Below are 144,179 nucleotides of genomic sequence, written 5' to 3'. Positions count from 1 at the left end.
GACTGCACTAGGTGGCTGCACGGACTGCACTAGGTGGCTGCACGGACTGCACTAGGTGGCTGCACGGACTGCACTAGGTGGCTGCACGGACTGCACTAGGTGGCTGCACGGACTGCACGGACTGCACGGACTGCACGGACTGCACTAGGTGGCTGCACGGACTGCACTAGGTGGCTGCACGGACTGCACTAGGTGGCTGCACGGACTGCACTAGGTGGCTGCACGGACTGCACTAGGTGGCTGCACGGACTGCACTAGGTGGCAGCACTAGGGAGACACAGAGAAGTCTGGGGGGGAACATAGACATCAACAGGAGGGCACAGACTGGGGGCATAGAAAGCAGTGGGAGGGTACAGACAGCAGTAGCAAGTTCAGAGCACTGGGGGGTACATAGTACTGAGGGGTGGCACACAGCACTGGGGAGCACGGACAGCATAAGGGGGCACAGACAGCACTGACCGTGGCATGGACAGCACTGGTGGCAGCATGGACCGCATTAGGTGGTGCGGACAGCACTGGGGGGGGCATAGACATCACCCAAGGGGTACAGACATTACTAGGGGAGCACACACAGTACTAAGGGGTAAACACTGTACTAGAGGTGTACTCAACATTAGGGGGTACACACAGCATTAGGGGGGGTACACAGCACTGGGGGGTACACACAGCATTAGAGGGATACACAGCATTAGGGGGTACACAGCACGAGGGGGTACACACAGCACAAGGGAGTACACAGCACTTAGCGGGAGGTGGGGGGGGGGTAGCGATGGGTTGCGTACTCACAGTGAGGGGGAGGAGGAGTCACGCAGACAGCAGGTCCGGGAGGCTGGTAAATCTGCTGCAGCTCTTCTGTGACATATCGCAGCGTGCTGCTTACCCCGCCCACCAGAGCAGAGAGCACACTAGCACAGGCCGGGGTTAAGCCTAGAATGTATGGGCTGCAGTCAGGTCCTGGAAGTCAGGATCTGGATAGAGCCCGTACATTCTAGCATCTACCCTCAAGGCATCAGGCAGTGAGATTTAAAGGGCCGGCAGCCGGGAAAAGCGCGGCTGCTGCCAGAGCACAGCGGTCCCTGGGAATGTGCCTGGGGGCCGCATAAAAAGTCGTGACGGGCCGTATACGGCCCGCGGGCCGGAGGTTCCCCACCCCTGCTCTACACTGACCCACAACCCGGCCACTGTACCCTCCTGCACATTTTTGCAAAGCCATTTTAAATGAAAAGAGTGCTACCAGTTAGTGCCATCCAAAGAGTGGCTGCTGTACTCCATTATTGTGCCACTTGTGCCAAGCAAGTCCCACCACCTCTGCATTCTCCCCTCCTGCACATTTTGCTACGCTAATTTTATAGCAAACTCAGGGAATTCCTTGCTGCATTTATTTCAAATCTGTTTTATTATTAAGTTTATAAATCAAGCATACATCTTGAACATTTATAAAGATTATAATACATAAACAGTGATCTCTCAGTTTCGGAATGACAAAAATAACATCACATTGTAGATTTCATTGGAACTCTATAAGCTATCCTTATGCTAACACTCCATGGCAAACCATACACTAGAAATCAGAGTTCCAGCTAAACATGTCTTCCTGATAATTGACAAGACCACTCTCAGCATAAAACAATCCCCTTTTAAGTTATTGAATAAAAATTTAAGAAAAAGTAGAAAACTAGAAAAAAAAAAAAAAAGAACAGATATAAGCTTAGAAAAGAAGGAATCAAATAGAGTGAAGAAAGTAGGGTAAAGAGGGGGTGGGGGAAAAAAGTGTGTGGGGAGAGGGGAAGACAAGGTATGTCACCATTTCTCATCCCAAATAACCTGCCAGACTCACCGTGAACTCAGGAGACTCCATGAACATAATCCACGGTCCCCACACTGTGATAAATTTTTCCGTGAGCCCATTAAGTTCAGCTGTGAGTTCCTCCATTCTCTGGAGGTTTGCCATCTCCTCTACCCAGTCAGCTAACGTGGGGCATCTAGTCTGTTTCCAGTATCTGGGAATAATTATACGGGCTGCCGCTAAACAAAATCGCAGCAGGTCCCTCTTTTGTGACTTGAATGAACCTGGAAGGATAGAGAGGAGGGCCACCTGGGGAGATCTCTCCACCTCACCCCCACTCATCTTTTTATACAGAGAAAACACTGAGTCCCAGAATGGTTGCAATTTAGCACAGCTCCACCATATATGTAACATAGACCCTTTTTCTGTACCACATCTCCAGCACATGTCGGACACTGAGGGAAAGATAGCATGCAATTTGGTCGGGTATTGGTACCACCTTGTGAGAATTTTATAGTTTTTCTCTTGGGCGGCACAAGCCAGAGAAAGTTTGTGGGTCCACAGAAACGCCCTGCTCCATCTGTCCTCCGAAATGTCCTCTCCCAGTTCCTCTCCCCATCTATAGACAAATTTGGGTTTGTCCGACATGTCTCTCTGGTTCAGCATTTTATAAATAAGAGAGATGACATGCCCAGGTGACGAACCCTGCAAGAACAATTTCTCAAATGGAGTAGGGGGGGTCCTCAACTTCCTCTCCCTGTCCTGGTTGGATAGAAACGATTTCAGCTGCATATATTCTATCCAGGAAACCTCTCTCCCTGTGGCCCGTAGAGATGCATAAGGGGGCAGGGTATTTCCCTGGAGCACATGAAAAAAACGAGTTTCCTCCACCCGAGTATATCCCAGAAATTTATTGGAATGAAGCCCCGGAGGGAACTCCTGGTTGCCAAAGAGGGGGGTAAGTGGACCCCTCCCCTGTGAGAGAGAACCCCTCTTAACCTCACCGTCCCACGTCCCCATCACTGTCCAAATAAACTCCATTCCCTTCTCTATCTGTGACCTACTCTCCTTTCCCATCCATGAGAGGAAGTGCAAAGGGACTCCCAATCCGTCCTGTTCGATCGCGACCCATTGTTTCGAGTTCCTATGGAAGTGCCAATCCATTATCCTCGTTAGAATAGTTGCCCTGTAGTATAACTGGAAATTTGGGAGCCCTGCCCCTCCATTATTTTTGTGTCTGGTAAGAGTTTTTATGCTTGTCCGAGGTCTCCTATTCCCCCAAACGAACCTTGACAAAGCCGTCCGAATTTTGGAAAAGTAACTCCCCGGCAGCTGAATAGGTACCGTTTGGAACAAGAAAAGAAACCTAGGAAGAACATCCATTTTAATAGCGTTGATACACCCAAACCACGATAGTCTTTTTTTGTCGTACTTCTTTAAATCCCTAATTGTCCTCTCTAACAGGGGTAGAAAATTATGATGCATAATTTTTGTTGGATCCCGAGGTACAACTACCCCCAGATATTTTATAGCTGACGGTTGCCACTTAAAGGGAAAATTTTGGGTTGTACGGGCTAGATCTTCCGCCGACAGGGTAACATTCATAGCCTCTGATTTAGAGAAGTTCACTTTAAAATTACTTAAGTTACCAAACTCCTCGAACTCTTTGAGCAAAGACGGGAAGGATATGTGTGGCTGGGAAATAAACATGAGAAGGTCGTCAGCAAATAAAGCTAACTTGCGATTCCCTCCCCCGGCCTCTATCCCATGGATACTAGCATTATTTCTTATGGCGACCGCTAGATGCTCCATGACAATGACGTAGAGCAGAGGTGACAATGGACATCCTTGCCTTGTTCCATTGTGGACCTGAAACGATGACGACAGAAACCCATTCGTCCTAACTTTTGCTGAGGGTCTCGAATAAAGGGACGCAATCCTATCTAAAAATTTTTTGCCCAAACCCACCTGCTTTAGAGCGGCCATCATGAAATTCCAACTGACCCGGTCAAAGGCCTTCTCCGCATCCACTGAGAGTAAACACATGGGAAGAGAATGAGCCCTCGACCGGGTCATCAGGAGGAACAGTTTGTTGGTATTGTCACGCGCCTCCCGACCTTGTACGAACCCCACTTGATCTGTGTGTATTATCCCGGGCAAGGAAGGAGCAAGTCTGTTGGCTAAGGCTTTGGAAAAAAGTTTTAGGTCTAGATTGATCAGTGAAATGGGTCTGTAATTTGTAACTAACATGTGATCCTTCCCCGGTTTGGGGATAACACATATATGGGCTTCGAGAGATTGCGCCACCCATTGGGAATTTTCTGAGATGGAATTAAATACTTTAGTCAAGAACGGGGATAGCTGAGTTTGGAATATTTTATAAAATTTAGGGGTGAACCCATCTGGACCCGGACTTTTGCCTGAGGGAGATTCTTTAATGATAGATGCCACTTCTGCTTCTGTAAAGTCCGTCTCTAAATTTTCAACCTCAGCACTGGGTATAACCGGTAGGGCCGTTCTGGATACGTAGTCGTTTATTTTATTTTCTAATGCGTCATGTGGCATGTCTCCAAATTTGCCCTTTATGTTATATAGGTCTCTATAATACTTTTGGAACTGTTCCGCGATGAGAGTTGGGTTCTGAGTCGAAGAGCCGTCTGCTTGTTTAATCATGGGAATGTGGCTGGGGTCTCCCCTAGGGTGTAGAATCCTAGCTAGTGGTCTACCACATTTATCTGCATACTCATAGAGGAATCTTTTTATTCTAGTCCTATGTCGCTCATACTGTCGGTCGAGAATCGATTTAAGCTCCTCTCTATTTTTGACTAGCTCCGCCAGTGTCAAAGGTGATAATGTCTTCTTATGGGCCCTTTCCAGATCTGAAATATTCTGAAGTAGGGACAAAATGGTTTGGGCTCTCTCTCTCTTAAGCCTAGCCCCATGTTTGATCAAAACCCCTCTCAACACACATTTAAGTGCCTCCCACTGCACGGGAAGGGCTGTGGGGTCTTCTGAGTGTATTTCTAAAAATTCATCAATCGTGTTCTGTAGATCCTTCATGCACCCCTGATCCCCAAGCAGACTATCGTTCAGCCGCCAAGACCACGGCCTCCCTGCCCCATCTGGGATAGTAAGGCTCAGGAATATAGGAGCGTGGTCAGACCAGGATATACTGCCTATAGAGGCCTGTATCTGCCAAGTCAGAGCCTTTTGGCTCACAAGAAACAGGTCTATGCGGCTGTACGAGGAGTGAGCCGGGGAGAAGTATGTGTAGTCACGCTCCACTGGGTGTAACGTTCTCCACACATCTACCAATCGAAGCTCTTGTATTGAGCGTTTAACTTTTGTTAGCTTTCTGAGAGAGAGAAAATTGTGTCCCGAAGTCGTATCTACCTTAGGGTCCAAAGTGAAGTTTAAATCGCCACCCACGATCACGGTCCCTTCTGCGAATTCATCCAATGATGACAGGAGAGAGGAGCAGGACGTCGCCGGATCTCTGTTTGGTAAATACCAATTGACAATGGTAAAGATAGATGAATTAACATTAATTTTCAGAAAAATGAATCTTCCCTCAGTGTCCACTCTCGTGTCCAGAACCGTGTGCACCAGGGCTTTATGGATGCCTATAGACACCCCTTTTGATTTTGACTCTGGGTTGGTGCTATGGACCCATTTGGTGTAATATCTGTCTTTAAAGTTAGGGAGGTGACCAGTTTTGAAATGTGTTTCCTGAATCAATAATATATGGACTCGTTTCTTATGCATGTCAAAGAATACCTGAGACCGTTTTTGCGGGACATTGAGGCCTCTCACATTCAATGAGCCAAAGGTAATCTGCGTCATTCTGAGGAGGAGGAACGGTGAGGAACCGGGAAGATGGGGATGGGAAGAGAGGTGTGGGTGGAGAGAATAGAGAAGGTTAGGAGAGGGGGAGAGAAAAAAAAAAAAAAAAGGAGGGGGGGGGTAGAAGGATTAAGTATATGAAGGAAACTACAAACAAAGAGAGAGTACCGTAGGCAAAAAGGTCAAAGCACCTCTTGCCTGTAGGGTCGTAACGTGACCCTTATACTTGGTCAAATAGACTAGAGGTAAATGCAGAAAAATAAGAATCTCTATATACCAGGGATGTTAATCCTACGCCACTACCCTGTGGCGTGTTATCCCAATCAGGGAGGGAACTTTCCACAAAGGAGCCCCCTGCCCTGGACTAAAAAACAGCTTTTAACTATATATATTTTGATTTGCAACTAAAGCTCTGTATAAAGAAGGGAGAAGGGGCTTTGAGAGGGTATTGTACCTTATAATGTTGAGGGGCGCCCCCCATTACACCCAGGATGGAAGGAGGGAACCCCCCACCCCCCTGTCCAGGGCGATACAATAACCCCACAACGCGAAATTCCCATCAGGACCAGAGGATAGACTCCATCGTACTGTGATCCTATAACCAAAAACATACTAGAACAATTTAATCCACCATTCTCTTATACATCAGACCGGCCTCCCTCCTCTTTCTCTATGAGAGCCACGCATCCGATCACCGGCTGGGACGGTGACTCCCCCCCCCATTGGAAAGTCCGGCCAGTCCTCTATAGGCACTAATGGAATGTCCGAGGCCGCGGTGAACGAGGGTAAATCCGCCGGAGACCGAAGAACATGCATTCGTCCCGCGTGCCGAACCTGCAGGCGGAAGGGGAACCCCCAGCTATATGGAAACTCGTATGAGCGGAGAATGTCCAGCAGAGGTTTAAGAGCTCTTCTCCTTTGTAAGGTAAAACGGGATAGATCTTGTAGAATCTGGATTTGGCTCCCCTCATACGATGGTGATACTCCACTGCGGAGCTTAAACAGAATGGCCTCCTTAATAACATAGCGGTGGACCCTACAGATCACATCCCGAGGTCGGTCGTTCTGGGCTGGTTTGGGGCCCAACGCTCTATGCGCTCTATCCAATTCCAGGGGTTGGCTTGATGGTTCACCCAGAATATTATTGAAGATCACTTGAAGGGTACCATGTAAGTCCTTGGACTCGACAGACTCAGGCAGGCCGCGCACTCTGAGATTGTTTCTTCGGCCCCTATTTTCAGCATCATCCATTGCTTCAACCACGTATTGTATTTGGCGGGAGTGTTGTTCTAATAGTGCCCCGTGGGCCTGTGAAGTGTCCTCCATATTCTGAATTTTAGCTGCCTGCACTTGACTCTGGGTGTCCACTCTCTCCACCTCCCCCTTCAGGGCTGACAGCTCTGTGCGGTACGCCTGCTCCAGCCTGGTTATATATGCCTCCATATCTTCCCTGGTGGGTATAGCTGAGAAACGTGCCCGCATCTCATTAAGCTCTGTCAGAACTCCTGACTCTTGTGTTGTTGTTATGGCTGGGCCTGACCCTGCATGCTTGTCTGCATCTGGTAACTTTAGATTTATGTTGTGCTTCTCCCTGGGTACAGTCTCACTTCTGTCAGGGACCTGTAACTCATTTGCAGTGCAGTGTCCCCCCTCCTGAAATTCCTCACACTCCTGCATGTGTGTTATAAGAGAGGACGTTACTTCCCCCTCCAGAGGCCTCCAGGCTTCAGGGCTACTGTTTGTATCAGCAGGCACTTCCCCCGTGCTTCTCACTCCGGGTTTCCCCTGTACCTGTAATCTTGGGCTGTCTGGCCTTATCTTCTGTATCTCCTCTTCACTCCGGGTGGTCTCTCCTCTCAGTCCCGTCAGCTGCTGAGCCTTTCCCTGCATCTCCATAGCTGCCATCTCACTGCTGCACGCTGAGCTCACCTCGTGTGTAGCCTTAGCAGCCATCTTGGGTGCCACCTGTGAAGCTTCTCTCTGCCCCGGCCTGGATAAAAAGTGCTTGATCCCTCTCTCCTCCGATTGTGAAGCTCTGCTGCTGCACCCCTGGGATCTCCCTCGTCTCCTCCGCTGCATAGCCTGTGTTACAGAGTCCTCAGTTGCGTGGATCATCAGTTATAAAGTCCAGTGGCAGGAGCTAAGACAAGTCACGTCCTCACTCCTTCATAGCCAGGACACGCCCCCCTTCCTTGCTGCATTTGATCATTAGGAGGGATAGAAAGTGAGGCTTCCTTTATTGTCCTGGTACTCACAGAACATGGCCACTGTACCCACCTGCACACTTTTGCCACGCTATTTAATTTGCCCAAAGAGCTAACTCTTTTTCTGCCATCCTAAAATTGTCTGGAATACTAAGCTAGTGTTCCTTTGCTGCCAAGCAAGGTGCAACACATGTGCATTCTACATTCCTTTCCATTTGTGGTATGCAACTTTAATTTACAAAAGTGCTGACACTTTTAGGGGCATACAACAATTGTCTGGGATACTACCTTAGTGTTCCTTTGCTGCCAAGCAAGGTACAACACCTGTGCATTCTACACTCCTTTCCATTTCTGGAATGCAATTATTAACTGCAGGTAGTCCAGCCAATCTGTGACGAAGGTGCAGGCGTGGATATAATGTTGCCTTCATCCAATGGTGGTTCTCTCGATGTCTGACAGCTCAACAATACCATCTGTTTCCACTTCCAAAACAAGTGACGACCTGCCAATCACACTCCCGCTTACAGGTAAAGGGGTGGAAGTTCAGTGTGAAAAAGCATGTGTGACTGCTGTCCCCACAGTCACAGAGGATGAAGAGCACGCAGATGCACTTGATGGGGCAGGCGGTGGTTGCACAGGCACGCTAGGCCGCATTGTACCACAGTGAAATTCCCATTGCAACTTATGCTTCATTTTAAGTCGTGTACAGGGTGGGCTCCCCAGTAAGCAGCAAAACCAGGCAACAGGAAAAGGACTTTAGGCAGTTGGGTTGATAAATGATTGTTTAACTTTCCCAAAACAAACAATAAGAACCATGCATAAAACTGAAAAAATAGAACAATCTATTCTGTTGCCTACTACCTGCTAATCCCTCTGCGTAGCAGCAGTAATTGTGTGTTTGTGCGTGTGTGTGTGTGTGTGTGTGCGAACACGACTTACCAGTGGTGCATCACAAGAGCTTCCAAGTTATCTACCTAAACATAGACAAAACCCATTACCCCCCCTGAATACCCTTGTTAGCTGAAGCCTCACAGATAAGGCAGATGATAACGGTGTGAATGCAAACCACACAGCTCAGCAACATAGTCATGGAAATCTTGAAAAGCAACAGTCAATGCAAACATGTGTCGCTGTCCCTCTATGATTTAAACTGTACGTGACAATTTTACAGTGCAGAGGCAGCAAGTCTTATTGTCTTTATAGTCGGCCTACCCAAAACAGATATGTGTTTTTCTAATAAAACAAAGTGTTGCGTGCACGCATTACTGTCTGGGCACAGCCTACCGTACCCGGGTACTGTGATGTCCAGTTGCCAGCAAAACAGACTTTACGCTCCTCTCACGGTAAACAGTATAGACAGCACCGGAAGAATGTCTGTCTGTGGTACAGGATGCTGCTCACTGGTGTTACGTTGCTCCTCATCAAAGTACAACACGACTCCCCTCACAATTGAACGAAGTGTTTCCGCGGTGGCTCCTTGCTGTAACACACACCTTTAGCTTTTCCTTCTGTTCATAGACAGCATCTCCAAGTCCACACCCGAAGACCAATTTGCTTTTGCTATAGTGACCAAACAGACAAAGGCAGATCCAAAAAAACAGCAGCCCCTTGTGTGTAGTCTGCAACAATGCATGCAATTGTGAAGCCCTGGCCTAGCCAGGTAGTCACAGACACAACACCACACACACCCCCTTCCCTGGACAGGTCACACCAGTCACACTTTAAACCCTTGTTGCCACCCTCCAGGGCTGATGTTCACACTGGGTGGGGTGGAGCCAGGCCATTAACCCTACCCACCGAGGAGTTCACAGGCTGAACGCGGGAAAAACACGACAGTTGTTAGTTGACAGTTGAGTGGAGAGTGAGGAGCAGAGACTGTTGGTGTCTGGGTTGGAGCCCAGGCACGTTCAGCAAGGTCGGCAGACAGTGGTGGTCGTCTGCAGGAATTGGTGAAGGTCAGCGGAACCGTAGGCCCGGGGTCGGGCGGTGGCCCGCCGGTACCGAACCGGGGAGCCGATTGGAGCCAAGCACCAGGCAGGGTACTCAGACCCCGACTAGGCTTAAAGCCAACCTTTAGTCAAATTTTCTGATTGAGATCTGGACCTCAGGGGTTCATTCCCACCCAAGTCCCAATAGAAGGCAACAGCACAACCGTTCCGGATAAGTGCCACTGCCAAGGGCCAGAGATCCATAAGGGTCAGTGCCTGCGGGCAAACGGGCTCCTCCGGCACGTATACGTCGGGGAGCGGACTCCCGGTGCCCAGGCATTGGAGTCAAGACACAAAACACAGGTGCAGGGAAATGACAGCCACCATCAACCCATCCAATGAAACCACTGCAGCCGGCTGCGGGCCCCGTCCATCCAGCCATTTGGTTTACCAGAGACTCTGTCCACCTGTGTCTGAGTGAGTACACCTGTGCCATCCGGCACTGCACCGCGCTGCACCGCAACCATGCTCCCTGCGAACCCCATCCTACGGGAACCCAACCTCCCACCGGGCCCCGGGACATGACTTGTTCATCTTGGTTCTTTTTTCAAAAGCGAGGGGACTCCAACCACAGTCTCCCTCGTTTCCACTAATTGGGCCACACACATCCCACTTGACTAGCATCAGTTGACCCCATTTTCAAGATGAAAAAGATGCTTTGCATGAAGCACTCTCAAAAATACACGTGCCTTTCGCCTACCCTGGATGACCCAGGGGAAGAAAAGTCCTCTGTGACCCATGACTTCCTCATTTTGGTGAACGTTAGTATGTCCACATTGTCAGTGGACAGATGCATGTGCCTATCTGTCAGCACACCCCAGCAGCACTGAAGACAGGTTCCGAGAGAACGCTGGCTGCGGGACACGACAAGATCCCCAAGGCGTACGTGGTGAGCTCAGGCAATTTATCCAGATTGGAAGCCTAAAGTGAGCAAGGCTCAAGTTGCACAATAATGGCATCGATGTTTCCTTGCATATACTCATATATCTGTGTCTCCTCCTCTTTTTCCTTGTCCAGCTCTTTTGTTTTCGCATGAGTATATGTCCTTGTCACTTTCCCATGTGTTTGTGTTGTGTTGTGAGTTGTTTGTCACCTTTTGAACACCTTTTGAGGGTGTTTTCTATGTGTTTTTATGTGTTTGTGATTGCCTCCCATTGTTTCCTATGGGATTTGAGTGGTTCACCGAACCGGTTCGCCGAACCGAACTCGAACGTGACCTCTGTTCGGCGAACCAAGCTTGAGCTGAACCGCGACCGGTTCGCTCATCTCTATTCAAGAGGTAGTCACCGGAAATGGTTTTCCAACAGTCTTGAAGGAGTTCCCAGAGATGCTTAGCACTTGTTGGCCCTTTTGCCTTCACTCTGCGGTCCAGCTCACCCCAAACCATCTCAATCGGGTTCAGGTCTGGTGACTGTGGAGACCAGGTCATCTGGCGTAGCACCCCATAACTCTCCTTGTTAGTCAAATAGCCCTTACACAGCCTGGAGGTGTGTTTGGGGTCATTGTCCTGTTGAACAATAAATGATGGTCCAACTAAACGCAAACTGGATGGAATAGCACGCCGCTGCAAGATGCTGTGGTAGGCATGCTGGTTCAGTATGCCTTCAATTTTGAATAAGTCCCCAACAGTGTCACCAGCAAAGCACCCCCACACCATCACACCTCCTCCTCCATGCTTCACGGTGGGATCCAGGCATGTAGAGTCCATCCATTCACTTTTTCTACAAAGACACGGTGGTTGGATCCAAAGATCTCAAATTTGGACTCATCAGACCAAAGCACAGATTTCCACTGGTCTAATGTCCATTCCTTGTGTTCCTTAGCCCAAACAAGTCTCTTCTGCTTGTTGCCTGTCCTTAGCAGTGGTTTTCTAGCAGCTATGTTACCCATACCTCCCAACATTTAAAGATGAGAAAGAGGGACAAAGTATGCGGCGTGCATAGCGCGCCGCGGCATTTTTTAAGCCACGCCCCTAACCACACCCATTTTGCAATCTGTCACGCCCACATCCAATCCTTTTCAGCACTGCTGATCACATTGTTTAAGGCTGCGTGCCCACGATCAGTATTTGCAGCATTTTGGATGTAGCGTGTTTTTGCTGTGTCTAAAACGCTGCATTGTACAGTACAAGCACAGTGGAAAGATTTCTAGAAATCTCGTGCCCACTGTGCTTGTTTTTTCTGCAGCAAACACTGACCTGCGGAGCGTCTTTCCAGACTGCAGCATGTAAATTGTTTGCTGCAGTTGCATGCGTCCTCCGTAGGGAGAACACAGCAGGAGACCGCAGCGCACTGAACCCTGATCGTGGGCACAGGCAGCTGCGGTCTCCTGTGTTCTCCTGCGGAGGAGACGTGCAGCCCCGCAGGTCAGGACCCGCTGCCTCCAGGACACAGTGAGTCCTGATCGTGGGCACAGGCAGCTGTGGTCTCCTGCAGAGGAGACGTGCAGCCCCGCAGGTCAGGACCCGCTGCCTCCAGGACACAGCGAGTCCTGATCATGGGCACAGGCAGCTGTGGTCTCCTGCGGAGGAGACGTGCAGCCCCGCAGGTCAGGAACTGCTGCTTCCAGGACACAGCGAGTCCTGATCGTGGGCACAGGCAGCTGTGGTCTCCTGCAGAGGAGACGTGCAGCCCCGCAGGTCAGGACCCGCTGCCTCCAGGACACAGCGAGTCCTGATCATGGGCACAGGCAGCTGCGGTCTCCTGCGGAGGAGACGTGCAGCCTCGCAGGTGAGGACCCGCTGCCTCCAGGACACAGTGAGTCCTGATCGTGGGCACAGGCATACGCACATATACGGTACATATTTGAAGACAAATTCCCTAAAATACATATAAACAGACAAATCTATACACAGTCATCTACACTGACATACATAGATATATACATCATACATATACACACATTGGAGGTAATAATATTGGGAAGCCGGCAGCAGCCGCACTCACCTACCCCACTTGTCTCTGTCCAGCTCCTCCTCGGCATTTGATCACTTGGCATCACTTTAACAGACCTAGCCATGCACAGTGCACACTGATACCGCTGTGTATGTATCACAAGGGAGGATGGGGGTTTTATATACTATATATATCTAATATATAAAGCTGAATGTGTGTGTGTGTGTGTATGTGTGTGTGTATGTGTGTGTGTATGTCCGGGATTGGCATCTGCACCGTCGCAGCTACAGCCACAAAATTTTGCACACTTACACTTCTGGACCCCGAGAGTGTCATAGGCTATGTTTTGAGGGGAAATTTTAACCCCGCTCTTTACAGTTATTCACCAAAAAACCTACCTCCATTAATGTGAATGGAGCTGGGAGCCAGAGTGCAGCCAGAACTTCAGAAGAATGCGCAGCCACGCCCTTATATGGAATGTTGGCGTGTCACAATGCAGCCAGGGAAAGAGACAGACACAGACAGGGTAAGAAACAGACATAGACAGGGTAAGAGACAGACACAAAGAAAAAGACATAGACAAAGAAACAAACTGACAGGGAAAGAGACAGACAGGGAAAGAGAGGGAAAGAGAGAGGGAAAGAGACAGGGAAAGAGAGGGAAAGAGACAGACAGGGAAAGTGACAGACAAAGAGAGAGAGAGAGAGAGATACAGAGGGGGAGACAGACAGAGAATGGGAGAGAAACAGAGAGACAGTTACTATCCCGGGCAGCGCCGGGTGCTATGTTGTGAGGCGAAATTTTAACCCCGTGCGTTCCAATTTACCAATCAATTTTGCCCCTATCTACATAATGGGGAAAAAGTGAAACGAAAGTTGTTGGGGGCAAATTGACAGCTGCCAGATGTGAACAATGGGGACTTAAAAAATGAGGCGATGGCGCCAAAGAGTATATACCATACAGTTACTAAGGTGGGGCCTCGACATGGGATACTTACCACACTCAGGGATATGAACACACACACAAAATGCACCACACACTACCACGTACTTGAACACATATACCACCCTCAGCACACATTTCACCACACATACACCAACCTCACCACATAATCGCCCTAAAACACACACAAGTCTGGTATTATTCTTCAAAAATAAAAATCTGATTAATAAGCAGCCAAACTACAAGAACAACAAATGTACCATATAGGAAATACGGCAGCTGTCAGTCATATGACCTGTCTATTTTGTGTATGTGTGAGCTAATATATACTGTCAAGGGGGAGGGCTTTCTGTTGCCTGGAGATTTATCAGGCTGCCAATAGCAACCAATCACAGCTTAGCTTCTATTTTGCTACAGTTAATCTGAGCTCTGATTGGTTAATATAGGCAACAATTTAATAAATACATTTCTATCTATTTGTTTTGTGGTTTGTGTGCAGACTACATTATTGTTAATACATCCTATTTTGTTAACAGCAGTTATTAACCCAGGCGAAGCCGGGTAGTACAGCTAGTGTATATATATATATATATATATATATATATATATATATATATATATATATATATATATATATATATAATCAGTGTATATATACAGTATATACAGCACAGGAGGGGCTGGGGGCTACAGTATATACAGCACAGGAGGGGCTTGGGGCTACAGAATAATTAGCACAGGAGGGGCTGGGGGCTACAGTATATAAAGCACAGGATGGTCTTGGGGCATAGACAGTACTTGAGGGGGCATACATATTAGGCCTGTTTCAGATGTCAGTGATTCTGGTATGTATGTGCTAGTTTTTCTACGTACCAGAATCACTGACCTATGCAGACCCATTATCAATGGGTCTGCACACACATCAGTGATTTTTCACTGACCGTGTCTCCGTGAGGTGTACATGCGTATCCGTGATGGCCACACAGAAACATGTCCGTTTTTTTCTGGCATCACTGATGTCCCACAAACCACACTATGGTGTGATCCGTGAAACATGTACCAGAAAAACACGGACATTTAAAATAAAAGCTTTTTCAACTCACCTTCTCCCGATGCTGAGTTCGGCAGCTGCTCTCTGCTTCTTCCTGGCTGGTTCATTATGGCATGTATATTCATTTATGGAGGCAGAGCCGACCCGGAAGTAGCTGCAGAGGTGAGAGAGCGGTGGCTGGATGCTGAATCGCGGGACTCTTCAGCACCACGGAGAGCAGGAGCGGGGGCAGGTGAGTATATGTCCATGAGCAATCACAGAATATGGATCACGTATCATGGATTGCACATGGACACCCACTGTGTGCTGTGAATCACGGAGTATGAAGGGACATATGCATGTTTAACACGTCAGTGAAGAATTTCTGTGTTTTTCACTGAGCGGCATACATGTTACTAAGGGGTATACACATTACTGGGGGAAATACATTTTACTGTGGGGCATACAAATTACTGGTAGCATAGATATTACTAAGGGGCATATGTCGCGGGCGGAGCAGGGGACGCTGCGCTCACCCACTGCTCGGGTCCAGCTACTGCTGCTGCTGTTGCTCGGTGGTGGCTCGAGCGGTGGGCCGGATCCCGGGGACTCGAGCGGCGTTCCTCGCCCGTGAGTGAAAGGGAGTGGTTTGGGTTTAGGGATATTGTCCGTGACGCCACCCACAGTTGTGGTGAGATTGGTGACACCACCGCTGCTCTGGACGGGGATCCCGAGGGCGATGACAGGGAGCAGCTTGGATGTTGGTTCTCCCCTCCGTGGGTAGGGGGGTTGGTTGTCCCGGGGCCCGGTGAGGGGTAGGGATGGATGTCAGGCGGGCTACGGGGCCTGGTGAGGTGCAGGGTCGCAGGGGCAGCGCTGTGCCGCACGGAACGGTGGTACTCACTCAGCCAGTAATTCACACAGTCTCTGGTCAAACAAACGGCTGGATGGACGGGTCCCACAGGTGGCTGCGGTTGTTCTCCTCCCGGTAGGTTGATGGTGACTGCCTTTCCCTGCACCTATGGTGTGTTTACGGTTCCAATGGGTTCCCACCGGTAACCCGCTCCCCAGCTTGGATGGGTGCTGAAGGAGCCCCTTTTGTCCGCAGGCTCTGGCCCTGGGAACTGTAGCCTTGGCGGTGACTGTGTTTCCCTTTACGGTGTGAGCTGTTGCCTTCAATCGGGTCTTGACTGCTGGGAAACCCCGGAGGTTCCCTTCGCTAACGGATTTGACTGGTTTTACGGCGACTCCTAGCCTGGTCGGGGTCCGTAAGCCCTGCCGGATGGTGCTGGCTTTTCTTTGCTCTCCGGTCCGGTACCGCCGGGCCACCGCCCGTCCACGGTCCGTACGGTTCGCTCCAATCAGCCTCTCCTGCAGACGGTCACCACCGTCTGCCAACTTTGCTGTACCGTCCGGGCCACACACCCGGACGCGGTCAGTCTCCTCTCTCCTACCTCACTCCTTCACTTCCAAACTAAAAACTAAACTGATTCCTTCTCCCACCTCCAGGACTGTGAACTCCTCGGTGGGTGGGGCCAACCGCCTGGCCCACCCCCTGGTGTGGACATCAGCCCCTGGAGGGAGGCAACAAGGATTTTTGTGTTTGGCTTTGGTGTGCCTAACCGGGGTGTGGGGTGTGTTCGTGTAGTTCTGTGACGACCTGGCTTGTCCAGGGCGCCACATTCCCCCTTAGTAAAATGCAGACCATACGCGGGCTGCCCGTCCATCACCGGTTTTATTTTTGTTAACTGAAAAAGAGTAAAACAGTAAAAGGCATATAAAAACATCACAAACATTTTCAACGGTACGGCCTCCGCTCTTTTCCCACCCAAACAACCTGGTCCTGATGCTGCCCCTAAGAAGTGGGCAGCACCCCTTGCCCCAGTCCATCACCAGGCTGCCCGAGCGGGTTCTGTCTCTTTCAGGGGACCCACGTCCATGGGGAACCCCTGAACCCCCGGAGGATCGCCACCGGTTTCGGTAGTGGCGGGCCTGGGCCATCACTTTCCTCCAGGCCCATCCTCCCAAATCAACCTCTCCGGAGGCGGTAACGGTTTCAAGCCAACAACATATTTATTTACATGCCACTAAGTTTGTGGTTGCCCTGCAAGTTCTCGGGCTTGTCCGTAAGCAGTTCCTTACGCAAGGATTGCAGGAAGTCCCTACGGGGACAACAGTTGCCGGCAACGGCCGATTTAATCACGGTTCAATCAGGTTACTTCTTCGGTTGATTCATTGTTTACTTATCATTCAAAGTTTTTAAACTGGTACACTCAACACATAAAGCTCCCCTTTTAAAGAGTAGTTTCCCTATACCTAAGTGGGGGATCTACCTAGGTTGGGACGAGTGGACCTCCGGGGTCCGGTGTTAGTGGTGATGGGCAGTGGGACAGAGGGAACAATCAGTTCCTCTTCCCTGCTATCGTGTGGGGCAGGCGGAGGTGTAGGGGAGCTGGGTACAGGTACATCCCTGGGCACTGGCTCATGGTTGACCACTTCCATCACTTCCTCATCCACGGGTTGTGGGAATAGTATCACTGGAAGGATCACCGCGCTGTTCTGTGTAGGCCAGTCTGCTGGAAAATCACCCATCATGGTGTGGATTACCTCTTCTTTTTTTTTTCTCTGCTGGTCTGGGAACTGAAGCTTCATCCGCTACCCTCAATGCTGGTGGGCACCTCTTTAGATGGTCTCGGGAAACCGTGGCCAAGGTCCCTCCTTGGTCACGGCTGATCTGGTAAGCCTTCCCATTCTCCCATCCTTTGGGCTGTATTACATACGGGGTTTGTTCCCATTGATCATCCAGCTTGTGGGTCCTTCTTTTTCGCTTCAGCACTACATCTCCAGGCGGCTGGAAGGGGCCGGCAGATGCCTTCTTGTTGAAGCACTGCTCCTGTTGTCCCCGACTCCGGCACAAGTTCTTTTCGACATATTCCTGGACCTGTCGGTACTGCACCCTCCGCCCGCCGGGTGTCCCATTCAGCTGTCGAAGGGAGCGCTTCAGGGGCTTCCAACCCCATTTCTAAATCTACTGGTAGCCGGCCGGGGCGAGCCCTCATCAGGTATGCTGGAGTGCATTTCGTCGAGCTGGAAGGGATGTTGTTATACATATCGACCAGGTAAGGTAGCTTCTCCGGCCACAGGTTCCACTCTTCTAGCGGCAACGTCTTAAGGAGGCCCAGGACCAGGTGGTTCATCTTTTCACACATGCCATTGGTTTGGGCATGGTAAGGAGTGGTCCTGATTTTCTTGCAGCCGTACAACTGCCAGAATTCTTGGAACACCTCCGCTTCAAAGGCCGGACCTTGGTCAGTAAGCACCTTCTCAGGGTACCCATGTGCAGTGGCGTAGCTACTGCTTTTGCCGCCCGGGGCAGTTGTCAAATTTGCTGCCCCCCTCCATTGGCCGTCGATAATCCACAAACTTTCAAAAATCCAGAAAACCATCAAAATATTTATTTTTCATGGAACTACAATCAAAGAACTAATTGTAGACTGCTGCTATTAGTCCTAGACTTTCACCTTTTTACACACATATAGGCCTATTATACACACACACAGCTCTGCTGCATACATACAGACACACACACAACTCTGCAGCATACATACAGACACACAACTCTGCAGCATACATAACTGCATACATGCAGACAGACACACAACTCTGTCGCATACATACAGACACACATAACTGCATACATACAGACAGACACACAACTCTGCAGCATACAGACACACAACTCTGCAGCTGCTGCATGCATACATACATATATATATACATACAGGCACACACAACTCTGCAGCTGTAACATACATACAGACACACACAACTCTGTAGCTGCTGCATACATGCATACATACACACACAACTCTGCAGCTGCTGCATACATACAGACACACACAACTCTGCTACATACAGACACACACAGCTGTACTGCATACATACACACACACACACACACACACAACTCTGCTGCACATATAGACACACACGCGGCTTTTGGGGGCCCGCACACGCGGCTCCTAAGGGCCCGCACACGCGGCTCCTGGGGGACCACACACGCGGCTCCTGGGGACACGCGGATCCTGGGGGCCTGCACACGCGGCTCCTGGGGGTTGGGGAAAGCCCATGCAGCTCACTGGGGCCCATAAACCGGGTGGCTGGGAGGGAGTATACAGGTCGAGGGGGGTAGCACTTACCGCTCGGTCACAGAGGAGAAGGGGCCCACACAGCGCCGGAGGTCGCTGGCTGACACTGCGCCTCCTTCATCTGTGGGACTGAGCAGGCCGTGCGGTAGCTCCGCCCACAGATGAAGCTCAAACCAGGAGGATGCTGTGGTCTTAAAGCAGGGGTGGGGAACCTTTTTACTGCTGGGGGCCATTTGGAAAATTCTACCAACCTTCAGGGGCTGCACCAAATTATTAACTTGAAAATGACCCGGCTATAATTGGTCAAACAATTAACTCTCCCCTATACCCCTACTCTGGCGGCCGGAGCTGATTCTCTTTGGTGCGACTGTGATGTTTGCTTCTCACAACTGCTTTTCCAGGTTTGTCTTTGTTTGGAGCGCAGATTGGTAAATCATATATATCACACAGGAGACACTGTACATACACACACCGCTCTGACACACTGGCCGTATACTGCACACAGCCTTCACACAGTTTTCATATTTTACACCGGCCATATATATTAGTACACATGCACAGGAGATACACACACAAGCCATACACAGCACTCAAGATGCCGTATACACAGTACATAAGGAGAAGAAAAAAAGCTCTGCAGGTAAACATGTGCACACCAGGAATTAGATATACCAATAAACCTCACAATATGAAACTTTATTAAGTGCCAAACACAACAAACACAGCACACATACACACCATATACACAGCACACACACACGTGCTGTATACACAGCACATGCCGTATTTATACACAGCACACACACACGCGCCGTATACACAGCACACGCCGTATACACATCACACACACGCGCCGTATACACAGCACACACACACGTGCCGTATACACAGCACACACACACGTGCCGTATACACAGCACACACACGCTCCGTATACACAGCACACACACTCCGTATACACAGCACACACGCTCCGTATACACAGCACACACGCGCCGTATACACAGCACACACGCTCCGTATACACAGCACACACGCTCCGTATACACACCACACACGCTCCGTATACACAACACACACACGCCTGATAGACCTGAGCAGCTGAGCACAGAACGGTAGGGTGAGAGGCAGAACGCACGGCACTATACACTACAGGGCAGCCCCTGCCCCATCACTCTGCTTCTAGCTGCAATTTCAAAGGGGAGCATGTAGGAGCCGGAGGGAGGAAGTCCCACCCCCAGTGCTGTCTGCCGGCAATAGACAAGATGAGCGGCTGCCCAAGCACCGCAACCACCGGGAATCTGCCCCAGTGCTCCGGGGGCCGCAGAAAAGGTCATCGCGGGCCGGATGTTCCCCACCCCAGCCTTAAAGGGACGGCAGGCACAGTTTCCTGCCGAGGACTGCAGTCCCCGGATCTCAGCCCGGGGACAGCAGAACTGAAGGCGAGTGGCCAAAATGCCGCCCCCCTGACATGTGCCGCCCGGGGCGGACCGCCCCCTCCGCCCCCCCTTTGCTACGCCACTGCCCATGTGGTCGGCAGAAATAAGCCTGGAACGCTCTAGCGGCGGTACGGCTGGTTAGGTCTTTAACTGGGACAACCACCATGAACCTTGAATAGTGGTCTACAATGGTTAGAGCGTAGGTGTACCCACTTCGGCTGGGGGTGAGCTTTACATGGTCAAGGGCAACCAGCTCCAGCGGTTGATGTGTGACGCCCTGGGCAAGCCAGGGGTCACAGGTCATAACACTACACGCACCCCACATTCCCTGCAGGAACACCAAGGTCAGAACACAAATCCTTGTTGCCTTCCTCCAGGGGCTGATGTCCACACCAGGGGATGGGCCAGGCGGTTGGCTCCACCCACCGAGGAGTTCACAGCCCTGGAGGTGGGAAAACCAGGCAGTTAGCTCAGGGAAGAGCTTGAGTGAGGAGTGGAGTTGAGAGAAGAGTTTTAGAGTTGAAGGTGTGAGGAGTGAACAGTGGAGTTGTAGTGAGAGAAGGAAGAAGTAGAAAGAGAAAAGTGACAGCAAGAAGCCTGAAGTTGGTCCGGGTGTGTGCCCCGGACTGAGACAGCAAGGTTGACAGACGGTGGTGACCGTCTGCAGGAGAGACTGCTCGGAGGTTGCCGAAAGGACCGTGGACGGGTGGTGACCCGGCGGTACCGGAGCGGTATACAAAGAACAGTCAGCACCAGGGCAGGGGTTTTCGGATCCCGGCAAGGCTAGGAGTCGCCATAATTTGCCAAATCCGTCAGTGAAGGAGACCTCCGGGTCTCCCAGCAGCAAAGTCCCGATTGAAGGCAACAGTCCGACCGTGAAGGGGAGACACCGCCACCGCCAAGGCACCAGTTTCCCATGGCCAGCGCCTGCGGGCAAGAGAGGGGCTCCTCCGGCTCATATCCAAGCTGGGGAGCGGGTTACCGGTGGGAATCCATCGCTACCAAAGAACCGTACTTAGGTGCAGGGAAGTACCCGTCACCGCTAACTGCAGGGAACATCAGCACCGTAGCCGTCCGAGGGACCCGTCCAACCAGCCGTTTGTTTACCGAGAACTGTGTCATCATCCTTGGGCTGAGTGAGTACCTCCGTGCCGTGCGGCACAGCACTGCCCCTGCATCCCTGCACCTCCACAGGCCCCATAACCCGCCTGTCCACCATCCCAACCCCAGGGCCCCGGGACAACCAACCCCCTACCCACGGAGGGGAGAACTAACAACTTTGCTGCTCCCTGTCACCGCTCCCAGGATTCCCATACAGAGCAGCGGTGGCGTCCCTACAATCACCACAACCGTGGGTGGTGTCACGGACAATAAACTATCCCAACACCCAACAACCAAACCCCTTTCACTCACGGGCGAGGAGCGCCGCTCGAGTCCCCGGGATCCGGCCCATAGCTCGAGCCACCGAGCAGCAGCAGGCCGCAGCAGCAGCGGCAGCCGGACCAGAGCAGTGGAAGAGCGCAGCGTCCCCTCCTCCGCCCGCGACAGATGCGTAACGATCGGGTGTAGGGGTGCCTTCTGGCTGGCCTCATCCTTCCTTCTCAACGCGCAGGGGCCACATTCTCGGCACCAGGCCTCTACAGATTCCCGCATTCCACTCCAATAGAACCGCTCTCTCAACAACATCTCCAGCTTCTTCCACCCGAAGTGCCCAGCACCATCATAGTATGCTTGCAGGACGGTGGGCACGTTAGCCTGGGGAATCACCAGCTGGCGGATCTTCTCGTGGGTCTTCGGATTAATCAGCTCACGATACAACTTACCCTGGTGTAGGTACAGCCGGGTCCGTTCTCGCCACAGGCGTTGGGCTTCGGCAGGGGCGGCAGGGTCTATCCCAGCAGAGCCCTGTTCCACCATGGTCTTGACCAGGCGGACAGCAGGTGCCTGGTCCTGAGCCTCCTGCCACTCCTGGCTATGCAGCGGGTCCAGGTTCAACCGTTGTTGATGGACATACACCTTCTCAGTTAACGGCCAGTGAAATGCAGGCAACTCGATCTCTTCGAGGTCATCATCCTCTGGCCCCTCTTCCGACAGGTGGGGCATCCGGGAGAGTGCATCGGCACTGACGTTGGTACGGCCGGCCCAGGACTTGATGGTGAAATCGTAGTTGGCTAACCTGGCCACCCACCGCTGCTCCAACGCGCCCAGCTTGGCCGTATCTAGATGGGTCAGTGGGTTATTGTCTGTGTACGCGGTGCACTTGGCTGCTGCCAGGTAATGGCGAAACCGCTCAGTGATAGCCCACACCAGTGCCAAGAGTTCAAGCTTGAAGGAGCTGTAGTTCTCAGGGTTCCTCTCAGTCGGTCGGAGTTTTCGTCTAGCATAAGCTATTACCTTTTCCCTTCCGTCTTGGACCTGGGATAGAACAGCCCCCAAGCCCACATTGCTGGCATCAGTGTAGAGGATAAATGGGCGGCTGTAGTCAGGGTACTAGGATTTCCTCTCCGGTCAGGGCCGCTCTCAGCTGGCGGAAGGATTCCTCATGCTTTTCTTCCCACAGCAATGGGGCTCCTAGGGGTCTACCACCCTTGGTCTGTCCCACGAGGAGGTCTTGCATGGGGGCAGCCATCTTCGTGTACCCCTTAATGAAGCGACAGTAATATTCCACCAGGCCCAGAAACTGTCTCACTTCCCTCACCGTGGTCGGTCTCGGCCAGTCTTGGATGGCGGTGATCTTCTCGGGGTCGGGGGCGAGATCTTCCGTACCAACCACATGCCCTAGGTACTGCACTCTGGGTTTCAGCAGATGACACTTTGAGGGCTTCAACTTCATCCCATACTTGGCAAGGGACGCGAACACCTCGGCTAGGTGCTCCAGGTGGGCTTCATACGTCTGTGAGTACACAATCACATCAGCCAAGTACAGCAAGATGGTCTCGAAATTTAGGTGCCCCAGACAGTATTCCATCACCCGTTGGAAGGTTCCAGGGGCATTGCACAGCCCGAACGGCATGCTATTGAACTCGCAGAGTCCCATAGGAGTAGCGAAGGCAGTCTTCTCTCGGTCTTCCGGTGCCACGGCCACCTGCCAGTACCCGCTGGTGAGGTCAAGGGTGGAGAAGTAGTTAGCGGTTCTCAGCGCGGCCAGGGACTCTTCGATGCGGGGCAGAGGGTAAGCATCTTTATGCGTTATCTGGTTAATCTTCCGGTAATCCACACACATCCGCATGGTGCCATCCTTCTTCTTAACCAGCACCAACGGGACGGCTCAGGGACTACAACTGTCCCTAATAACCCCTGCCTCCTTCATGTTCCTCAACATGTCTTTGGCGCATTGGTAGTGCGCAGGGGGAATAGGCCTGTATCTCTCCTTGATAGGGGGGTGGGTACCGGTAGGGATGTGGTGTTGGACCCCTTTAATCTGCCCAAAATCTAGGGGGTGCTTGCTAAAAACTTGCTCATACTCCTGTACCACCCGGTATACCCCTTCCTTGTGGTGTGTGGGGGTATCATCAGTGCCGACGTGTAGTTCTCGACACCATTCGCCTAACTCCCCCAGGGATGGGTGGGGACTGGCAGCAAGCGGTGCGATAGGGGGAACGGCTTCAAGGATGGTGTGGGGATCTAGAGTGAGCAATTTGGCAAGGGTAGCGTACCGGGGAAGCCTAACCCCTTCCTCCTCACAATTCAGTACTCGCACGGGCACTCTCCCCTTTTTGACATCTACCACCCCTCGGGTGGCCATTACTGTGGGCTAGTGTTCGGAGGACATGGGCTCTATCATGGCGGTGTAGTCTCGCCCTTGGGGCGCTACTGCTGCCCTGCACCAAATCATCATCTCGCTCCTGGGAGGCACAATCAAAGGGGCAGCATCCATCACTCTCACCCCACCAATCTCTCCTCCTGTCGAGTTCACATGTTGGTGATACATCAGGGCCCGGATCTCACGCTGCACAGCTCTGTCGGCTCCCCGCCGCTGTGGCGGCCAGCTGCTGCAGTAGGGTCAGCACGTCACTCATACAGTGCTATATCACATTAGTCCCCAGCACCACCTTCGGGTTATGATCACTAGGTTCATTCATTATCACAATCATACCCTGGTGTTGCAGTTCAGCTCGTCCCACAGTCATGGCCACTTGTTTGTACCCCACTTGGGTCAACGGGAGTCCATCAGCGGCAATTAGTGTCATACTGGCATCTGGGGGGGCTAGTTCGTCCTTTCCCCAATACCGCTGATACAGTGTGTATGGTATTGTGGTTACCTGCGATCCAGTGTCCAGGAGAGCCATCAGCGGGATACCGTCCACTGCCACGGGGATGATGGACCGGGCTCCGATGTACCGGTCCCGCCAGTCGGGGGGGCCACTAGGTTCTACTCCTGAGGATTGGCCCGTGGCCGCAGGGGTTGCTCATTTAACGGACACCGTCGGGAGTAGTGGCCGGGCTTGCTGCACCTGTAACAAATCGGAGGTCCATACCGTGAGTCATTGGCCCTTCTCCGCTGCATCCAGGGGACGTCCTCGGGGCTGTCGGCGAGCTGCATCTTCCCCGGGGGCTGGGACCTGGTCGGAGGCAGGAGTGCGGCGAGGATCTTAGCGAGGTCCCCATCCATGCGGCGGACTTGGGCAGCCAGTTCCTCCATCATTCCGCTTGGGGCTGCAGGTACCCAGGGTGTTGGGAGGACAGGTGCCACCACGACGGGAGCCGTCTCAGCTGGCCATGGGGCTGCCTCAGGGACTTCCGATGCTGGAGGCTGCAGGGCTTTAATGGCCCGTTCCTTTAACACGGCAAAGCCCACAACAGGGTATTCTAGGGCCCATAGCCGGAGTTGCTTGCGGTCCTCCGAGGACCTTATCCCCTGTACAAACTGCTCCACTAGCATTTTGTTGCTGTCCGCATCGTTGATGGTGTCTACCCGCTTCAGTGTGCGGAGGGCGGTTTGCAGACGCAAGGCATAGTCCCGAATGCTATCCGCGGGCCGTGGCCGGCATTGGTAAAACTGCATCCGCAGCTCGGCCTCAGTACGGGTCTCAAAGGCAGTCTGTAGCTTCTCAAAGATGGTGGCTACAGAGGACCGGTCCCCCTCGGCCCAGGTCTCCGCCTCCTGCTCAGCCGCGCCGGTTAGCTGCCCCAGCACTACCGCTTCACGTTGCTTATCAGTTAGGGGGTACAATTCCAGTAGCGGGTTAAGCTTCTTCCAGAAGACCTGCAACGCATCAGGTTTCCCATTGTACTGCGGCAGCCAGGTCGCTCCAGGCACATAGGGCAAGGAGAACGGCATCACCTGAGCGAGAGCTGGGGCCGCGGCACCTCCCGCCAGTGCGGCCGGGGCCTGGGCAGGCCCATTCCCATCCGCGGGTTCGACTGCGGCTACGACCGCCGCTTCTCCAGCGGCTCCGTCGGGCGCAGACATCTTGTTTCCGTCCCCCTTAGTCTTTTTCCGGCTCCTCCTCTACAGGGGCGGGGTTTCGGCTTTCGCGTCTCCACTACTCGGGAAGACGCTCGAGCGGGGACTTTTTGCGCCCAAAATGGCGGCTTCTCAAAATTTTCGGCCGGACACCTCCGGCGGTCACAAGGCGCACCTCTACCAGACGGCAGAGCGGTAAGATCCTGTTCGTGACCCCAAGTTGTCGCGGGCGGAGGAGGGGACGCTGCGCTCACCCACTGCTCGGGTCTGGCTACTGCTGCTGCTGCTGCTCGGTGGTGGCTCGAGCGGTGGGCCGGATCCCGGGGACACGAGCGGCGTTCCTCGCCCGTGAGTGAAAGGGGCTGGTTTGGGTTTAGGGATATTGTCCATGACGCCACCCACGGTTGTGGTGAGATTGGTGACACCACCGCTGCTCTGGATGGGGATCCCGGGAGCGATGACAGGGAGCAGCTTGGATGTTGGTTCTCCCCTCCGTGGGTAGGGGGGTTGGTGGTCCCGGGGCACGGTGAGGGGTGGGGATGGATGTCAGGCGGGCTACGGGGCCTGGTGAGGTGCAGGGTCGCGGGGGCAGCGCTGTGCCGCACAGCACGGTGGTACTCACTCAGCCAGTAATTCACACAGTCTCTGGTCAAACAAACGGCTGGATGGATGGGTCCCACAGGCGGCTGCGGTTGTTCTCCTCCCGGTAGGTTGATGGTGACTGCCTTTCCCTGCACCTATGGTGTGTTTACGGTTCCAATGGGATCCCACCGGTAACCCGCTCCCCAGCTTGGATGGGTGCTGAAGGAGCCCCTTTTGCCCGCAGGCTCTGGCCCTGGGAACTGTAGCCTTGGCGGTGACTGTGTTTCCCTTTACGGTGTGAGCTGTTGCCTTCAATCGGGTCTTAACTGCTGGGAAACCCCGGAGGTTCCCTTCACTAACGGATTTGACCGGTTTTACGGCGACTCCTAGCCTGGTCGGGGTCTGTAAGCCCTGCCGGATGGTGCTGGCTTCTCTTTGCTCTCCGGTCCGGTACCGCCGGGCCACCGCCCATCCACGGTCCGTACGGTTCGCTCCAATCTGCCTCTCCTGCAGACAGTCACCACCGTCTGCCAACCTTGCTGTACCGTCCGGGCCACACACCCGGACGCGGTCAGTCTCCTCTCTCCTACCTCACTCCTTCACTTCCAAACTAAAACTAAACTGACTCCTTTTCCCGCCTCCAGGACTGTGAACTCCTCGGTGGGCGGGGCCAACCGCCTGGCCCACCCCCTGGTGTGGACATCAGCCCCTGGAGGGAGGCAACAAGGATTTTTGTGTTTGGCTTTGGTGTGCCTAACCGGGGTGTGGGGTGTGTTGGTGTAGTTCTGTGACGACCTGGCTTGTCCAGGGCGCCACACATATAGCTCTGGTGTTGGGGCTTATACAGCTCTGGGGGCACATACAGCTCCGATGGGGGGGGGATGGGCACATACAAATCTGGTGTGGGGGCTGGGGGGCATACAAATCTGGTGTGGGGGCTGGGGGGTATACAAATCTGCTGTTGGGGCTGGGGGGCATACAGATCTAGTGAGGGGGGGGTGGCTGGAGGCATATAGCTCTGGTGAGGAGAGGGCTGCTGGGGCATACAGATCTGGTGAGGGGGCTGGGGATACATATCTGGTGGGAGGGGGCTGGAGGCATACAGAGCTGGGGGGTGCTGGGTGGCATATAGATCTGGTGGGGGGGCATACAAATTTGGTGAGGGGGCCATACAGATGTGGTGAGGGGGGTGGCTGGAGGCATATAGCTCTGGTGAGGAGGGGGTTGGGGCATACAGCTCTGGGTAGGTGGGGGGTCACATACATCATTCCTTGGTGTTGCAGCTCCTCTTCCTCCAGTCTCTTCATCTGTGGACAGAGCTCAGCATGTTGCTCGGTAGCTCCGCCCGCAGATGAACTTCCGTACACAAGCAGCCCAGCTGAGAGCAGTGAGTGAACGCTGAGCTGCAGGTGCCGATTTAAAGCGCCGGCAGCCAGGAAAATGCTGCTGCCGCCCACCCATAACAGCGGCAGAACACAGAGCCAGAGCAGTGAAGCAGCGCTCGGCTCTGCTCATGTGCATTAGGAGGGAGAGAAAGTCAGACGGGGAGAGAGCGGGTGGGCGGAGCCACGGGACAAAAGCCTCACGATCGTGACATCGGGACACCCGCTGAAATCCGGTACAGTCCCGCTGTATCCGGGACGGTTGGGAGGTATGATGTTACCATGAAGGCCTGCTGCACAAAGTCTCCTCTTAATAGTTGTTCTAGAGATGAGAAGGTGTGCCCAAACTTTTGGTCTGTACTGTGTATGTATATATATATATATATATATATATATATATATATATATATATATATATTCTCCAATTTGTAATTTCTGGTGTGGTGTAAGTCACTAATATCATTGCACAGCTTAAACATGTTTGACAACATCAGAACAAGCTTTGCTCCACAATCCCCACAGCCCCTCCTCATAACTACTTAGCCCTCTTCCTCCAAAACCAATTTCTCCACCATGACAGAAGATCATCTTTTCTCTCTACTCTCAAGATCACATTTCACCACCTATCCACTTGACCCTCTCCCATCACACCTCATCCCCAATCTCATCAAAGTATTCATCCCAACCGTAACCCATCTCTTCAACCGATCACTAACAGCTGGTGTATTTCCTCAGACTGGCAGGTCCTGAATTTACTGGGCAGAAGGTCCTTCATCTTCTCAGCTCCTGCAACGTCCGTTCTGGTCTGGTAATTTTCCTGTTCTGCTCAGCACGGTTCACATATTCACATAGATTAATGCAGAGCGGCCCGGGCTCCCCTCATTGCCCTGATGGCGTCTTTGCCCCCTGGGGCCTGGTGAGCAGCAAAATGAAAGGGGAGGGGCCCAGGCTCAACAGAAATGCATAAAAGAGAGCTTGCCCTAGGCAACAAAAGTAAATGTGGCATACACAGGTTCAAGTGGCATGACCAGGTGTTGATATACGCTGTAAGAAATGAGAAACACATATGAGGCCTATATAATGCATAATATGCTATATGTATTTGTAGGATGATTATGGGATAAAGGTATACCTTAATAGGCTGTGTAGAAATCCTGGTGCTGGTTGTACATCCACTGGGTGCCTTATGATGTGTCGCGTGCTGTGCCCTTATATAATTGTGCCGCCCCTGTGGCAGCAGCCAACGCTGCTCAGATCCGGGCCTTCTGGGGGGGTGGCTCGAGGTCTACGGACCCGGGGGTCTTGCGGACACGCCGAATAAATGGGGGGGACGTAGATGTACGGACTAGGCCATATTAAGTTTGTGACGCCACCCACGGTGTGTGGTGAGTTGGGACACCACTGCTGCTGTTATGGGCACCCGGGGGAGATGTAGTGGCAGCAAGATGTTAACCCCTCCGTGGGTATGGATGGTTGCCCCAGGACCCAGTGTCTGGTGCAGGGTATAGCGACGGCGAGGGGTCTTGATTACTCACAGTCAATAAATCACACAAGTCTCTGGTAAAACAAGGTGCTGGTGGCCGGCGCTGTGGCCGGTTGCACCCGGGCTGGTGGTCTCTATCCTTTTTCTCTGCACTGACTTTGTGTATGGTGAACTGCCTGGTCTGGAACTCAGGAGTCCTGGCCTCAATCGGTTAATTAACCAGGCCACTGGTTTCCGGTCCTGGCTTCAGGATCCGAGTACCCCCCTTTGTGCTCGGGTTTCCGGGTCGGTTCCCCGTGTCGGTACCGGCGGGCTACAACCCTGTTCCGGTTTACCTCGGTTCTGCCGAGCCGTCTTCTTGTCTCCTGCTGACAGAGACCACCGTCTGCCACCTAGCCAGAGGCACCAGGGCTCCTACCCTGATACCGTTCAACTTGAACCTCCTCTGCTGGAGCTACACCTAGCTCCAGCCCACACTCCTCTGAACTTGAACTCTAGATTAGACTGCTTGTTTTCCCGCCCTGGGCTGTCTAGACCCCTGGGTGGGCGTGTCCAACTGCCTGGTCACGCCCACTGGTATGTCTGTCTTTCCCAAGGGGGGGGTGACTAGGGTTTCAGGTCGGCTGTGTTTTTCCTGAGTGAGGGAAGGTGTTATGCAGGGGCCTATCTGTGACTACCTGGTTTTGCCAGGGCGTCACATTCCATTATTCAAAGAGAAATATTCCCAAAGTGCAAAATGTATTAAATACCAAAAGGTGCTGTACCCAGCAATAAACATACATGAAGGTGACCTCTTAGATCTTGTACATATAGGATAAGCTTTCCACCTGCTCCTAGATACCAGGGGCAGACTGGAGAGTCCTAAGCAAGATCTATGACATAAATAAATCACACAGGTTCCGGTTTGATACCAACAATAATAATAAACATGGACTCCAAAATTAGCCAATACTCAGCAGTATTCAGATGAACAATAGAAGTCCTTCACAGGCATTCCACTTCCGTGGATAAATGGAACTGCTGTTGGCAGTGATATAGTAGTCCTCAGTATGTTGAATACACCGTTGTATATTGATGGTGGGCCTGGTGATTTTGCCTCGATGCGTTTCCCCATAAACAATGGTTCTTCAGGAGGCTAAGAATACAAATATGGTCCATCAGAGATCCCTCCATGATAAAAATACAGTACATATAATACAAAACCACATTAAATACATACAATTGCAAATACTTGCCCTAAACGAAAGATAAGTATTAGATGATCCAAGTCAGAGATGCAAGTCCATGGTAAACCGATCCTAGATGATCCTGCATTAGGCACAGTCAATGCTGTAAATATTCCACCTTCAGCAGTCAGGGAGGCACCATGGAAGTGCATGTCCGAGTGGGGTTTAAATACCATCACCCAGTTCCAGACCCTGGCCTAACCAAATTTATCCCAGAAAATCCTGGAATCACCTATAGACGAGGACGGACTATAGGCGACAGCCTAGTCCATAGTATGTATCAGGGTCCGCGTCCAGAGGGCACGTGGCTCGATAGACGTTGTGGTAAGTGCAGCATTTGTAACTCTATTGACCAATGTAAATCATTTTCTAGTTCAGCGAATGGCAGAAGATTCTTTCTGAGGGATTTCGGGAACTGTGGGACCCCTGGGGTTATTTATAGAGCCACATGTTCATGCCCTCTAGATTATGTGGGGAAGACATTTCTGGAAATCAGAAAACGAATAGGGGAGCATCTATCTGATATTCGCAATGGGAGAGATACTCCGATTGCGAGACACATGAATACTGTGCATGGCAGTGACTTGAGGCGTATTCACTTTGCGATGATGGAACTGGTTAAACCAAATGTGAGAGGAGGACATTTTGATAGGGTACTCCTGCAAAAGGAGGCAGCTTGTATTTTTAGGATGGGGTCAATGACCCCAAAGGGATTAAATGAACAATTGTCATTTATGTGCTTTCTCCCCTCATAGCTGTTTGATTGTCCATATTTGATTTGGTTATCCTATTATCCATACTTGAGTGAGCTAAAAAAATTCCTTATATGGAGATTATCTGCATTGTCAGATTATATCTACTTATTTTAATATATTGCCTTAATGCTATGATAACATGTATGGTATAATTTAATTATATATGTATTTGCTAAGCCATCTGGGCTGTTAAGATATACATCATGCTTCTGTTATGCTCGTTGGTATATTAAAAATGTTCATATCCACCTGTGTATTTACCTCCCCCTGTCTCCTTATACTTACATTCTGTTTGAAACGCAAGTATAGAGATTACACCGTTCTATAAATGAGCAGTGACGCGTCTGTCACCCGCTGGACGCCCTCCTCGGTCATGTGACCTGAGAGGTGGGCGTGGGGCAAGGCTGCTGGCTCGGCGCTGACTGGGTCGTGTCATGTGACCAGCAGTATGGGACGTCATTATTGGCTGTGCGCATGCGTGGGATTGGGCATTGAACGGCTCATTGTTTGGTTGCTGTGACGCCCCGTAGTAGCCCCGCGCATGCACGCGGTACCTACACATATCGCGCATGCGCATGGCACGTATATACACCGTTACTAATGACGCTACGGGTACTGTGATGGCCCATAAGCGATGTGCGCATGCGCAGTGTATATCACCATAGCGCAACATACCACTGCTTAATTGCTCATTGATTTCTGAATCGAGGCAGGTGGAACTGGGTGATGGTATTTAAACCCCACTCGGACATGCACTTCCATGGTGCCTCACTGACTGCTGAAGGTGGAATCTTTATAGCATTGACTGTGCCTAATGCAGGATCATCTAGGATCTAATTACAATGGACTTGCATCTCTGACTTGGATAATCTAATACTTATCTTTCGTTTAGGGCAAGTGTTTGCAATTGTATTTATTTAATGTGGTTTTGTATTATATGTACTGTATTTTTATCATGGAGGGATCTCTGATGGACCATATTTGTATTCTTAGCCTCCTGAAGAACCATTGTTTATGGGGAAAAGCGTCGAGGCAAAATCACCAGGCCCACCATCAATATACAACGGTGTATTCAACATACTGAGGACTACTATATCACTGCCAACAGCAGTTCCATTTATCTACGGAAGTGGAATGCCTGTAAAGGACTTCTATTGTTCATCTGAATACTGCTGAGTATTGGCTAATTTTGGAGTCCATGTTTATTATTATTATTGGTATCAAACCGGAACCTGTGTGATATTTATATGTCATAGATCTTGCTTAGGACTCTCCAGTCTGCCCCTGGTATCCAGGAGCAGGTGGAAAGCTTATCCTATATGTACAAGATCTAAGAGGTCACCTTCATGTATGTTTATTGCGGGGTACAGCACCTTTTGGTATTTAATAAAGTTTGCACTTTGGGAATATTTCTCTTTGAATAATTGGATATAAATATTCCCTTGATTATACGTCATATTTTTATATATTCAGGGCGTCACATTCCCCCTTGGTTTAATACAGACCGTCTGCGGGCTGTCCGACCACCAACATTTATTGAACAGGAACTGGAAAAAATGAAAACAGGTTACAAGTATACTAACATATTTACATTCAAGCATATTTGGTTTCTTTCCTTACGGGAGGCATTTTTCTTAAACGTTGCACATATAAAACCGGGACGGGACGAACCGAGTCCTTCTCACCTCTCCCACCCAAAACAACCTGCCCCTGGTGCCACCTCTAAGCACTGGTGCGCACCCCTTGCCCATGTCCAGGACAGGTCTGGGTGTTGCCCAAATGGGCCGAGTAAAAAGTTCCTTACCCGGCAGTCCTTTTTTAAGGGACCCACGTCCAGTTTCGGGGGTGACAGGGCCTCGGCCGACTCTACCGCAGGCCCATCCTCCAATCAGCCTCTCCAGAGACTGTGGCTGGGTGAGAAGGTTGTTCAGTTGTAACATTTAAACTCTGCTGCCGGAACAGCCTCCTCTTGCAAATGTCCCTCGGACCACTACGGGGCAGCACGGGTCCCCAATGCTACCATCATTCACGGGTAGCACTGTCCATAAAGACCCTGTCTCCACTGTCTGCAGTGCGGGTACAGCTGCTCCTTCTGACCGGGCTCCATCCTCCACCTGGGGCTCCGACCCCAGATGGCCTCTTCACTTGTAACTTGCAGGGGTGAAGATCCTCAACAAGAATGGAGCGCTGTATCATCTAACACAGTAACTTCCCTGCCACCCCCCACCTGCCGTGTAGATGGCCTCCAGGGAACACGAGGACGTTCAACAGGGGTGACAGGCATTTTAACAGCAACTTCATACTTTAAAACTTGTGGCGGGCTCCGGTCCCTTCAAGGCCGGGCATTCCCGGGGCACATACTGGCAAAGTACCCAGGCAGCTCGCAGTGCCGGCAGATTGGCACTGTCACACCCCCGACGGCAGACGGGACCTCATCCTCGGAGGTGGACTCCGCCTCAGCCTCATACGCCTCCAGCGCATGGTACGTACGGGTCGACAGAGCCATCCGGTATCCATTCCCACCACATCGTGGGATATACGCAGCTACTGAAGCATCGACAGTGGGGCTGCTATCATCCGTCTCCTCCGATTCTGAGCTGGCAGCTAAAGGGTCTTCTAAGCCGGGCGCCATTCCCGTTGCGGCTGGGCGGACTGCCAGAGCCTACATCCTTCCTGTGGCAGGCAGGTCACCGCCAGCTGCTACACGAGGAGTCACTACCGGAGCCCAGGGGTATACCGTTCCTGCGACCGGAGCGGGAGCTGCAGCTTCCTCACCAACTGCTTCATTCACGGGTGCCGGCGCTTCAGCAGTCGGTGCGGCTCCAGCATCAGGTTTAGGAGCAGACATCTTCCCGCTTCTCCCCCTTGTTCTTTTGCCAGCACTTCTTCATGCGGCTTGTTAGTTTCATTTTACGACCTCGGGGTTCACCTTCCGGCCGTGTTCTCAGGGGGCGGGGCTTCGGCTTTTGCGCCCTTTTCTCGGGGAAGAAGACGCTGGGCTGCAGATTTCGCGCCTGAAAATGGCGGCCAAAATGGCGACTTCTGGAAATTTCTCAACAGATCACCGCTGACTGTCCAATACAAGGCGCACTTCCACAAGGTAAGTGGATGGGTAAGTATCCTGTTTGTGACGCCAAGTTTCGGGGTGTGCCGCCCCCGTGCCAGCAGCTGCTCGGATCCAGGCCTTCTGGGATGGTGGCTCGAGGATCTTCGGACCTGGGGGTCTTCGCTGACACGCCGAATAAATGAGGGGGCGTAGATGTACGGGCTAAGCCGTATTAAGTTCGTGATGCCACCCATGGTGTGTGGTGAGTTGGGACACGACCACTGCTGTTATGGGGCACCCGGGGGAGATGTAGTGGCAGCAAGATGTTAACCCCTCTGTGGGTAGGGATGGTTGCCTTGGAACCGAGTGTCTGGTGCAGGGTATAGCGACGGCAAGGGGGCTTGATTACTCACAGTCAATAAATCACACGAGTCTCTGGTAAACCAAGGTGCTGGTGGCCGGCGCCGCGGCCGGTTGCATTCAGATCCCCCACCGCTCTGCACTGACTTTGTGTATGGTGAACTGCCTGGTCTGGAACTCAGGAGTCCGCTCCCGGCTGGATGTGGCCTAAGGAGCCATGCCCGCAGACACTGGCCTGTGGGATCTATGGGCCCTGGCGGTGACCTCTTATCCCTATCGGTGGGCTGTTGTCTTCTATGAGGGACTTTGGGTGGGACAGGACCGCTAGTCCTGGCCTCAATTGGTTAATTAACCAGGCCGCTGGTTTCCGGTCCTGGCTTCAGGGTCCGAGTATCCCCCTTTGTGCTCGGGTTTCCGGGTCGGTTCTCCGTGTCGGTACCGGCGGGCTACAACCCTGTCCCAGTCCACCTCGGTTCTGCCAAGCCATCTTCCCATCTCCTGCTGACAGAGACCACCGTCTGCCACCTAGCCAAAGGCAGCAGGGCTCCTACCCTGGCACCGTTCAACTTGAACTTTCTCTGCTGGAGCTACCCCTAGCTCCAGCCCACACTCCTCTCAACTTGAACTTCTAAGCTTATCTGCCTGTTTTTCCCGCCATGGGCTGTCTAGACCCCTGGGTGGGCGTGTCCAACCACCTGGTCACGCCCACTGGTGTGTCTATCTTTCCCTAAGGGGGGGGTGACTAGGGTTTCAGGTCGGCTGTGTGTTTTCTAAATGAGGGAAGGGTGTTGTGTAGGGGCCTATCTGTGACTACCTGGTTTTGCCAGGGCGTCACACATCCACTGAGTGCCTTATGATATGTGGCATAATGTGATCTTACATACCTCCCAACCGTCCCGGATTCTGCGGGACTTGCACGATTTATCAGGGCTGTCCCGCACTCCCGCGGCTCACAGCTGATGTCCCGGCTCCTCCCCTCAGTGAAGTGAATAAATTAAATTAAATTATTATCAGCTCTGGATTTTCGGGGCGGCCGGGACTCGAACTCGTGGAACTGTGCGTTCATTGTTTTAAAGGCAGCAGCTCTAACCACTGAGCTACTGCCTGTAATGAAAGCAATAGGAAGATTTTGTTATCTTGACCTCTATACTGCAGGTGAGACACCAGAAGCAGATTATTCAGCTGCAAAGATGGATGGAGGGATGAATGGAGGGATAGAGGGATGGATGGATGGATGATAGAGGGATGAATGGAGGGATGAATGGAGGGATAGAGGGATGAAAGGAGGGATAGAGGGAGGGATGGGTGGATGATAGAGGGATGAATGGAGGGATAGAGGGATGAAAGGAGGGAGGGATGGATGATAGAGGGATGAATGGAGGGATGAATGGAGGGATAGAAGGAGGGATGAATGGAGGGATAGAGGGATGAAAGGAGGGATAGAGTGAGGGATGGATGATAGAGGGTTGAATGGAGGGAGGGATAGAGGGAGGGATGGATGCATGGATGATAGAGGGATGAATGGAGGGATAGAGGGAGGGATGGATGATAGAGGGATGAATGGAGGGATAGAGGGATGGATGGATGATAGAGGGATGAATGGAGGGATGAATGGAGGGATAGAGGGATGAAAGAAGGGATAGAGGGATGGATGGATGATAGAGGGATGAATGGAGGGATGAATGGAGGGATAGAGGGAGGGATGGATGCATGGATGATAGAGGGATGAATGGAGGGATAGAGGGATGGATGGATGGATGGATGATAGAGGGATGAATGGAGGGATAGAGGGAGGGATGGATGGATGATAGGGGGATGAATGGAGGGATAGAGGGAGGGATGGATGATAGAGGGATGAATGGAGGGATAGAGGGAGGGATGAATGGAGGGATAGAGGCAGGGATGGATGGATGATAGAGGGATGAATGGAGGGATAGAGGGAGGGATGGATGGAGGGATAGAGGCAGGGATGGATGGATGATAGAGGGATGAATGGAGGGATGAATGGAGGGATAGAGGGAGGGATAGAGGGAGGGATGGATGGATGATAGAGGGATGAAAGGAGGGATAGAGGGAGGGATGGATGGATGATAGAGGGATGAATGGAGGGATAGAGGGAGGGATGGATGGATGATAGAGGGATGAATGGAGGGATAGAGGGAGGGATGGATGGATGATAGAGGGATGAATGGAGGGATAGAAGGAGGGATGAATGGAGGGATAGAGGGATGAAAGGAGGGATAGAGGGATGGATGGATGATAGAGGGATGAATGGAGGGATGAATGGAGGGATAGAGGGATGGATGGATGATAGAGGGATGAATGGAGGGATAGAGGGATGGATGGATGGATGATAGAAGGATGAATGGAGCGATAGAGGGAGGGATGGATGGATGATAGAGGGATGAATGGAAGGATAGAGGGAGGGATGAATGGAGGGATAGAGGCAGGGATGGATGGATGATAGAGGGATGAATGGAGGGATAGAGGGAGGGATGAATGGAGGGATAGAGGCAGGGATGGATGGATGATAGAGGGATGAATGGAGGGATGAATGGAGGGATAGAGGGAGGGATAGAGGGAGGGATGGATGGATGATAGAGGGATGAAAGGAGGGATAGAGGGAGGGATGGATGGATGATAGAGGGATGAATGGAGGGATAGAGGGAGGGATGGATGGATGATAGAGGGATGAATGGAGGGATAGAGGGAGGGATGGATGGATGATAGAGGGATGAATGGAGGGATAGAAGGAGGGATGAATGGAGGGATAGAGGGATGAAAGGAGGGATAGAGGGATGGATGGATGATAGAGGGATGAATGGAGGGATGAATGGAGGGATAGAGGGAGGGATGGATGCATGGATGATAGAGGGATGAATGGAGGGATAGAGGGATGGATGGATGGATGGATGATAGAGGGATGAATGGAGGGATAGAGGGAGGGATAGAGGGATGGATGATAGAGGGATGAATGGAGGGATAGAGGGAGGGATGAATGGAGGGATAGAGGGAGGGATGGATGGATGATAGAGGGATGAATGGAGGGATGAATGGAGGGATAGAGGGAGGGATAGAGGGAGGGATGGATGGATGATAGAGGGATGAAAGGAGGGATAGAGGGATGGATGGATGATAGAGGGATGAATGGAGGGAGGGATGGATGGATGATAGAGGGATGAATGGAGGGATAGAGGGAGGGATGGATGGATGATAGAGGGATGAATGGAGGGATAGAAGGAGGGATGAATGGAGGGATAGAGGGATGAAAGGAGGGATAGAGGGATGGATGGATGATAGAGGGATGAATGGAGGGATGAATGGAGGGATAGAGGGAGGGATGGATGCATGGATGATAGAGGGATGAATGGAGGGATAGAGGGATGGATGGATGGATGATAGAGGGATGAATGGAGGGATAGAGGGAGGGATGGATGGATGATAGAGGGATGAATGGAGGGATAGAGGGAGGGATGAATGGAGGGATAGAGGGAGGGATAGAGGGAGGGATGGATGGATGATAGAGGGATGAATGGAGGGATAGAGGGAGGGATGAATGGAGGGATAGAGGGAGGGATGGATGGATGATAGAGGGATGAATGGAGGGATGAATGGTGGGATAGAGGGAGGGATGGGTGGATGAATGGAGGGATAGAGGGAGGGATAGAGGGATGAATGGAGGGATGAATGGAGGGATGAATGGAGGGATAGAGGGAGGGATAGAGGGAGGGATGGATGGATGATAGTGGGATGGATGGATGATAGAGGGATGGATGATAGAGGGATATATAGATACACGACAGATAATAGATAGATAGAGATAGAATCATAGATAGATAGAATCATAGATAGATAGAATCATAGATAGATAGATAGAGAGATAGAATCATAGATAGATAGATAGATAGAGGGATAGAGATAGATAGATAGATAAATACTGTATCTCTATGTTGGTGAAAGAGTCAGATTCATTTGTTCCCATAAAACTACTATAAAGAAATGAGGAAAAAAATACAAATACAATTTTTTTTTTTTATTTTTTTTTTATCTTTCCCACCTTGGATTCAAACCAGCAACGTTCAAAACTTGTGTCCAGCAACCTCCTGGCTTTCCTAGCTGCTCTAGCTGTTGAGCCACTAGGATTGATGATGTCAGAGGGAGGATTTCACATAAATGAACCTACAATGCAGCCTCTTACACAGCAGATTACACAGGACACAGCTACATTGTACAGAGCAGCATCTCTATGTCCTGTATTCTAGAGGGAGAGGAAAAGAGGATTTTTTTTTTCTAATAAAGTTACTAAAAATAATAAAAAAAATAGAATAATGTAATTTTATTGCACTTTTTTATAAAATAATAAACATCACAAATCAGCAAATAACATGGACATATTTGGTGTCCCTGTAATCGTAATGACCTGAACAACACAGCGATCAGATTATTTATGGGGATCGGTAAATGGTGGGAAAAAAAGGCGCAATTTATTATTTTTCTTTATTAAAACCCATAAAAAATGTAATAAAAATGGATCACTGAGGCCGTGTTCACACATAGCGTAAATGCTGCATTTTTTCTGCAGGTGTCCGCGCCACGAGTGCAATAACAATGTTCTCTGATTATTGCGTGTTTGCGGTATTTTTTATACATTGTCCCCCTTATTTGATACATGTTTGTTGCTGATGTGAATCCTGAAGCTTATAAAGAAAGAAACACCAAATCCGCACCGTTCAGCGGCGTCTTTCCACGCACCAGGAGCGGAGATTTCAGGACGTCTCATCCACTTTGCTTGGACAATTAGTCCATGTTCACATGTAGTGTAAATGCTGCATATTTTTCTGCTGTTTTTTTTGCACATTTATTCTGCTGTGTATAATTGTCCAAGTAAAGTGTATGTGGCTCCATGAAAAGACGCTCCTGAATTCTGCGGTTTTCGGGGGGGGGGGGGGGGTTCTCTGGAGGTTTCTATGTGGAGCTTAAAAAATGCAGGAAAAAGCTTCTCTGTACATAAAAACACTTAAAAACGCAGATTCACATCTGAACCAAAAGCGCATTAAATAATGGAGAAAAGGCAGAAAAAATGCAGCAAAAATGGAAAAAACAGAGAAGATTGTTATTGTGTAGTTTGGTGCAGACAGAAACAAAAAGAAACAGAATTTATGCAACGTGTGAACACAGATTGATAAGCACAAATAAGCAACATGTCATATAGTGACACAGAAATATAAAAAAAATTCTGACTGCTATGAATATGAATGAACAGTCCACGGCATCTGCTGAATGACCCTAAGGGTATGTGCGCACGTTGCTTTTTACCTGCTTTTTTGCTGCTTTTTCTTCTGCGCTGTTTAATGCCAAAATGGATGTGTTCTTCTATTCAAGCAAAGTCTATGGGAATTTGGGTTTCTTGTTCACACTATGTTGTTCAAAATGCTGCCTTTTTGAGGCAGAACTTTGGTCAAAAACTCAGCTTTTCAAAGAAGCAACATGTCAATTGTTTTTGCCATTTGGGTTTTGCACTGCAAAGCTGAGTTTTTGACCAAAGTTCTGCCACAAAAAGGCAGCATTTTGAACAACATAGTGTGAACAAGAAACCCAAATTCCCATAGACTTTGCTTGAATAGAAGAACACATCCATTTTGGCATTAAACAGTGCAGAAGAAAAAGCAGCAAAAAAGCAGGTAAAAAGCAGGTAAAAAGCAACGTGCGCACATACCCTTACTGCCAAATGGGTGTGGCTAGGGGTGTGGCTAGGGGCGTGGTCAAAATTTGCCGCGGCGCGCGCCGCATACTTTATTCCTCTTTCCTTTCTTGAGAAGTTGGGAGGTATGGATCTTATATAATCATGATATATAAAAAGTATGGAGAATGCAATGTTTATGTGTATTTTTCTTCCTCAGTGATGATTCCTCTCTGTGCAGTGTCCCTGGAAAATATTACAGTGTTGGAATCTGCTTGGATACTTTTATGGGTTTTTTTTTATTAACATGTATCGACTTCCATGAGCTCAAGTACAGTACGTCCTATTCAGTATGGAATGCACTTGGGTCAGGCACACAGCACACGATTACTGAAAGGCAGTGCTTGTTCCTCACAGTATGTGAAAGTCTCTTCCTCTCATAAAAGGAACTGAAGATTTACATCCACTTCAGTACAGAACATCTCACATGATGAGCACGTGATCAGCCAGGGAGGATAGGGTGTACACTGCTGCAATGGGCAACAGATGGAGGTCATGTGACCCAATCCATGTGTACATACAAGCATATACCGTATAGGGCTCAGCACCGTGAGATGTTGTTGTGTCTGGACCTACGCTACTGCATATGTTTGCATTTGTATGCATTCTTGCACATATAGGAAATGATTTTCTGTTGTTTTTGGAGCTTTTCCTAAAGTGCTCTTCATATTTCCTGACACTTTTCTGTGTAACCTCCTCTTCCTCCCGGCTTCTCCTCGTCCTCACTCTCCCTGCAGCTGGAAGTGTTTCCTCTCTGCCGCAGAGAAGGGGGGAGGGAGGAAGTCACAGGCTGGAGACACACATACTTGTGTGGGATGCACTGAAACTCTATGGTGCAACATCAACCCCAACATCTGTATCTCCTCCGCCTCCCATTCTCTCTGCACTGTCTTTTGGCCTTCTGTTCTCTATCCCTCGCCTTCCACCTCCTTATTTTCGGACTCATTGTCCCCTCTGAATGTCCCCTGCCTGAGACAGCCTGGAAGAGAGCGTGTCAGCCGGTGGGATGTGGAGATCGGGGTAAGATGAATGTATTGTGTGTCCGCTTGGCGTAATATAGGTCTTGCGGCGTAGAATGATTGAATATGGATTGCGCTGTTGGCGTAATGCAGACTGCCGGCCACCGAATGACACAAGCGGAGTGTCACAATGTGCATGTAAGTTTAATAACACATTTACAGCCCTGTGACGTGTGTAATATAATGATCATTACATGACGGATGACTTGGCGCATTCCATTTGGATTACCTACTTGTGACTACCTAGGGGAGGTACTACAAGAATCAGCAATCTTAATTGCAAAAATACTGCCCTTCTGCATTATGTTTATACAGTGATTCCTTCTATTTAATCACCAAAATAGCTGTCATAATATTATGTATAGTATATATTGTCATTGTGTTGTTTTGTATGAGATGTAGTTACATCTGTAGTAGTTGGAGAAATACAGAAAAGTGATCTGTGTATTGTGTGCAGTTTTGTGGGACAGTGCTGGGTCATTGATTGAGGATATAGATTTCTCGTCGCTCGTAGAGAAAGCGTTTTCTATGTGAATGGCAGGAAATTTCATTCAGAGGCTGCTTCCTGGAGGGAATACCGCTCTCTTCCCTTCTATAGGGTCTGACGCTATTCTCTTGAGACTGACATTGTGTATTTTTACTATAGGCAGACTTCTGTTGTAGATGGGGGTACCCAGCTCCACTGCCCCCCCTCATCTGAGGACTGGACGACGTCTGCAAGACCGGAAACTCCTCGAGCCATTGCTGAGCTACCAAAAGATGCCCCTACATATGACCTGTCTCGCTTACGCAGCTCCTCTGTGGAAATCAGGGAAAAGGGCTCGGAAATTCTAAGAGATGAGCTTTTGAAAGCCCAGAAGGTAAAAGTTTTCAATGGGTTTGTATAATTGGAGAAGTTAAGGCTGAGTTCACACGTCCTGTAATCATCCATTAGGACGGATCCTGTAGAGATCCGCTGGCAAAATGATGTCTGCCAGATCCATGTTTTTAACATGAGAAACTATAGAGAACAGATCCATTAACGTATTACTATTTATCTTCCATTTGTAAGGGATCCTGTAAAAAAAAAAACCAGATCCGTTACAAACGCAAGAATAACGGTTGACTAAATAGCAATCCAATAAGGAATCTGTTCTCCATAGACTCCAATGCTTAAAAAACGGATCAGTTATTTAACAATGGACAAAAAGTTGTGTACCGCCCCCGTGCCAGCAGCCGGGCTGCTTGAATCCGGATTTGCGGTGGCTCGAGGGGTCTCTGGACCCGGGGGTCGTGCGACCATTCGAATAAGGGGAGTGTATTTACAGGGAATGGTGTAAAAAGTTTGTGATGTCACCCGTGGTGTGTGGTAAGGTGAGTACCACCGCTGCGGTTGGGAGTACCCGGTGACGATGGTGTGGGCAGCCAGGTGTTTAACCCCTCCACGGGTGAAGGTGATGGGGGTGTGCCATTGGGACGGTAAGGACCACTTGTGTACTCACTCAGTCCAATAACGCTGACACCGACAACTGTGGTAAACCAAAGTTCTGGACACCGCTGCCGCTTAGAGGGAGCACGCCTGGATCCCGTGCCCGTTGGTATTGCCTATTAGTCTGTGACCTTTGCCTTGGCACCTTGTCATCTAGTTGGCCCCTTTAGTGTGAAACTAATCGGGTCCTGCTCCCCAGTGTGGCTAACTGGGTGAGCTTGCTCTCAAGGTTCACGTTTGGGATTTTCTGGACCATATGTGTGTAAAGTCCTATCCCCCTCGTTGCGCTAGTACCCCGATTTTGGAGCAGGTGGAGAACGGATCTTGAAGATTCCGTCCTCGTCGGGTAAATTGTCAGGACGCCTGAAGCTACTTCCTGACCTAGGGTCCATGTACCCTGTCGTGCCCTGGCCCCTGCCCGGTGATGGCACAAGGCCGCCGGCTGTCCTCCTCGACAGTCCGTGCCCCTTGTCACGATCCCCTGCGACCGGGGTCCAGCTCTTACCAGGCCCAGAACAACGTCTGACACCTGTAGTTCCAAGGAGCCCAGCTCCTGACCTCCTCTTACTTTCACCTCCAACACTACATTGGCCTACTCCTGACACTCCTGACCTCCCCTTAACCAGCCCCCAAGTGGGTGACCCTATTCCACTCAGGCCGTCCACTGGTGTGTCTGGTGGATGTGGTGCAGAGTGTTCCTAGGATTTTGATTAGCTTGTTCTTGGCAACACCAATGATTAGGGACCCTTAACCAAGGAGGAGGTGGATATTGCACAGAAGGGCAGATTGCACAATACCCTGTGACGACCTGATAGGCCAGGGCGTCACAGTTTCATTTTAACGGATGATTATAGAAGATGTGAACTCAGCTTAAGAGTACGTTCACACATGGCTTAGACGCTGCAGATTTTCTGTTTGGATTTGTGGACACAAGATCCGGAACGTATGAGATCAGCATTAAAATAAATGAGATGTGACCAATCTCATTCATACGCTGAAGCAAAAAATTCCCTTTTGGTGAGGATTATAAACTCACAGTTTATAAATTACCATAATGCTGCAGATTTAGGCTGGGGTCAGACGAGCATATGAAGAATCATCTTTTCTTCCAGAAAACTTGATTTTCAACCATATCGCCATCTGTGTCAGTATTTTATATCCATGCGACATCCGTATTTATACATCAACAGTTTCCTAGGTTAACAAGTCAATGTATTTGTAAAAATCGGATGCTAAACGGATGATCCATATGGGATCCAGCTTTTTTTGCGCACAGATTTGAATGGGTGAGTCTCATCCTAGACATGGAAGAGAATAATGCATGCTGCCATTTTTTTCTCACTAAGGCGGGCTTTGCACACTACGACATCGCAGGTGCGATATCGGTGGGGTCAAATCGAAAGTGACGCACATCCGGCGTCGCAGTCAATATCGTAGTGTGTAAATCCTTTTTGATACGATTAACGAGCGCAAAAGCGTTGTTATCGTATCATCGGTGTAGGGTCCGGCATTTCCATTATTTGGCAGCAGCAACATTTACGATGTTGTTCCTCGTTCGTGCGGCAGCACACATCGCTGTGTGAGAAGCCGCAGGAGCAAGGAACATCTCCTACCTGCGTCACCGCGTCTCACGCCGGCTATGCGGAAGGAAAGAGGGGGGCGGGATGTTACGTCCCGCTCATCTCCGCCCCTCCGCTTCTATTGGCAGCCTGCCATGTGATGTCGCTGTGACGCCGCACGACCCGCCCCCTTAGGAAGGAGGCGGGTCGCTGGCCAGAGCGACGTCGCAGGGCAGGTAAGTCCATGTGAAGCTGCCGTAGCGATAATGTTCGCTACGGCAGCTATCACAAAAGATCGCAAAAGAAGTGAAAGGACCTAGCGTCACCTTATTACAGGTGCTCTGGAGGAAAAAAAAGTCACAGAAGAAGGATATCTTACCATCCCTTTTACCCCACCGGCTCACACTAATATCCACCAACTCACTTTTGTTTTCTCCTCCCTTCACTTCCGTTAAATATAAGCGTTATTTGTCGCTTCACACAAAATGTGTAGTTATTTACTTTAATTTATGATTCTCCAGTGATGTATGTTTTATGTTTTTTTTGTCATGTTTGTTGATTCATTCAGTCAGTCTGTCCGACCAGATTAAGGCCGAGATCAGGCCGAAATATTTCTTAGGCGGACTCTCTGCAATTGTACAAAAAAATTCCTTTTTTTCTGCAAATAAAAGATTAGAATAAATACCCAGGGCAGGTGAGTGCATGTGAAGCTGCCGTAGCGATAATGTTCGCTACGGCAGCTATCACAAGATATCGCACCTGCGACAGGGGCGGGGACAATCGCTGCAGCGTCGGTAACATATTGTTACCGATGTCGCAGCGTGCAAAGCCCGCCTTAGGCTGGGGCCACATGGGATTACTGTGATCCCCTAGCATGACACTCGGCTCCCTGCGACTGAGGTCCGACTGTGCGAGCGAAAAACAGCTGCAGAGGGGCGGGTCAGCGCTGCGGAGGGGAAGGATTTCTCTCCCTCTCTCCTCCGTTGCCAGCTACTGCCATTCTTGCCCTGCACTCGTGGTACACCGGTGTACTGCAAGTGCAGTGCAATCTTTCTCTCGCCCAATTGACTTGAATGGGTGCGAGAGAAAGAGTCTTGCATTACAGTCGTAGCATGCGGCGATTGTTTTCTCGGTCCAATTAGGGCTGAGAAAATAATTGCTCATGTGCGCTGACACATAGGCTAATATTGGTCCGAGTGGAATGCGATGTTTTATCGCACTCCACTTGCACCGTTTTTCTCACAGTGTGGCTTAGGCCTAACACCTGGTCTGTGTGATAAAAGGGTCATCTGAACAGCCCTATTATATCACATTGGTCAGTGCACTGCCTATTCTTACTCAGACTCGCAACACACATCCGTTTTTTTTGTACGTGTGCGGTACATATTTGCACGTACCGGAGACACGTACACACGGAGACCCATGTTATTCAATGGTAGATGGCACACACACACGTAAAATCACACGGAACGTGTGTCCGTGAGGTAAGTACGTGTGTGCGTTTTTTTACACGGACAACATGTCCGTTTTTGGCCTTCAGCACGCAGGCACGGACCCGCTAAAGTCTATGGGTCCATGCCTGAACGGAGCGCACATGGAGTATGTCCGTGTGCATTTTTACACTAGCAATCTTATTTTTATTTTTTTTTTAAATTAAATTCAGTATACTTACCTTTTTTTCTGCTGTTCTCAGTCATACTTACATTGGCGCTCGTTTTTTTTTCTTCCCCCGGCTCATACCGCTCCCCGATCACCAGCGCGGCGAGGAACAGCTGTGCAGAGAATACGCGGCAACAATTACTTTTTGAATATGCCGGCCGCTCATTAATCAATCTCGTATTCCCTGCTTTCCCCACCCACAGACGCCTGTGATTGGTTGCAGTCAGACACGCCCCCCACGCTGAGTGACAGGTGTCTCACTGCACCTAATCACAGCAGCCGGTGGGCGTGTCTATACTGTGCAGTAAAATAAATAAATAATTAAAAAAAACGGCGTGCGGTCCCCCCCAATTTTAATACCAGCCAGATTAAGCCATACGGCTGAAGGCTGGTATTCTCAGGATGGGGAGCCCCACGTTATGGGGAGCCCCCCAGCCTAACAATATCAGTCAGCAGCCGCCAGAATTGCCACATACATTATATGCAACAGTTCTGGGACTGTACCCGGCTCTTCCCGATTTGCCCTGGTGCATTGGCATTCGGGGTAATAAGGAGTTTTTGGCAGTCCATTGCTGCCAATAAGTCCTAGATTAATCATGTCAGGCGTCTCCCCGAGATACCTTCCATGATTAATCTGTAAATTACAGTAAATAAACACACACACACCCGAACAATCCTTTATTAGAAAAAAAACCACTAACAAATTGCCTTGTTCACCAATTTTATAAGCCCGAAAAAGCCCTCCATGTCCGGCGTAATCCAGGATGGTCCAGCGTCTCTTCCAGCTCTGCTGCATGAAGGTGACCGGAGCTGCAGAAGACACAACCGCTCCTGTCAGCTCCTTGCAGCTAATGAAGGGAATAGCGCGATCAGCTGTATTCAGCATTGTCCGCAAGTAACCTCAGTGACAGCTCAGCTGATCGCGCTATTCCCTTTATTAGCAGCGTGGAGCTGACAGGAGCGGCGGTGTCTTCTGCAGCTCCGGTCACCTTCATGCAGCAGAGCTGGAAGCGACGCTGGACCATCCTGGATTACGCCGGACATGGAGGGCTTTTTCGGGCTTATAAAATTTGGGAACAAGGCAATTTTGTTTTTTTTCTAATAAAGGGTTGTTCGGGTGTGTGTGTGTGTGTTTATTTACTGTAATTTACAGATTAATCATGGAAGGAATCTCGTGGAGACGCCTGACATGATTAATCTAGGACTTATTGGCAGCTATGGGCTGCCAAAAACTCCTTATTACCCCGAATGCCAATGCACCAGGGCAAATCGGGAAGAGCCGGGTACAGTCCCAGAACTGTCGCATATAATGTATGCGGTAATTCTGGGCGGCTGCTGACTGATATTGTTAGGCTGGGGGGCTCCCCGTAACGTGGGGCTCCCCATCCTGAGAATACCAGCCTTCAGCCGTATGGCTTTATCTGGCTAGTAATAAAATTGGGGGGGACCGCACACCGTTTTTTTAAATTTATTTATTTATTTTACTGCACAGTATAGACACGCCCACCGGCTGCTGTGATTGCGTGCAGTGAGACACCTGTCACTCAGCGTGAGGGGCGTGTCTGACTGCAACCAATCACAGGCGTCTGTGGGTGGGGAAAGCAGGGAATACGAGATTGATTAATGAGCAGCCGGCATATTCAAAAAGTAATTGTTGCCGCGTATTCTCTGCACAGCTGTTCCTCGCCGTGCTGGTAATCGGGGAGCGGTAAGTATGAGAGAGGGACGCTCACTTCTGTCACTCTGGGGATTAGCGGTCACTGGTGAATCCTTCACAGGTGACCGCTAATCAGTACGCGGCACACAGACAGAGCCGCGGCATGACAATGAAGTCGGGTGAAGTTCACCCGAGTTCATGCTCATCGCGCAACTCTGTCTGCTGTCAGCCGACATGTATCAACGACATTGTGCAACACACAAACGGACATTCTACACGGACATTCCACGTACACATACACGGGCATTTTACACACAAACACGGACATTTTACACGTACACACGGCTCGCATACGCCATCACATGGATGCCATACGTACCGGAGAAACGCCCCAAAAAAACGGAACACGGACCTGAAAAACGGACCGTGTCACACGCACGTTTTTTATGCGGAAGTGTGTTTTAGGCCTCAGGCAGTACAAGTCTGTATCATATGCTTGTCTGAATGAGCCCTTATACTGCCAATTCCAATACATTTGCATATAACACGAGAATTTTTTGTGGATTTGCTGCTGATCCATAGAAAAATATGCAGCGAAATATGCAAAATTTGTAAGTGTGAATGTACCCCAACTGTATAATATTACTATGTTCATGAGATTGGAGTCCATATTTCCTGCACAGGGCGTGGACTTATAATGGGGCTGTGTATGTGCAGATAACTCCGCAACTTCTTTATCCAGCCTTGAAACATTTCGACGTTTTTGAGAAATTACAATCATATGTTAGCACACTAAACAGAATAGTTCTTAAAGGAGTGTACAAGATTAGAAAAAAACATGGCTGCATTCTATCAGAAACAGCACCGACCCTGTCCATAGGTTGTGTATGATACCTGCAGTGATGTCATCTGGGTTGAGCTGCAATACCACACACAACCTGTAAAGAAGTGTAGCACTGTTTTCCAATCCAGTAAATTGCCATTAAAGTGTAAATCATATAGCAGAATGTACATAGATAGGCCCCCATATCTAGTACGGGATATGAGCCTTGCTGTATGGTTCCTATCAGAATTAATAGATGGGTCTTATGTACAGTATACATATCTATACACAAAATGTGAGCTCAGTACAGTATTGTGCAGCTGTAAGCATATATACTGTGTATACCTGAGCAGAAGGAGGAGAACTGGTGATAGGGTAGTGATGGCTTTTCACCCGGGGTCCAGTCATGCAGTAAACTACCGGTTTTAATGTACTAACAAAATTAGGGATAGTCATCAGAATAAACACTCCCTTACTGTGCTCGCTCACCCATATTTTGTTTATTAGCGTGCAGAGTGTTTTATTAATACCCATCATTAGGGGGTCAGATATCTGTTTCTTTGATATGGATCTATGAGTCCGCTATTTCCCTTGTTTTTAGTCTAATAAAACCCCTTTAAGGCTATGTGCCCACGCTGCGGAAAATGAACGGATTTTGCCGCGGATTTCTCGCGGAAAAGCCGCGGATTTCCTGAAAATCTGCAGCAGCGGCACTTCCCAGCCATTTCTATGGCTTTTTGGAAATGCTGTGCCCATGCTGCGGATTTTTCCGCGGCGGATTTACCGCGGATTTTGATCCGGAAAAATCTGCAACATGTCAATTATTGTTGCGGATTTTGATCCGGATTTTGGCTTCAGAATTGGGGAAAAAAAAAAAAAAAATATCCGCACCAAAATCCGCGGCAATTCCGCGGCAAATCCGCACCTTTGAAAAGGTGCGGATTTTGCGGGAAAGCCGCGGATTTTCATGCAGAAAAATCCGCAGCAACATTCTACCATGGACACATAGCCTAAGTCTAGGACCACTAAGGATTTGTTCATTCTTACACTCTTTTTGCTATGTTTTTTTTTACTTATTAAATTGCACGTTTAAAAAAAGGATCAAAAGCACATGAAAAAGCATCAAAAACGTGTACTGTACTCTGCGTTTTTCCTGCCAACCTTGTGCATTTTTCATGCTGCTAAAAAGCACCGAGTGAACATATCCTAAGGAGAATGATCTGGTAATATCTGAATACTGATTGTGCTGGGTTTACGCCTCCGTAGATATTACCATGCGTGCTTGGCTGAGGTGGGGTTCAGGAATGAAAACTGCTAACTGAATTATTTCGCCGGACAGTTATCTTTATGTGTATTTTTAGAGATGGGGTGGATATAACTACATGGAAGAAACACGTGTATTTTCAGTGCCGCTAGGTCAAGCAGCATGAAGCCTCGTCATTTCTATCAGCTTTTTCTATAATGTCTGCAGTTCAGCAGAGTATGGGATATGTAGATCATATGTAGATTAAATCTCATTTAGTGTTTTTGCATATGGGTGCTCTTCATGTTTATCACAGGTAGCACTCGTACCTAAATACCGAATCGGGAAATTCAAATGTCCATGATTTTCCATGGACCAGGTGGCCCGTGAAATATTGCAAAGACATGTCCGATTGTGATCCAAGGGTCGGATCAAAGTTGTCAATGCCAGTCTATGGGTCCATGAAAATATTGGATACTGTCAGTTATGTCAGTTTGGATATTGGTGGGCGTCTTGGCAGGTCTCTAGTGGTCAGGGGTGTTAATCCTTCTCATACCACTGCACCCGAGCAAGCCCCTCACATATCTGGGCATAATCCAGCTCTCTCCGTCAGGTCACCTGTTGCCCCTCACTGGCCATGAAGGGTGGGGTGTCACCTCTGGATAGCGGAGCTAGTGTAGGTACTCGCTCTGGCAACTTTTACGCTCTAAAAGACTTTCTTCAGGTTTGGGCACTGCTGGGAGGCAGAACACTGTGGCTCCTAGTGATGATGCTGTTCAGGGGTCCCAGGATGCTAGATCCCCTAGTCTCAGCTGTTGCCAGAAGGTATGAGACGTTATGGCTCCTGGCTCAGCAATGTGGTGGGAGGTTTCTTCCCCTTCCTTTGCCTTTTGGGACTGAGGCTGGAGGCTAGGCTTTATCTCAACGGTGTAAGTTGATCCATGAGAGGGATATTTAAACCCGCCATATCCAAAGGGGTATCAGTTATTTTCAGTTGTGATTGGGTGGTAAGGTTAATAGTTCTGGTGTGTTTCTTCTGGTTTGCTCTCTTGCTCTGTTTTTTTTGGTCTTGGCTTTGTCCTTAGCCTTTTCTTATACTTTGGATTTGCACTGCTTTTCTTGTTTGTAGTGTTGTTTGATCTGACTGTGGCCTATGTGCCTAGCCTGCTATTGTCACCAGGGAAGGGCTCTGCAATAGTCCTCCCTTTCAGAACGGGAAGGTGGGTGAAAAGTACCCCGGCCCTTAAGGGTGTGCAATAGCATGATGGCTTGTGCAATCCATGTGTGTCTGGCATACTGTGTTTGCTGGCCAGCAGTCCGGTCATCCCATCACTACCCTAGCATTACAGATACCATCTGAGTGTGGTCCGATTTTCATGGAGTACTAGATAGGAAAAGAATAGAGATTTCTTTTTTCATGTATGAGAAAAACTGATGACACAGATGAAACTATGACCAAAAAAACCCCAAATGGTCCGTATATGACTAAGATTGATGTCTGAGGCCTAAATTACTGTATGGCAAAACGGCATGCCTTATTATTTTTCCATGTGAAACTCATTGGTCTCACGTGTGAATACTCTGAGACTAGAGGCATGCCTATTTGCGGCATAATGCATGCGGTTTTGCTGCTCTTTAGTTGGCTGCACACCGCACTACAGCCATGTGTGAATTTTGTCAAATGTTCAAATTATAACAGGATACGATCTGACTTTAGCAGAGATAAAAATCAGAAGGACCCGGTGTCCTCTATTCTTGTTTTAATGACTCAAGTCCATTTTGCACTTCGCTATTTGCTAACATTATGTGGTGTTTGTGGTTAACAAATTCCAATGCAGAATCTTATTAACTAGGACAATGGAGACAGCGAAGGAATAAGGGAATCTTGATGCAGGAGGGAGACTTCTTACAAAGTTTGCTTTTTATTTATTTATTTTTTTCCAGAAAAAGATTTTTCTGTAGAAGAAACACAAATTTCAAAAAGGTAAAATAAAAATAACCGGTATATATATAAAAAAAAAGAAAAAGGAAAAGTTAAATGAGGGCAGCATAGCTATCTACCTAGTGGTTTTTATGACTTTTGTGTTCTCATTTCAGGAGCTAAAGCTGAGAGATGAGGAATGTGAGAGATTGTCCAAAGTTCGGGAGCAGCTGGAACAGGAGCTGGAGGAGCTGACAGCTAGTCTGTTTGAGGTATGGATGGGTATTTCACTAATCTATCGCACAGGTTCATACCTCCACCAAGTAATTCATGGCTTCAAAATTAAAATTTCCAACGTCTGACTTTATATATTTTATAAGAGCGATGGCAGCTATCTCTAAGACCAAATGCCCATTTCAGTATATGAAGTTTTCTGTACCCATAGTAGCTGGAATATCTATGACACTATTTTACATGTTGTATAGAAACTGGAAAGACAAACGTGCAATAGGGTCTTACCTGAGTAACCAAAATCAAATTAGCTGGTAAAAAGAGGCTCAACTGCTGTGGTTCTGAGAGTCACGAGCACTGTAATGGCTGCCTCAGAACCGTGTGGACCTGAAGAGAAGGGGTAATCTGCCGTGGAAGAATGAACAGTGGAGCAGTAATCCTGGTTCGTGATTTATTAGTCAACGCGTTCCAGAGAATGGACATCTCCTTCAGCAGGACAAAATCACATTACAGCCTGGTAATCAAACAGAGGAGAATATATACCATTTTATTAACCATTTTTTGAAAAAAGGCGCAGAGGTAACGGACTCTGAAAATGTCAGGTGATCTGTTAGGCTATGTTCACATTTCCGTTTTTTTGCATCAGTCTCCTGCATTGCTTGACGCTTGTGACTGATGTGTTGTACAACGGGTGACAAGAATTGTCATGAGAAAGCGGATTCCATTGGTGAAATGCTTTCAGTATAAAAATGAGAGAGAGCGACCAGCTGATTGCTCTCAAAAGCCGGCCGCCGGCTATTGTGAACGATCAGCTGATCGCCCGACGGCTGGCTTTTGAGAGTGATCAGCTGATCTCCTGGCAGCCAGCTTTTATAAGAGCGATCGTTCACAATAGCCGGCCGATCAGCTGATTGTTCGGCCGCCGAGAGAGAGACATTGATTTGAATGATTAAACACAAGATCTGAGCATGCGCAGTGAAAACAAAAAGATTCTGCTGCTCCAAAAACGTTACATGCTGCGTTCCTGCCGCCCGACGGTCAGTTGTTCCACGACTGATCAGTCGGGCGGCAGATGCAACGCAAGGACATCAGTCGCAATCCGCCGCTCATACAAGTCAATGGGAACAACGGATTCCGCTAAACGAATTGCGTTGTTTATCAGAGCGGCGGATTGTGACTGATCCTAAACAATGGAAATGTGAACATAGCCTTACTGGGAGTAGCAAGTAAAAACAAATCTGATATTTACAATAACACATAATTCTAGAGTGTGATCACTGTAATAAAAACTGATGTCAATTCTGGATTTTTCTACAAAAGTGCAGAGGAGCGGGACAAATTAGACAAAGCTGAGAGGAAATTTATTGAAGAGCGCGTAAATAAAATCGTAGCATAAAGTGTGAGGATATTTTGACAAAGGCTTCATAGTGATCAATCGGAAGGAAAACGACCCATTCTCATTGGATGCCCTAGCTAAAGAAGGAATAGTGGCTCTCCGTCCGTAGAGCAGAGAGGAGAAATATGGAAATGCTTTCCCTTGCCTGTGGTGGAAATGCCATGAACTCTGTGGATGATCTCACCCCTGACTGCTTGGGACATGCTGGTCTTGTTTATAAATTCACTATGGATGAAGAGAAGTTTACATTCATTGAACAGTGTGAAAATCCACTTTCTGTTACCCTGCTGGTCAAGGGGCCAAATAAACACACTCTCACGAAAATCAAAGACGCCATCAGAGACGGTCTGCGCATGGTTAAACATGCCATAGGGGATGGCTACATTGTGGGTGTTCTCGAAGTGGCAATTGCTGATGCACTTGTCAAGCACAAACCTAATGTGAGAGGCCGAGCCCAGCTGGGTGTGCAAGCATTTGCTGATTCTCTCCTCATCATTCAGAAGGTTCTTGCTCAGAACTCTTGATATGACCCTCAAGAAACATTAGTAAGGCTATGTGCGCACTTACCGGATTTTGCCGCGGATTTTTCGCGTATTTGCTGCATGTTTTGCTGCAGAAAATGTTCATAACATCTCTGCAGTGAATCACCAGCAAATCTTATGGAGAAAAAAAATCCTGTGCGCACTGGGCGGAATTTGACAGCTGCATGTTTTGCTGCGGGAATCCCGCAGCAAAAACAAGTGCATGTCACTTCTTTTCCGCACATCGCTGCGGGATTTCACTCCATTGACTCCAATGTAATCGTGAAATCCCGCAGGGAATAACGCAGGCAGCAAATTCTGTGCGGTTCACTGCGTTTTGCTGCGTTATTCCCTGCGGTATTTCGCGGTTTACCTCCGGTAATGTACATCACTTGCTTGCGGTTTTGCAGGGAAGTGATGTCATTACAGGAAGAGGAAGCCGTGCAGAGAGTAAACACACACACATCACAGACATAGAACACAGACACAGACACATAGAACACACATAGAAAGAAAACGGAAATATAGGAAAAAAAGAACGTGGGCTCCGCTGTATATTTACCTTCCAGCCGAGGTAAGCACACAGCGGCGGCCCGGTATTCTCAGGCTGGGGAGGGAGAGGGGCAGGGGTAATGTCCCCCGCCTCACTCCCCCTCCGGCAGCCGAGAATATCAGCCGCAGCTGCCCCGGCACTGTCGCATGCATTATGCGGCAGCACCGGAGTGTCCTCGGCTCTTCCTGCCGCCGTGTAGCAGTGGCGGTCAGGGTAATATAACAAGGGGTTAATGGTGATGGGGGACCACCGCCATTAACCCCAGGCTTGATCATGGCAGCGTCTATGTGACAGCTGACATGATCAACCCGTAAGTAAAGTGAAAAACACACAGACACCGAAAAATCCTTTATTTTAAATAAAACCAACAAGCCTCGTTCACCATTTTATTAACCCCCCCCCCCAAACAAAGCTCCGGCGTAATCCACCGCTCCAGCTCCTGCGTCCTGCACTGCTGACATCCAGCCGCGACTGTCACAGACACAGGCTGAAAGCAGCAGACAGCAGAGGTAATTACCGGTCATTTCCCACGGCCGGTGATGTGAACTCACTGCCGACCGTGGGAAATGCAGCGATCTGTCCTCTATCTATCCCTCTATCTATCCCTCTGTCTATCTATCTATCCCTCTATCTATTCTTCTGTCTATCTATCTACTATCTCAGAATGAAATGACTTTTTTTTTTTTCTTTTTTTTCAATGTGCTTTATTGCATTGAATGCAATAAAGCACATCCCAACCCGCACGCGGCAAAACCGCGGCAATACCGCGAATAATACCGCGGTAAAACCGCAGCAAACCGCGGCAAACCGCATGCGGTTTTCGGGTGCGGTTTCCCGCGGTTTTTTACCGCGGGTGCGGTAATCTTTGAGAGCATGCGGAATTTTCTCAAGGAAATTTCATTTCCCAGTGCGCACAGAGCCTAAAACTTCAGACCGAATGTGCAGAATCGGGACATCTCATTGGTGTAGACCTAAATTCAGGTGAACCAATGGTGTCATCAGAGGCAGGAATCTAGGACAATTACAGTGTTAAGAATCAGCTTCATTCCTGCACTGTTATTGCGAGCAATATCCTGCTGGTGGACGAGATTATAAGAGCAGGTGTGGCGCCCCTGACCTGGTCAGGCACCACGGAGTACTGCACTCAGGCTGAGTGAGTACAATACAGGTAATCCCAAAGGCTGACTAGGGTGTGGACACACAGGCACGAAGTAACCAGGACACACACACAGCTTAGAGGGGACCCCTGGGCAGACCCAGGGAGGGGACTTGGCCCTGGCATCCCAGCTAGTGGTGAGTAGTGAGGCTGGAGACGAAGAGTTGTGCAGTGGCAGTCAAAGGAGAAGGAGTGGAGGAGCCGCGTCTGGAGGGTAGAGCTTAAGTGCAGGACCCTGTCAGACCCTGCACGTGTCGTGGCTGCTGGCAGGGGAGAACGGCTACCCAGTGGTGCCGCCAGAAAACCACCTAGGCAGTAGCAAGAGGTGGCTGAGTAAGGAAACTACCGGTAGACCAGGCCCGCACGGGAAAACAGGTCCCCAGAGCAGGAACCCATCTACTTGGCCTGCTAAACCTGCTGGTGAGGGTGCTGCATGTACCCCACCAAACAACACAGAACCCGCAGCATCAACAGCAATGAGGGGGCCCATAAGGAGGATCGAGCCTGGAGCCATCTTATCCTTGGTCCACGCTATCAGCAAACGGGTCAGAAAGGGGAGAACGACAGCAGCGACTTCCCTGGGTGATCCCCACAGTACTCCAAGTCGGGGTCACCTCAAAACAAGAAGGGCTAGGAAGGCGAGTCAGCAGTCACCCCTACATCAGCCGGAGGGATACCTGGTTCCACCTGGTTCATCATAGCATCGCTCGAGTTGACTCACGTTGTCACCAGAAAAGTGAGTAAAAACCCTGAAAGACATTGCTGGACTGTGTGAGTTCTTCTGCGATCTCTGGTACTACACACTTACACTGGGCCCTGGGGCCACCCTCACTCTCTGGAGGCCACAACATCAAACGGCATTTACCATCAGTACCAGGCGCTCTCTAAACTGCAGTGGCGGTCACCCACTGACCGCAATTACCGAGAGTGGCGTCACGATTCCCATAGAAGTTAAACTGACCTGCCTGTTGTCAGAAGAACCCCAGCACGTGAAGTCCCTGAAGACCCTGAGGCGACCTGAAGGTAATGGGGCTTCACACAGGAATGTCCTCTCTAAGATGAAGTTAAAACTCTCTGTATTTCCTATGTTCTTGGTCATTTTCTGAGCCAGTGGCTCCAATTAACTTCACTTAAAACTGTAAAACGATAGCACCTATTGAAAATAATTTGATTTTACATAGTTACATCGGTTGAAAAAAGACCTAGGTCCATCTAGTTCACCTTTCCTCCACCAATTATACATTTTATCACTAAATCATCTATAACCGACAATGTTGTGTGTACTGAGGAAATCATCCAGCACTTATTTAAAAGCTGTTATAGTGTCTGCCATTACTACCTCTTGTGGTAGGGCATTCCACAGTCTGACTGCTCTAACTGTAAAGAATCCTTTCCTCTTTAGCTGCCGGAATCGCTTTTCTTCCACTCGCAGTGTATGCCCCCGGTCCTTAGTATTGTCTTTGGAAGGAATAAGTCATGTGCCAGTCCTTTATATTGACCACACATGTATTTATACATATAAATGAGATCTCATCTGAGATGTCTTTTTTTCTAAGCTAAACAAATCCAACTTTTCCAACCTCTCATCATATGGGAGGCCTTCCATTCCTTGTAATAATCTAGTTAGCCGCCTTTGAACTAACTTCTGAATGTCCTTTTTAAAATGTGGAGCCCAAAACTGGATCCCATATCCCAGATGTGGCCTTACAAGTGATTTATTAGAGGGGTAACAATGCATTGGGTTCACAAGAGCTAATCTCTCTTTTTATACACCCTAAAATCTTGTTTGCTTTAGTAGCTGCTGCTTGACATTGAGTGCTGCTGCTCAGCCTATTTGTAATGAGAATACCCAAGTCTTTCTCCTGTTCTGTAGTCCCGAGTTTACTTCCATTTAATGTATACGCAGCTATAGGATTTCTCCGTCCTAGGTGCATTACTTTACATTTATCAACATTAAATCTCATTTGCCAAGTATCTGCCCATTCTGACATCTTATGCAGATCGTTTTGTAATATTTACTATCTAGGTCCGTTTAATATCCTACATAGTTTGGTGTCGTCAGCAGCAAAGACTGACACTTTACTATCAATCCCATCCACAAGGTCATTAGTAAAGAGATTAAAAAGAAAAACTTTCAGAATTTATTTATTTCAGTTTTTTTATGGCACTGAAGTGTAAAAGTCAGCTCTCCAGTCTTTGTACTCAATAAAAAGAATAAGCAAAAAAAAAAACAAAAAAAAGACATCATGAGGAAAATTATTACTAAAAAAAACCAAAACATAAAAAACAAATTGTCATGACTAATTAAAAGGTAAAGTAATCAGTAAATAAAGAAATGTCACCACCACCTTTAGAGCTGAGAATGTGACTATTGGGGGTATCCTACAGAGACACTGGGGCATACTATTGAACTACCCTATTTTAGGTGAGTTTGTACCTCAATGTCCTGGTATAACATTTGGGAGAGCCCCTTTATTAAGGAATATTTTGGTCCCTAGTAGGCAACAATCTCGCACATCCTCTGAAGGGACTTATTTTTTTATGCTCAACATTTTCATTATAAAAAGCTGAATTACACCCTCACTACTTATATAGTTCAGTTGGAATAAAAGATTATTCTCAAGAAATCTAAAAAATTACATAGAGACAGGGATGATAGGCAACTGTCAGAGTCTAAGGCGGGCTTTGCACATTACGACATCGCAAGCCGATGCTGCGATGTCGAGCGCGATAGTCCCCGCCCCCGTCGCAGCAGCGATATCTTGTGATTGCTGGCGTAGCGAACATTGTCGCTACGCCAGCTTCACATGCACTCACCTGTCCTGCGACGTCACTCTGGCCGGCGACCCGCCTCCTTCCTCAGGGGGCGGGACGTGCAGCATCACAGCGACGTCACGCGGCAGGCGGCCAATAGCAGCGGAGGGGCGGAGATGAGCATGATGTAAACATCTCGCCCACCTCCTTCCTTCCACATTTCAGCCGGGACGCAGGTAAGGTGATGTTCCTCGCTCCTGCGGCTTTACACACAGCGATGTGTGCGGCCGCAGGAACGAGGAACAACATCGTACCTGTCTCTGCACCGACATTTCGGAGACTACACCGATGATATGATAACGACGCTTTTGCGCTCGTTCATCGTATCAAAAAGGTTTTACACACTACGACATCGCAAGTGACGCCGGATGTGCGTCACTTTCGATTTAACCCCACCGACATTGCACCTGCGATGTCGTAGTGTGCAAAGCCGGCCTTAGATTTGGTCGCTGACAGCAAATACTGTATCTCATAAAGCTCACATCACGGGCAACACAGTTATGAATTTTGTGAACAGTAAGTTCAAAAGGATTAATTCTAATCACGACAACATTAAGGATATCCTCTCCACGTTAGCCACTCCTGCTGGGTTTATCACCCCAATGATAAAGTCTACTACTAAGGGTACCTTCACACTTAGCGATGCAGCAGCGATCCGACCAGCGATCTGACCTGGTCAGGATCGCTGCTGCATCGCTACATGGTCGCTGGTGAGCTGTCAAACAGGCAGATCTCACCAGCGACCAGTGAACAGCCCCCAGCCAGCAGCGACGTGCAAGCGACGCTGCGCTTGCACGGAGCCGCCGTCTGGAAGCTGCGGAGACTGGTAACTAAGGTAAACATCGGGTATGGTTACCCGATGTTTACATTAGTTACCAGCGCACACCGCTTAGCTGTGTGTGCAGGGAGCACGGAGCCGCGCACACTGAGCGCTGGCTCCTTGCTCTCCTAGCTGCTGTACACATCGGGTTAATTAACCCGATGTGTACAGCAGCTACATGTGCAGAGAGCCGGAGCCGGCAGCACAGGCAGCGTGAGAGCTGCAGAAGCTGGTAACTAAGGTAAATATCGGGTAACCACCTTGGTTACCCGATGTTTATCTTGGTTACAAGCTTACCTCAGCTGCCAGACGCCGGCTCCTGCTCCCTGCTCGCTTCATTTGTCGCTCTCTCGCTGTCACACACAGCGATCTGTGTGTCACAGCGGGAGAGCGCCTTTGAAGAAAACGAACCAGGGCTGTGTGTAACGAGCAGCGATCTCGCAGCAGGGGCCAGATCGCTGCTCAGTGTCACACACAGCGAGATCGCTAATGAGGTCACTGCTGCGTCACAAAAAGCGTGACTCAGCAGCGATCTCGGCAGCGAGCTCGCTGTGTGTGAAGCACCCCTAATTTGACTTTGATACCAGAGAGCAACGATTCTCCTAATATCATTACTTCCACAATATCCCCTGTCCAGATTGTCTCCCCTTATCTCAATTCCTCCAGCACAGAATGTACTGGTACTATTAAGAAGTTGGTCCCCTTTAGGGACACACAAACATCTAGCACACATCAGATTACAAATTGAAAAATCCAAAGAGAGAGGACTGGCGCACTATCTGTCTCAGTTACTGTGACTAGAGCGATTCCACCCTAGGAACTAAATTCTCATCCACCTCCCACAGAAGTATGGTAAATTATATTGACCAGTATTCCATCAACCTCTTAGGGGTACTTTGCACACTACGACATCGCAGGTGCGATGTCGGTGGGGTCAAATTGAAAGTGACGCACATCCGGCGTCGCTGTCGATATCGGAGTGTGTAAATTGTTTTTGATACGATTAACGAGCGCAAAAGCGTCGAAATCGTATTGTAACGCCCTGGCCTAGCCAGTGGGTCACAGACACAACACCATACACCCCCCTTCCCTGGACAGGTCACACCAGTCACACATAAAATCCTTGTTGTCACCCTCCAGGGTTGATGTCCACACCAGGTGGGGCGGAGCCAGGCGGTTGGCCCCGCCCACCGAAGAGTTCACAGGCCTCGAGGCGGGAAAACACGGTGAGTGAGAAGGAGAATCCAGTTGTGGATGGTAGAGAGTGAGGAGTGAAACTGTCAGTGTCTGGGTCGGAGCCCAGGAACTTCCAGCAAGGTCGGCAGACGGTGGTGGCCGTCTGCAGGAGTTGGTGATGGTCAGCGGAACTGTAGGACCGGGGTCGGGTGGTGGCCCGTCGGTACTGAACCGGGGAGCCGATTGGAGCCAAGCACCAGGCAGGGTACTCAGACCCCGACTAGGCCTAAAGCCAACCTTTAGTCAAATTTGCTGATTGCGGTCTGGACCTCAGGGTTTCATTCCCAACCAAGTCCCAATTGAAGGCAACAGCCCAACCATTCTGGATAAGCGCCACCGCCAAGGGCCAGAGATCCAAAGGGCCAGCGTCTGCGGGCAAACGGGCTCCTCCGGCACATATACACCAGGGAGCGGACTACCGGTGCCCAGGCATTGGAGTCAAGATACAACACACAGGTGCAGGGAAACGACAGCCACCATCAACCCATCCAGGGAGAACACTGCAGCCGGCTGCGGGCCCCCGTCCATCCAGCCATTTGGTTTACCAGAGACTCTGTCAATCTGTGTCTGAGTGAGTACACCAGTGCCATCCATCACCGCAACACTGCACCCTGCAAACCCCTATTACGGAACTCTCTCTCTCAACCCCTCTCTCTCTCCACCGGGCCCCGGGACCAACCGCCCCTACCCACGGAGGGGTTAACACCTAGCTGCTCCCCGCCATCACTCCCGGGAGACCCGTCACCAGCAGCGGTGGTGCCCACCATCACCACAACCCGTGGGTGACGTCACGAACTCTGTACACATCCATCCCACAAACCCAACTCCCCCCTTTTCACTCGTGGGTGAGGAGCGCTGCTCGAGCCCCAGGTCCGGCCTACTCGAGCCACCAAGAAGAAGGCACTGGATCCGAGCGCGATCTCCCCTAGCAGCCCCCGCGACGGGGAACCGGTCCCCGACAGTATCATCGGTGTAGCGTCGGTCATTTCCATAATTTCGGAAGGACCGATGTTACGATGTTGTTCCTCGTTCCTGCGGCAGCACACATCACTGTGTGTGAAGCCGCAAGAGCGAGGAACATCTACCTGCGTCCTGCGGCTCACGCTGGCTATGCGGAAAGAAGGAGGTGGGCGGGATGTTTACGTCCCGCTCATCTCCGCCCCTCCGCTTCTATTGGCAGCCTGCCGTGTGATGTCGCTGTGATGCCGCACGACCCGCCCCCTTAGGAAGGAGGCGGGTCGCTGGCCAGAGCGACGTCGCAGGGCAGGTAAGTCCATGTGAAGCTGCCGTAGCGATAATGTTCGCTACGGCAGCTATCACAAAAGATCGCAAAAGAAGTGAAAGGACCTAGCGTCACCTTATTACAGGTGCTCTGGAGGAAAAAAAAAGTCACAGAAGAAGGATATCTTACCATCCCTTTTACCCCACCGGCTCACACTAATATCCACCAACTCACTTTTGTTTTCTCCTCCCTTCACCTCCGTTAAATATAAGCGTTATTTGTCGCTTCACACAAAATGTGTAGTTATTTACTTTAATTTATGATTCTCCAGTGATGTATGTTTTATGTTTTTTTTGTCATGTTTGTTGATTCATTCAGTCAGTCTGTCCGACCAGATTAAGGCCGAGATCAGGCCGAAATATTTCTTAGGCGGACTCTCTGCAATTGTACAAAAAAATTCCTTTTTTTCTGCAAATAAAAGATTAGAATAAATACCAAGACTCTTTAATTTTTTCTGGACTTTATTTTGGGAAACATAACAGTGTGCCGGAGATATCCTTCTATCACAAAAGATCGCAGCTGCGACGGGGGCGGGGACTATTGCGCTCGGCATCTCAAGCATCGGCTTGCGATGTCGTACTGTGTAAAGTACCCCTTAGATTTCATGATACATGCAGGGGATGTCTTTGCTTCCTCCCAACCTGTTGTTCCCTCACAAATAAATCTGGTTGATAATATTATTACAGTTGACAACTCTGATAATTTTTCACCATCTGATCCTTTTTTACCATTAGCCAACCCTATCAATATAAATCTGATCAATCTGGTCAATCCCAAAGACCACTTTACCACTAACGTTTTCAATCTCTCTGAGTACGTCCTCACTAATGACGAACTCTCTATATTAAGTAAGGGTCTCTCCTTTTGTCCTACTTCTAAGGGGTATTTCCGACATAGCGAGATCGCTAGCGAGATTGCTGCTGAGTCACAGGTTTTGTGACGCACCAGTGACCTCATTAGCGATCTCGCTGTGTGTGACACTAAGCAGCGACCTGGACCGTGCTGTGAAATCGCTGATCGTTACACAGTGCTGGTTCATTTTTTGCTCGTTGCTCTCCCGCTGTTAAGCACACATCGCTGTGTTTGACAGCGAAAGAGGAACGATCTGAATGTGCAGGGAGCAGGGAGCCGGCATCTGGAAGCTGCGGATGCTGGTAACCAAGGTACCCATCGAGTAACCAAGCAAAGCGCTTTGCTTGGTTACTCGATATTTACCTTGGTTACTAGTGTACGCCGCTCACAGGCTGCCAGTGCTGGCTCCCTGAACACGTAGCCAAAGTACACATCGGGTAACTAAGCGAAGCGCTTTGCTTAGTAACCCGATGTGGCTATGAGTGCAGGGAGCCAGCGCTAAGCGGTGTGTGCTGGTAACCAGGGTAAATATCAGGTAACCAAGCAAAGCATTTTGCTTAGTTACCCGATATTTACCTTGGTTACCAAGTGCAGCATTGTTTCCACGAGTCGCTGCTGGCTGGTGGCTGGTTACTGGTAGCTGGTGAGATCTGCCTGATTGACAGCTCACCAGCGACCATGTAGCAACGCACTAGTGATCCTGACCAGGTCATGTCGTGGTCGGAATCGCTGGTATGTCGTTTAGTGAGACTGTACCCTAACACAACAATTTTAATCTTTATCTCGATTTTCAGTATTTTATATGGAAACTGACCCTGAAGAGACATTTCATTATCAATACTGACAAACAATCCTCTTCTCTCACTTCTAACTCTGACCCCTTTTTTCCATACGGATGTTAATGTGGCGCCCCTGACCTGGTCAGGCACCACTGAGTACTGCACCCATGCTGGGACAGTGCTTCCAGGCAATCCTAAGGGCCAGAATGAGGTGTGTACGCACAGACACATAGCAACCAGTTCCCCCCCCACACCATTAGATGGGACCCTTGGGTAGTCTCCGGAGGTGGCTAGCTTTCAATTCTTATCAATGGGTGTAGCGGAGGGGCTGGGAGCTAAAGTGCAGAGGTTGTCAGGAAAGGAGTGGAGCGAGGCAGTCTGGTAGTGGAGCACGGCGGTTGCTATGGGATACGCGCGTGGCCACTAGTCAGACCCTGCGCGGTGTAGTGACGGTTGGCGGGGGAGAACGGTCACCTGGTAGTCAGCATAAAGAGGTGCTCCTGGTGACTAGGCACGTACAGGGGAACAGGTCCCTGGAGCAGACTTTGGTTTTAACTACCTGCTAAACCTGCCGGGGAGGGGAACTACTGGTACCTCACCAACAATACAGAGTCCGAGCCTCAGCAGCAACCCAGGGACCCATAAGGAGACAGAGCTGGAAGCCATCTCACCTGGTCCACGCTGACGGCAAACGGGCCAAACACAGGAGAGAAAAGGCAGTTGCGACTCCCTGGATAGACCCCCATGGTACTTCAAGTCAGGGGGTGATATGAACACAGAAGTGCTAGGAAGGCAAGCTAACTGGTTACCCTCAGACTGGCCCAAAGGAGCCCCTGGTTCTTACCTGGTTAATCAAAGCATCGCCCGGGTCAGCTCACAGCAACATCAAAGTGAGTAAAAAGCAGTTGAAAGACTTTTGGACTCAGCCTGAGTTATTCCGGGACCTGCTACTCTTCTCACCCGATCCCCTGAGGCCTGCCTCACTCACGGGAGGCTATATCACCTGGCTGCAGACCCCATCAGCCCTAGATGCTCGTAAAACCTGCAACGGCGGTCATCCACATCCCTGACCGCAAACCATGAGTGGCGTCACGACACATATACAAAAACTGACAGTACCTGGTGCCATACTAAAGAAGCTCTGTGGCGTCCCCGAATAGGATCATCACCCCTGGGGCAACACATTAAAGCTAAACCAAAATTTTATCCAACAGACAGCAAGAGCCACCATAATTTGACTTTTTGTGACATGGTACCTAATGACTTTAAAAACCACAACCACCAAAAAACCAGCAAACCGTAACTATCAGAATGAAAGGCTGTATCCGCTCTACGCAGCAATAAGGATATTGTAATTGTGAAGCACAGCCGCAGCGGTCGCCTCAGGGACGTCACTCCACCTTCTGGGACGCCACAGGGGCTCCACTTGATTACCGCTGGCAACAGGTATGTCAGGTTATTTACTTCTGAGTCGTGACACCACTCTCGGTTTGCGGTCAGGGTTATAGGTGACCACCACTGCAGTTTTAACGAGCGTCTGGGGCTGATGGTGTCTGCAGTCTGGTGGTATAGCATCCCGAGAGTGAGGATGGCCCCAGGGGCTCAGGTGTATAAATGTGTGGAACTACAGGTCGCAGAATAACTCAATCACAGTCCAGGTGTCTTTTAACTTGTTTACTCACGTTCAGGTGGTGTTGTGAGGTAACCCGAGCGATACTGAGATGAACCAGGTGGAACCAGGTATCCTTCAGGCTGGTCTAAGGATAACCGTCAACTCACCTTCCTAGCACTTTCTTGTTTCGGATAGCCCCTGACTTGAAGTACCGTGGGACTCATCCAGGGAAGTCGCTACTGCCTTTTCTCCCCTTTTTGGCCCATTTGCTGGCAGCGTGGACCAAGGTGGATAGCTTCAGGTTCAATCCTCCTTATGGGCCCCCTTGTTGCTGCAGATGCTCGGACTCTAGTTGGTGGGTGTGGGACTTTTGGTCCCCACACTGGCAGGTATAGTAGGTAGTTAAACTTGAGCCTACTTCGGGAACCTGTTTCCCCTGAGTGCCTAGCCCCCAGAAGTCTCGGTACATGACCAGCCGACTTCTTCAGTGTCTTCCTGACCAACTGACTTCCTCAGTGTCTTTCTGTCCAACTTCTGGTGACCGTTTTCCCCCGCCAACGGCTACTACAAGTGCAGGGTCTGACTAGCGTGTCTGCGCCCCTCACTCCTGTGCGACCACACTCTGCGCTCTCCACTATCAGACTGGCTACCTCCAGCTCCTTTTCTCATCTGCCACTGCAACCTAGCTTCCAGCCTCTCCACCACCACTAGCTGAGATGTGGAGGCCACGCCCCCTCTTGGGTCTGCCCAAGGGTCCCCTCTAAGGTGTAGGAGACCTGGTTACTATGTGTCTATGCGTACACACCCTATTATAGCCTTTGGATTACCTGAAGGTACTTACCCAGCATGGGTGCAGTACCCAGTGGTGCCTGACCAGGTGAGGGGCTCCACATAATCAGGCCTGCTTACAAAGGGGAGGAATCCACTATATAGCAGAGGCACACAAAATTTTGTCTGATCCCATATATTATCAGGTAGTCCCTAAAGAATGCCATTTTGAGGCCATATACAAATACAATTTATTTATTACTAAGGATTTTTCTAAAAATATACTAAATAGTCATGAAAAGAAATTTTTTCTGGTGAAGAATCCATATATGGCCTTTTTTTACCATCTTCCCAAGATACATAAAGACCCTAAAACATTTGGCCAGTCTTCCTATTATATCGGTAATAGGATGTTTGACCTCAAATCTAGCGGCTTACATAGAAAACATTATGCACATACATTTCCTCAATCTGATCAGCTACCCAAGGGACTCCTTCCAAGTGATTAGTCTGGTACGTAAAAGACATGTATGAATCTTTCCAGAGAATATTTCCCAATCGCCAGTCAGGGTCCACCGTGCTTCAGATGGTAAAGGAGCTGCTGGCAACCTGAAGGTTAGGCGGAGAATACAGAGCTGGGTGGCTCAGAAATAATAGGAGCCTGATCCAATTTAAATAGCACTTGGATCAGAAGACTATGAACCCTGTTCACAACACAGGGTTCACACACCCAGACCAGGTACACTCCTGTTAACACCACAGGAGTCCTGGGGTACACAGTCCGTGCGCGTAGGGGCCACACCAATGGACAGGTGGCGCAGCAGCCGCAGCCCAGTTAACCCCAATGGGCTTCCTGTGCAGGCCTGGACGGTAGGAGGAGGAAGACCGGCGCCTGACCCTAATGTGCTGAGCCAGGAATCTTACAGTTCAAAAAATATAGGAAAGCAGGTTGATATACCGCGCCACACCACAGAAGTCAAAAATGTTAAAAGTAAATCCCTTTTTCTTTATTTTCACAGGTCTACGCGTTTCAGGGACATATCCGTCCCCTTCCTCAGGACAATGTACAGAAAATACTATAACAAGAGGCAGGTTGTGAGCTCTTATATATACATCTGAAAAAAAGAGCCACGTAATCATTCAGTGCATCATGATACTCTGACTCATAGGTGCACGAGGTGGAGGATCCATATTATAGATTATAGTATTTTCTGTACATTGTCCTGAGGAAGGGGACGGATATGTCCCTGAAACGCGTAGACCTGTGAAAATAAAGAAAAAGGGATTTACTTTTAACATTTTTGACTTCTGTGGTGTGGCGCGGTATATCAACCTGCTTTCCTATATTTTTTTAACTGTCTCTTCACCGCGGGACCGCTGCCTCCCACACCATCATATCGTGATTTACATGCTTTGAAAGGGGTTGTGACTGGCACAACCAAACCAGGTGAGTGTACCTGCCAGTATTCACTTCCACGTGTATACCGGGTAAGACCCTATTTGCGCCTTATCTTTCCACAGTAATCTCATCTACTAGAGCCAGGAATCTTGGCGTGACAGGCACCAGATGCCTAACTCTGCCTACTGCTTCTAGACCTAAGGCTATGGCTGCAATGAGGCTCTATGCTTGGAGGTGTGCTATGTCACAGCATACAGGAAGCCTGCGTGCTTCCATGCTGTCTCCAGTCCCTTGTAACACCTAGGGTCCGCTCCAAACCCAGGGTGAGCCACAATGGCACCTCCAGGGGCCAATTGCGGAGTGCCACATCATCTATGACGTCACCAGCGGCCTATCCGGAACTGCCACGTCACGGATGATATAATGGCAGCACCGCCCCAAACACCTCACCAGTCATCATCTGACGACCAATGGTGGGGTGCCAGGTCATAGGGGCGGAGTCCAGAGTGGCCACATCATCAGGACACCTGACACTATCCAGCCTATCAGGGCCTGCCACCTCCGGACATGCCCAGTGAAGTCTTTACCGGACTTAGCCTACAATGCACTAAGTGCCTGAGCATGCACAGTAGCCCGAACAACTGACTTAGTCTCAGAAATCAGCCTGAGCATGCTCAGTAGGCACAACACCGGACTTGGACACAAAATGGAGTCCAAGTACCTGAGCAAAGAGGCTTTTCGCACTAAGTGTGTGAGCATGCTCAGTAGCCTGAACTGAGGACTTAGCCTCAAAAATGGCACTGTCAGGCTAAGCATGCTCACAAGGCGAAACACTGGACATAGGCTCTGGCTGGGGTAAATCGGCACGTGCATGCACCCTAGCCACCTCTCCACACTTAGACGTGGAGGAAGAAGCAGCCAGCTGCACGACCCGAGGCACGGCCAAAAGCGGTGGCCAGCCCCTGGGCATAGCAGGAACCGCAGAAGGCTGCTTGCGGCTACGGTGGCGCTGATTTGTAACACACTTATGCTTAACTTATTATGTCCATTTTCGAGTTCCTTTTTATTTATGATACTGCATACAATGGTTTTATTATTCTCTACAAGCGTTATATTGGCGACCTGTTCCTAATTTGGGATAACACCTCCTGCAATGTTCATTCATTCTTAGATTGGATCCAATCTAATAATTGGGGTTTGCAATTTTCCCCTACTATTAGTAATAAAAGGATCGATTTCATCATTGCACAATGGGCACCAAATATTGACAAAAACCTTTTTTTAAAAAAAAGGTTGATGCAAATATTTGTGTACTTTAATAGCAGCCATTTTCACAAATGGCTTCACAACATTCCTTTCAAACAATTTAAGAGGATAAGGAAAATTGTACATTAGACATGGATTTTAAAGAATAAGCTAACATCCTTTGCACCAGATTTTCCAAAAAATATATACCCGAAAAAAAAAACCCCATAAAAAAAGCTATTTCCAACACTAGTAATTTGAAACAGGGTGAACTTATTTGATTCAATAACATTAAAGTTCTACCAATTAATAACCAGAATTTTTAAACTAATTTCATCAACACCTTTAATGCTGATAATGTGACTATTAGGGGTATCCTATAGAAACAATGGGGTATACTATTGAATGACCCCATTTTAAGTATGTTTTTACCTCAATGTCCTCCTATAACATTTAGGAGGGCCCCTATATTAAGGAATATTTTGGCCCCTAGTAGTCTACACTTTCCTACATCCTCTGGAAGGACCCTCTGCAATACACCTCCAACTTCTATGAATGTTTCACACCAAAATGTCTCTGTTGCAACTCCATTAGCCACAAAAGAACATTCTTTCATCCATCCTCCAACAGTGAAGTCTTCCCTAAAAAGAGTGTCCTAACCTGCCAATCCAGTTTTATCATCTACCTGATAGAGTAATAAACAATATATTGGGAGAACAAAACAAGCTTTACACAACAGATTAAAATATACCCAAGTGTTTTCTTCTACATGGGCTATCCAGGCACTGCACCATTAAACAAAATAAAAATTCCAATGATTTACGCATTACCTTTATTGAACAGATATCTCCTAAAACAGCGTGTCAGATAGAAACACTTAATAGAAAAGAAACCTACTGGATCTATAAACCTTAAGGGGGCTTTACATGCTACGATATCGTTAATGTTTTATCGTCGGGGTCACATTGTTAGTGACGCACATCCGGCGTCATTAATGATATCACAGCGTGTGACACTGACCAGTGACCTTAAGCGACCTCAAAAATGGTGAAAATCGTTCACCATGGAGAGGTCGACCCAAACTCAAAAAATCGGTAAGGGTTGTTTATCCATGTTGTTCATCACTCATGCGGCTGCACACATCGCTATGTGTGACACCGCAGGAGTGAGGACCGTCTCCTTACCTGCCGCTGGCCCCAATGCGGAAAGAAGGAGGTGGGCGGGATGTTACATCCTGCTCATCTCCGCCCCTCTGCTTTGATTGGCTGGCCGCTTAGTGACGTTGCGGTGACGTCGCTGTGATGCCGAACGTCCCTCCCCCTTGAAGGAGGGATTGTTCGGCACTCACAGCGCCGACGCCGACCAGGTAAGTACGTGTGACGCTGCCGTAGCGATAATGTTCGCTACAGCAGCAATCACAAAAAATCGCATGCGCGTCAGGGGCGGGTGCTTACACGCTCTATATCGCTAGAAATTGCTAGCGATATCGCTACCGTGTAAAGCCCCCTTTAGGCTATGTGCGCACTAGAAATGTGAAGTTTCTCAAGAAAATTTCTTGAGAAACTTCTGCCAGTGAAAGATTTCCGGACCTGCGGAAAAAATCCGCACCAAATCCGCATGCGGTTTTGCCGCGGATTTACCGCGGATTTACCGCAGGTTTGTCCCTGCAATAAATAATAAAGATAATCAATAGACAGATAATGGATAGAGGGAAAGATGGATAGATGAATAGATAGATAGATAGAGGGATAGATGGATAGATAGATAGATAGAGGGATAGATAGATAGATAGATGAGAAAAACCTATATAATGTTCCACCTCCCTGCATTTTCTAAGCTGGCACCCTTTAGTGACTTTCATGTGGCACTAAAGGGTGCTTAGCCTTGTATTTACCCATAAAATAAATAAATAATTAAAAAAAAACGACGTGAGGTCCCCCATTTTTTGTAGCCAGCTAGGGTAAAGCAGATGGCTGCAGCCTGCAGACCACCGCTGGCAGCTTCACCTTGGCTGATAATCCAAAACAGTGGGCACCCCACGCTGTTATTTTAAATTATATAAATTTAAAACAAAAAACGTGCGGTTCCCCCCATATTGGATCACCAGCCAAGGTAAAGCGGACAGCTGGGGTCTGATATTCTCAGACTAGGGAGGTCCACTGTTATTGGACACTCCCCAGCCTAAAAATAGCAGGCCGCAGCCGCCCCAGAAGTGGCGCATCCATTAGACGTGCCAATCCTGGCGCTTTGCCCCAGCTCATCCCGCGCCCTGGTGCGTTGGCAAACGGGGTAATATATGGGGTTGATGCCAGATGTGTAATGTCACCTGGCATCAAGCCCTGGGGTTGGTGAGGTCAGGCGTCTTTCAGATACCCGACATCACCAACCCAGTCAGTAATAATTAAAAAATAGACAACAAAAAAAGTTTTATTTGAAAAAACACTCCCCAAAACATTCCCTCTTTAACCAATTTATTGAAAAGAGCACAATCAATTCCACGTCCGGCGTAATCCAATAAGGGGGGGGGGGCACGGCGATCCATACCATAGTCGCTGTCCCAGTCAATGAAGAACAGAATGTTCCCCATTGGCTGGGAGAGTAATGCAGTGACCTGAGCTAACATCATGAGGTCAGCCCAGGTCACTGCAGGGGTTGACGAGCGCTGCCATCAGGAGCATAGATGAGATCATTACCTTCTGTGATCATCTCCTGTACTGCTGACGTCAGCGCTGTCACTGACTTCTATGCCCGCCGCGTTGTCAGAAGTATCGCAAGAGCACGTGACGTCACCGCTAGTGACAGTCTCGGGCCGCTCGCAAGACGGGCATAGACAGCAGTGACCGCGGTGACGTCAGGAGGCAGGAGATCATCACAGCAGGTAATGATCTCACCTCCTGACAGCAGCGATCGTCATCCCCGCGGCTCCCAGCACTGCAGGATGTCAGTGTCTGCCTGCGCTGCCGCGTGACAGGCTGCTGACACTGCGGACAGACACTGACACTGCAGTGCGGGCAGCCGCGGGGCTGGAGCGGGACACAGACTGCACGGGCACCTGGAGGTCGCACGGAAGTGCTTCTGTGCGGCGTCCAGGGAGTGTGACGTCTGTGTTTACTCTGCTCCGCTTCCTCTTCCTGGCATAATGACATCGCTTCCTGCAAAACCGCAGGCAGCGATGAGCATTACCGCAGGTAATTCGCAGCTATTCCGGTGGTATACCGCACATCATTGCTACCTGCGGAATACCCCCGGAATACCGCAGGTACCTGCGGAAATTAATGGACATGCACATTTTCTCAAGAAAGTTTCTCGAGAAAATTTTCTCAAGAAATTTTCTTGAGAAAAATCCGCACAGTGCGCACAACTATTTTTTTTTTCTCATTGAATTTCATGGGAAATGTCTGCACAAAGATTGCAGACATTTCTCAAGAAATTTCCGGGGCAAATCCGCGGGTAAATCCGCAGGTAAAAAGCTCTAGTGCGCACATAGCCTAAGGCGGGCTTTGCACGTTGCGACATTGCACGTGCGATGTCGGTGGGGTCAAATCGAAAGTGACGCACATCCGGCGTCGCAGTCGATATCGCAACGTGCAAATCCTTTTTGATACGATGAACGAGCGCAAAAGCGTCGTTATCGTATCATCGCTGCAGCCTCCGACATTTCCATAATGCCGGTGCTGCGACAGGTGCGATGTTGTTCCTCGCTCCTGCGGCAGCACACATTGCTGTGTATGAAGCCGCAGGAGCGAGGAACCTTCACCTTACCTGCCGCCGGCTGCAATGAGAAGGACGGAGGTGGGCGGGATGTTTACATCCTGCTCATCTCCGCCCCTCCGCTTCAATTGGCCGCCTGCCGTGTGACGTCACTGTGACGCCGCACGACCCGCCCCCTAAGGAAGGAGGCGGGTCGCCGGCCAGAGGGACGTCGCACGGCAGGTATGTGCGTGTAAAGCTGCCGTAGCGATAATAATCGCTACGGCAACTTTCACTATATATCGAACGTGCGACGGGGGCGGGACTATCGCTGCAGCATCGGTAACACATTGTTACCGATGTCGCAGCGTGCAAAGCCCGCCTTAGAGTCTGAATTAAATCACTGATTTATTCTACTGAAGGGAAGTGGTACCAAAGTGATTTATCTAGTTAATGCTATGTTTTTTATAGTTTTTAAACAATTTTTATTTGGCATAAATGTATTTTTTTAATCAAGTAATATATTTTACCAAAGAATACCCCTTCCACGGCCCACCACACCCAAACAGATCAATAGAACTAGCTGTTTTCCAAGACACAGATATAGATTTTAGCATGAGTCAAAGTATACAAAAACCATGTGTTTTGGTGGATATTATGAATCCGAGATAGCAAGTGGTATCTAACATTAAAAATGAGCTCGTGGATGAGTAGAGTCACCGTCTAGACATCAAGATCCCACTATTCGTAAATTACATGAAACCAGTTAGAAGACTTCTTGATCACTTCAGAGTTAATGGGGCCAAATTTGGCGTGTGTAACCATGGAGCACATATATCTTCAAGGTTCCTATAGGCCTTCCTTTTCTACTAAGCATATTTCTCCATCTAAGAATGTTATTCAGAATATCAATCACTTCCTTAATGACAGCGCATTTAAGGTTTTTCCAGTACAGGGATATAATTTTCCATGCTTGATATAGAATACGTGCAATGGCTTGTCTGAGGCTCTTTTGTACAGGAATTCAGCAGTATAGCTCAGAATACATATCAGAGAGCTAGGAACCATCTGGCACGTATACACAGCGTTTATCAGTTTAATTACATCCGTCCAATATCTTCTGAGACAAGGGTAGTACCATATCAGGTCTGCATCTGGTGTGCCACACTTCTAGCAAGAAGAGTCCAGGTTCACCCCCTTTTTAAATAAAAGGAGTCCAATACACTCTCTAGACCAAAAACAACTAGGAAAGTCTGTGATTCAAAGACCGATAGCAAAGGAATAGTTTGCATTATTTCTTCTTACATTTCCATAGTTATAGGACCCATACATTTATTTTTTAAATTTATATATATTTTTAGTTTTCCGAAAACACATTCATTCTATTTTTTTCCCCCCACTTTCCCCCTGCCCTCTCCTTTCTTCCCAGCCACTTTATACAGAGGCCTCCACAATCACTGAACTCTGGCAATTCAGCGCATGCTCCTTGGATTGGTTCCGACACTGTTAACCTTAGTTTCCCAGTCGAGCATGCGCCTTGACATTTTTCCCACAATATTGAATTGGAGTTACCTATGCTCACATGTGCACACCATTTTTCCCCACACGTCTGAATTTTAATCTCTCACTGTTTCCTTTGCAGTAACACACGCTGTCAGCATAGCATATTAACATAACATAACATATCTTTATTGTATGGCACAATTTATAAATACATCTAATTTGCAATATTTATGACTTTCTACTACTTGATACTGGTTTAAGAAGGACTCTATTCACTACACTTATAGTTTTTTCTATTGCCTGACCCATTTTTTCTACTATTTTTTTTCTACGTTCTTTTAATCCCTTTTCTATTTCTATATTTATTTTTTCCAGTATTTTCTCTTATAGTTATTTGTTTCATTAAATGTGAGATCTGCTGAAACTTTCAGATGAACACATATATATAATTTCTGTTCTCGCCTTTAATCCCTATCAGATCCTCTAATAGCTCATGACCTTATTCCACAAGGATTGCACAGACTCACACTGAAGTACAAGTTCAAATCCCATCTCCATGTATTTATTAATTACTTTACATTTTAACTAGAGCTGATCGAACGCCCAAAAATCCGGGACCGGCGGAACACTGCTAGATTTTAAAAGAGTCCGATATGCTCAGGAATCGGGTGCCCATATAGTCAATGGGGACCAGAATCCGGAGATTAAAAGCATTTGTGGAGGGGATAGGTGGGTAGAAGCAAGTGGTGTACTCACCGAGGCGCTATCATGACGACAAACTCCTTCCGGGTCACGCTTTTACCTTTCGAAGCGGACAATTCAATATTCATTTTTTTGCCCACCCATCGGGGTGTGTAATTGGTTACGCTGCCACAGACACAGTGGCAGCGTGTCAGTTGACTCCAACCAATCACAGGCACCAGGATGGCCGGTGGGCGGGGAAAGCAGTGCAAGTGTGTGCGGGTCAGTATCGTGGTAAAAAATAAACAATCGGCAGCACACATATAGCCCGCGGCTGCAGCCCCAGCTGTCGGGCTGTATCTGTGCTGTGTATCCAGTCACACGTGCGAACAAGACAAAGAGAAAAAAACCTTTATTTGAAATAAAGTACAAAACGCACCCTCCTTCACCACTTTATTAACCACCAACACCCTGCAGCTCCGGAGTAATCCACAGGAGGTCCCACGACGACACATCCAGCTCTGCTACATCTCAGCGACCAGCCATAAAGTACGATTGCCAGCTCTTAGTGCAGCCTATTACTGAGCCGCAATAAGCGATGACTGCAGGCAGAGATGTCACATGCTGGGGTTTTGTCACCCTGGAACCAATCACAGATGAGGGGATGGCCAGTGGGCGGGGAAAACAAGGAATGCAGTGTGTATGCGATGGACAGTACAGGAAGTGAATGCGTGACCCGGAAGCAGTGTGCCGCCATGACACCGAGTCTCGGTAAGTATGAAACTCTCATTTATTTCTTGTTTTCTTTATTTTTATTAATTGCCGAATCCGGATCATGCACCCGGAATCCCGCACCTGGGTCCGGCACACAGATAGTGCTGAAACCGCGCGGATCCAGACTTTTATAGTCCGGATCTGCTCTGCCCTAATTTTAACTTCTCATCACAATTTGTTTGTTTTTTTTTAGTAATTTTCATTACGATTTTTATTACAGTGATCACACTCTGAATTATGTCACATTTGTTTCTACTTCTTACTCCCAGAAACAGATTAGCCGATGTTTTCAGAGTCTGTTACCTGCATGTCTTTTTAAAAAAGATGGTTATGTATATATTCTCCTCTGTTTGATGACCAGGCTGTAATGTGATTTTGTCAAAATGAAAGAGATGTCCATTCTCTGAAATGTGTTGACTAATAAATCACGAACCAGGATTACTGCTCCGTTATCCATTCTTCCATGGCTGCGCGGATCAACCCCTTCAGTTTACTATTTTTCATATTGCCAAGATTTGTGGCTGCACCTTCGGCAAACTGTGGCAGCTCTGTGTGCCAAAGTGATCCACATTCATTGCTTTAAACCTATCCCAATAAATGGCCACAGCTGTGAATATTCCCTTCCTGGATTCCTGAAAGACAGCTTAAACTTTACCATCCTCCGTCATTACATTCCACACATGACTTATACACGTCCTGCTTGACATATGGATCTCACATTTTCTCTAAAATTTTTAAAAATAGCAAAGTCCACTTTTCACTTCTTTCTCAACCTCATTTAGAGGGAATGATGTTTTAAACTGATCATTTAAGTTGATTATTTAACAATTTCGCTGTTGGGACAATTTTCGTTTATTAGATAAGAAAATAAAACCTGAAATACAAAATTAAGAAAAGCTGTCGGTTAATGTCACTTCAATTTTTACTTTCTTTTTCGCTCCTAATTGGGAGACCCAGACAGTGGGTGTATAGCTACTGCCTCTGGAGGCCGCACAAAGAACTACACTTAAAAGTGTAAGGCCCCTCCCCTTCTGGCTATACACCCTCCCGTAGGAGTACAGATTCCTCAGTTTTAGCTTTGTGCGCAAGGAGGTCAGACACGCACGCATAGCTCCATTGTTTTTAGTCAGCAGCAGCTGCTGACTATGTCGGATGGAAGAAAAGAGGGTCTATACAGACTCCCAGCATGCTCCCTTCTCACCCCACTTATGTCGGAGGTGTTTGTAAGGTTGAGGTACCCATTGCGGGTACGGCGGCAGGAGCCCACATGCTGATTCCTTCCCCATCCCTTTTTACAGGGCTCTGGGTCAAGTGGGATTTACCGGTCTCCAGGCACAGAGACCGTGCTCCATCTACAGCCCCTGGAGAAGATGCTGGATGGAGCGGAGTACATCAGGGACATGGCCCTGCTTCCTCAAGGTACTCTGTGTCCCCGTGTATCTGGCGCTCACACCGCAGCATGCTGGGTGTTGTAGTGCGCCGGGGGACATCAGCGCTGCGGCGCCTGTGCCATAGCCTCATTCAGCTTTGCTGAAGCAGGCACATTTATGGGAATAGGCCGCGCCGGCCGCTGGGACTGCGGCGCGGCTGGCACTTGTAGTGCGCCGGGGACTTCAGCGCGGCCTGCGCTTTTACGGCGGCCGCGCTGATAACTACGGTCCCCGGCTTTTGCGGCCTGCTTCCTTTCGTTCCCGCCCCCAGACCTGCCAGTCAGGAGAGGGGCGGGACGCTGCCCACGCTAGAACTCGGTCGCGCCGGCCGCTTGAACAGCGGCGCGGCTGGCACTTGCGGTGCGCCGGGGACTTCAGCGCGGCCCGCGCTTTTACGGCGGCCGCGCTGATAACTCGAGTCCCCGGCTTTTGCGGCCTGCGTTCGTTCGTTCCCGCCCACAGACCTGCCAGTCAGGAGAGGGGCGGGACGCTGGCCAGTGCATCAGCGCTGAGGGCTGGAGTCGTTTTTACATACTCCAGCCCTCACAGTCAGCACAGAGGGGACACTGTTCCCGCACTTTTGTTTGGGAACTCCCACGGACCGCCCCTCTCCACAGAAGCCTGCAGCCATTCTTGCTGACACGCTGAGCTGCAGAGGGGAGCCGGGGAGACCCAGACAAGGCATTCTGCAGCCTCTTACCCGCTATTCAGCGGGCGGTAAGCAGCCCAGTGGGCTCACCCCCTCTTGTGCTCGTAGTATCCTTAGTATTTTGTGGCTACAAATACTTGGTATTGCATAGCGCTGGTCGCCCTTTGGCTATAGACTCTCTCACATGCAGAGAGCCAGCAGCATGTCGCCCGTAAAACGCAAGGGTGCCAAGGCACAGACATTGTATGCTTCCTGCACCGCATGTGGGACTTTTCTACCGGCAGGCTCCACGGACCCCCATTGTGTGCAGTGCTCGGCCCCTGCGGCGCTTGCACAGTCGGGACCTCTGCTGGACGTGTCCCAGGGTGTACCACCTGTGAATGCTGTCCAGGTCACAGGGACTGAGTTTGCAGCTTTTGCTGACAGAATGTCTCTCACTATGTCACAAATTCTTGACACATTGCGAGCTAGGCCTGTACTTCAGACCACGGACACTGTGCATGTATTGCCCCCTGGTCCCCCTCAGCTCCTAGCTCCGGGACGGGCATCTACACCTCAGGGTGAAGACTCTGACTCGGACGATGGCCCCGGGCAGCCTAAGCGGGCTCGTTATGACGGGCCTTCACATTCATCTCAATGGTCTGGATCCCAGCGGGATGAATCTATGGGTGATGAGGCGGACTTAACTGATCAGGATTCTGATCCTGGGACCGCTCTCAATCTAGATACACCAGATGGTGACGCCATAGTTAATGATCTTATATTTAACATCAATAAGATGTTGAATATTTCCCCACCAGCTCCTCCTGTAGAGGAGTCAGCTTCGCAGCACGAGAGAATCCATTTCAGATACCCTAAGCGTACATTAAGCACTTTTCTGGACCACGCTGACTTCAGAGACGCAATCCAGAAACCCCACGCTTATCCTGAAAGGCGTTTTCCTAAACGACTTAAAGATACACGCTACCCTTTTCCCTCTGAAGTGGTCAAGGGTTGGACCCAGTGTCCAAAAGTGGATCCTCCAATTTCCAGGCTTGCAGCCAGATCCTTGGTTGCTGTTGAAGATGGAGCGGCACTTAAAGATGCCACTGACAGGCAGATGGAGCTCTGGCTGAAATCCATCTATGAAGCGATTGGAGCGTCATTAGCGCCTTCTTTTGCGGCCGTATGGGCACTCCAAGCTATCACGGCCGGGCTTGCGCGAGTCGACTCAGTCACACGTGCATTTGCCCCGCAGGTAGCACCATTGACCTCGCAAATGGCGGCATTCGCGTCGTACGCGATTAATGCTGTTCTTGACGCTACAAGCCGCACGGCAGTGGCGTCAGCCAACTCAGTTGTTTTGCGTAGGGCTCTGTGGTTGAGACATTGGAAAGCAGATTCTCATTCCAAGAAGTGCTTAACCAATTTGCCTTTTTCTCGTGACCGATTGTTTGGAGAGCGTTTGGATGAAATCATCAAACACTCCAAGGGTAAGGACTCTTCCTTACCGCAACACAGACAAAACAAGCCCCAACAGAGGAGGGGTCAGTCTGGTTATCGGTCCTTTCGAGGACAGGGCAGGTCCCAATTCGCCTCGTCAAAAAAGACTCAAAAGGACCAGAGACGTTCAAATTCTTGGAGGTCTCAGTCACGCCCAAAAAGACCAGCCGGAGGAACCGTTGCCAAAACGACGTCCTCCTGACTTGCGGTCTCCGATGCCCACACCCGCGGTCGGTGGGAGGCTGTCCCACTTTGGCGACATTTGGCTAGCAAATGTCAAAGACCGTTGGGTGAGAGATATTCTATCTCACGGGTACAGGATAGAGTTCGGTTCTCGTCCGCCAACTCGTTTCTTCAGAACTTCTCAACCACCAGACCGAGCCGATGCTCTGTTGCAGGCGGTGGCCGCTCTAAAGGCGGAAGGAGTGGTGACCTCCGTCCCTCTTCAGGAACAGGGTCACGGTTTTTACTCCAATCTGTTTGTGGTCCCAAAAAAGGACGGATCGTATCGTCCCGTCCTGGATCTGAAGTTGCTCAACAGACACGTAAAAGTCAGGAGGTTCCGGATGGAATCCCTACGCTCCGTCATAGCCTCAATGTCTCAGGGAGATTTTCTAGCATCAATAAACATCAAAGATGCGTATCTCCACGTGCCGATTGCACCAGAGCATCAGCGTTTCCTACGTTTCGTCATACACGACGAGCACCTACAGTTCGTAGCGTTACCCTTCGGTCTGGCAACAGCCCCCCGGGTCTTCACCAAAGTCATGGCAGCAGTAGTAGCTGTTCTGCACTCGCAGGGTCACTCGGTCATCCCGTACCTAGACGACCTGCTTATAAAGGCATCCTCTCAAGAAGCATGCCAACACAGTCTGAAGGTGGCGCTAGACACTCTCCAGACTTTCGGGTGGATTATCAACTTTCCAAAGTCTCATCTAACCCCGACCCAATCTCTGACTTATCTTGGCATGGAGTTTCATACTCTATCAGCGATAGTGAGGCTTCCACTGGACAAGCAGTGCTCGCTACGGACTGGAGTGCAATCTCTCCTTCAGAGCCAGTCGCATTCACTGAGGCGCCTCATGCATTTCCTAGGAAAGATGGTAGCAGCAATGGAGGCAGTCCCGTTCGCGCAGTTTCATCTGCGCCCTCTCCAATGGGACATTCTGCGCCAATGGGATGGGAAATCGACGTCCCTCGACAGGACTGTCTCCCTCTCTCAGACTGCCAAGGACTCTCTACGTTGGTGGCTTCTCCCCAACTCATTGTCACAGGGAAAGTCGTTCCTTCCCCCGTCCTGGGCAGTGGTCACGACAGATGCGAGCCTATCAGGGTGGGGAGCGGTGTTTCTCCACCACAGGGCTCAGGGGACGTGGACTCAGGAAGAGTCCACCTTGCAGATCAATGTTCTGGAAATCAGAGCAATCTATCTTGCCCTGCGTGCCTTCCAACAATGGCTGGAAGGCAAGCAGATTCGGATTCAGTCGGACAATTCCACGGCGGTGGCGTACATCAACCACCAAGGGGGAACACGCAGTCGCCAAGCTTTTCAAGAAGTCCAGCGGATTTTGACGTGGGTGGAAAGCAGAGCGTCCACCATATCTGCAGTTCACATCCCAGGCGTGGAAAACTGGGAAGCAGACTTTCTCAGTCGCCAGGGCATGGACGCAGGAGAATGGTCCCTTCACCCGGACGTGTTTCAACAGATCTGTTGCCGCTGGGGGTCGCCGGACGTCGATCTGATGGCGTCACGGCACAACAACAAGGTCCCAGTTTTCATGGCACGGTCTCACGATCACCGAGCGCTGGCGGCAGACGCGTTGGTTCAGGATTGGTCGCAATTCCGACTCCCCTATGTGTTCCCACCTCTAGCATTGTTACCCAGAGTTCTCCGGAAAATCAAGTCCGACTGCCAGCGAGCCATACTCGTCGCTCCAAATTGGCCAAGAAGGTCGTGGTACCCGGATCTGTGGCATCTCACGGTAGGCCAACCGTGGGCACTACCAGACCGTCCAGATCTGCTGTCTCAAGGGCCGTTTTTCCATCTGAATTCTGCGGCCCTGAACCTGACTGTGTGGCCATTGAGTCCTGGATCCTAGCGGCCTCAGGTTTATCTCAGGGAGTTGTTGCCACAATGAGACAGGCTAGAAAACCATCCTCAGCTAAGATCTATCACAGGACGTGGAAGATATTCTTAGCGTGGTGCTTGGCTCAAGGGTTTTCTCCCTGGCCATTTGCATTGCCAATTTTTCTTTCCTTCCTGCAGTCTGGGTTGGAAAAGGGTTTGTCCCTTAGCTCGCTTAAGGGTCAAGTCTCCGCGTTATCCGTATTCTTTCAGAAGCGCTTGGCACAGCTTTCTAAAGTACGCACGTTTCTCCAAGGAGTTTGTCATATCGTTCCTCCTTACAGACGGCCATTGGAACCCTGGGATCTGAACAAGGTTCTCCTTGCTCTTCAAAAGCCGCCTTTCGAGCCTTTGAAAGAGGTTCCCCTTTCTCGGCTTTCACAAAAGGTAGTTTTTCTTGTAGCGGTCACGTCTCTTCGAAGAGTGTCCGAGCTGGCGGCGTTATCTTGCAAATCTCCCTTCCTGGTATTTCACCAAGACAAGGTAGTACTGCGTCCAATTCCAGAGTTTTCTCCCAAGGTGGTTTCTTCCTTTCATCTCAATCAGGATATCACTTTGCCATCTTTGTGTCCGCATCCAGTTCACCAATTTGAAAAGGGTTTACATCTGTTGGACCTGGTGAGAGCACTCAGGATTTACATTTCTCGCACGGCGCCTCTACGCCGTTCGGATGCGCTCTTTGTCCTAGTCGCTGGTCAGCATAAGGGATCGCAAGCTTCCAAATCCACCCTGGCGCGGTGGATCAAGGAACCAATTCTTCACACATACCGTTCTGCTGGGCTTCAGATTCCATCTGGACTGAAGGCCCATTCTACCAGAGCCGTTGGTGCGTCCTGGGCGTTGAGGCATCAGGCTACGGCTCAGCAAGTGTGCCAGGCGGCTACCTGGTCGAGTCTGCACACGTTTACCAAACACTATCAAGTGCATACCTACGCTTCGGCAGACGCCAGCCTAGGTAGACAGGTCCTTCAGGCGGCGGTGGCCCACCTGTAGGAAGAGGCTGTATGACAGCCCGTTCATGTGGTATCTTTTTACCCACCCAGGGACTGCTTTTGGACGTCCCACTGTCTGGGTCTCCCAATTAGGAGCGAAAAAGAAGAAGGGAATTTTGTTTACTTACCGTAAATTCCTTTTCTTCTAGCTCCAATTGGGAGACCCAGCACCCGCCCTATCTGTTTTTAGGGTTTCGTTTTTTTCGGGTGCACATGTTGTTCACGTTGTTTCTTAAGTTCTCCGATCTAGTTATCGGATTGAATTTGTTTTTGAAACTGTTATTGGCTTTCCTCCTTCTTGCTTTGGTACTAAAACTGAGGAATCTGTACTCCTACGGGAGGGTGTATAGCCAGAAGGGGAGGGGCCTTACACTTTTAAGTGTAGTTCTTTGTGCGGCCTCCAGAGGCAGTAGCTATACACCCACTGTCTGGGTCTCCCAATTGGAGCTAGAAGAAAAGGAATTTACGGTAAGTAAACAAAATTCCCTTCTTTTATAGGAGGCTCACAAAATGGTGCGTGATGCTAATATCAAACAGGCTGCATCTGAGAAACAGCTACGGGAGGCCCATGGGAAGGTAACTACAGATGGACTGATTGTCCATATGTTATTCACACCGTGCCTTTTTCTTTTTTCTTTTTGCTTTTTCTTTCAAATTCTTTCTTGTAAATTTGATTTGTCTTGTCAGATTGACATGCTGCAGGCTGAAGTCACAGCTTTAAAGACTCTTGTCATCACCTCCACTCCGTCGTCTCCAAACCGGGATCTACATCCTCAACTGCAAAGCCCGTCAAAAAATGCGTTACGCCAGGGTCATGCTCGGAATAAGAGCACAGGCTCTGCAGCTGCCATGCCACTTAATCCTCCCAACCAGCCAACTACTGCAGAGGCCAAAGAGGTGAGACAAAATATACTCATTGAGTGTGTAAAACGGTGCTTTGATATATGGTGGTTTTAGGAGCAATGGAAAACTACCAATTCTATTGATAATTGTTGTTTGTAAATGAACAAAATCATTGTTTTCACCAGCATGGGTAATGGTAGATACTGAGGATAAAAGAAAAAAATTATCCAGCTTCCGGAATAATATAAAAACTTGTGCAAGCTTTATTTTGAGGGACGTAAAAAATACTTATCATTACAAGGACAAAATAGTGAGCCCATGTTGCCACACATGGGCTCCCTATTAAATCCTTGTAATGATAAGTATTTTTTATGTCCTTCAAAATAAAGCTTGCACAAGATTTTATAATATTCCGGAAGCTGGATAATTTTTTTCTTCTATTGGATCCCTGCACTACCATAGTGTTATCCCTGCATGTCGGACATTGCCACAGCTAAGCTGGATCACCTTTTTTCCCTAAATACTAGAATACCTGGAGTACCTTGGGCCACATTGGATTTTGGTGATCACACTAGGCACCATCCAACAAGTGCCAGTTACTAGCAATGCCACTAATATAGACCATAAGGGTCCATGTGGGACACATTGTTATGTATAAACCAGTGGAATTCCTATTGTGGTATGGAAGTTGCTGTTCCAACTTGGACCTTTTACCCCCTTGATACATAAGAAGAAAATGGTATTAAATTTGACGAGAAACAAAAAGATTGATCTCACTGGAGAGTTAATAAAACAAAAGTAGAGCTCTCTAATGTAAATCCATGTGAGTGAAAGGATAATTAAGAGGGTAAAATCTGGACAAATTGTGTATGGACAGGCATAACTTTGTACAAAGCATTGATGAGGTTTGGATAGGGCTGTTGTTTCACCAGCTAAACCTGGAGATTCTGGGCTCTGAAGGGATGAGGAGAGGGCGAGGAAAACTGGTTTCTTAGAGTGCTCCTGATATCCAAAAGAATAAGAACCAAGGTAGTGAAAAAATATTTCATTGGACAAGGCATTTCGGAGCTGGATTAACTCTTTCATCAGGTATACGATGAAGTAGTTAAACATATTATCCAATAAACTTTTTTGGGTTTTTTTCACTACCCTGGTTCACGTTCCTCTGGATATTGACTGCGCCCTAAGAAACCGCAGTTTGCCTCGCCCTCTCCTCACTGTAGACTATTGAGTGCACAGGAAGTCAATTATCACTAGTGTCTTCCAATTCTTATAACGCTTTATCTTTTTCTCCATCGACTTTTCTTTCTGTCAAGTCATTCATTATGTTTTTCCAAGCTTCAGTAACACCACATCTATTCATTATGTATCATATAATCTGCCTTTGCATTACCTGTTACGTACTCATCAATGCTAGTCCTTCAGTAGATATTACTGTTCTTTTCCATTGAAGTCACACTAAACCTAAAGTCTTTTTCATCGTCACTAGCCATGCTTAAAATGTTATTATTAACAAAAAGCCCACAAACTTGATCCTTCCTCTCTGGGTCTATTGGTAATCTCATAGAAAACATTTATATATATATATATTTATATATACAGTACAGACCAAAAGTTTGGACACACCTTCTCTTTCAAAGAGTTTCCTTTATTTTCATGACTCTGAAAATTGTAGATTCACATTGACATATCGATTGGGTTCAGGTCTGGTGACTGTATAGGTCAGGTCACCTGGCATAGCACCCCATCACTCTCCTTCTTAGTCAAATAGCCCTTACACAGCCTGGAGCTGTGTTTGGGGTCATTGTCCTGCTGAAAAAGAAATGATGGTCCAACTAAACGCAAACCGGATGGAATAGCATGCCGCTGCAAGATGCTGTGGTAGCCATGCTGGTTCAGTATGCCTTCAATTTTGAAAAAAAAGTTTGTTTAAAAGAACTGAGAGTCCTCAGTAGTTGATACCTTTCAATGGCTAACTGAAAAGATGGTAATAATAGCAAGCTTTCGAGACTACTCAGGTCTCTTCATCAGGCATGGTATAACACAAAACCTGAAGAGTCACATATTTATATACAACAGGACATACCGTAGAATAGTTTGGATAAGAAAAATATGTCTCTGTCCAGTTGTGCGCGTTTCTTCAGAAGTGTCTTTCAATTTTGAAAAAATCCCCAACAGTATCACCAGCAAAGGACCCCCACACCATCACACCTCCTCCTCCATGCTTCACGGTGGGAACCAGGTATGTAGAGTCCATCCGTCCACCTTTTCTGCGTCGCGCAAAGACACGGTGGTTGGATCCAAAGATCTCGGATTTGGACTCATCAGACCAAAGCACAGATTTCCACTGGTCTAATCTCCATTCCTTGTGTTCTTTAGCCCAAACAAGACTCTTCTGCTTGTTGCCTGTCCTTAGCAGTGGTTTCCTAGCAGCTATTTTACCATGAAGGCCTGCTGCACAAAGTCTCTTCTTAACAGTTGTTCTAGAGATGTGTCTTCTGCTAGAACTCTGTATGGCATTGACCTGGTCTCTAATCTGAGCTGTTGTGAACCTGCAATTTCTGAGGCTGGTGATTCGGATAAACTTATCCTCTGCAGCAGAGGTGATTCTTGGCCTTCCTTTCCTGGGGCGGTCCTCTTGTGAGCCAGTTTCTTTGCAGCATTTGATGGTTTTTGCCACTGCACTTGGGGACACTTTCAAAGTTTTCCCAATTTTTCGGACTGACTGACCTTAATTTCTTAAAGTAATGATGGCCACTCGTTTTTCTTTACTTAGCTGCTTTTTTCTTGCCATAATACAAATTCTAACAGTCTATTCAGTAGGACTATGAGCTGTGTATCCACCAGACTTCTGCACAACACAACTGATGGTCCCAACCCCATTTATAAGGCAAGAAATTCCACAACCTGACAGGGCACACCTGTGAAGTGAAAACCATTTCCGATGACTACCTTTAGAAGGTCATCAAGAGAATGTCAAGAGTGTGCAAAGCAGTAATCAAAGCAAGAGGTTGCTACTTTGAAGAACCTAGAATAGAAGACATATTTTAAGTTGTTTCACACTTTTTTGTTAAGTATTTCATTCCACATGTGTTAATTCATAGTTTTGATGCCTTCAATGTAAATCTACAATTTTCAGAGTCATGAAAATAAAGAAAACTATATATATGAATGATTCTGATTGCACTTTTTAGACTTTTGGTTTAGTTCAACTTTATTCTGTTCATTTTCTTCTTTACCAAAACCTTTCATTTTCTATCCATCTTGAATGCTAATATTTTTGTTACTGCAGATAATTAGATGGGATGGTGCATGTTACTAGCAAACAAAGTGACAGTAAGGACATAAAGGGCTTATAGCAACCAGGCAGATTCTTGGTTCCTTTTTCTTAAATGAAGAGTGAAGTGATTTCTTGCTTTAGGTAGCTGTTCCTTTCTTAATCCGGTTAGTTTCTATATAGAAGGTATTATGAGGCCCTGAATGTTTTAACTATACGACATTGGATCAGATAAGTGATTAATCACCCAATGTTAAAGCGCTAATGAGCACAAGATGGAATATTTTCGTAATAAACATCCAGAAACAATTATATAGTGATCCCCACCCAGCTCAGGAAGACTTCTAGAAGATGATGGCTGATATTGCCAGTTATACTTTTTTGGGGTCCACATAACTAGACATTAATCCAGTCATTACAGGTCATAATATAGGATGTGCATCTGGTCTGAGTGGTGTTGAAGCAAAAGTTCTTTAATGTTCTTATCATGGATTATGTTGGGCCATCTAGTGTCCTGAATGATGATTTAATGTTAGACAATCCTTTTGTTAGTTAAAAACTCAAAACCAATACATTGAATATTCCTCAGATGACTAATTGCTATTGCTCTGGCTAGAAGAACTCCCAGTAGTTGGTTTCTATTGCTAGGGCTAGTTTTCCGTAGACCCGTTACAAGAAAAATGTAGAAGTTATAAGTTGTCCATGAAAGTAAAAGGCAATCCATGTAATGTATGACCGGGCTGCACCTGAGATTCTTACTAGATGTCTCTTCGATCTGGATAATACAATAATAATATAATAGGACAATGTTTGTCATGATAAAGGGACAGATTTTGTATTTTTCGTATATTCAAGCTAGACTTTAATTGACATTTCTTCACTTTTTTTTGTTACTATGTTATTCCATCCTCATCTTTGAGTATTTCTTCAGTTGTGCCTCTGTGCTCTTGTGTGGCTCACCTGTCTTCTATCTTCTTCCTTTCCTTTCTCTTATCTCTCAGTTATCTGCAGTACCATCTCTTCTTTCATTACTTCTTTGTATTGTCCCGGGGAAGGTTGTCCACATAACCTACGAGCCGAGATGGCCTCTTTCGGATGACTCCTCTTCCACTTTCTCCCGTCAGGTACTGTCCCTTGTGTGTTAAGTCACTGTCTATGAAGACCAATAGTTAAACTTACACTTTTTGACCCTGGTGTTCTAATATTTAATTCTATAGAATGTCCAAAGGAAATATAGGGACACAAGTGTTTGATAACAATTTTTTTAGAAAACTTTATTGGAGGATATAGACTGGAAGAAAAAGAGAGGGATGACCCAGAACAAATATATTTTATTTAACACATGTTTATTGGTTCTTTGCTTGTAATGTACAGTACAACTTTAAAACATTTAAAATGCCAAAAAAGAGGCTAAAAAAATACATCCCAAATATGCACATATAATAAAGTGCCAAAGAAAGTGTCCTCCATAGTTAGGATTTAGACTGCTTGTATTATTGACTAGTTTCTCAAGAAAGGTACTGATCATAGTAATTCAATTGCAATTTTTTTTTTAAATTTTAATATCACAATATGAGAAAAAAAATGATCAAAAAGCAGAATATGAACACATCTGAATCTCAACGCAATGCTTTTTTAAACTCTGGAAATTTTTTAACATAGAATTTTAATTCTCAATCTTTCAATTTCTACATTACATGAACACCTTCCTAGTCCTACTAATTGAATTAATTGAGAAAAAAAGTTTGAGATTGGGTTTAATATTTAAATAGTTCCCAATGAGACAAATAGTGGGAAATGTAATATGTAGAAAGCATATTTTGCTCTTTATAGAGGTGCTCATATTTTGGCTGGTTTGATTAAATGGTAACCGTGACTGAGTAGCTCATCGTAGTTGCAATAGAGTCCCCCCAGATTTACGATCTTAAGTTTTAAACTTGTTGAGTTTGTCCCTCTTGACATTTGACTGCAATTTTTCAAATTGATCTGACTTGACGACTCTATCTGCTTCCTTTACCTCCTATGTTGCCGATCTCGTCCTGACCTATTCATGAACTATCTCATCATGTCTATTCAGTACCTGTTGAGACTTTTTTCACTAATCTGGCCACTTGTAAAAAAAAAGCAACAATAAGAGGATAATGTCCTCCAAAAATCAAGTATTACTCACAGCAAGTTGGGCTGCAGTGTGTACATCGCCCTGGCCAAAAACTGATGCTCTAGCAGGATACAGCTAAACCCCCACTAAGTGGAGGCATCACAGGTGCAGGAGAAGCAGATCACACACACACCTTCATGGAATGGAGGGGAGGTGACTGCTAGATGATAAAACTGCACACAAGTGGCTTGCATAGAGCGCTGTTCACATGCAGATGACACAGTCACAAACCCGCAGCCTATTAGGTAACGCCCTTCTATTAGATCAGGCGGGCTGCCAAGCCGTACTCCACTGTATATCATGCACGGACAGACACTCTACAATGCAAGGCCCAACAGAAAGGGGCCTGGCTGTATCCTGTACAAACAAAAAAATATGAGGTTTTTGTTGGTATTTATGGCCATAAAACGTAAGCCTACACCCTCGTCAAGGGACCTCATGTCTGTAGGTCCCTACACTAAATATAAAAAAAAGCAACAATAAGAGGATAATGTCCTCCAAAAATCAAGTATTACTCACAGCAAGTTGGGCTGCAGTGTGTACATCGCCCTGGCCAAAAACTGATGCTCTAGCAGGATACAGCTAAACCCCCACTAAGTGGAGGCATCACAGGTGCAGGAGAAGCAGATCACACACACACCTTCATGGAATGGAGGGGAGGTGACTGCTAGATGATAAAACTGCACACAAGTGGCTTGCATAGAGCGCTGTTCACATGCAGATGACACAGTCACAAACCCGCAGCCTATTAGGTAACGCCCTTCTATTAGATCAGGCGGGCTGCCAAGCCGTACTCCACTGTATATCATGCACGGACAGACACTCTACAATGCAAGGCCCAACAGAAAGGGGCCTGGCTGTATCCTGTACAAACAAAAAAATATGAGGTTTTTGTTGGTATTTATGGCCATAAAACGTAAGCCTACACCCTCGTCAAGGGACCTCATGTCTGTAGGTCCCTACACTAAATATAAAAAAAAGCAACAATAAGAGGATAATGTCCTCCAAAAATCAAGTATTACTCACAGCAAGTTGGGCTGCAGTGTGTACATCGCCCTGGCCAAAAACTGATGCTCTAGCAGGATACAGCTAAACCCCCACTAAGTGGAGGCATCACAGGTGCAGGAGAAGCAGATCACACACACACCTTCATGGAATGGAGGGGAGGTGACTGCTAGATGATAAAACTGCACACAAGTGGCTTGCATAGAGCGCTGTTCACATGCAGATGACACAGTCACAAACCCGCAGCCTATTAGGTAACGCCCTTCTATTAGATCAGGCGGGCTGCCAAGCCGTACTCCACTGTATATCATGCACGGACAGACACTCTACAATGCAAGGCCCAAAACTGATGCTCTAGCAGGATACAGCTAAACCCCCACTAAGTGGAGGCATCACAGGTGCAGGAGAAGCAGATCACACACACACCTTCATGACACAGTCACAATCCTGCACCTGTGATGCCTCCACTTAGTGGGGGTTTAGCTGTATCCTGCTAGAGCATCAGTTTTTGGCCAGGGCGATGTACACACTGCAGCCCAACTTGCTGTGAGTCCTGCACCTGTGATGCCTCCACTTAGTGGGGGTTTAGCTGTATCCTGCTAGAGCATCAGTTTTTGGCCAGGGCGATGTACACACTGCAGCCCAACTTGCTGTGAGTCCTGCACCTGTGATGCCTCCACTTAGTGGGGGTTTAGCTGTATCCTGCTAGAGCATCAGTTTTTGGCCAGGGCGATGTACACACTGCAGCCCAACTTGCTGTGAGTAATACTTGATTTTTGGAGGACATTATCCTCTTATTGTTGCTTTTTTTTATATTTAGTGTAGGGACCTACAGACATGAGGTCCCTTGACGAGGGTGTAGGCTTACGTTTTATGGCCATAAATACCAACAAAAACCTCATATTTTTTTGTTTGTACAGGATACAGCCAGGCCCCTTTCTGTTGGGCCTTGCATTGTAGAGTGTCTGTCCGTGCATGATATACAGTGGAGTACGGCTTGGCAGCCCGCCTGATCTAATAGAAGGGCGTTACCTAATAGGCTGCGGGTTTGTGACTGTGTCATCTGCATGTGAACAGCGCTCTATGCAAGCCACTTGTGTGCAGTTTTATCATCTAGCAGTCACCTCCCCTCCATTCCATGAAGGTGTGTGTGTGATCTGCTTCTCCTGCACCTGTGATGCCTCCACTTAGTGGGGGTTTAGCTGTATCCTGCTAGAGCATCAGTTTTTGGCCAGTGCGATGTACACACTGCAGCCCAACTTGCTGTGAGTAATCTGGCCACTTGCTGTTATCCTTCTGGACTGTTGTATATAGTACATAAATATAGGCCATAAATGGCCTCATAGTAGTTAAATAACTAGGAACATTACAAGTTCTATTTGTAAAGAATATGTTCTGCCAGTCCAATATACAAGAAAGGTCCAAATGTGCACATAGCAGCAAAGTTTCTGACAGCTATCAACCTAAGACATTGCTATTAAAATTGTGATCCATAATAAGGCATCACAATTTTATCTGTTGTTTTAGTAGCCCCCTTTTCACGGATGTTATATACCGTACGTATTTAACCTTGAAAAGTATACGAGAAGCTCTGTAACTTGTTTAGATAATGATCCATCCGTGAAAAAAACGGATGGTAAATATAGACACACTGATGACACCGGTACCATTTTTGAATATAGGTGTTTAAACTTGGAATTGTGAATGAGGCCTTACATAGAGACCGTATTTGATAAGTAACCCACAAAGTTGCCAATGCAAGTAAAAGGAAATGGAAAAACCTATGAGCACAAACCAGTGGTTGATGATCACACTTCTCAATATGTATTTTGATGTTTTTTCTTCTGTTGAATGAATAATTATGGAATAATCTTTGTTTCCTACTATGAACAATATAGAATAAGATATATTGAAACTGGCATAGTTCATAATATACAGGGTTGGGTTTTTTTGCCTTATTTTTTAAACTGCAAGTTTTATTACGATATATTGGCATCAATTCATTTAAGGTCTAGTCTTCATATATATTCATTAAATGGACTCTCTGGTAACAGACCAATCATGGAGTTTTTGGGTTTGGACTAGTTCTTTAAGAAGGGTATAGCATTGGGGGCCAAGGTGGTATCAACAGGTCTCTCTGCCTTTTGTCATGATATTCAGATACAGGGTTAGGGCAGGAAAATTAATATACCCTAATATACTGTGGCTAAAAGAAAGATTTCATATACCTATGATTAAAGGAAATAAAGCTGGCTGCTTTAAACTAGTTTTATGTTGGCAGTATATAAAAATTAATAATCAATTCATAGTAAATCACATTCATCATTTGTGCTGCTGCTTTAGGTGGACACCATATTATATTCAGAGTTTATGGAATGGAAGGAGAGTCCAACGCTTGACAAATCCTGTCCCTTTCTATCCCGTATCTACCAAGAAGATATTAATCCATGCTTGGACTTTGCAAAAAAGGAGGTGAGTGTAGATTTTGAAACAACATGTCATATCCAATGTAAAGGAGATAAAATAGTATGATATAATAGCATGATAGTAGTATAAGTTGGCATAAGTAATATTAAAGTGTCTAACGTCATGCAAGATGCGCCATATCTAATCCACAGCATGTGTGACTGATAAATTTGTGACGTCTGAAGAAAGTTTATGTGGACTCAACAATTTATAATAGTCAGGATATATTACTTATGTATATACAGGGTGATTGTAAAAGATTCATTGGGTTTTACATTCATATTACTGCAAAGCAGTAGCATAACAATCGTGGTCGCAGATGATGGAGGGGTCCTGCTGATCCCAGTGCCTATATCAGCTGGATGTACGTCCGAAGATGCACATCCAACTAAAAAGCATTGCGACACAGAGACCCATCTGATCCCTACACTGCAATACACGCTGCCGGCTAAACAGAAACCGGCAGTTGATGCCGTTGTGCCCATGTCTTGGGGCGTATGACAGTGATGTCATGTGTCGCCATAGCAGGTCCACAAATGTCAGCTGCCGGCCACTACTACAGAGGAGGACGCTGTGCGATGTGGGAGCCGGGGAAGATGAGTAGAATGTCTTCTTTTTTTCTTTTTTTATTCACTGGAGACAGCGGGGACTATATACACCAGGAAGGGTCCCAGGATAGGAACATATATATCAGGATGGGGACATATATACCAGAATGGGGGACATAAATACGAGGATGTGGCCCAGGATTGGAGACATATTTACCAGGATGGGGGACATTACTACATAATGAAGGAGGATGGAGGAAAACTGGTTTGTCTTTATAGGATTTAGAATGCTACAAGTGCCCATACTGTACATCTGACCAACTTGCGGGGGTTGGTGGGCCCAGGTCCGACTTGTGCCCATCGCACTCTAGTTACGCCACTGCTGCAAAGATATACATTCCACACATTCGTAGTAATAACTTGTCAAAAGGTCTCAGAGATTGTAACTCGCACATGCACACTCACTTGTAACTCGCCAGGTGGCAGAGCGGCATCATATCCCAAAATGGCAACTATGCAAGAGAAAGCGTTTGGGTCATGCGCAATACTTCAGTTTGAAGCCAGGACGCATACAACCTGCTTCATAGTGCGCATAACCCAAACTCCAGGGTCATGCACACTGAGCCGAAATCCAGCGTCGAGGTGGTGATGGCAACGGAGAGGTGAGATCATCCTCTGACACTGTGCAATCATTAGGATGTTAGCACGCCTTCAGTAGCGTACTAACATGCTAATGGAGCCGACTGTCAAAGGGAATTAATGCCCAGGGGACTAGTCCCCGCGCTCATTAGCATACCATAAAAGATTTTTGGAAATACTTTTTCTAAAGATCTCTTTATCTATGCTAGTGTATACAGGGACGGTTAGGCAGGGATTAGCAATATGCACCCAGAACTGCCCGTGATTCTGGGTGCATATTGGACCTGACAGGTTCCCTTTAAACTTTAGCTGAAAAGTGAACCATCATGATGTCCAAATATGGGGAATGGAAAATCCCAATGCCCTGTAAAAGTTGAAAGAGATTCTCCGAATGTACATGTTTTCTATGCAGGCTCGAAAACAAAGGTGTACAGGCCCTTTTTTTTCTGCTGAAAAGACTGATGGGTACATCATACTTCAATATGTTACAACTATGGTTGTTTCCACTATTGAGAATTAATTCCAGAATCTTAATTTTCCAACGAGACGTAACTCCAAGCCACTGTCATTCAGAGGTGCGTCACTATGTCAATGAGGACTCCCAAACTGGTGGATTGGGCCCTGTATTGGTGTTTACTTGTCTCTCTTCAGATGACTCACAGGTTTCCTAATCTGACAGTGTGTGACTTCTTTCTTTGGGGGTACGTCAAAGGCATTGTTTATGTATTGCCTTTGCAGCAACAATGGATGACATTACCGCCACTCTAACCATCGACGGGACACCCTGCAGGGTGTTTAGGTCGAACTGGATTACTCCATAGATGTGTATCGTGTGACAAAAGGAGGACACATAGAACATTTGTAAACATTATGTTCTAAACTTGGAGAGTTTCTGTTCGTTATCATGTGCCATCCACTACTGTGCATGTAATACATTTTGAAATATACATTTTTGATATCCAATGAATTGTTTATAGTCATCCAGTGGTATATATATTTATTCTAATATATATATATATATATATATATATATATATATATATATATATATATATATATATATATATAAAATATTTTTTTTTACATTTTACAGTTGTCGGAGCAGGTTCTCATTGCTGTAGAAGATAATACTTTATCAGTAGAACCTGTAACACAGCCAACTCTACCTGTTGTGAAAGCATCAGCTGTAGAACGTGGAGGACCCAGGTAAATGCAAAGGGAAATCTAATTAATGCAAAAGATAAGAATACAATGTTCTGCACAATTATGGAACTTGTAAAATCTATAATTTACCATGTGACATTTATAATACTATGTTGTCTTATGTAGACAGGTTGGACTATCCCAGGCACCGGGGCACAGGTGCTACCGCTACATCCCCCATAGTTATGCCTTTGGCTCTGTATCTTGTTGAGGCCACTATATATTAATCATGTAGTCTGCTGTTGACTTCTGCCATATTTTTGTCTGTTTTTTTCCTTTCAGTGGGAGTCGGGTGGAGGTTTTAATGTAAGTTAAGAAAGGTAACTTGTATTAATCCACTGATGAGCTGTTAATATGTGAATGGCTTTTTTGATTGTTTCCACTCCAGTAACTGAAGAACTAATAAGGTGCAACACTAATTTGTACTTCTCTGCATACGCTCTCACAGATAACATGCATGTTCCTGATATCAGAGCAATTTTCTATTGTAATGAATTGCTGATTTGATTAACCAGTTTTGCTTTGCTGCTGGGATACACCTGGGGAAGCACCAGGTAAAAGTCATGGAGGCCCGATGCAGTTACCTCTTTTCCTTCTCCAATAATACAGATTTTTTTTGCCCTAATCTAAAGTCATCTAAAGACATTCTATAATTGGCAGCAGCGGAAAAATCAGGTTAGATAAGGATCAGACAGTGGGGTGATAAGTGTGAACCAAATCTTTGTATCAAAGTTGTATGGCCAAGTCAACTGCTCGATTGTTGGTAATTCCCACGACTGGTACAAAGCCGAAAATGCAAACACAGTATTTATAGAGAACATATAACTTAAAAAATAATGTAATAAATGAATGCTATCAATATTATTTGCTTCGTGTCAGTGGGGCTTTCCATGTGTTCTCTCATTGCTGGCATTAAATATGATGAGCGTAGGAGTGATAATAATTATCTGATGTGATTAGATTCAAATGATTTTTATATGAATTTGCAGATAAATGTGTGAGGCCGCTGGCTGGAGTTCTTCATCCACGGGGGAACCCTTGCTATATTCCGGTGATCAAGCATCAGGATGGTAGCTCTACCCAGAATCCTGTGCAAATTACAGAACAGTTCCAAGAATATTATAGGGACTTATACTATATTAGGGGACAATTTGGGAACATGGCCCCGGAGACCCTGGAGCAAAAAATTGAGGAGTATATACAAAAAACAGCTCTCCCAACTGTCCCCATGGACTCGACAGAGGCATTGGAAGAGGGCTTCTTTGAGGCAGAGGTTGCATCTATCATTAAAGATTCCCCGATGGGGAAGAGTCCGGGGCCCAATGGATTTACTCCCAGGTTTTACAAATTATTTAATTATCAGTTAACCCCATTTTTAACAAAAGTTTTCATTTCCGTTTCTGCTAGTACCCCTTGGGTCGCACAGTCTCTGGAGGCCCATATCAGCGTTATTTCCAAACCAGGAAAGGACCACACTGTAGTAACTAATTATAGACCCATTTCCTTAATCAATATTGATATCAAACTGTACTCCAAGGCTCTTGCCAATGGGCTTGCTCCATTGCTCTCAGAGGTAATACACACAGACCAGGTAGGGTTTGTTAAAGGGCGGGAGGCCAGGGATAATATCAATACGTTACACTTACTTACTGACAAGTTACTCTTATGGCCCGGTTGAGGGCTCGTTTCATACCTACGTGACTACTTTCGGTGGATATGGAGAAGGCCTTCGACCGGGTAACCTGGAGGTTTATATTGGTCTCAATGCAGCAATTGGGATTGGGCTCCAGATTTATTGAGAGGGTGGCTTCCTTATATAATGGACCCACGGCAAGGGTGCGAGCGAATGGGTTCCTGTCCCTTCCGTTTCCTATTCATAATGGAACCAGGCAGGGCTATCCTTTGTCCCCCCTGTTGTACATTATCATAATGGAGCATCTGGCGGTAGCATTTAGAAACAATAATCACATAAAGGGAGTTGAGGTAGGAGGGAGAAAATGCCAAACGACCCTTTTTGCTGATGATCTTCTCCTGTTTGTTACCCCGCCACGGGTCTCATTCCCATCTCTGATTAAGGAGTTTGGGAATCTGAGCAATTTTAAAGTAAATTTTTCCAAATCTGAGGCCTTGGATGTGACCATGCCCGACAGAGATATGGAGTAACTCAGGGACAGCTTCCAATTCAAATGGCAGAACTCAGCCTTAAAAGTATTTAGGGATTATGGTTCCTAAGGATCCTGCACAAATTTTCTCTTTAAATTATTTGTCCCTTCTGAACAGAACAATTAGGGACTTGAATAAATATGATAAACGTAGATTTTCCTGGTTTGGTCGTATCAATGCAATTAAAATGGATGTTCTCCCTAGATTTTTATTTCTGTTCCAGACACTCCCCATTGGTTTACCTGCAAGTGTTTTTTCCAGACTCCAGTCGGCTCTGTCGAGGTTTGTTTGGGGAAGCCGGAGACCTCAAATTGGATTTAAGACTCTATCTAGACATAAAGACAGGGGAGGGGCTGGGCTCCCTAATTTTAGAATATATTACAAAGCGGCCGTCCTGACGCGGTTATTGGATTGGCAGTTCCACTGCAAGTCCAAGCAGTGGGTGAGTTTAGAACAATCCAGCGCTGATAAACCTTTGCGGTATCTCCCTTGGTTGGGTGGAGCGAATAGGGGCTGGTTGGGAAGTGAGGCGGACCTTACAAGGGCAGCCCTAAAGATCTGGGATATTGAGGTCAGAAGAGGCAAACTCTCCTTAGGTAGGGGACCGTTGACTCCTCTTTTTCCTCCTGGTCTCACCTCGAGACGTTTCTTGGGGTGGAGTAGAGGAGAGGAACCCCGATTTTATCACATTCTTCGGGGAAATATGTTGCCTCCTCGGGAGATACTTGGGGGTGTGAGGGGGATGGTGTCTTGGATAGAATATTCAGTTGAAGTCTTTTCTATCCTCCGGGGGTAGAGAAAACATTTTTGCTGCCTGCCTTACACAGTTTGAAAAATCGTTCTTGTTGAAATCGCCACCTGCCCACTCTATTTCACTCCTCTATAAATATATGAATCAGAGAGATGACGCTGGTGGCATTAAATTCATCTCATGATGGAGGGAGGAGCTCGGGATGGATGTGACGGAGGAGAAATGGCAGCGGGCCTTTTTTTGGACCCACAGGTTGTCAATGGCTTGCTCAGCACAAGAAAAAAATTACAAAGTCCTCACCCAATAGTACCTTTGCCCGGAGACCCTCCATAGGGTCTTCCCCTTGTGTCAGATAGGTGCTGGAGGTGCGGTGTGGATAGAGGCTCCATGCTACATATTTGGTGGAGTTGCCCTAAAATTCAACCTTTCTGGGAGTCAATATTCTATGTGTACCGGAAGATGAGTGGGAATCAGGTGGATGGTTCTCCACAGGTGGCTCTTCTTTCTGTTCTTCTGGGCTCTATTAAGTCCCAGAAGGGCGATTTGTTGAGATTTTGTCTAACTGCAGCTCGGATGGTCATTCCAAGATTGTGGAAGTCCACAAAGAGCCCCTCACTGGTAGATTGGGTAGCGGAAATGGCCAGTCTTCAGAGGATGGAAGACCTCACTGCGTAAATAGATGGGTCAGTCGATAAATTTGTTTGGATCTGGGGACCCTGGATCATGTTTCAAGACTCCTCAGAATTCCGGGAGATATTTGAAGGAGTGTAAGTGGGAGAGGTGAATTTTTCCTTTTTTCCCTTCCCCCCCATCCTCTTTTCTCTTTTCTTTATCTACTTTCATGTCTTTAACCTGACTTTCTCTATTTTTTTTGCTCAGTTTTCTTAATGTTTTTTTTTTCTCTCCCTTTTTCTCTTTTATTTTTATTCAAGGCTTTCTAGTTTTCTTTGGGAATTACTGAAACAGTGGAGAATATGTTGCTATTTAAGCATAATTATACAGAATGTTTCTCATGCAATATTTTTTTGGAAAAGTTTATTTGCATATTATACCTGACATCCTGTTGTATGATGTTGTTTAATAAACACAGTTTAAACATAATTTTCTGATGTGAAACCAGGTCCAAAAGATTTCTTAGGGTACTTTCACACTTGCGTTATTTTCCTTCCGTTACAATCCGCCCTTTTGGGAAACAGCGGAATCCGTTAACGGATTCCGCTGTTTCCCATAGACTTGTATGGTTGACGGATTGTACCAAAAGGAGCTGCGTTGCTTCCGCTGGGCGACGCTCCGTTGCTTCCGCCCAGCGGGAGGAACGCAGCATGTAACGTTATTTTGAGCAGCGGAATCCTCTGGATTTCACTGCGCATGCTCTTTTTTTTTTTTTTTTTTTTTTTTTTTTTTAAATCAAACTTTATTTTGGCTCGCGGTGGCCGAACGTTCAGCTGAGCGCCCGGCCGTCGGCAAGCGACAGCGCTCAGCTGAATGACCGGCCACCAGCATGCCCGGCCGCCGGCAAGTCACAGCGCTCAGCTGAGCGCCCGCCCGCCGGCATGCCCGGGCGCCGGCAAGTGACAGCGATCAGCTGATCACCCGGCGGCCGGCTGCAGGGAGCGATCAGCTGATCACCCGGCGGCCGGGAGCGATCAGCTGATCACCCGGCAGCCGGCTGCAGGGAGCGATCAGCTGATCACCCGGCGGCCGGCTGCAGGGAGCGATCAGCTGATCACCCGGCGGCCGGGAGCGATCAGCTGATCACCCGGCAGCCGGCTGCAGGGAGCGATCAGCTGATCACCCGGCGGCCGGCTGCAGGGAGCGATCAGCTGATCACCCGGCGGCCGGCTGCAGGGAGCGATCAGCTGATCACCCGGCGGCCGGCTGCAGGGAGCGATCAGCTGATCACCCGGCGGCCGGCTGCAGGGAGCGATCAGCTGATCACCCGGCGGCCGGGAGCGATCAGCTGATCACCCGGCAGCCGGCTGCAGGGAGCGATCAGCTGATCACCCGGCGGCCGGCTGCAGGGAGCGATCAGCTGATCACCCGGCGGCCGGCTGCAGGGAGCGATCAGCTGATCACCCGGCGGCCGGCTGCAGGGAGCGATCAGCTGATCACCCGGCGGCCGGCTGCAGGGAGCGATCAGCTGATCACCCGGCGGCCGGGAGCGATCAGCTGATCACCCGGCGGCCGGGAGCGATCAGCTGATCACCCGGCAGCCGGCTGCAGGGAGCGATCAGCTGATCACCCGGCGGCCGGCTACTGGGAGCAATCAGCTGATCACCCAGCGGCCGGCTGCAGGGAACGATCAGCTGATCGTTCACTATAGTCTGCCGCTGGTAAAACCGGGAAAAAAAAAAAAAAAAATCAAAACGAATTGCGTTGTTTTGCAGCATCCGTTGCATCCGTTGTGTCACTATATGCAACACATCCGTTGCATCCGTTACACAACGCAATGCAACGGATACCGTTCAACGCAAGTGTGAAAGTAGCCTTAGCTGACTCATCAGATCTCCATTAGTATGAAACAATCTCATTGTGGTGCTAAACATATTATTTACAAACATTTAAATAGGTCACAATTCTGTGCTGATTAACTGCCTAACTCCCTTAGATACCTGGGATGTCACAAATTTGTATAGGGTGCACGGAGAGGGCTCAGGTGCTGAGCCTGCTTTATGTGTGGCAGATGTCAGCTGTGTCACGCAGCCAGCATCTGTCTCAAATGGCAGCGCCGGCAGTGAGGTCCTATATTGCTACTATTAGCCATATAGTTACCACCTTCAATCACTGATAACACCATTTAAATAGTAAAGGTAGTGTCACACATAGCGACGCAGCAGCGATCACGACCAGCGATCTGACCTTATCAGGATCTCTACTGCGTCGTTACATGGTCGCTGGTGAGCTGTCAAACAGGCAGATCTCACCAGTGACCAGCCCCCAGCCAGCAGCGACGCGTGGAAGCGTAACTAAGGTAAATATCGGGTAACCAAGGAAAGCACTTCTCTTGGTTACCCGATATTTACCTTAGTTACTAGCGTCCGCCGCTTTCACGCTGCCAGTGCCGGTTCCCTGTTCCCTGCACTCCTAGCCAGAGTACACATCGGGTTAATTACCCGATGTGTACTCCAGCTACGTGTGCAGGAAGCAGGGAGCCGGCACTGGCAGCGTGAGAGCGGCGGACGCTAGTAACTAAGGTAAATATCGGGTAACCAAGGAAAGGGCTTCTTGGTTACCCGATGTTTACCGTGGTTACAGCTTACCGCAGGCTGCCAGACGCCGGCTCCCTGCTCGCTTCCGTTCGTCGCTCTCTCGCTGTCACACACAGCAATGTGTGCTTCACAGCGGGAGAGCAACGTCCAAAAAATGAAGCAGGACATTCAGCAACGACCGGCGACCTCACAGCAGGGGCCAGGTCGTTGCTGGATGTCACACACAGCGACTGCGACGGGACGTCGCTGCTACGTCACAGAAAATGGTGACTTAGCAGCGACATCGTTGTCGTCGTCGCTATGTGTGACACCACCTTAAGTGCTACAGAGTGCGCCAGATTGATAATTCTGGTGTATATTCAGATAGCCTGGTCTCACTCTATGCTATCTAATCATTAGTCAGGATCAGTATATCTGTCCTAATGTCTATGCAAGGGATTTGGAAAATCTTCACATAATGTTGGAACTAAAAATGACATGATATTCACTTTAAGACAAACCAAAGACATTATATAAAAGTGATTGTTAAAAATATTAAAAGTATGTGCACATTCCTTTTCATTTATGACCAATTAATAAATCTGTCCATAGTGTAAAGAGCATATATTGAGTCATTATCATGACACCAGAAATGATAGGCCACATATTCACTAACCCCTTAATACAATATGACATACATATATGTCATTGCAGAGCTGAGCTTTCTCCACATGCGGTTGATGTCAGCTCTATTACATAGCCGATATCTGTGTCTAACAGCAGCTCCAGTCGCTGCTGTTGAATATTTAAGTGCCTGTCAATCACTGACAGCGGCATTTGATTGCATGATTGCAATTGTTCATATGCACTGGCTCCTTTTGCCCTCCCCCCTATGGTGTGCTTGTGGGGCACCAATGAGTTGACATTGCAACCAGGGTTCTAGTGAAGGCTATCTTGGTATTTTTGTGAAGCTCATCTACAAGCTGAACTTCATAGGAGACAACAATTTTCCCTATAGTCTGCAATCTTGTAGTAATACATGCTGGATTTGAGCTCTGTGTATCCACTGTGCTGTTTTCATTTGCCTACTGCACTTATTTCCTCTCTATGTGCTTTTTTGCTTGTCTACAGTGTGTTTTCTCTGCTTTCTATAAGACTTTAGATACTTTCACCCCTTTCCACTGCACATCTGAGTGCAACCACCTCTCTGCTGCTATCTCTTAGGCCACCTTCACATGTCCGTGAAAATCACGCACGTTTTTCACGGACGTGTCAAAAGTGCGTGTTGCCCTCCGTGCGCCGTTTTTTATGGCACAATGTGTGTTCTCCGTGTGTTATCCGTGATAACACACGGAGAACGGGAACTTTCTGCTCACCTGTCTCTGGCGTTGCTATCCGTGGTGCTGATATTCGGTCTCCGGTCCTGCCGACTCCCCACTGCTGCTGCTTCCGGCCCACAGTGGAGTGAATATTCAATGAGCATAATAAGCGGGGGTAGGAAGCAAGTGACTGAAGTCGCAGAGACAACAGCGCTGGAGAAGGTGAGTATAGAATTATTATTTTTTTTACAAACACGTGTGTTTTCTCTGGTGCGTGCCACACGGATTACATCCATGCGGTCTGTGTGACTCCCGTGATGCTGGAGAAAAATGGACATGTCTACGTGTGGAGCACATGGGCACACGTATGCTCCACACGTACACATGGTCCATAGCAAAACACGCACGTGTGCGCAGACCCATTGATTTTAATGGGTCTACGTGTGCCCGCTCCTCCGGCACGTGAGAAAACGGATCAAACGCGTACCGGAGACAGGACGTGTGAAGGGGGCCTAACACAGAGAAAAGGAAGAGAAGAGTTTATTTGCATACTGCACTTATTACCTCTCTATGTGCTTTTTTTGCTTGTCTACAGTATTTCTCTGCTTTTCATAAGACTTTAGATACTTTCCACTGCAGATCTGAGTGCAGCCACCTCTCTGCTGCTATTTATAACACAGAAAAAAGGAAGAGAAGAGACTTTCATTTGCATACTGCACTTATTTCCTCTCTATGTGTTTGCTTTTTTCCTTGTTTAGAGCCTGTGTTCTCTACTTTCCATAAGACTTTAGATACTTTCCCCCCTTTCCACTGCAGATCTGAGTGCAACACCTCTCTCTGCTACTATCTCTAACAAAAAGAGAAGAGGGAGAGGAAGAGAAGAGACTGCTGTCAAAACCACGAGCTCTGAGGGAGTTGTATTATGTATTGTATTATCGCAGATTATAGTATAAGCGAACAAATTATTGCAGGTTCAAGTCCCCAGTGGGGACTAAGAAATAGAGTAAAAAAAATGGAAAAAGATTAAAAAATAAAAAATTCTGTTTACCCCCTCATATTCTCCATTCAAAATAAAGACATTAAAAAAACAAGCATATTCGGTATCGTCGCATTCATAGAAGTCCATTCTATTAAAATATATAAAATTATTTAACCTTAAAATGAACACTATTTAGTAGCTGCTGTAAAAAGAGAAAAAATCAAAACGCCAGGATTGCTGTTTTTGGATCACTACACCTCCCTAAAAAAAGAAAATCAATAAAAAGCATTAAAAATATTGTATGTACAATACTCTAAATTTGTTTGAATAAGACAGTCAGCTCATCACGCAAAAAACACAAGCCTTCATCAGCTCAATTAACAGAAAAATGTAAATCTCAGAAAATATTGACACAAACTAAATGTTTTTATTTTATAAACTTCTGATTTTTTTTTTTACCACCTAAGAAAAATTAATTATACAAGGTTGCTACTGCTGTAATCATAACGACCTGTTGAATCCTCCTGCAAGGTTATTTTTACCAAACAATGAACGCTGTAAAAACAGAACCCAAAAAACAATGGCGGAATTGTATTTTTTCATACCATTTTGTTCCCACTTGGAATTTGGATTTTTTTTTCCTGTTTTTCAGTAGATTGTGTGGTAATTTTTTTTTTTTTTTAATTATTTAACTTGATATCAATAAACAAAATGTAAACCATAGCGATACATTGCACATAGAAGAATGCAAACCATTTTAGGTAAAACAAAATATAAACTGGACTGTCAAATGTTTTTAGAGAGCTACGACAGCCCCCAGTTCCCCAGCGGTTGGAAGACGAAACAGCCCAACCGAAGGGGAGAGAGTAAGAAAGGAAAAATCGGAGAAAAGAGAGAGATAGCGAGGGAACAAAGAAAGAATGAACGATAGGAGGAGCAGAGAAAGAGAAAGAGGATAAGGGGAAAAGAAAAATGGAGGGAGCGGTGAGGGAGGAAGGGGGGTGGGGGCAAGTGCCGTCCCTCCACATACCTTCATCCACAAGGTATCTCTTTCCGCGCTTCCTTATATTCGTCTGTCTGTTGGAAGTCCATCCAACGGTACCAGGTGGCCCAGAATTTCTCATAAGCGTCATGGATCGAAGATGTCAGGGTGTGGTAAAATTAAAATGAATGGAGTCACTCAAAACTACAGTGCTGGCCAAAAGTATTGGCACCCCTGCAATTCTGTCAGATAATACTCAGTTTCTTCTTGAAAATGATTGCAGTCACAAATTCTTTGGTATTATTATCTTCAGTTAATTTGTCTTCAATGAAAGAAAAAAAAATTGTCATAAAGCCAAATTGGATATAATTCCACACCAAACATAAAAAGGGGGTGGACAAAAGTATTGGCACTGTTTAAAAAATCATATAATGCTTCTCTAATTTGTGTAATTAACAGCACCTGTAACTTACCTGTGGCACCTAACAGGTGCTGGCAATAACTAAATCACACTTGCAGCCAGTTGACATGAATTAAAGTTGACTCAACCTCTGTCCTGTGTCTTTGTGTGTACCACATTGAGCATGGAGAAAAGAAAGAAGACCAAAGAACTGTCTGAGGACTTGAGAATCCAAATTGGGAGGAAGCATGAGCAATCTCAAGGCTACAAGTTTATCTCCAAAGACCAGAAAGTTCCTGTGTCTACAGTGCGCAGTGTCATCAAGAAGTTTAAAGCCCATGGCACTGTGGCTAACCTCCCTAGATGTGGAGGAAAAGAAAAATTGACGAGAGATTTCAACGCAAGATTGTGCGGATTGTGGATAAAGAACCTCGACTAAGATCCAAACAAGTTCAAGCTGCCCTTCAGTCCAAGGGTACAACAGCGTCAACCCGTACTATCCGTTGGCGTCTGAATGAAAAGGGACTGTATGGTAGGATACCCAGGAAGACCCCACTTCTTACCCCGAGACATAAAAAAGCCAGGCTGGAGTTTGCCAAAACGTACCTGAGAAAGCCTAAAACGTTTTGGAAGAATGTTCTCTGGTCAGATGAGACAAAAGTAGAGCTTTTTGGGAAAAGCCATCAACATAGAGTTTACAGGAAAAAAAAAGAGACATTCAAAGAAAAGAACACGGTCCCTACAGTCAAACATAGTGGAGGTTCCCTAATGTTTTGGGGTTGCTTTGCTGCCTCTGGCACTGGACTGCTTGACCGTGTGCATGGCATTAGGAAGTCTGAAGACTACCAACAAATTTTGCAGCATAATGTAGGGCCCAGTGTGAGAAAGCTGGGTCTTCCTCAGAGGTCATGGGTCTTCCAGCAGGACAATGACCCAAAACACACTTCAAAAAGCACTAGAAAATGGTTTGAGAGAAAGCACTGGAGACTACTAAAGTGGCCAGCAATGAGTCGGGGCCTGAATCTCATAGAACACCTGTGGAGAGATCTCAAAATGGCAGTTTGGAGAAGGCACCCTTCATATCTCAGGGACCTGGAGCAGTTTGCCAAAGAAGAATGGTGTAAAATTCCAGCAGAGCATTGTAAGAAACTCATTGATGGTTACCGAAGCAGTTGTTGGCAGTTATTTTGGCTAAAGGTTGTGCAACCAAGTATTAGGCTAAGGGTGCCAATACTTTTGTCTGGACCATTTTTTGGAGTTTTGTGTGAAATGATCAATGATTTGATTTTTGTTTCATTCTCTTTTGTGTTTTTTCATTGCAAGCAAAATAAATGAAGATAATAGCAAAGAATTTGTGATTGCAATCATTTTCAAGAAGAAACGGAGTATTATCTGACAGAATTGCAGGGGTGCCAATACGTTTGGTCAGCACTGTACATATACTTATATGGCTGCGTCAAGAAAAAATATAAGTTATGGTTTTTGAAAGAAGGCGAGGAAAAACAGAAAATGCAAAAATGAAAATTGGTGCTAATCACACAGAATGGCTACTTCCACTATGTGTGATGCCTTTCCCCACCTTCATGTTTTTACAATATATTTTTCCTCAAACCTTGGCTAAATACATTATTAAAATCTGCTCACCTATGTGCCCCATGTTTTTTATGTTTAAAGGGAACTTATCACCAGTTTTATGCCTTATAACTAGGGATGAGCAAATAGTAATAATTCGGGTTCGGATTATTCGTAACGAATCCCAAAATAATATTCCGGTATTCGTCACGAATAACGAACCTAATGCAAGTCAATGGGGAACCCGAGTATTTTTCTGGGAAATCTTCAAGAAAAATGCTTGGGTTCCCCATTGATTTGCATTAGATTTGTTATTCGTGATGAATACCGGAATAGTATTTTGGTATTCGTTACGAATCATGCGATTACTATTCGCTCATCACTAGTTATAAACCATGCCAATCACCTTTAAAATCATAGGTGCCCGTGCATATCTCAGAAAAAGTGTTTTATTCATGACCTGCACTGCATATAAATCGTGCAGTTTAGTTGTGCAGTTTAGTTTGATGGGTGAATTAAGGTTGTACTTAGCGTCGCCCCAATCCATTCAAACACCGCCTCTTCCGGCTAGATGGAAGTGGATGTCTCCTATGTCATCCCCACACTGCTCATAATGTCACGCCTGCGCAGTGAAATCAAAGACCTGCGCTTGCGTGCCTCACACTAATATATTGAACAGCCAGGGAGTTAGTGACGCACCAGTGAATCCGGCACTTGCACATTACATGACTTTGCTCTGCCGCCTCGGATTCCACTGCACAAGCGTGAGACTTCGAGTACTGAACTCCATTACCTGCTTAGCTTAGAGCAGGAATAGTCCATACTAATTTACTTTTCTTTGTTTGAGTGCTGTCTGGCAATCACAGCTCAAAAACATTACACATGAGAGAGGCTTAAGCGGGCTTTACACACTGCGATATCGGTCCCGATATCGCTAGTGTGGGTACCCGCCCCCATCTGTTGTGCGACACGGGCAAATCGCTGCCAGTGCCGCACAACATTGCCCAGACCCGTCACACATACTTACCTGCCCGGCGACGTCGCTGTGACCGGCAAACCGCCTCCCTTCTAAGGGGGCGGTCCGTGCGGCGTCACAGCGACGTCACTGAGCGGCCGCCCAATAGAAGCGGAGGGGAGGAGATGAGTGGCCGGAACATCCCGCCCACCTCCTTCCTTCCGCATTGTGGCCGGGAGGCAGGTAAGGAGAGCTTCCTCGTTCCTGCGGTGTCACACGGAGCGATGTGTGCTGCCGCAGGAACGAGGTACAACCTCGTTACTGCTGCAGTAACAATTTTTGAGAATGGACCCCCATGTCACCGATGAGCGATTTTGCAAGTTTTTGCAACGATGCAAAATCGCTCATAGGTATCACACGCAACGGCATCGCTAATGCGGCCGGATGTGCGTCACCAATTCCGTGACCCCAACGAGTTCGCATTAGCGATGTCGTAGCATGTAAAGCCCCCTTTAATCAGAAATGTAGTTGTAACAGGAGTCGCCCTTTAAGATACATAAAATAACAGACCATTAGAAAATTGTCAGGTTCTTCAGAAAAAAAAAACAAAACCTGCATTCATAATGGTTGATATAACATTTATCTAAATTCTTACCTTTCTGTTAACCTATTTCATTTTAGGAAATGTGCACTTAGTGGTTTGTCACGGTCATGCCGCCACCGCATCAAGTTGGGAGACTCTGGGAATTATTACTTTATCTCACCCTCCTGCCGGTACAGGGTAAGTGCTGGATAAAAGAAAGGTGCAGCCCCAATCTTGTCTACCAACTCTGTAAAGCACAGCACAGTGCCCAGCTATCGCCACATCTGTATTTCTGTTCCGTCTTTCCCCGAAAATAAGACAGGATCTTACATTATTTTTTGCTCTGAAAGATGCTCTAGGGCTTATTTTCAGGGGATGTCTTATATATTCCCATGAACAACAATCCACATTTAATTTTGAACAAAAAAAAATATTAACATTTATTCAAATATAATCATGTCATCACATTCTGGAATATCAACATTTTGTGTTACTCCTATTACTAATTCAGATGCACATTTTCTTATCTGATCTACTATTCTCGTGGTGCAGAACCAGTCCTATAGTGGTGGGTACATACCATATTTACAAAGGTTTAAATTACCTGCTTAAATGTATTATTCTCTAGGTACTGCTAAATTTACCCCCAAAAGAGAGCATACACCCCCTAAAAGAATCACACTTACCAGATCCCCACACAACTAGAGTTGGCAAATGAATGGGCTCTCACATACAATTCTGTCACTGTCAGGTCCCCCTGCATCCTACATCGGTTGCCCCCCGGTGACTGGACTGGAAGCAGTATCACTCATGCGGAGTGATACTGGCACCTGATCTGTTTGTGAGAGCTGCAGTGCAATGCATCTGGAATGACAAGTGCCCGGACAGCAATGCAGATCTCTGTGTGAGAGCCCATCCACCATTAGCACTTCCCAAATGTAATTGTTTGGTGTCTAGAGAGTTCGATTTTTCTTTTCTTTTGGGGGTAAAAATAATCAAACATTCCATATAAAGTCACTATAATGCATCTATATAAATCAAAAAGACCCCTAATGAGAATCCGCTAAGATCCAATAAAATGGGGTAGTGGCAAAACAGTAGTATTAAAATCAAATTTTATTGATATACATGTTAAAATCACCATAAACCTGAATAAAATGTGTATAGTATATAAATATAATATAAAATCAATAATGGAAAAGCAAATTCCCTATTGTTTAGCAGCGGTTTTACAGAACAATAAAGTGCTTAGTTCTGTGGCCAAATTCCATTAATAAATAAACGTATTAAAGTGTTCGTATGAAGAGTAAAGGCCGCTTTACACGCAACGACATCGCTAATGAGATGTTGTTGGGGTCACGGAATTCGTGACGCACATTCGGCCTCGTTAGCGACGTCACGACCGTTAACGATCAAAATTACTCACCTTAAGGCCACTTTACACACAGAGATAAATCTTTGGCAGATCTGTGGTTGCAGTGAAATCATGGACATATTGTTCCATTTGTACACAGCCACAAACCTGGCACTGATTGTCCACAATTTCACTGCAACCACAGATCTGCCAAAGATTTATCTCTGTGTGTAAAGTGGCCTTTATTGTTGATCGTTGACGCGTTTTTCCTTTCCCGAATATCGTTGCTGTTGCAGGACGCAGATTGTTCATCGTTACTGCGGCATCACACATCGCTATGTGTGATACCGCAGGAACGAGGAACTACATCGTACCTGCGGCCGCCGGCAATGAGGAAGGAAGGAGGTGGGTGGGATGTTCCGCCCGCTCATCTCCGCCCCTCCGCTTCTATTGGACGACTGCCGTGTGACATCGCTGTGACGCCGCATGAACCGCCCCCTTAGAAAGGAAGTGGTTTGCCGGCCACAGCGACGTCGCAGGGAAGGTAAGTCCGTGTGACGGGTGTAAGCAATGTTGTGTGCCACGGGCAGCAATTTGCCCGTGATGCACAACTGACGGGGGCGGGTATGCTCGCTAGCAATATCGATACCGATATCGCAGCTTGTAAAGTGGCCTTTAGTAAAAAGAAAGGTAAGGAGTTGCTCCCATAAACTGCAATAGATATATAGTAAATCTGATGTCATAAAATCATAACGAGATCCTATACCTTAGAAGATGGTCACAAGTCCTGTATGCCGCAAAAACCCCGACGCGCGTTTCAAGCAATGTCTTCCTTAGGGGGCGCTTCTTTTAGGGGTGTCTGCTTTCTTTGAGTCCTACGCTTTCTTTGAGTCTTTAACTTTTCTTTTTTTTATCTGCTTGGACACTTCCCTATGGAACTGCATCTAGAGCTTATTTTTGGAGCAGGACTTACATTTTAAGCATACCCAAAGCCCCCAAAATCCTACTATGGCTTATTTTCAGAGTAGGTCTTATTTCCAGGGCAATAGGGTATTAATCATATATGCTATACCTGACTTATTGATGTACAAGGTGCAGAATTAAGAGTTGCACGCCACTTAATGAATTTGGCACATCTTCTGAGTGGTGTAAGCTTCTGTTTGTCGCTCCAGGAATGTTACTCCAGTTACGGATGAGAGTAGAATTTCAGCTATACAAAACACCAGCACCTTGCTTTTTTAGTGGATGGGCAGGTGTGGTCACTACCAGATCCCAAATAGCTCCTCCCTTGCTACGCTAATTTTCAGTGGAGCTGATTCAAAGTGACATGAGAATGCCAAAAATGTTGCAATGTTTAGAAGCTTTTAAGCCACTTTTCTGGCATAAAAGCTTTGCTTAATCAACCCCTTGTTTTTTTTGTTATATAGAGATTAATGAATTACCATCAGTTACCTAATATGTAGCTTGCAGTTCTCTGGTTCTGGTCTAGTGGACAAGCTTTTTCTTGGCCACCACCACTATGCATTCCACTCTTCATATACAAATTGCAGCATGTCCAATTCATATTATATGGTAACTGTACTTTCAGACCATGGGATCTCATTTGATAATGTGACAAACAGGCAATCTGCATATCACTTTACTTTAAAACTATGTTGTCTTAACTCAACTTATCACCCCTTTTATCAACTGTAATTCATCTGAAGAAGCAGAGACAGAAAATAGGGGAGGGTCTTTTTCTGTCTGCTCCTGCGCTCCTATGATGCCCCTGAACTAGTCAGGGTGTCACAGGGAACTGCACTCCTTTCTTGTCTGGTGCAGGACTCAACCCCTCATTGTTCTGGGATCCTAACTTTTGGTATTGCTCCATCAGCATGCAAATCCTAGTTACACCTCACACCACACCCTGTCAGGCACACCAGTGGGTGGTCTAGCTGGAACAGGGCCACCCGCCTAGGGGTCAGGCAGACTGGTGGGAGGGGCAGAGTCAGTTGAGTGGTAGCCCTCAGAGAGTAAGGAGCTAGGGGGAGTTGAAGCTCCCTGGGAGACGTTGGCTAGGTTGCAGACGGTGGTCTGGGACCGAAGGAGTCGGAGACCCAGTCGCAGGCTATTAGAGAAAGGTGCCAGGCTTAGTTTTGGGGAACGGTCGGCGCCGGAGTACCTAGTAACCAAACCGGTACCGAGCACGGCGAGGTACTGGACCCTAGATCAGGGAGTAGCTTCACGCAACCTGATAATTAACCTGTGGCGGATAGTCTCATTATGAACTTTCCCCAAGAGCTCAGAGATCGAAGGCATCAACACAGCGAGGGGGATAGGGCTTTCCAGCTTATGCGGCCCACTGAAATCCCAAGTGTCAGCCATCGAGAGCACAGCTACCCTACTTAACAGTGGGGAGCGGGACCCTGACAGCGTCAAGCATAGGGGTCACTCAGAACATCTAAAATACAGTGCATGGAGGCAAGGTACAGATCATCAGCAATACCAAAGGGAGTGGACTCCCGGACGAGCTCCCCTGAAGTGGCAGTGGCACCCAGAGACTTGGTTTACCTTTGTGTCAGAGTCTGCTTTGGGGTCGACACTGCCTGAGTGAGTACGCTGCCCTCCCCTGCATCCAATCTGCACCACGCTCCCCTACACCTCTATCATCCAGAGTCCCGGGGCCTCCCCTACCCGTGGAGGGAACGTCATCTGGCTGCCCCACTCCATATCCCTCGGATACTCCCATCGGCAGCGGCTGTACCCCCCTTACCGCAAACCAGGGGTGGCGTCACAAACTCTTATCCCCTGTAAATACCCTCTTTGCATTTGAAGTGGCCGCGAGCCCCCCGGGTCCGGAGACCCTCGAGCCACAGCAAACCCCGGATCCGAGCGGTTCGACCGCTGCAGAGGCGGCACACTCCTGTCTGTCACACTTCATACAGGCATAACAATGACAACTAATTGGAAATCCAGGCTGGAAAGTGAGAGAAAGTTGCAGCACTTACAGTGAAGGAAATAATTATTTGATCCTTTGCTGGTTTAGTAAGTTTGCCCACTGACAAAGACATGAACAGTCTATAATTTTAAGAGTAGATTAATATTAACAGTGAGAGACAGAATAACAAAATTAATTCTCCTTAGAAGTCAAGGATAGAAAACCAGATAGGCACCAATTCCTCTTGCCCTCTGTAGATTGGTATGTGGTGGTTTCTACCAGTACTCCATGTACTATATCCTGACCTAGGGAGATATAATAATAATAATAATAATAATAATAATAATAATAATATTTATTTACTTATATAGCACCATTAATTCCATAACACTTTACATACATTGGCAACACTTGGGGCTCACAATCTAAATTCCCTATCTGTATGTCTTTGGAGTGTGGGAGGAAACTGGAGAACCCGGAGGAAACCCACGCAAACACGACGAGAACATACAAACGCCATGCAGATGTCATCCTTGGTGAAATTATGAACCCTGGACCCCAACGCTGCAAGACTGCAGTGCTAACCACTGAGCCACCATGTCGTCTCATATTTGCCTTCTCTCTCCTACAGATAACAGCAGTCTGCAATTTCTTCACTTACATCCGTTACATACAGCAAGGTCTGGTACGCCAGGACAGTAAGTAGTCTTATGTTATGCTCCAAATACTTTGTTGTATTAAAGAAAATCTGTCACCAGGTTTTTGCTGTCTAATCTGAGTGCAGCATAATGTAGAAACAGAGATCTAGATTCCAGCGATGTGTCACTTACTGGGCTGCTTGATAAAATCATCAGTAGATTATCATTACAGGACTACTTGGTGTGCTGCAGCTAGTCCAGCATATTCATGAACTCTGTATAACTGCAGCAGAGAAAACATTGATTTTATCAAAATGACAGCAAACAGCTCAGTAAGTGACACATCGCTGGAATCAGGGGCTCAGTCTCTACATTATGTTGCACTCAGATGGGGTAGCAAAAACCTGTTGACAGATTCCCTTTAAGTGCAGTTTGCATATGATCTAAAAATGGACAACACCAATCTAAGAACATCAGTATAGGGCCTAGATAATATTTTATTGACAAAAATATATTTTTTTAAAATATAAATATGTAATGGGTACCACCAGATACAGGGGGAGGACAGAGAATGATAGATTAATTACTGATCACAGTATTGTTGGCTTGAATTTTTTCCAGATTTATATAAATAACAACTGGTAACATTAATCAGATTACAATCATCACAGTGCAAAGTGCATTATATTATTATTCATAAATTAAAGTGCAATTCATTAAAGTGCACAGTGCCTTCACAGTATAGTGATTTTTGATAGCAAATGCTCCTTGCACTTTAACTATTTATGGTTCTTATGTGAAGGTACTTTTTAACCTTGAGCGCCCTCTGTTGATTGACAGGTGATACTGCAAGTGTGTTATGCCATATTGATAAATCTGACTTCAATGCACTGTGCACTTTGATGAATTGCACTTTAATTTATGCATAATATTATAATGCACTTTGCACTGTGATTATTGTAATCTGATTAATGTTACTAGTTGTTATTTATATAAATCTAGAAAACATTTCAAGCCAACAGTACTGTGATCAGTAATTAATTTATTATTCTCTGTCCTTCTCCTGTATCTGGTGGTACCCATTACACATTTTCATTTAAAAAAAATATATTTTTGTCAATAAAATATTATCTAGGCCCTATACTGTTGTTTTTGTGGTTTATAATATTATTATTAAATTCATGAACCTATATATATATATATATATATATATATATATATATATATATATATATATATATATATATATATATATACATACATACATACATACATACATACATACATTTATTTAAAAAAGTGTGCTGTGATTACCAACGTAAGGCACAAAAACATAATGGGACAAGCTGTGCATAGTAAAGGTGATGTCTATAGTGAGTAATGAAATTCAAGTTGACACTGCAAAAATGACTGCAGTGAGTTGATTAACTCCATGTATACTGTATTAAAGATACTGTTCACTTCTATATTAGTGAAGGGCAGTATAATATTACCTAAGGCCTAACTCAGACATCAGTGATTTGTCTGCTATGCAAAAAATGGTCCTTTTTCATCAGTGTCGGATTTTCCTCATTGTTTGGTCCGTGTCAGTTTTTACCACCAGTGATTTTCTCAGAAAAGAAAAACAATCAATTGCAAAGCTTCTCTTAACCACTAAAATGGACAGAACAGGGATGACATATGTATGGCAATGGCTGATATTATTGTTTGTTTTGGGGTTTTTTTTGAGGGGGGGGGGGGGGGGTTTAACATACCTGGAAATTAGTATGGGCAATTTTGACCTGTGATTCAGATCAATATTGGACACATCACATAGACTATTAGGGGTTCTTGTTCTTTCTGTGGAAAACACAGAACAAATATGTGATTCATGGATGGTTGAATGAGGCCTAATATGCATCTACATTATTATTATTATTATTATTATTACGCCATTTATTCCATAGCGCTTTACAAGTGAAGGAGGGTATACGTACAACAATCATTAACAATACAAAACAGACTGGTACAGGAGGAGAGAGGACCCTGCCCGCGAGGGCTCACAGTCTACAGGGAATGGTACAATAGGTGAGGACAGAGCTGGTTGTGCAGTGGTGTACTGGACTGAGGGTTATTGTAGGTTGTAGGCTTTTTAGAAGAGATGGGTTTTCAGGTTCCTCTTGAAGCTTTCCATGGTAGGGGAGAGTCTTATATGCTGAGGTAGAATGTTCCAGAGTATGGGGGAGGCACGGGAGAAATCTTGTACGCAATTGTGGGAAGAGGAGATAAGAGAGGAGTAGAGAAGGAGATCTTGTGAGGATCTGAGGTTGCGAGCAGGTAGGTACCGGGAGACTAGGTCACAGATGTAGGGAGGAGACAGGTTGTGCATGGCTTTGTATGTCATGGTTAATGTTTTGAACTAGAGTCATTGGGCGATGGGAAGCCAGTGAAGGGATTGGCAGAGTGGCGAGGCTGGGTAATAGCGAGGGGAGAGGTGAATTAAGCAGGCCGCAGAGTTTAGGATAGATTGGAGGGGTGCAAGAGTGTTGGAAGGGAGGCCAGAGAGCAGGAGGTTGCAGTAGTCGAGGCGGGAGATGGTGAGGACATGCACTAATGTTTTTGCTGATTCTTGGTTAAGGAAAGCACAGATCCGGGAGATATTTTTGAGTTGTAGTCTGCATGAGGTGAAGAGGGCTTGGATGTGTGGCTTGAAGGATAGAGCAGAGTCGAGGGTTACTCCAAAGCAACGAGCTTCTGAGACTGGAGAAAGTGAGCAACCATCAAGTTTGATTGAACATAACTCATCCTTTAAGTCTAAGTTCTCACTTTGCGTATTTCTTACATGTCTATTTTGTTGCGAAATTGATGCAGATTTTACCTTTTCCATTGCAAATAGTGAAATCCAAGCTGAATTCTGCACAAAATTGATATGAGGCAAATGTAAAAATCTGCACGGCATTCAGGTTTCTGCACAGAAATTTTCATTAATGTGTAAATAGGATTAGTGAAATGTCATCAATTTAGCTTTACACTATGAACTTTCTGCAAGTAAGTCCATTTGGAAAATCCACACTAAATACACAACATATGAACTTGCCCAAAGCCTATTGCCAGGTGCACACTTTGCAAGATAGTGTACTTGAACATGTAAATGATGTAAAGATTGCTGGGGCACAGGGCTGTTGCGCTGGGGTGCCAACAGTCCATAATTCCAGCACAGTTTGTAAATAGAGTGCACTTTTTTGCCTTGTTCATAAAAAAAAAATCAAGCCGTCCATGATTTTCTTGAAGCTGAAGAAACTTATGCTGATTATATCACTGTAGTTATTACCACGGTAGACATGGATCACTTATAATCAGAATAATTTATTATGGTTTCCAATGTGTCCAGGAAAATATTCTCTGTGATTTTATTTATTTATTTTTATAAACTGTCCAGAAAAAGTGAAACTTCAAGTTGGCAACCCTGCTGTTGCAGTTGTTAGCTACAGTGTGACTGCTGTGTGTGAACGCTGCTTTACTTTCATACATAATTACTAGGGATGAGCGAATGTATTCGCCACTTTTCAGTATCCGACAGATAATTGGGTATTCGAGGTATTCGCTATCCGACGGCTAATATGGTATTCACTCCGGTACTTTCATTTTAATTTCTGGACTTCCTGGCGCCTTTTTCCAGCCAATGAACACAACTGACGTTGCTTGCCCTCACAGTAACGCCGCAGCCATCTTTGATGTGGTGTTACGGTGATTGGCTTGGCCGAACGGCGTCATAGGGGCTATATAAGCCAGCGGCCATTATGGTCAGTCGGTCTCTCCCTCTCTCTTTCTTACACACCGATCACGGGCGTGGCGCTGCACGGCTATCACACTGTGGCGGGTTCTCCAGCTTTTGAAAATGTCCCACCTCCCTACATATTTTAAGCTGGCACTCTTTAGTGACTTTCATGTGGCACTAAAGGGTGCCTAGCCTTGTATTTAGCCAAAAAAAAATAATTACCGTAAAAATAAAAGCGACGTGGGGTCCCCCCCATTTTTGATAGCCAGCTAGGGAAAGCAGATGGCTGCAGCCTGTAGACCACAGCTGGCAGCTTTACCTTGGTTGGGATCCAATTTGGAGGGACCCCAGGCTATTTATTATAATTATTTATAAATAAATAATAAAAAAAAAATGGGGTTCCCCCAAATTGGATCACCAGCCAAGGTAAAGCGGTCAGCTGGGGTCTGGTATTCTCAGGGTGGGAAGGTCCATAGTTATTGGCCCTTTCCAGCTTAAAAATAGCAGGCCGCAGCCGCCCCAGAAGTGGCGCATCCATTAGATGCGCCAATCCTGGCGCTTCGCCCCAGCTCATCCGGTTGCCCTGCTGCAGTGGCAAATGGGGTAATAAATGGGGTTGATACCAGATATATAATGTCACCTGACATCAAGCCTAGCAGTTGGTGATGTCATGGCGTCTATCAGATACGCAACATCACCAAATGTCAGTAATAAAAGTAGAAAAAAAAATAGACGACAAAACAAAAAACATATTTGAAAAAACACTCCCCAAAACATTCCCTCTGTCACCAATTTATTGTAAAGAAAAAAAAAATGTGTAATCCATTTTGGAAGTCCCACGACAACTCTGGACCTTCTACAATATGGAGGGGCACGCTCAGGGAACGTGTCCCCTATTTTCTAAGAGTGCAGACCCTCCATGTGAGGTGTGTGGGTGCAAAGAATCTGCACCTACTCTCCCCGGGTCACAGCAGAAGTGTGCGTGCAGCCAGCGCAGCTCCACAGCCGTTCTCAGGGAACATAGGAAGCTGAGCTGAGTCTGACAGCCGCGCTCCGCGCATGCACCCAGCGTTCATTGTGATGGAGGAGGGATGCGGGGGATCAGCGCTGCAAAAAGGTAAAAACAGCGGGGGAACACCGGGAGACACCAGGGGGTTATGGGGGGAACTTAGCTGGACCCGGGGAGTAGTTTTCTGTCGCATGTGTCATGGCTTATGAGACAGAAATCAGAGGAAGAGGGTGAATGCGGCGGCGTGTTAGTGTGCGTCCTGTCACCTTGGATGAATCGGGAGGGGGCAGAAATGCAGTCAAGCACCTTCTAGAGGCTGTGCCCATACTGTTTCAGCCTTTTCCTCAGTCGCCACAGGTCACCGACGGGTCCAACATGAAACTATTCTGGTTTCCCATAGACTTGCATTGGGCGTCGGATATTCGCGAATACTCGAATAGCTGCAAGGTATTCGTCGGATATTCGGCGGAGCGATAATAGGGTATTCGATCATCCCTAATAATTACATTTCTCATTTCTGATATCTGTTGCTTTTGTTGCTGATTTTAAAGGCTCCTTCTCTCTATTTATGCAGCGGAGCTGATTTTCTGGGAAATCATGAGGCTCCGGCGTGAAATGTCGTCTGCAAAACTTGGGTTCTATCCCAACGAGTCGTAATGGCGTCAAAAGAACCTGAACCGACACAACAACACAAAGTGAATCACCAAACTGCTGCTGTGGGTCAAGTAAAATGGGAGGCACGAGTGCGCGCTTGTGAAAACACAACTGGATCTGTGTGAACTGTTTGTTATCCCCTCCTATATGGTACCAAACCCAACTACTCTGGAGATAAAACCTGAAATGCACATATAACTCGTCACTTTACCGATATCCTGAATTGTTCATAATGTGTGCTAACCCTTAGCAACTAATTCCAGATTGGATTCTAATATCGGCATTTGCACAAGACGGATTAATTCTAACTTCCCATTAGTTGCTTTGGGTTCGCCACAATTATTTCTCTGTTAGTAATTGACCCTGTGTATATCACATGGTACTCTATAAGCTAGAAATGAGGGCTGTATATGATAGCACTACATTATAGCTCCTGCTTTCTGGCAATACCTTACTTTATGTTGTTAACCTTGTCATCATGAAAATATCATCAAGGTCTCAACAGTTACGGTATATAGGTCAACCTTCCATCTGGAAATCTGGAACAAATAGTATTTGATTTGCAGCTATTCCAAAATTGTAACAAAAAAAAGAGGATGAACATGACACAGGAGATCCTTTATATGTTGTCCTGTGGTCCTCACTCTTGGAATTGGAAGTCAACTTAAAGGGAACAAACCTGCAGGATTTCCCCATCCATATACAGTACAGGCAGTGCCATACTGGCGCTAGAATGGTGAATCAAATCAGACCTTCAGTTTAGAGATTGGATGTTTGATTGCAGAAAAAAATGTCATCAAAGGTCCAGAAGAGTGCATTGGCTGAGCGGTGTGTGCATCAGGGCGGGACTTTGTGGGTCGGGGCCATTTTATTGAAGAGTTGGAGAAAAACATGAACATAATACTATGCACGTGCCGGCCATAGTGTTAATCATAGCGTCAGAGGGGAGAAATTTAAATAGAAGAGATGAATCCAGCAATCCAAAGTTGTAGTAGATAAAAAGTTTCTATAGTCTTTATTTCAATCATATTAAAAAAAGTCTTTGTCCATAGCAGCATAAATGATGACAGACAGAGGTAGGAAAAGTTGCTGCTGGCGCACGGCAAGACGCGTTTCGGCTAAACCTTTATCATTGCCAAAATGCTAATTTTCCATTTGGACCAATGGTCTGCATGGAAAAAATTGCAGCATGCGTTTTACAGAGCAGATTAAGGCATCTAAATAGAAGACACCTCCTGCACCGGACCGCTATGTGAACAAGCACACAGAGTTAGTCACTTCTGCAATTTGCAGAGGTGACGATCAAGTTTTAGTATGCCTGTCTGAATCTGACCTTAAACTGATAAAACTACTTTAGGCCTGCAACACACATCCGTGCCGCCGGTACGTGTTTGGGACTTTTTGACATGTACCGGCGGCACAAGCACACGTGCACCAATGTTACCCTATGGTAACAGGCACACAAACGTAAAGCCACATGGAATGTATGTCCGTGTGGTTTGAACATGTGTGCGTTTTTTAACACGGATGACATGTCAGCGTTTCTCCGGCATCACGCAGACACAGACCCACTAAAGTCAATGGGTCCGTGTCTGCACGTACGTGACACGGACCATGTACGTGTGGTTATCATATGGTCCGTGTGCGTTTTTTTTTTTAATGGTGAAGCGGCTCAAGACACACGGACTGCACACGGACATGACACGTACGTATCTCACGCATACACGGACATTCAACACGCACGCACGGCAAGCATACGCCATCACACTGATGTCACACATACCGGAGAAACGGACACCCAACATGGAACACGAACCCGAAAAACGGACCGCGAGACATGCACGTGTTTTCTGCGGACGTGTGTTTCAGGCCTTACCTGATGACAGATTTTCAGACCCTCTTGTGTGTCACCAATGTCAATAATACAGTGGATATTCAATACTTATCTTCTGTATAATTTATCAATTGCAAAGATAATGTTGAATATTTGAGTATTTTTTCCTCCGGCTTTCAAAAACTCATCCTTAGGTCAATCCACCCCATACCCCTAATTGAGCTTTAATTTGATGATAAAAAAAAATTGAAGCAAAATGGGGAAATTCACCAACAAAACACTTACGACATGTTCACTTGGTCATGACTAACCATTCCTAGTGTTAATTCTTAACTGAGGTTCTCCAAGTCATATTGCGATCACATTTGGTAAAATAGCTGATTTTATATATTTACGTCCCATAGTCTTTGGGACTGCCGGAGATTGCTGAGAGCGGTGCTTGGCTTTTTCTGACAGTCCTATAGAGAATGAATCTAGCCATGGTGCCCATCCCAGAGCCCTGTTCTTAGGATTGATGGGGAATTCAATTGTTGGACCATCACAGGTCAGTAGTAAATCATGTATCCTTATGGATAGGTGATAAATCCTAAAGAACGGGAATGAGTCTTTATAAAGGTTTTCTGGACTGTATCATTGATGGTCCTTAGGATGGACCATCATTTTCAGATCGTAATGGGGGGAGTGTCTGGTAGCCGGAACCCACTGATATGATGATGTATCCTAAGGGTAGGCATGTAATATCCCATAAAACGCCTTCATCCCTATAGTTAACCTCTCCGGCATTCATCTATAATGATGTTAGGTTCGTGGGCTTCTTAGCCAATGACCATGAACTTTTTGGCATCACTAATTTTGATAGGTGGGAAATTGTAATATGTTCTTGACAGTTGCACATTGGCTGCCACGCTCCCTTCTCAAATCTTGAGCCAGATGTATTCCCCTTTGATTCTTCCCTTAATATAAGGAGATGTAACTTTGATTCTCAGCACACAAGTCACCATCGCTGCAGCCCGCATATACACACCAGCTTTCTGCTATTCACTGTGACTTTCTAAAAAGAAAATATTTTTATACTAGTTTTGAGAACCCTTCTACTGATATCCAACCAGCAAAGGAAAGTAATGCAGGCTCCATCTCATAAGTCATAAATGTATTTTATTTTTTTAATGTTCTGTATTTAGGAATCAGTATTGTGCATAATGAAGATTGTCAGACCTAATGTAAATGTCAAAATTATGTTTCTGTGGTTATGAAATCTGCCATATAGTGCAGGCTCATATCCAATGAATATATTTACAATAGTACCCCACAAGAAGAGAGGTTCCCATAGAAGACACCAGAAAACGATAGCAGGTAAAAAAGGTCACTTGCCCCTGCCTTTAACATTAAGAGCTTAACCAAGTCCCCCTAACCATTCTACTGTTTCGAGCAATGCTAAAATTTGTAATCATTAAGATGTAGCATAGGGGGATACACTATACAGTAGATATACTTTCCTAAAATAAATCTGTCCCAGACTAAGATTGAAGATTTCTGCACTTCTACACTTTTTTTTGTGGTAACTATGTAATGGGAGCTAAGACACCAAGCGGATCTGTGCAGCATCTGGATCCTAATACCCCCACTAATCTCTCAAAATATTTGATGCGCTGATCAGGAAGCAGGTGCCCTCTGCTCCTAATTGTGTGAACACAGCGGAGCATGGGCTTGGTATAAAGTTGGGGAGCCAGTACAGAGGGGAGTATGGCCACATAGTTCTGTGCACACTCAGAGGAGAAGCTTCCTGAGGGAGCCATGACCCGGACCCCACTGATCTGTAGAGCGTTTCAGCTCAAGTTACATACGGTAGTTAAAAAAGAAGTGTAGAAACTAATGATGAGCGAGTTTCGAAATACTCAGATTTGCGATACTCGTAGTGAGTACTTTCTAATACTCGTGTATTCATTCCGAATAGTGTGTGCAATGCAAGTCAATGGTGAATACTCACAATGTAACGAGTAACCCGAATGCTGCACTATTTGCTACTAGTGCGAATAGTACGGCATTCGGGTTACTCGTTACATTGTGAGTATTCTCCATTGACTTGCATTGCACGCATTATTCGGAATGAATACGCAAGTATTAGACAGTACTCGCTACGAGTATCATGAATCCGAGTATTTCGAAACTCGCTTATCATTAGTAGGAACCCTTCAAGCTTTGATCAGTGCAGGAAAAGAGGTTGTCCAGAACCGTTCACCTCCAGGGATGACATTACGAGCCAATACCTACCAAGACTGGAGCACGTGTTCTAGTCTAAGGACTCGCTCACATGAGTGTGTGAATCGGATGAGTGCAGTGTGAGCAAAAAAATTGCATTGGACCAAAATTAGTCAATGAGGCAGAGCAGATCTGCAGTTTTTTTATTTTATTTTTTTCCTCACCTGTATTGGGGATGAGAAAATATTTGCAGCATACTGAGCGTGGATGCGTAAATTGCACGGTTATATTACCAGTCTATAGCACAGAACACTGTAAATGGTCCTGTAAATTATTTGTAGAATAATAGTTGCTGAAAAAAAATGCATTGCATACGGATGGCCTATGGATGCCAGGTGAGAAAAAAAACGCACTTGCAGACATGCTAATATCAAACTGATTTCACTCGCTCTGTTCTCCTGAATGAGAATCTATCCGAATTTCCATACTCTTGTGTGACCTCGGCCTAAGGAACATGACACATGCACAATGCTGATGGGACATGGCTCTCAGCAGTTCTGTGGGGTCTGAACATAATCAGCACCTCTAGTCTCGAATATGGAAGTAATCTACGCTGGACAAATACTTTAATGTGCGCACTAGAAAATAGAACTTTCTTAAGAAAATTCCGGCTCTCTGCAAGAATCCCACACCCGCGGCAGAAATCCGCACACAAATTCCACAGCGGGATGTTGCGGATTTGCCGCGGAATTGCTGCGGAATTTCTGCGTTTTTTCCACAAGTTGATCTCTGCGGGTTTTTACCAATAATTAATGGTAAAACCGCAGGGACCTGCAGAAAAGAAGTGCAATGCATATTAATTCCGCAGCGGAAATTTCGCGGGTAAATCAGCAGGTATAAAAAAAAAACGCAGTGTGCGCACAGCATTTTTTTTAAACCCATAGGTTTTTCTGGGGAATGAATGCAGAAATGTTAGACACATTTTCTGCAGCAAATCTGCTGTAAAATCCGCTGTAAATCCGCAGCGTGCGCACATAGCCTAAGGGTTCACTCCCATCTGCGTATATGAAATTGCTCAGATTCTCATCCAGTAGAGCAGGATGAGTGAAATCTGTTTGGCATTCTATGTCGTGCGAGTGTGTGATTTACGGTATTTATTTTTTTAATAAAGTATGTTTTTTTCAATTTTTTTCATTTTAATTTTTTTTTGTCGCTTAACGTGTTTTTATTTTCTCAGCAGCTATTATTCTACAATCATTTACAGTATTCTATGCTAGAGAATGATAATGCATCCGTAAACATAAGACGTCATACAGATGATTTGTATGCTGTCCAACTTTTTTCTTTTTTCTCGCACCCATTGACTTGCATTGGAGAGTTTCGGCTGTTTTACGTGACCATAAGCCCCATGTGGAGATTTTTTTTCCTCAGGCCTCAAACAGCTGAAGAAAAATTTGCAGCTCAGCACTGACTCATTGTTTAACATTGATGCGAATGCGTTCTGATTTTTTTGGGCATAAATATATACCGATATGAGTGAACTCCAAAATTTCTTCTTGACAGAAATCGGCCTGGACAAACATCTGGATTCCTTGGTGCTCGGCCATGAAGCCAGGGGCGGCCGTGTGCTCAACAAGTATAGCACTGCATGGCGCCCATCAAAATGAATTAATGACCTTGTAATAGAAGGTTGCACTATGTTACTTTTTCTCCCAATTTTTGGACGTCTGCCTAAAAGTGGCTGGGGTACCAATTAAAGTCTTAAACAAGGCCCCTCACTATGTAATATTTATTATACCAATGTCTTCTCATTTGGCAGAGGGCCCATGGGCCCCTCAGGCACCTAGGCCTGGGTGTGACTAATGACTGGGATATATTTCCCTCAGAGATTCTCTACGCTACACATTTTACCACCTAAAGCTATTCAGTTATTGGAGACCAAAGGGAAAAAAAAATCTATGTTGCCTATAGCAACCAATCACAGTGCTTTTTCATTTTACCAGAGCATTTTAAAAAATGAAAGCTGAGCTCTGATTGGTTGCTAAGACAGTTTATCTTTTAGGCCATTTAAGAAAGCCGCGGAGACACCATCACGTGTTTCTCAACGCTGCCAGGAAACTAGCCAGGTCTTTCACCGGGAAGGAACAACCACGGGAAGGGCAGTCTCCAGTCAAGGAGACCACCTATACCAAACATGGTATCCATCCACAGACAGTCGTTTCGGGGTATTTGTCCCTCATCAGTGTGGAGTAGGAATCTGGCTAGTGGGGGCAATGCCTAGTAAAAGACTACTTAAGCAAGCATTGTTGACCTTAGGGAGATCAACATATCCACTGCGGAGACACCATCACGTGTCTCTCAACGCAGTGACTCTAGAGCAACGCCCCCTGGGAAGTATGCAAATAAGAAAGCCACGGAGACACCATCACGTGTCTCTCAACGCAGTGACTCTAGAGCAACGCCCCCTGGGAAGTATGCAAATAAGAAAGCCACGGAGACACCATCACGTGTTTCTCAACGCTGCCAGGAAACTAGCCAGGTCTTTCACCGGGAAGGAACAACCACGGGAAGGGCAGTCTCCAGTCAAGGAGACCACCTATACCAAACATGGTATCCATCCACAGACAGCCGTTTAGGGGTATTTGCCCCTCATCAGTGTGGAGTAGGAATCTGGCTAGTGGGGGCAATGCCTAGTAAAGACCTGGCTAGTTTCCTGGCAGCGTTGAGAAACACGTGATGGTGTCTCCGCAGCTTTCTTATTTGCATACTTCCCAGGGGGCGTTGCTCTAGAGTCACTGCGTTGAGAGACATGTGATGGTGTCTCCGCAGTGGATATGTTGGTCTCCCTAAGGTCAACAATGCTATCTTTTAGGCCATGTCTGCTCATAAGGCAGCGCACCCGTGGGCCTGGGTATGACTAATAACTGGGATATATTTCCCTCAGAAATTCTCAAAATTTCACATTTTACCGCTCCAAAGCTATTTAGTTAGTGGGGCCTAAATTAAAAAATCTATGTTGCCCATAGCAACCTATCACAGTGTTGCTTTCATTTTACCAGAGCATTTAAAAAAAAATGAAAGCTGAGCTCTGGTTTCTAAGACAGTTTATCTTTTAGGCCATGTCTGCTTATAAGGCAGAGCTCTTGTGGGCCCCTCAGGCACCTAGGCCTGGGTGTGACTAATAACTGGGATATATTTCCCTCAGAGATTCTCAAAACTTCACATTTTACCACTTCAAAGCTATTCAGTTAGTTGGGCCTAAAGAAAAAAAATATATATATTGCCCATAGCAACCGCAACCAATCACAGTGCTGCTTCTATTTTACCAGAGCATTTAAAAAAAAAAAATGAAGCTGAGCTCTGATTGGTTGCTAAGACAGTTATCTTTTAGGCCATTTTGATAAATGAGGATCAATGTCTTGTAATACAAATGTGATATTGATCTTCTGCTTTAGCTCTTGGTCCTCACTCATCCTTGATGCTTATAGTCCAGCGCCCACTTACAGAAGTTAATATATGAGCTAAACTATTTTATCAGGAGAAGCATCGGCAGACAATGGCTTTCAGCAGTGGTAGAACTACTAATCTCAGCATGGCAAGTGAAGGCTTAGGCTTTGTGCCCACTGTGCTTTTTTTTCAGCACAAAAACGCATGTCTTGGCAGGAAAAAATTTACTGAAAAAATGTGCTCTTTTTCATACTTTTTTCATGTTTTTTCACATGCTTTATTTCATGCTCTTTTGTGCTTTTTTTTTGTCGTAGCAACTGTGGAGGTTCAGGTGCTGTACCCACATGGTCACCGCCGGGTCTCCGGCTAATGTTAGAGCCGGGACACGGCTCTCACTGCTCAGAGCGGTGCTCGCGCCGCTCCCGGCAATTTAACCCCCTAAATGCTGCGATCAGTGCGATTGCAGCAGTCAGAAGACAGGGAGAGGGATCTCTTACCTCTCCCTGGTGATCGGGACCCTGGAAAGTGATCACGGGAGCCCGATCGCTGCCATAGTAACCCTGAGTCATCACGATGATGACCCAGGCTTACTGAACAAACCAGGGCACCTATGTCACTCGACTTCCCTCCAGTAAAGTCCCACAGTAAAGACCGCGAGGCTTAGGTGCAGGGAAACCCGGTGACGTCACAAGGTGAATCCCGTTCATGCCGGTGAATCTCCAGGAAACGCCGGTGATCCACCGGCATGAACGCGATTCACCTTGTGACGTCACTCAGGTTACCTGCAGTCACACGTGAATGTCAAGCTGTGACTGTCACTAACCTGAGTTATCTGATCGTGGCTCACTCTCTGCCTGCAATTACAGTGTTAGGTCACATTCCATGATCACACGCTGTAATTTCAAATATAGCAGTGCTGGATTCGTCATGGGACCGCATGTGGATTACGTCGGACCTTCAGGGGTATTTTGGTGTTAATAAAGTGGTGAACGAGAGTCTTTTTTTTCTTTTATTTCAAATAAAGGAATTTTCCTTTGTTTAATTATATTTACTTTCACTTACAGATTAATGATGGGGGATGTCACAGATGCCTCCCATCACTAATCTAGAGCTTAGTGACAGCTATGGGCTGTTATTAACCTCTTATATTACTCCGATTGCCACCGCACTAGGGCAAACGGAAGAGCCAGGTAAAGTGCTGGGCTTGTGACATCTAATGGATGCGACAATGCCGGGCGGCTGCCAGTGTGGCGCCCCTGACCTGGTCAGGCACCACTGAGTACTGCACCCATGCTGGGGACAGTGCAAAACAGGTAATCCAGAAGGCTGACCGAGGTGTGACTACACAGGCGCATAGTGATCAGGTCTCACACATTTACCTTTGAGAGGACCCCTGGGGATCCCAGGAGGGGGCGAAGCCTCAATCTCCACTCGAGGGGTGTGGTGGAGAGCCTGGTTGCTAGGTGACGTAGGCAAGAACAGGAGAGGAGGGAAGAGTGAGCCGAGAGAGTTGAGTGGTGAAGTTCAGGGAGGGCAGAAGCAGACCCTGTAGCTCTACACAATTCTGACAACGTACGCGCAGTGACTACCGACGGGGGAGAACGGTCACCTGGTAGTGCTGCCCGAAATCCACACACGGCTAAAGAGAGAGCAACGGAGTGGAAAGTAAGGAGACTGTCAGGGAGGTACCAGGCCCAAACGGGTAACAGGTCCCGGGGCAGGGATAGATCCACCTGTCCTTTGCCAAACCTGCATGAGGGGGCACTTTACACCCCCAAGACAACACCACAGAGTCCGCAGCCACGTAGCAAAGTGAGGGCCCATAGCTCACAGGAGGCAAGCAGCCGGAGTGACCTGGTCCAGGCTACAAGCAAACGGGCCAAAAAGGAAGGGGAGAGAGGCAAGAGCAACTTCCCTGGGCGACCCCAGCAGGGCTTCAAGCAGGGGTTACCCCAAAACACAACGGGCTAAGGAAGGCGAGTTGGTAGCCACCCTCATAAGTCAGCCTGAAGGACACCTGGTTCCAGCCTGGTTCATCCCAGCTACGCCCGGGTTACTCACCCTGCCACCAACAGTGAGTAAAATCCCTGAAAGACATCCTGCTTGTGCGTGTGAGTCATTCTGCGACTTGTAGTTCCACACACCTACACGGGACCCTGGGGCATGCCTCACTCTCAGGAGGCTATTACAACTGACTGCACCTACTATCAGCCCCAGGCACCCCTAACCTGCAGTGGCGGTCCCCACTGACCGCAATTCTGAGAGTGGCGTCACGACAATCAAAATAGAGGATTTCCTACCTGTGACAAGATCCAGCCGAGTGGAGTCCCTGAAGGTAATGCACCGCTGCACCGACACCGAACCTCGGGGCCCCACACCAGCAGGTTGCTATTCTTAGCCTGGGGGGTGGCCTTATAACCATAGGACTCCCCTGGCTGAGAATATTAGCCCCCAGCTGTCACACTTCATCATGGCTAGGTATAAAAATTAGGTGGGCCGCACGCTGTTTTATACAATTATTTATATAAATAATTTAAAAAAAAGCGGCATGCGGTTCCTCTTATATTGATACACAACCAAGATAAACACATGGCTGGGGGCTGCAGCCTGTAGCCGGCTTTATTTATACTGGTATCAATACAGTGGGATCCCTACGCCAATTTTTTATTTATATATTTATTTTATACCACGATATAGACCTGGAGACAGCGCTTGTGATCCCAACCACTCAACAGAGGCTGTCTGGGGGCGGGGTCTGACTGCAGCCAATCAGATACACCGGTGGGTGGGGAAAGCAGTGAATATTCATTAGAGATAATTGACGATCCCCGAAGTAACACTGCAGCTGCGGGGACTCTGTAAGTATGTACTGCTTTAATCCTTTTGCTTCCTTTTTGTTTTTTTTACGGTGGACAATCACAGCCATGCCAATACTTCACATGGCTGTGATAGACAGGGAGAGGATGGTTTTTGCGGTCATTTACCGATCGTGGCAAGATCTTTTGCGGTAAATGATCGGTTGTCCGATCCCGATCCGGCCAAAGATCGTACGATTTTTTCCAATCTTCGCTGATCAGGATTGCTCATCTCTATTGCAGGGAACCCCAGTGACGTCCAAAAGCACAGATAAAAGCAACGTGGGCATTACACATATGTTTTTTTCCTTCGTTTTTCACTGACTCAATTGAAGTCAATTGGGGAAAAATGCAGGAAAAAAACGCTAAAACAATTGACATGCTGCTTCTTTTTTTTAGCAACAAAAAAAGTAAGGAAAAAAGAAGCAACGTGGGCACAGAAAGTCACAATTCTCATACGCTTTTCTGGGATTATTTTTTTCTTGCTTTTATTGATTAAATAAAGCAAGGAAAAACACAAGAAAAAAACACAAAAAAACGCACTGTGGGCACAAGGCCTTATAATTGACAGCAGCTGAAAAGCTGCAGTGCACCTGCCTCTGTGCTATGAGCACCTGCATCGCTATGTAGTGTGAATCCTTGTACTTGTAGTGCTATATCTATACCACGTATCTTAGTAATCTGACATGCCGTATCGGGGCTATTTGCTGGCACAAATCATAGTCCCTTCAAATTCACTAAATGTTATTGTGACCAGTGACATAGCACAACTTCTTTTATTTTACAAATTTCATATTCCCCTTATTCTGGAATTTGTCCATTATACTCCTCATGAGTGTGTCTTACATGTGTATCACACAGTCGTTCTATGTCGTAACAAAGGGGAGGAGAAGGGTAATGTTATGCTGCAGACCACCCTGCGGGGGGCATTACTAACCAGTATTATACAATATGAAGTACATGTGTATATTGATTTATGAAATGACATTAAATGATTTCTTTACAGCAAACCGTTCACTTGTGTATTTTTTTTATTGTTATTCGTCAACTCAGTTTACATTTACGACTTTTCTATCACTATTTCTGAGAAATAGGTTACAGGCAGCATTTGCGTAGCTTTCCCACAAGGTGTCACTAACCGTATGTTAAACCAAAAGTATCACTTGTGGCCATGGAATCAGGCAATGTAAAATCTAACTTCTGCTGATATTTTGTTCTGTTTCTTCTTCCTCTCTTTGTGGTGTAAAGAACAAAGTTTGATACTAAATACTGATAAATAATAAGAATAGTCTTATTACTAATTGACAGTTTTCAACCAACAACCGAAAATTCATTTTTTTTACTTTGAACAATAAAACTGCAAAAATAAAATAGATTAATCTATTAGATGATACATAAATGCTTCATTTCACTTTTTAAAACTGTATAGCCAATGACAAGATGTTGGTGATAGTCATAGTGGTCATGGCAGTCTGTTAGGCTCACTAGGTGAGGTAGATCCTCTAAGCCGAAGATCAGGGTAGGCACATGGGTCACGGGCATCGGTGAAGCATGCAGGGTACAGACAGTGGAGGGACTGGAAACCGCAGGCAGGTAGTGCAATACTGGAAACCCCAGGCAGGTAGTGCGATACTAGAAACCGCATGCAGGTAGTGCGATACTAAAAACCGCAGGCAGGTAGTGCAATACTGGAAACCCCAGGTAGGTAGTGTGATACTAGAAACTGCAGGCAGGTAGTGAAACACTGGAAACTGCAGGCATGTAGTGCGATACTGGAAACCGCAGGCAGATAGTATGATACTGGAAAACGCAGGTAATACGATACTGGAAACGGCAGGCAGGTAGTGCAATACTAGAAACGGCAGGCAGGTAGTGCGACACTAGAAACCGCAGGCAGGTAGTGTGATTCTAGAAACCGCAGGCAAGAAGTGCGATACTAGAAACCCCAGGCAGGTAGTGGAATGCTAGACACTGGAGACAGGTAGTGCAGTACTGGAAACCGCAGGCAGGTAGTGCGATACTAGAAACCGCAGGCAGGTAGTGCGATACTAGAAACCGCAGGCAGGTAGTGCGATAGTAGAAACCGCAGGCAGGTAGTGCAACACTGGAAACAACAGGCATGTGGTGCAATACTGGAAACCGCAGCCAGATAGTATGATACTGGAAAACGCAGGTAATATGATACCTGAAACAGCAGGCAGGTAGTGCGATACTAGAAACCACAGGCAGAAAGTGTGATTCTAGAAACCGCAAGCAGGTAGTGCAATACTAGAAACCCCGGGCAGGTAGTGCGATACTAGAAACCACAGGCAGGTAGTGTGATTCTAGAAACCACAGGCAAGTAGTGCGATACTAGAAACCCCAGGCAGGTAGTGGAATGCTAGAAACTGCAGACAGGTAGTGCAATACTGGAAACCGCAGGCAGGTAGTGCGATACTAGAAACTGAAAGAAGGTAGTGTGATACAAGAAACTGAAGGCAGGTAGTGCGATATAGAAACCTTCATGTAGGTAATGTAATACTGGAAATCATCAGGCAGGTAGTGTGATACTGGAAACATCAGGCAGGTAGTGCGATACTGGAAACATCAGGCAGGTAGTGCAATACTGGAAACATCAGGCAGGTAGTGCGATACTGGAAACCGCAGGCAGGTAGGTAACTGTGGTGCTGGAACTTACAGTTTGTAGAGGTATAGAAGCCACAGGCAAACAGGAGATGTCCTGGGGACCACACACAGGTTGCTGTTCACAAACAAACTAAAACTCTTAATGCAACCTTTTTAATGAACAGAGCGAAAAGAGCAAATACAAATAGGCATTAGCATCAATTATGAAAATACATTTGCTCACTTGTAAACATGGAATATCAAATGGAGTTACAAATAATAGACTAAATCCTAAATGAGCAAAAGTTTGTACATAGAAACTCATATAGATTAAAATATACTATTTTAGTGAAGTGCAAAAAAAAAACAATGGAAAGTTAAAAAGTGGGAAACCAACAGGTGGCGCCACAAGTCAGAGTATATCGCAGACGAAGGCACTATAAAGTTGAATAGTATAGTCCCTATGCAACAATTCCCGTGTGTGTATATGTGTGTATATACAGTATATACTATATCTAGTAATGCAATAATACAACAGTATAACCAGATTCAAATGAATCACTAGAAATTATTAATTGCACATTGCTTGCTTAATCTTAATGGCCATAACATTTCTAATGAGCAGTGACCTTTTATGTTGTCACCACATCACACTTGTACTTCAGCCACCAGGTAGCCACACACCGATCAGTTATAGAGTCTAGACTACAGATAAAGACAGAATGGACAGCATTAGCCAGTGATGCACTGGTGACGTGGAGGCACACTTTCAAAAGCTTGATAATAATCCAAAGGGTGCTAATAAAAACTACAGCTTGCCCCATATAATAGAGCAACACTTAACATTCTTTCCCTGCTGATGGAGCTATCTCAGGTGTCAGAATAAAGTGTCAAAAAAGTTTATTTTTATTCTTTTAAAGCAGTAAAAAAGAAAAAAAAAATATATATATATATATATATATATATATATATATATATATAATATATATACATACAGTATAGACCAAAGGTTTGGACGCACCTTCTCATTCAAAGAGTTCTCTTTATTTTCATCACTCTAAGGCTATGTGTCCACGCTGCGGAAACTGCGCGGATTTTGCCGCGGATTTCTCGCGGAAAAGCCGCGGATTTTCCGAAAATCTGCAGCAGCGCCACTTCCCAGCCATTTCTATGCCATTTTGGAAATGCTGTGCCCATGCTGCGGATTTTTCCGCGGCGGATTTTGATCCGGAAAAATCTGCAACATGTCAATTATTGTTGCGGATTTTGATCCGGATTTTGCCTTCAGAATTGGGAAAAAAAAAATCCGCACCAAAATCCGCGGCAATTCCGCGGTAAATCCGCGGTAAATCCGCACCTTTGAAAACGTGCGGATTTGCCGGGAAAGTCGCGGATTTTCATGCAGAAAAATCCGCAGCAACATTCTACCGTGGACACATAGCCTAAAAATTGTAGATTCACATTGAAGGCATCAAAACTATGAATTAAAGCGTGTGGAATGAAATACTTAAAGTGTGAAACACCTGAAAATATGTCTTATATTCTAGGTTCTTCAAAGTAGCCACCTTTTTCTTTGATTACTGCTTTGCACACTCTTGGCATTCTCTTGATGAGCTTCAAGAGGTAGTCACCGGAAATGGTTTTCCAACAGTCTTGAAGGAGTTCCCAGAAATGCTTAGCACTTGTTGGCCCTTTTGCCTTCACTCTGCGGTCCAGCTCACCCCAAACCATCTCGATTGGGTTCAGGTCTGGTGACTGTGGAGGCCAGGTCATCTGACGTAGCACCCATCACTCTCCTTCTTAGTCAAATAGCCCTTACACTGCCTGGAGGTGTGTTTGGGGTCATTGTCCTGTTGAAAAAATGGCCACAGGGAAGGGAATTTTTGGGAACACGTCATCACATATAAGACCGTTAAACTGCCATCGTAGTGTTATATTCCATGAGAACAGACTTAAAAAGATAAAAATGTTGCTTTCCATTTAAAGGAAGAAGTTATAAAGTAGAATGTGTTTCCGTGTCCACGAGGGGCTGTACTTTATAATGATGACCTATCCTTAAAATATATAAGGGTAGATCAGCTGGATAGTGTCCGCAGCCAGGAACTGCACATCAATGCCTAGAATAGGGGTGATTGTGCAGTACCCTGCTTATTCCACTATACAGTTAACGGATTGGTGCACAGCAACTAATCACATCCTGGAGTGACAGGTTTCTCTCTACATGTATATATAGGCAGAGACCAGTCACCCAAGGGCAGTGGGTGGGAAGAAACTGTCAGGGATCCGCGTGTCTGATGACTATTGAATTATGTATTACTGTGAAACGCCGTAGCGTGTCATCCAATTGTGGTCCGTTTTTTTTTCAGGGACCCACAGACTTGAATAGGCGAGTACCATCCAATTCTTGGAGGCAAATCGTGCATGCTGTGATTTTTTTTTTCCGTAAGACCACTTGGTTTGAGAATAAGATTTCTTTAGGGCGGTTAATATGACAGGTCCGCTATACCCAACTTGATTGCATGGGAAGCCTTCTGCTGGAAACGTCTGTAATTTGTTGTTATTCCCAAAGGTGTAATTAGAATTTCCTGAACCATAATAAATAAAATAAGTAACTTCTCCTGAGAACCCATCTACCATGACTCTTATGAAACTTTATGAAACTGGTGTTTTCTATTGTGGACGATGGACCCCTTAGGTACTAGTGCCTGAGTGTGACTGCTACGTCTGCACGTCCTATAACCTCAGTAGCCATTATTACAGAATGAGACTAACATTTCCCTTGTACTAGCTTACTAAACTACATCCAAATACTGCATGTCATAATATTGCAAATACCATCCACAGGAGCTGCTTGGACAGATCATAGCAGTACTTAATAGGGACTATATATGTAAACCAAAAATTATAGCTAATAATAAGCCACCATATATGATCACCAGGAACAAAAATATCAGTATTGCATCAAATACACAGAAGGTTGCTATGCAGATCATTACACAGAGATACGTGGAGGCAGGGGCGTAATGAGCGCAGTCGCATAGGTCGCCATTGCGACCAGACCCGGAAGGTAAGGGTCCCGGTGCTCACCCTGCAGATTAGTAGCCGGCTTCTCTCTGTGAGAGAAGAGCTGCGGTATTCTGTGGTAGACCACGGCCGCTATATGACCCGTGAGTCAGGGGGGCACCGTACCAGCGGCGCCAGTCATTGCACACAGCAATGATGAAGCATCGAGCGGCGCGCACTGCTCCATGCTTCATCATTCTCCCCCTGTGCCTGCGCAGTGACGTCACTCCTGTGCGACTGCTGTGCTGAGGCATGCAGAGCGCAGGGCAGGAGGATGCTGACCAGAGCAGCAGGGGAACAAGGAGAGAGGTGAAGACAGAGTAGCGGTGAAACAAGGAGAGGTGAGTACTTGGTTTGTTTTTTTTTTAAATCAGTGAATACCCATACCCAGTGGCCAGAGGCACGGGGGGCTGAATTATATATGGAGGTCTATGGGGCTGCATTATACATGGAGAATTATTGGGCTGCATTATACATGGAGTCCTGGTGGGCTGCATTATACATGGAGGCCTGGGGGGCTGGATTGTACATGGAGGCCTGGGGAGCTGCATTGTACATCTAGATCTAGGGGGCTGCAATATACATGGAGGTCTATGGGGGCTGCATTATACATGGAGGTCTATGAGGACTACATTATTCATGGAGGTCTATGGGGGCTGCATTACACATGGAGGTCTATGGGGCTGCATTATACATAGAGGTCTGTGGGGATGCATTATACAACATGAAGGACACCTTATACATGGACTATAGAGGTGCACTATAGATGGAGGAGTATGGGGCTGCATAATAAAATATGAAGGTTTATGGGGCTGCATTATAATACATATAAGACTATGAGGGCTACATTATAATATATGGAGGACTATGGGGGCTACCTTATACATGGACTATGGGCATGCATCCATTATGAAACATGGAGGATTATATGAAGGACTATGTGGTTCAGTATAATATATGGAGTACTATGGGGTTCATTATAATATATGGAGAACTATGGGGTGAATAATGGACAACTATGGGAAATGCATTATAATAATTGAAGGGCTATGAGGGCTACTTTATACATGGAGGACTATGGGAGTGCATTATAATATATGGAGGACTATGTGGTGCAGTATAATATATGGAGGACTATGGGGTGAATTATAATATATGAAGGGTTATGTGGGACCCTTTATACTATATGGAAGGCTATGTGGGGGCCATTATTGTATTTGGAGAACTATATATGAGGGGGGACAAAAATACAAGCATGGGATGGGAATGTTTTGTGCTCAGGGGAAAAGGCTCTTTCCCTCAGCACCCAGCTTTCCAATGCTTTACTATACATTTTCTCTCAGCACCCATGCTCTTGATATGGCAAAGATGGATGCTGAGGGAAAGATGTATAGCAGAGCTTGGGGAAGCTGGATGCTGATAGGGGGATTTCTGATCACGAGAAACCTGGGTGCTGAGGGTAAGAGCCAAGTGTCAGCGTCATTATCCCGTACCTTGAGTGTCAGTGTCATTATTCCGTAACCCATGTGTCGGTGTACGTGGAAGGGGGGGGCTAGGTCCAAACATTGCACTGGAGCCCTTCAAACTCTAGTTACGCAACTGCGTGGAGGTGGACAGTACAGTGCGCAAGGTACATATACATAGAAGTACAGTGTATACAAAGAGGAGAGTGCTGAACATTTGAATCATTTGTCCTCTGGATGTTTGTCAATGTGAGATACGGTCATTCATAACATATACATGTATATATAGTGTGTAAACACAGTTCCCCTTGACACAGTGATGAAAAGAGAAAGATCCGGCTGATAACGGAGACTCTAGCCTAATTTGCGAGTTGGATGTTGGACTTTAATACACATCACACCATAGCTCGGCCGTGAGTCTGTCCTCTTCTCACTGCTGCCTGACAACCGGGATCAAAGTTCCATAGTTACATTGACAGCCATGTGTTCCTAAATATAAAGGGCAGAATGTCCCCAACCGATACAAGAAACTGCACGTAATCTCTGAAGGCCAAGATAGTATTCCTATCAAACTCATTCAGACTGATGGTATTTTCTTACCTCAACGTAGTGTTTTATATATTTAGAAGTTGCAACAAGAAGAAAAGTCATCGAATTATGGAAATCACAGGATGGATAGACCTGTTAATGATATGCAAATGATGGAAAAAAAAAGGAAACTATTGAGTATGAGCACCACATGCAGTAATCCTCAGATAAATAGTCATCTGAGTAATGTACTGACGCACTGCATGCACTTGGGCAAATCATCAAGATCCGCTGCTGCCATCTCCCTTTTGCAAAGGCCGACTAATGAAGTCCTGTATGTGCTCTAAAGGAAAAAAGTCCGGAGATGCTGCAGGTCCTGATAGAAGGTTTAGACCACACAGGTGGCTCACTGTAGCATCAGCAAATTACGGTTTGGTATTGTGGTGCTGAAAATGGCTGCACGTGGCGCTCATACTGGATGAATAAATCACGATGTCTTGAAAATTTGATTTCCATTTTACCCTGGTAGCATGGCCATTGCCACTGGGTGGGAGCCATACAATCTGCCTTATACCTGCAGGCATCTCTAGCAACCTATTCTGGTTAGTAATCTTGGCGTGATGTCATGGATGTCACACCTATGACATCACGCCACACCTTCAAATCTTCAAAAGAGACATTGAGGATTCTGGCAGATAGGAGGCTGTTCACAGGTCTCTTGTCTGTTATTCTCAGAATACTGACGTGGCAATTGGACCACGTAGTCACATAGTTACATAGGTTGAAAAAAGACCTAGGTCCATCTAGTTCACCCTTCTTCCACCAATTATACATTTTGTCACTAAGTCACTTATAACCAACAATGTTTTGTACGGAGGAAATCATCCAGCCCTTTTTTAAAAGCAGTTACAGTGTCTGCCATTACTACCTCTTGTGGTAGGGCATTCCACAGTCTGACCGCTCTAACTGTAAAGAATCCTTTCCTATTTAGCTGCCAGAATCGCTTTTCTTCCACTCGCAGTGAGTGCCCCCTGGTCCTTAGTATTGTCTTTGGAAAGAATAAGTCATGTGCCAGTCCTTTATATTGACCACACATGTATTTATGCATATAAATGAGATCTCCTCTGAGACGTCTTTTTTTCTAAGCTAAACAAATCCAACTTTTCCAACCTCTCATCATACGGGCGGCCTCCATTCCTTGTAATAATCTAGTTGCCCGCCTTTAAACTGACTCTAACTTCTGAATATCCTTTTTAAAATGTAGTGAGTCCCATATCTAGGTGTGGTCTTACAAGTGATTTATAGAGGGGTAACAATGTGTTGGGATCCCGGGATCTAATATTTCTTTTTATACACCCTAAAATCTTGTTTGCTTTAGTAGCTGCAGCTTGACATTGAGTGCTGCTGCTCAGCTTAATTGTAACCAGAATATCCAAGTCCTTCTCCTGTTCTGTAGTCCCAAGTTTACTTCCATTTAATGTATACGCAGCTATAGGATTACTCCGTCCTAGGTGCATTACTTTACATTTATCAACATTGAATCTCATTTGCCAAGTATCTGCCCATTCTGACATCTTATCCAGATCTTTTTGTAATATCGTACTATCAAGGTCCGTTTATAATATCCTACATAGTTTGGTGTGGTCAGCAAAGACTGACACTTTACTCTGAGGACTGCTGCTCAGCTTACTTGTAACCAGAATACCCAAGTCTTTCTCTAATCAGTATTTTTACCATCTTTAGGTCTGCAATGGAGCTGTAGATACAAAACAATACAAAAAACTTTGATGAAGACTTTTTGCAAAATTGCTTAATTTTCTATCAGATGCAGCAAAACAATTAAAAATTACTAGAATGTAGAAGACATAAGGAGTTAACGGTTACTGTTGTACTTGGCCTGTAATGTTAATTGGCAACATCTTTTCTTCTATTGACCTTATCTGGATCTCTGCGGCCTTTTATAGGTGATGACCTGATGATGAAATTGAAATCTAGAAAAGGTCAATTTTCTTCGAGACATGACCATGACATGTGACGTTTGGAAATACTAAGAATAGGGACATATTGATTCAATGACTTTTATCGAGCCATTTTTTTCTTGACAAAGAGCCTCTCAAGTATGTTTGCTCTCCTGAAACGCGAGATCTACCTACATTTGTTTTCAAGAATAAATTAATACAAACACTATACAACCGCTCTCTCCAAATATTATATGCAGTATTTCCACTATTGCTACATAGATGAGAACATGAGGTTCTTTGCACAAATTTTCTCAAAATATTTGAGCCCATCAACTTACGACAAGGTGACCTCTTTTAGATGGGCCCCTAAAGCTAAAAGACTCAGCGCTCTTTCAGTCTTGGCCTTATTATGATGAACTGGGAACAGCATGTTCACACTTACTTAGTCATTACTTATTACACTTAGTGCTGGTCTTTTTCTGTGTTTTCTGCAGTTTGCCATGGAGAGAGTGGTTACCTACAGGGCCGTGCGCAATATTCATTCATCTTTCCAAGATCTAACTGTGACGCCCTGGCCTATCAGGTCATCACAGGGTATTGTGCAATCTGCCCTTCTGCACAGTATCCACCCTCCTTGGTTATGGGTCCTGGTCCTTTGGTGTTGCTAACAGCTTAGCCAATCAAAATCCTAGGAACACTTTACACTGTACCCACCAGACACACCATTGGGGGGGCCTGAAGGGAATAGAGCCACCCATATGGGGGGTTGGTAAGGGGAAAGTGAGAAAGTGACAGTGGAGCAGAAGGAGAGTGAAGTGAACCAAGAGAGGAAGGAAGCAGAGGTGACTCTCCGAGAGGGAAAGGTCACCGGCCTGGAGCAGGGCTCCTGTAGTTACTAGGTGGCAGACGTTGGTCTGTGCCTGGTAGGAGCTGGAACCCCGGTCGCAGGGGATTGTGTCAAGGGGCACAGACTGCCGAGGAGGGCAGCCGATGGACTTGAGCTATCACCGGGCAGGGGCCAGGGCACGACGGGGTACGTGGACCCTAGGCCGGAAAGTAGCTTCACGCGTTCCGGTAATTTACCCGACGGGGGTGAAGACTTCAAGATTCATCCCCAACCCGCTCCAAAATCTGGGTACTAGCGCACCGATGGGATAGGACTTTCCCAATACCCTCCAAAGAAATCCTACGCGTGAACCCTGAGAGCAAGTTCACTCCGTTAGCTATACGGGTGAGCGGGACCCAAAGAGTTTTATACCTGAGGGTCCAAATAGAGACAAAGGTGCCAAGGAAAGGGCCACAGGCTAACAGCAACACCAAGGGAATGGACCCAAGCGTGCTCCCCCCAAGCTGCAGTGGTGCTCAGAACTCTGGTTTACAAGCTGTCGGTGTTGTTATTCCTGGACTGAGTACACTGAAAAACCCTTTTCCCATCCCCAACGGCAACCCCAAGCACCAACCATCCAATGGGTCCCGGGACACAAACCCTCTACCCACGGAGGGGTTAAACATCCGGCTGCTACACCACCGTCACCGGGCTCCGCAACAGCAGCGGTGGTCCCTCACATTACCACACACCATGGGTGGCGTCACAAACTTCCTAACCCCCTTTGTACATAGCCCCCCTCTTCTTTTAATTCGAATGACCGCGCGGACCCCCCCCCCCCCCGGATCCGGAGGCCCCTCAAGCCACCGCAGCTCCGGATCCGAGCGGGTCTGCCGCTGTTATGGGGGCGGTACATAACCCCTTTTTGTTTTTGTTTTTTTCCTCCCCTTCTTCCAAGAACCATATCTTTTTATATTTTTCCGTCAAAATAGCCATATCAGGGCTTGTTTTTTGCAGAACGAGTTGTAGTTTTTAGTGACACCATTTATTCTGCTCCATATTGTACTGGAAAACGGGAAAAAATTCCCACTGCGGTGAAATTGAAAAAAAATTACAATTGCACCTTTTTGTTTTATTATTTATTTACCGTGTTCACTATTTTGAAAACATAACCTAGCATTCTGATTCCCCAGGTCAGTACGAGTTCGTAGATACCAAACATGTATAGATTTACTTTTATCTAAAAACAAAGTCCGGTTTGTCCAAAAGAAGAAATGCATTTTTGTTGCCATTTTCCAAGACTATAGCGTTCTCATTTTTCAGGATCTAGGGCTTATGCCTGCTTTACACGAGTCGATCTATCTTGCAATAGCACGAGCGATCGTACCCGCCCCCGTCGTTTTTGCGTCACAGGTAAATCGCTGCCCATGGCGCACAAACTCGTTTAACCCCTGTCACACGTACTCACCTTCTGGACGACCTCGCTGTGGGCGACGAACGTCCACTTCCTGAAGTGGGAGGGATGTTCGGCATCACAGCGATGTCACACGGCAGCCGGCCAATAGAAGCGGAGGGGCGGAGAGGAGTGGGATGTAAACATCCCGCCCACCTCCTCCCTTACACATAGCCGGCGGGTTCCGCGGGACGCAGGTAAGCTGTGTTCATTATTCCCGTGGTGTCACACAGAGCAATGTGTGCTGCCACGGAAACGATGAACAACCGGCGCCATTAAAAATAAACGATATTTTGAAAGTAAACGACGAGTACACGACTCATGATTTGTGAGCGATACTGCGTCGCTCGGAGGTGTCATACGAGACGACGTCGTGCGGTATGCCGGATGTGCGTCACGAAAACCGCGACCCCGACGACACATCGCACGATAGCTCGTCTCGTGTAAAGCAGGCATAAGGGACGGCTTATTTTTTGCGCCTTCAGTTGACATTTCTAATTATACTATTTTCGGATAGATGTGAGTTTTGATCGCCTGTTATTGCATTTTAATGCAATGTTGCGGCAACCAAAAAAATGTAATTTTGGCGTTTGGAATTTTTTTCTCACTAGGCAGTGTGCCAATCAGATTAACTGATTTTATAATTTGATAGATCGGGCATTTCTGAACTCAGCGATACCAAACATGTTTTTTTATTGTTTTATTTTCAATGGGGCAAAAAGGAGGGTGATTTGAACTTTTTTTAACTCTTCTTTTACTTTTTTTATTGAATTTACTAGTCCACCTAGGGGATTTTATGGATCGCTTCTGCTGATCAGAGCAATGCTTCAGAAATACTGTGTTCCTGTGAGTGCCAGCACTCTGCCGGCATTCACAAGCAGTGATTGGTGGCAGCAACAGGGGGCATTATCTGATCCCACACTGCCATGTCATCTCTCTGGCACTCCAAGATCACGACACAGGACTGCCAATAGCGTTGGGGAAAGGCGTGATCCTTGCCGGCGCGCATTAGATCGTGCTGTCATATTTGACAGCGCAATTTAAGGGGTTAAAAGGCGTAGATGGATCGGAAATACACCCTCACCTGTTAGCCTCACATTTATGCTGATCAGCAGACATGTACGGGGATTACAGCAGACTCGCCGCAGGAGCTTGCAGTAATAGGACAGACACAACCAAGGACGCATTTAGAGCAAAATATTGCTGGATCCAATGCTTCCCCAGTTCACATAAGGCCTAGACATAATGAGAGGTGAGTCTTTACTGTAGGCCAGGGGTGGCCTTCAAATTTTTACCAATAGGTTCCCTGTTTGTTTTTGGAAACCATTTTAAAATCACGCCTCATTTTTTATTCACATCCATTTTCACGCACACTTTCCTCAACCACAAAATACAAGTAAAAGTAACTAAAAGTAAAGTTTGCATAAAAAGATCCAGAGCTGGGCTCTGCTGCCTGGTGGGACTGGGAGCTGGACCAGTGGTGTGAAAGGCTGGAGGCTTGAGTGATGCAGCAGATTCGAGAAGCCCGTGCAGAATTGCGAGAAATGGCTGGAGTCGCTTGGGCCCATGAGAAGTGGACGGCGAGGAGGGCGACACGCGGAGCAGCGACTGCCCGGACACCGGTGATGCCGCCTAGGGGTGAGTCCTCTGATGCCCCTGTCTGCGCGGGTGCCCCGATCCCCACTGCCACGCCCGCAGTTCCCGGAGAGACGCCCGGTGCGCCAAGTCCAGGCCTCCGCCATGCCAGGACCGGCCCGCCAAGATCCCGCCGCGGCAGCGACACTCATCCATGCTGCAGGGGTGACGCTGACCCAGGCCGCCGCCATGCTAGGCTCGGCCCGCCAAGACCAGGCTGCAGCCACGCCAGGCTCGGCCTGCCAAGACCAGGCCGCTGCCACGCTAGGCTCGGCCCGCCAAGATCAGGCCGCTGCCACGCTAGGCTCTGCTCGCCAAGACCAGGCTGCAGCCACGCCAGGCTCGGCCCGCCAAGGCCAGGCCGCCACCATGCTAGGCTCGGCCTGCCAAGACCAGGCTGCAAGGCCATCTACATCTACCCCGGCCTGCAAGACCAGAGCAGACACCGCTCCCCAGTCCAAGGAACCGGGTCCCACGTCCCCGCCAGAAGGAGAAGACCCTGTATACTTAAAGCTTAAGGCAGATCTGGAGGTACGGTTCCCAAAGGAAATGGTGGACTGCTATCTGCTCCCTCCGCATTCCCACAAGAAGGCTCCAGTAACATCCATGATAAAAAGCCCACCGCCCTGGCCTGCTGATGAGGACCCATCCCCAGCATCACAACGAGAGGAGTGCTCAAGAGCACTAAGGGGGAGGAGAGGCCCAGGGCCAGAGATGCTGCCGTACTCCTGCTGGGATGAGGAGAGCCCAACACCCTCAGAAGATGAACCTCTAGCCATCACGATACCAAGCATGTATGTACCCTGGGAGCCTGTGGTGCAGAGGAGCCCCACAACCAGAGCCCAGCGCCATGCCCGCGCAAAACTGGCCGCAACACAGCAGTCCCCAGACCGGTATGATGTTACAGCTAGAGACTTTGAAGATAAGCAACACCTAAGGAAGGCTCGCTACCAGGAAAGGGGATCCAGGGGATCCCTTTGCCGTGGGGTGGTAGAAGACTTCAGCTTAAAATCAGGGTATGGCTTTATCGTTGCACCTGGCATGAAGGAGGGCATTTTTGTCAGCAGACGAGATGTCAGAGCCCACCTGCCAAGAGGTCATCCTGGGAGAAATCTGTACATGGGAGACTTAGTGGAGTTCACAAAACATCGAGGAGAGTGTGGTTGGTATGCGCTAGACGTTATGCCATGTCCTAAGGAACCTGATTGTGGCCCAGCTACCTCTACACAAACCCTAAAGTCAAAAGAAACAACAACAACAACAGCGCAAGAGAAAAAGTCAAAGGAAACAATAGAACTAGACAGAGAAAAAGAAACAAGAAGAACATAAAGAACTAGCAAGAGACATCAATAAAGGCAAAGAACCAACAGAAGATACAACCACAGATGATGACGACGACAGAAATATAGAAAATGACAGGTGCCGCAGCCCTACAGGCTCAAGCCCTGGTGAAGAAGAGGAAGAAGAGGAGAAGTCTATGTAAAGTGAAACACAGCAAAGTTACCAGTTTACAGTTTGCAACGTTCCAGTTTCAAGAAATACGCCCACATAGACTAATGTGAGAAAACCTTTGCACTTTGAAAATACGGACCATAGGCTATGAACTGGCTATGGCCACAAACTCTCGCAGTATACATAGTTACCTTGAATGGTACCACCACCAGAGCCAGCCTGTTTAGGGGCCTGGCTCGCCTGTGACCAGAGAGCACGCCTGTTTATGGGGCCTGGCTCTCCACCACAAAGAGGGTACCTGGTCAGCACCAACTGTGGAGGCCGCCTCTACATCCTGCCAGAAGAGGCTGAAGGCGCGGCTCCACCAGGCCAAGTATACCCTGAAACCACCAGACCAAGAAAGCCACCTCTACATGCTGCCAGAAGTGGCCGAAGGCGCGGCTCGACGGGAGAGGAAGATTGGAGGAAAGGTCTGGGGAAGCGGATGGCCCAGACCTGGTTACCAAAAGGACAGGGGACCTGCCTCCTGAGAGGGTTTTGGGTGGGTTAACAGACTTGTGGGTGGAGGGTGGTGATGTATGGTACCTGGTGGCTTTATATTGTTTTAAATTTAAAGTTTTACCTGTTTTATGCATTTTAAATGTTGTCTTGCAGCCCGAGGACGTGCTGGTGATAACTAAGGGGGAATGTGGCGCCCCTGACCTGGTCAGGCACCACTGAGTACTGCACCAATGCTGGGGGCAGTACAATACAGGTAATCCAGAAGACTGACCGAGGTGTGACTACACAGGCGCATAGTAATCAGGTCTCACACATCTACCTTTGAGTGGACCCCTGGGGAATCCAGGAGGGGGCGTGGCCTCCATCTCCACTCAAGGGGTGTGGTAGAGAGCCTGTTTGCTAGGTTGCGTAGGCAGGCACAGTGGGGAGGAAGTAGTGAGCCAGTCTGAAGTGGAGCTCAGGGAGAGCAGACACAAAGAGGAGACCTGAGGCTGCCACTAGTCAGACAACGTACGCGCAGTGAGTACCGACGGGGGAGAACGGTCACCTGGTAGTGCCACCCGAAATCCACCCAAGGCTAGAGAGAGCAAAGGGGTGGCAGAGTAAGGGGACTGCCAGGGAGGTCCCAGGCCCGCAAGGGTAACAGGTCTCAGTGCAGAGATTCATCCAGTTTTCTCCTGCCAAACCTGCCGGTAGGGGCACTTCATACCCACGCCACACCACAGAGTCCGCAGCCACTTAGCAAAGAGAGGGCCCATAGTTCACAGGAGGCAAACACCGGAGTGACCTGGTCCAGGCTACAAGCAAATGTGGCGCCCCTGACCTGGTCAGGCACCACAGAGTATTGCACCCATGCGGGGACAATGCTTCCAGGTAATTTCCAAAGGCCAGGATGAGGTGCACACACAAACACATAGTGACCAGGTCTCCCACACCACAAGAAGGGACCCTTGGGTAGCCAGTAGGGGGTTAACTTTCAATTCCCAGCTAGGGGTGTGCTCAGAGGCTGGTTGCTAGGAAGCAGGGCAGAGAGGAAGTGAAGGAGTCTGGAGCTGGAGGTGGAAGGGAGCAGAGGGGCTCTCGTGTCAGACGGGTCCTGAGGAGTGCAGTAGCTGAAAGCGGGGGAGAAAGGGTACCGTGGGTCGGCCTGAAAGACATCCAGAGAGAGGGGTGGCTGAGTACGGAGATCCTGGTATCCGAGCACGCAAGGGGAAACAGATCCCCAGTACAGGCAGCAAATCATCCAGAGCTGCTTAACCTACAGGTGGGGGGTACTTTATGCCCTCACCACTACTACACAGAGCTCGAGCCAAGCAGCAATCACCAGGCCCATAAGGGGACAGGGTCAGAAGCCATCCCACCAAGGCCACGCTGCCGGCAGACGGGCCAGAGAGAGGGGAGCAG

The 144,179-nt window shown here is 47.1% G+C and overlaps 1 protein-coding gene and 1 pseudogene across 5 annotated transcripts; both read left to right on the top strand.

Annotated features, from left to right (window-relative positions):
- Nucleotides 1-40,886: 40,886 nt before the first annotated feature.
- On the top strand, nt 40,887-120,667 carry RAB3IL1 (RAB3A interacting protein like 1). 5 transcript variants are annotated; one of them, XM_075325221.1, is made up of 12 exons: nt 40,889-41,275; nt 41,921-42,134; nt 51,781-51,876; nt 82,093-82,170; nt 82,282-82,491; nt 86,716-86,838; nt 91,221-91,349; nt 93,624-93,736; nt 94,016-94,039; nt 106,724-106,823; nt 111,528-111,594; nt 116,875-120,667. In XM_075325221.1, exons 1-12 carry the CDS (start codon nt 41,262-41,264, stop codon nt 116,955-116,957), a joined length of 1,251 nt encoding a protein of 416 aa, XP_075181336.1. In that variant the 5' UTR covers nt 40,889-41,261; the 3' UTR covers nt 116,958-120,667. The 5 variants fall into 5 exon arrangements, with proteins under 5 accessions (XP_075181339.1, XP_075181336.1, XP_075181340.1 ...); XM_075325222.1 differs by lacking the exon at nt 40,889-41,275 and adding an exon at nt 41,377-41,412; XM_075325224.1 differs by lacking the exon at nt 86,716-86,838 and having other exon boundaries at nt 40,887-41,275.
- LOC142255033 (T-complex protein 1 subunit zeta pseudogene) lies at nt 52,254-55,462 on the top strand (annotated as a pseudogene).
- Nucleotides 120,668-144,179: the final 23,512 nt, after the last annotated feature.

Source organism: Anomaloglossus baeobatrachus, chromosome 10, assembly GCF_048569485.1.
Source record: "Anomaloglossus baeobatrachus isolate aAnoBae1 chromosome 10, aAnoBae1.hap1, whole genome shotgun sequence".
NCBI lineage: Eukaryota > Metazoa > Chordata > Amphibia > Anura > Aromobatidae > Anomaloglossus > Anomaloglossus baeobatrachus.
This window is presented reverse-complemented; position numbering and strand designations above follow the sequence as displayed.

Coding starts and splice junctions, on each gene's coding strand:
- RAB3IL1 (XM_075325221.1), top strand. Junction 93,737..94,015: donor GTAGAACGTGGAGGACCCAG/GTAAATGCAAAG, acceptor TTTTCCTTTCAG/TGGGAGTCGGGTGGAGGTTT. Junction 94,040..106,723: donor AGTCGGGTGGAGGTTTTAAT/GTAAGTTAAGAA, acceptor ATTTCATTTTAG/GAAATGTGCACTTAGTGGTT.